This window comes from Saccopteryx bilineata, chromosome 8 (assembly GCF_036850765.1).
Source record: "Saccopteryx bilineata isolate mSacBil1 chromosome 8, mSacBil1_pri_phased_curated, whole genome shotgun sequence".
Lineage (NCBI taxonomy): Eukaryota > Metazoa > Chordata > Mammalia > Chiroptera > Emballonuridae > Saccopteryx > Saccopteryx bilineata.
The window spans coordinates 21,490,418-21,634,596 of NC_089497.1; the positions used below are offsets into that span (position 1 = coordinate 21,490,418).

Here is a 144,179-nt window from a genome sequence, read left to right on the forward strand (position 1 = left end):
TCTATAAATACACGTGGCTCCACATATTAAAGAGGAAAAACCAACAAGATCTTTAAGCACTGACACTTTCTGGATCTTTCATCTAAGCTTTGGGAGAAAAAAAAGACAACTTGTTGGGATGACTTAATTCATCCTAAATGACTTAAAATCTGTGAACGTAAAAACTGACTGAAATTTTGGTCTCTATCTCACTGAGATTCAAGCTTAAGATAACTAGGAAGAACCCTGGGTTTCCATCCTCTACTTAGTGATCCTTGCGGAATGCTGTGACTGTGTCTTGACTGCGTTAGTTATCTGTGTACGGAAAAGCAAATGGATCATCTCCAGGGCAACGTTGTGGTAGCATGCAAGACGCATTTTCATCCCTGAGAGCTAAGCAAACTTGCTGCAGTAGAACAGCAGAAACATCTGATATCTTGGATCCTCTTTGCATCATAGCTGTGGTCTTCCCCACATCCTCTCTTCCTATAATTGATTTTCCAGATGTACTATAGAATTGTTCATTCCAATTACTCACATTCAAATATGGCACCTGGAAATATCCTTCTGTGTAGAAAGCAGTCACATTCTTGATTGTTCAAGGGGTATAACCTTGGACTCTCTCCATGGCTGTCACCTACAAGATTTGTTACAAGTTACTCTGGGTACAAGTGTAAAAATGTTACCGGGACAAACAGGAGTTCGAGTTGCTATCTCTGCTGAGTCACAGAACCCAAGACCAAGTGGTATAAAAATCTTTTATTCAGATTGCCAGCAAGCTGAGAGAGCAGAAAGCTGAGGATTGCCTTGCACTTTCACAGTGCTAACTCCTTTTCTAGGGTTTAGGGGCTGTTAGTAATGGTGCAAGGGGTAAAATTCATGTAGGTAGTTATGTAACAGTGTATAGGAGGTGGGGGTTAGGTTGGCAGGATTGTCTTCCAGGCAAGTTCTTCTGATGTTAACACAAGTCCAATTAGCATAGCCTATTTGATGTCCTTAGTAATATCTTCAAGACAGCTGGGGTCAGGTGTCTCCAGGGAACAGCTGATACCTGGAGCCTCTGAAACCATCTGCCTCCGGAAATTATCTGTAAAAGAAACTCCCTATCGTCCTTGGGAGACAAGATAAAGATTTAAGATCGGTAAACTAAGTTTCTAATTATTTATAAGTCCATAGGAAGTTATGTGGCTAGGCTTTTACGAAGAACTATTGTGATTTAAACATGTCTAATTTTCAGGTCCCTAGGAAGGCTTCCCAGGGCTTCCTGCAAAGATAAACTTTTCACATTTCAGAGGGGAAGGCCAGGGAGTCATTAAGAAAGAACAGCAAGCAAATTAACTATTCCTTAATACCTATTGATTACAGCTAAAAGCTCCTCTCACTGAAGGTAAATTCCTAACTTTTGAATAACCCATCAAAATCAAGGTCATCAATACCATATCTTCTAGGGAAACTTCTGTGTTCTACTAGGAAAGTTACTAATCCTGACTCTTCTCAGATTATTTTTACTATGCTTTCCTAAATAAGTAGCCATAACCAAACAGTCAGATATTTATAAGGTACAAGGACTGCGACTGTGCAAATTATGGCACAAGAAATCAAGGTTTAAGAATTATATGAGAGAATAAAAATGTGCAATAAATGTTAATGAAATCTGAAATTATTAACCATAATAATTCAGCTAACATTTCTTGAGTACAAAGTGACAACCTTTATGTTTAGTGTTTTATTTGTGTACTTCATGTTAACATGTGATGCCCGAGAACAAGAAGGACCTCACAGAGAACAAGGAAGATGGTGTAAAGCCAGTGGCCAAGGCCACCATCACAGCAGCCTGGCCCATGCAGGTTCACATTGGATTCGGACAGTCGGTAAAGAAACAACGGAGCCAAAAACTAATGGGCCATCATCTTTAATCCTAGCTTGCACCCAGCGGGCAAGTAAAAACACACACTGGGCTCCAAAACCCACTCACATTCAGTGCTCACAAAGCCACTGACTTATCCAAGTTTCCTAGAATCAAAGGTTTCTAGCTCACCAGACTTATTCACCTCTGTTCCCCATCTCCTTCCTTCTCCCTGCACAAACTCTGCACAAACTGGCTTCTCACTCAACACTTCACCATCTTGGCTCTTCTCCTGGCCTCCTCCACGTGGTTTTTCTCTGCTCTGTTCTCTGCTCTCTCCTCTAATATTAATCTCAGAAACCGAGACAGCAAGCTCTCATTTTGCCCCCATTTTATAGTGTAGAAATCAAAACCCTTAATCCAATATACAAAATAGGGAAGTCTCTAATACAAAGTCACTTATCCGAGGCATGATGGTATTGTACCACCCCACATCAAAAAGGGTGGGAAAGGCTTAGTCCTAAAACCAAGCCCCAGGCCACAAGGATCCTGCCTGACTTCAGCCCACCCCCAACACACATTAATATCACCTGGGCGATGGCCTCCACCTGGGCAGCACCATCTTTAACAAAGAGCATAATATATTTTATCTGCCCAACAGATGGGCTGGAAAATACAGGCTTAGTCCGTTTGAAAAATACAGGTTTAGATGACGTCAGAGTAATAGCGGGGTAGGAAGCGATACCGATAAATCTCCCCCAAAACTCAACAAGATCTTCAACCAGAAACAGAAAAACCTATACTTGGAGCCTCCAGATGATTCGCAATACACCCGAAGGTATGGTCGAGTGAAAAATTGGCTAAATATATAATCAAACCCCGAAGGAAATAAGGAGTAAGAAATGCTCCGCCTTTTTCACTAACCTAAACAGGGCGGCTTTCTCTGGTAACTGTGAATATAGAAACTGAGGCGGGCAAAGGGGGTGAATAGATCCAGGCCGCGGCACAAACGGCTGAACCAGGCTGTGGCACGGAGATCCAAGCCGAGGAAAAACTGATCCTGTGGCAACCCGGGCAATACAAGCTAACACTCGCACCAAACCCAAACAAAGAAAGACAAGCGGGGCAGCCATTTTACCCGTTCTCCTGGTCTGTGCGCAGTTAGTGGGCGACAGATTTCTTCCTAAGCCCCGGGAGTGGGTGCCCGTGTTACCCCACAGAGAGGCAGAGTCAGAGGCCTTTCTGTGGGCCGAAAGCAGAATCTCTGGGCAGCCCCAGCGCCCTGGGAAAGCCGCGCACGGGAGGGAGCGAGAACTAATTCCAACGGTGGAAATTTTCCATGCTGGTGGGGGTTTCACTCAGAGGGAAACGTGGCCGGCCTTATATCCTGGTCTGCGTGCGCAGATAAGGAGTGAGCGATTCCTCCGAGTGCCTCGGCAGTGCGCGCCCGTGTTATCGCACAGAGGGGCAGAGTCAGGGGCCTTTGTGTGGGCCAAAGCAGAATCTCAGGCTGCCCCAGCGCCTTGCAAAAGCCGCGCACAGGGATGGAGCGAGAGCCAATTCCAACGCTGCAACTTATCCATGCGGTTGGGGGTTTCACTCAGATCATGAGACTGCTGGCCGGATATCCTGGTCTGCGCGCGCAGATAGCGAGAGTTTCCTCGAAGCGCCCTGGAAGTGGGCGCCTGCCTGTGTTACTGGACAGAGTGGCAGAGCCAGAGGTCTTTGAGTGGGCGGAAAGCCCGCCTGATTATGCTAGCAGCTCTGACTGACTGAGCCTTACCCAGAGCCCTGTGCTGAGTGGAAATAGAGTGGGGAGTTGCTAGCTCTTTGAGCCTCTTACTATCCAGGCAGAGGCAGCAGCAACCCCATAGCTGGATTATCAGGCTACTAATTGAGGAAGGAAAGACTAGGAGAAAGGCTCCAGGAACACGGACTCTCTCACTGTCGGAGCCTATAAATGCTAATGAGCTTCGACTACCAATGAGACTAAAGCACAATACATGACATTGCCATAGAGACTTATCAACTGCAAACCTCTGCCTGAGCGTGCCAAAGGGGCAGAACCTGGGGTACAGAGTCACCGACCAGGAAGAGGGAGAGAAAAGAAAAAGCAAGAAGATAACCTCTCAAAATCAAGAATAATCTGCAGACTTTATAACCTATCCCATTTTATTATATTTGTTCGTTTGTTTCTCTTATCTTCATTCTTGATACTTTTATTCCTCCTCCAATTTGGCCGATTAACTCTCTGCCGGTCTTACTCTCTCCTCTCCTTGAACTACACTACCCATAAGTGTTACATCTCCCATTATCTTTTCTCTCCTCTTCCTTTCTCTCTATGAGGGTTGCACTCCAAAACCCTTAACTCTCTCTCTCTCTCTCCTTTCTTTTTTCTTTTTTTAGTGGTTCCCTCTTTTTTTCTCTCTCTCTCTTTCTTTTCTCCCTCTATATTAGTTTCTTCCTTTCTCCTTTACATCTCCTCTCATTCAAACCTCAATAACAAACAAATTATCTTATCTGGGACTCAAACTTATGTTTATGGCATTTTGGGGGGTTTTTACTTCACCTTTTTAACTCACTAGCAGTGCTCCCATCCCTGGCTCTCCATTTTATCTAGTTCTTATTCCACTAAATACAATAGTAATTTTTTAATTTGTCCCCCCATTTTTCTGTTTTCCTCTAATTCCTCTCATCATAACTCTGAGACAACCAACACCTAAAAGCAAATCATTTTATTCTTGACTCAAATTTTTTCCTTATTTGCTTTTTGTGGGTCCATACCCCCCTTTTTTTTCTTTTTTTTTTTCTTTTCTTTTTTTTTTTTTGCCCCTTTATTACTTTTCCCCAATTCAGGCCCACTATCACAGGCATTGTTTGTTATAATTCACAGTTCACACAAGATTTTCTCAAGAAAGAGGGGAGAGGAGAGGAGAGGAAAAAAGGAGGGGGGGGAATAATTTCCTTTTTTAAAAATTTTTATTTTATTTTATTTTTATGTCATTATTAATTTTTTTAAAAAAAAACAACTCTTTTCGATTTATTTTTTTATTTTTTTAACTTTTTATTCTTTATTAAATCTCATTAATACTATCAACAAAACCACCCTCAGATGCCATTAAGGATCAGAAAATCGAATATCATGGATACAAAAGAAAGAGAGGTAACACAGCTAGATGAGGAAAAATCTATGGAGAAAAAATTTAATATATTGGAAACCTTGGAGATAAATGACAGAGAATTCAAGATAGAAATCCTAAAAATCCTCCGAGATATACAAGAAAACACAGAAAGGCAATTTAGGGAGATTAGAAAACAACTCAATGAACACAAAGAATATATGTCCAAGGAAATTGAAACTATAAAAACAAATCAAACAGAGATGAAAAACTCAATTCACGAGCTGAAAAACGAAGTAACAAGCTTAGCTAATAGAACAGGTCCGATAGAAGAGAGGATTAGTGAAATAGAAGACAAGCAACTTGAGGCACAACAGAGAGAAGAAGAAAGAGACTCAAAAATTAAAAAAAATGAGATAGCCCTACAAGAATTATCTGACTCCATCAGAAAGAATAACATAAGAATAATAGGTATATCAGAGGGAGAAGAGAGAGAAAATGGAATGGAGAACATACTCAAACAAATAATAGATGAGAATTTCCCAAGCCTGTGGAAAGAACTAAAGCCTCAAGTTCAAGAAGCAAACAGAACTCTGAGTTTTCTTAACCCCAACAAACCTACTCCAAGGCATATCATAATGAAATTGACTCAAACCAACAGCAAAGAAAAAATTCTCAAGGCAGCCAGGGAAAAGAAGAATACAACATATAAAGGAAGGCCCATTAGATTATCATCAGATTTCTCAGCAGAAAGTCTACAAGCTACAAGAGAGTGGACCCCAATATTTAAAATCCTGAAAGAGAAAAACTTTCAGCCACGAATACTATACCCATCAAAGCTATCCTTCAAATATGAAGGAGAAATTAAAACATTCACAGATACAGAAAAGATGAGGGAATTTATCATCAGAAAACCCCCACTCCAGGAATTACTAAAGGGGGTTCTCCAATCAGATACAAAGAACAAAAAAAAAATAAAGCCACAAGTAAAAGCTCCAAGAAGAACACAATAAAACCAAATTTAAACTGTGACAACAACAAAAAGAAAGGGGGGGGGGAGAAGATGGAGATTAACAGTAGCAAAGGATGATGGAGTGCAAAAGTAGTCACAAAATAGTTCACTACAATGAACAGGGTAGGGACCCTTTTCATTACTCAGAGGTAACCACCATTGAAAAAACCACCACAGAAGCACATGAGATAAAAAAGATAGCAACAGAGGAAAGATGTATGGAATACAACCAAATAAAAACAAAAGATAGAAAAATGAAAGAGAAGGATCAAACAAGACACAAAACTAACAGAAAGCAAGATATAAAATGGCAATAGGGAACTCACAAGAATCAATAATTACACTAAATGTAAACGGATTAAACTCACCAATAAAAAGGCACAGAGTAGTAGAATGGATTAAAAAAGAAAATCCAACTGTATGCTGCCTACAGGAAACTCATCTAAGTAACAAGGATAAAAACAAATTCAAAGTGAAAGGCTGGAAAACAATACTCCAAGCAAATAACATCCAAAAAAAAGCAGGTGTAGCAATACTCATATCGGATAATGCTGACTACAAGACAGGAAAAGTACTCAGAGACAAAAATGGCCATTTCATAATGGCTAAGGGGACACTGAATCAAGAAGACATAACAATTCTTAATATATATGCACCAAACCAAGGAGCACCAAAATATATAAGACAGCTACTTATTGACCTTAAAACAAAAACTGACAAAAATACAATCATACTTGGAGACCTCAATACACCGCTGACGGCTCTAGATCGGTCATCCAAACAGAGAATCAACAAAGATATAGCGGCCTTAAACAAAACACTAAAGCACCTGGATATGATAGACATCTACAGGACATTTCATCCCAAAGTGACTGAGTATACATTTTTCTCCAGTGTACATGGATCATTCTCAAGAATTGACCATATGTTGGGCCACAAAAACAACATCAGCAAATTCAGAAAAATTGAAGTTGTACCAAGCATATTTTCTGATCATAAAGCCTTGAAACTAGAATTCAACTGCAAAAAAGAGGAAAAAAATCCCACAAAAATGTGGAAACTAAACAACATACTTTTAAAAAATGAATGGGTCAAAGAAGAAATAAGTGCAGAGATCAAAAGATATATACAGACTAATGAAAATGACAATACGACATATCAGAATCTATGGGATGCAGCAAAAGCAGTCATAAGAGGGAAGTTCATATCACTTCAGGCATATATGAACAAACAAGAGAGAGCCCAAGTGAACCACTTAACTTCCTACCTTAAGGAACTAGAAAAAGAAGAACAAAGACAACCCAAAACCAGCCGAAGAAAGGAGATAATAAAAATCAGAGCAGAAATAAATGAAATAGAGAACAGAAAAAATATAGAAAAAATTAATAGAACAAGGAGCTGGTTCTTTGAAAAGATCAACAAAATTGACAAACCCTTGGCAAGACCTACCAAGGAAAAAAGAGAAAGAACTCATATAAACAAAATACAAAATGAAAGAGGAGAAATCACCACGGACACCGTAGATATACAAAGAATTATTGTAGAATACTATGAAAAACTTTATGCCACTAAATTCAACAACCTAGAAGAAATGGATAAATTCCTAGAACAATACAACCTTCCTAGACTGAGTCAAGAAGAAGCAGAAAGCCTAAACAGACCTATCAGTAGAGAAGAAATAGAAAAAACCATTAAAAACCTCCCCAAAAATAAAAGTCCAGGCCCTGACGGCTATACCAGCGAATTTTATCAAACATTCAAAGAAGACTTGGTTCCTATTCTACTCAAAGTCTTCCAAAAAATTGAAGAAGAAGCAATACTTCCAAACACATTTTATGAGGCCAACATAACCCTCATACCAAAACCAGGCAAGGATGGCACAACAAAAGAAAAGTACAGATCAATATCTCTAATGAATACAGATGCTAAAATACTAAACAAAATACTAGCAAATCGAATACAACAACATATTAAAAAAATAATACATCATGATCAAGTGGGATTCATCCCAGAATCTCAAGGATGGTTCAACATACGTAAAACGGTTAACGTAATACACCATATCAACAAAACAAAGAATAAAAACCACATGATCTTATCAATAGACACAGAAAAGACTTTCGATAAAATACAACACAATTTTATGTTTAAGACTCTCAACAAAATGGGTATAGAAGGAAAATATCTCAACATGATAAAGGCCATATATGATAAACCATCAGCTAACATCATATTAAATGGCACTAAACTGAAGGCTTTCCCCCTTAAATCAGGAACAAGACAGGGTTGTCCACTCTCTCCACTCTTATTTAATGTGGTACTAGAGGTTCTAGCCAGAGCAATCAGACAAGACAAAGAAATAAAAGGCATCCATATCGGAAAAGAAGAAGTAAAGGTATCACTTTTTGCAGATGATATGATCCTATACATCAAAAACCCCAAAGAATCCACAAAAAGACTACTAGAAACAATAAGCCAATACAGTAAGGTCGCAGGATACAAAATTAACATACAGAAGTCAATAGCCTTTCTATATGCCAACAATGAAACAATTGAGAACGAACTCAAAAGAATAATCCCCTTCACGATTGCAACAAAAAAAATAAAATACTTAGGAATAAACATAACAAAGAATGTAAAGGACTTATATAATGAAAACTATAAACCATTGTTAAGGGAAATCGAAAAAGATATAATGAGATGGAAGAATATACCTTGTTCTTGGCTAGGAAGAATAAATATAATCAAGATGGCTATATTACCCAAAGCAATATACAAATTTAATGCAATTCCCATCAAACTTCCAATGACGTTTTTTAAAGAAATAGAGCAAAAAATCACCAGATTTATATGGAACTATAAAAAACCCCGAATAGCCAAAGCAATCCTAAAGAAAAAGAATGAAGCTGGGGGCATTACAATACCTGACTTTAAACTATATTATAAGGCCACGACAATCAAAATAGCATGGTATTGGCAAAAAAATAGACACTCAGACCAATGGAACAGAATAGAAAGTCCAGAAATAAAACCACATATATATAGTCAAATAATTTTTGATAAAGGGGCCAACAACACACAATGGAGAAAAGAAAGCCTCTTCAATAAATGGTGCTGGGAAAACTGGAAAGCCACATGCAAAAGAATGAAACTGGACTACAGTCTCTCCCCCTGTACAAAAATTAACTCAAAATGGATCAAAGATCTAAACATAAGACCTGAAACAATTAAGTGCATAGAAGAAGACATAGGTACTCAACTCATGGACCTGGGTTTTAAAGAGCATTTTATGAATTTGACTCCAATGGCAAGAGAAGTGAAGGCAAAAATTAATGAATGGGACTACATCAGACTAAGAAGTTTTTGCTCAGCAAGGGAAACTGATAACAAAATAAACAGAAAGCCAACTAAATGGGAAATGATATTTTCAAACAACAGCTCAGATAAGGGCCTAATATCCAAAATATACAAAGAACTCATAAAACTCAACAACAAACAAACAAACAATCCAATAAAAAAATGGGAAGAGGATATGAACAGACAGTTCTCCCAGGAAGAAATACAAATGGCCAACAGATATATGAAAAGATGTTCATCTTCTTTAGCTATTAGAGAAATGCAAATCAAAACGGCAATGAGATACCACCTCACACCTGTTCGATTAGCTATTATTAGCAAGACAGGTAATAACAAATGTTGGAGAGGCTGTGGAGAAAAAGGAACCCTCATACACTGTTGGTGGGAATGTAAAGTAGTACAACCATTATGGAAGAAAGTATGGTGGTTCTTCAAAAAACTGAAAATAGAACTACCTTATGACCCAGCAATCCCTCTACTGGGTATATACCCCAAAACCTCAGAAACATTGATACGTGAAGACACATGTAGCCCCATGTTCATTGCATCACTGTTCACAGTGGCCAAGACATGGAAACAACCAAAAAGCCCTTCAATAGAAGACTGGATAAAGAAGATGTGGCATATTCCACATATACACTATGGAATACTACTCAGCCATAAGAAATGATGACATCGGAACATTTACAGCAAAATGGTGGGATCTTGATAACATGATACGAAGCGAAATAAGTAAATCAGAACAAACCAGGAACTGCATTATTCCATACGTAGGTGGGACATAAAAGTGAAACTAAGAGTCATTGATAAGAGTGTGGTGGTTACGGGGGGTGGGGGGGGGAAGGGGGAAATGGGAGAGGGAAAGGGGGAGGGGGAGGGGCACAAAGAAAACAAGATAGAAGGTGACAGAGGACAATCTGATTTTGGGTGATGGGTATGCAACATAATTGAACGACAAGATAACCTGGACTTGTTATCTTTGAATATATGTATCCTGATTTATTGATGTCACCCCATTAAAATAAAATTATTATATATAAAAAAGAAAAATACAGGTTTATCCTATTAGAGAGATTTATATAAGATTGTCTTTGAATGGCAGAAAGTATTAGGAGTTGGGAGGGCAAAAATCATCTTCAACGACAGGAGTTCTTTCTGAAAAAAAAAAAAGAAAGAAAAAAGAAAAAACAAAGATCTAGAGCAGGCAGGTCAAAGAGTCCTGGCAGGGTCAAACTGTGAACTGTAGGGTGGTGCTCTGCATAAAATTTCTATCCCACCCTTCCATTATTAAGAGACCTGCACCAGTGCTGGAAAACCGTCACCTTCCAAGAAGTACTCAAATTTCTAGGGTAGGTCCAACCAGGTTGAGGGACGGCCCAGTAGGCTAGCTCAAGGGACTCTGTCTCCTGGGCTATGAAACGACACTCTCAAAACAAAAACAAACCAAGAAAATGAACAAATATACAAGATTTAAGGCCTGAAGCAGAAAAAGGTCAAGTATCTTCTCAAGGTCAAATCCAGGTCAGAATACTAGAGAGGTATTCTGAGGAACTGAGAGAGAGAAAGAGGGAGAGGAAACCATGATGGATGCTTTAGATAAGCCCTGTCCCCTTGACCCTGCCTACCTCTCTTCTCTCACCCCCACCCCCCTATCAAAATTTTCCCAGGAAAGCCTGCTTTGTCAAGTTGTGAGTGAACACATCTCTGGGCCCTCTCTGGCTGGATCTCAACCCCACTTGCGAAGAGGGCTGCCTTTAACGGCCCTCTTGGCTTTCCTCATCCGACCTCACCTCATTCCTAGCCTCCCCCGGACACGAAGAGCCCTGGGACGGAGATGAGAGGGCGAAAAGAAAGAGGAGACCCAAGTCATCTCGTCTTTCCTATGCTCTCAGAAAGGTGGTTCACGTTTCCATGAACAGATCATCTCCAAGGTATCACTCAAGTTAAGAAGGGACTTTTTCCCTCCCCCGTCCTCGTCCACGCATCAGTGGAAGGGAGGGAGGAGGCGGCTGAGAAGAGGCAGGCAGGGTGGTGGGTGGTGGGGGGTGGTGAGAGAAGCACGGTGAGAAAGGGGTGTGGAAGGGAGGAAGAGATGAAGACAAGAAGAGAGGAGCGTTAGGGACGGCGGCGAGCCCCGGTCTCCGCCCGCCCATCAGCGGGCGTTTGGCACCCGCTCTGGCGCGGCGCCCGGGTCCCGCAGCGCGCAGCCGGCTCCGCGGCCCCGAGAGCACCGGGTCGTGCGGCTGTCCACGCGGCCGCTTCCCCACCCGGGTCCGGGGCCACCCTCCCCTCCGGCCCGCCGCGGAGCAGCGCTCGCGGTGAGTGTGCTCCTCCACTCCCATCCGGGAGGAGCGCTCGCGGTGAGTGTGCTCCTCCACTCCCACCCAGGAGGAGCGCTCGCGGTGAGTGTGCGCCTCCACTCCCACCCAGGAGGAGCGCTCGCGGTGAGTGTGCGCCTCCACTCCCACCCAGGAGGAGCGCTCGCGGTGAGTGTGCGCCTCCACTCCCATCCAGGAGGAGCGCTCGCGGTGAGTGTGCGCCTCCACTCCCATCCAGGAGGAGCGCGGGGCAGCGCGCCGGGCGCGCAGGTGGGAAGGGGTGCGGGACCCGGCAGCGCCTACTCCTGGCGTCGGGGACGACCTGCGGGCTGGAGCCTAAGTCCTTTCCGACACTTTGGGGCGAACGATCAGCGCTGGAATTGCACTTCTTCGTTCTGCTCGAAACCTGTGCACCCCTGGAGCTAACTTGCGAGGGGCAGGCGCGGTCCTGGGCCGATCAGGTGGGCCAGGCTGGGAGGGAGAATCCCGGCCCGGGAGCCAAGACCGGAGGTGGCGGTCCCAGGTGGCGGCGCCCCACGTAGGGCACAGGCTGCCGGCGCTCCTGGTTGGAGGGGCTCCTGGGGTGGAGAGAGACGGGGTACAGACCCGAATTCAGCACTGGAAGTACAGGAGAATCTTCGAGTCCATTCCTCGGATTCTCTTGGGTTCTGGGGAAAGTCATAGGATGCAGGGGTGCTGGGCGGAGGCGCAGACTGGGAAAAGGTTGCGGTTTCCCAACTCCATTTCCTGCGGGTACGAACCACTGAAGTAAACGGGCTGAAGGGAGCTTCCACCACGCTGCCGCGACGTGCCTGGGCTGCTGCAGGTCCTGCCCGACCGAGAAAGGGGCCCTCCTGTTTGGAGGGGCGACTGAGCAAAAGAAAAAAGGGGATCCGAGGAAGGGTCCGTGCTGGGGGTTCCTGTGGGTTCTCCCAGGGGGCTGGGAGAGCGCGTGTATGCCCCCAGTAAGTAAAGACTCCTTAAACGGAGAAGATGGGGGGGGGGGGGACACACATGCGGAGATCAGCATTTTCAGTGCCCCAAAGGCTGGATTTCGGTTTTGACTTATTTCTATTTGCACTTAAAGGTGGCCCTTGATAAGGTATTGGATGAGAACTTTGGGTGAGACGCATTTTGGTAGAAACCTTGAGAAGACTTTGTTTTCTGTATGTAAAGTGTTTCGCAGGCACCTCGATGGTTTATTGTAAACTGATTTAAATGAACATTTAAGATAACGTAAAGGGAAAGCTCACCAGCCCCTCCCCTCAATTTTTCTGGAACATCTATGTAATCAGCCAGAAAAATGAAGCACTCAAACTGGGTTTCACTGTGGCTCCATTTATATCCAAATGTTTGAAATTTGATTTGATCAACAATCCAGCAATCCTTAAATTTGAGTTGCCCGATTTGTCTCTGCGTTTGTTGAGGGAAGTGGATTGGATTCTGAGCTGGCTTTCACTGGTGGAGCAGGAGCGTCAGTGGCCAAAGCAACAAAGCTAAGCTGAGGAGTCACCGCCATGGCTCTGGGCTTGCAATTGCTGTTTCTCCTTCCCCTTCCCCTTCCCCTTCTCCAAACTCAGAAGCGGTTGCCAGTATCATCACTTCGTGTCTCCTCCAAAAAGAGTGTAGTGCTTGCTCCCCTCTGATTCAGATCTGTATGTCAAGATCGGTCTCGGTAATTAAAACCACTTCTGCAAATCAAAAGTGGTTTTCTGTGTTTGGGTAGATTGTTCATTAAACTCAGATGTTTCCGGAACAAATGTTATATTTGCTTGGTATTAGGTTAGGAGTTCCCAAATAGGGAAAATAACTTACTTATTTTTGTTCAAGAAACTTGAGTATATTTATCTACACCCCCTTTGGTCATTTAAACCATTTGTCAAGCTTCAAACACTGAGACTTATTATAGAGCTAATGAGCCTAACTTATAGCAAGGAGTTGTTCTCTTTCAACAGTAATAAATATCTCTGTGGGAATGAAGATTTAAAGAATAATGCAATTTTTTTTTTACCATTTTGCCTCATTAGACAAATTTTATAGATGGCTGGGATTGAGCAATAACACATTTATAAAGGCAGTTTTTTCATTGCTTTAAATAAATAAATGTATTACTTAGATCTGTAAAGTTCCTAGGCATATTGTTCTTATGAAGGCTACCACAAAGCTGCTAATGAAAATAATACAATGTGCCTCTCTTAGAATTTTTTTCTTTTTCATTTAAAATGAAGTGCATATCTCTTTTCAAAGACTTGCAAAAATTATAACTTAATTCTTAATAAGAAATGAGAGGAGTGATCATTTCAATTTTCTTACCTAGTAAATATGATCACTTTTGACTTTGATTAACTATTACTGAAATCATTTCAAAGATTTTTAAAGGGCACTTTCTAGGCTATTAATAATAAATGGCTAACGTAAAAGAACATGGACATGGTAATATTTGAAAGGCCATGACAAGATTATTTTTTAATTGATAATTTAAAAGGTGGGATGAATGTTATTTGTGGCAGAGTAAACACAATGCGGTGTGTAGATTCCTAATTGCTCTAACTGGAAGAGCTGACAATCCTTAGATCAGGGTGTCTCGAGAGCCCTGGGGAAGTGTCTGTAGTGATCTGATATAGGACCACAGCTCTTTTGTCCCACAGTGGGAAACCTTGCTTTTCCGTTCCCTCGGCCTTAAATTAAGCAGGCAAGAAATACTCATTTCTGTCCTAGTAGTAAAAAACGCTTTAAGTGCAGTACAGAAACTTGGAATTGGCATCTGGCATCTGTAACACAAATTATTACTTCCACTTGAAAAAAGTACGTAGAGAAATGTTTCAGAGCCTAAGAATGAAAAAAAAAAAAGTAGGCAAAAATTATATTCAATGAGTATTAAAGAGGGGGTGCTTTCTGATCTGATAATTTGTTTGTTTGGTGGTGTTTCCTTTTCTCAGAGATAATCAATGTCCTTTTAACCCATGGTACGGAGTTTCTGTTTTCTTCTATGTCCAGTCAGTGGAAAGCGATTAAAGCTTTCATAGTGAAAAACTGTTTACCAAAATCCTCTTACTACTGTGTCAAGATGATCTGTTGAAAGACAAGAGAGTAAGCAAGAAGATTAAGACAGTACAGCACTAGAATCTCCTAGCCTCATCTTTAACCAGAGTGATAACTAGAAATGGTGAGAAGTGGCCAAATTCTGAATATATTTGGAAGTAGAGGAGTTAAGACTTGATAACAGATTAGATATGGTTGCTGATGGATGAAGACTCGTGCCTAGATTTATAACCAGAACAACTGGAAGAATGCGGTTGTCACCAACTGATAGAGGAAGACAGAGAAACAGTTAAGTTTGGAGTGCGTATCAGATATTCAGGTCCAGGCATCATAAGGGTAGTGGAGATGGAGCTCAGAGGGAAAGTCAGAATTGGAGATAAAAATTGACGAGACATCAGTGTATAAATAGTATTGAGAACAATGGGACTTCATGAAATTCTTTTTAAAAGACGATATTTAAAAGATCAGACTGAGAAAAGAGCTCTAGGCAATCCAAAATACGGACACTGGAAAGAGTGGTCGCTAGAAAAGGAAGCTGAGAAATGGGAAATTCAGAAGTGTGTCCTGGGAGCTGAAGAAAAAGTATTTTAAAGAGAGGGAGTGATGCTCAGCTCCAGCCAAGGCTGCAGAAACATTAAAGTCTGTGAGGACAAAGAATTACTTTGGAATTTCATTGGACCCCGTAAGAGCTATTTCATTTGAGAGGGTGGTGACAAAAGATGGACTGATAAGGACTGAACAAAGACTGGTGACTGGTGACACAGTGATTCTCATCCCAAGAATTTATCTTAAAGCTATGTGTGCAATTAGGAAAAAGAATATATGTTTCAAGTTACTCCCTGCCATTTTTTTCTGATACAAGTTTATGATTGAAAACAAATACCTAGAAAACAAGCAAAATAAACTATGTACATCTATTCAATGGAATACCATTCAACTGTTACAATGATCAAGGCAGTTTTCTATGTGCTAATATAAAAAGATTTTAAAAGTATACTAAGGAGAAAGGTTGCAATGCAATGTGTGTGGTATGTTTTTTATTAAATAACAAAGAAACAAGTGCCCTTGGCAGTTCTAACTCCTGCATATTGAGCTGCTCAGCTACTCCCCTCCCCCCTAGTGCTATCTATCTGTCCCCAAGCTGACCGCTCTCTGCTCTGGATCCCACAATTAACCCTCTTCAATCAGAACTTTGCTCAGAAAATTTTTTTTTTTCATCACTTGCAACTTTTGTCTCTCCTTTTCATTTAATGACTCCAACATATAAGTTCATTATTAAAATCTTATCACATCCATCCTTAAAATGAGCAAACAGAAAAGCCTCCCGTGGATTTATAGGGGAAGCATTAACTCCCTCTATGGTTGGTCTTTTATTCATTTCTTATTTTCTCAGTCAGCTTCTAGAAAAAAATAATTTCTATTTCTTGTCACAGTCTTCTCCCATCCCCTTGACTCCTCTCCTCTCCCCCCACCCCGTAGTTTGGCTTTTAATTCCACTACCCTGGGGGACCCTTTTGGCAACAGTCATCAAATTATTAAATCAGCGACTGCCTGTCATTGAAAGCTTAGCTTACTGACTTATGACAGGAGCACTTGACAAAGTTAACCATTAACCACTCATGCTTTCTTTTTACATAAACTCAAATATGTCTTTCTTCTTCCTGAAGAAAGTCAGTAATGGCACTCTTTTACTCCACTTTCTATATCTTTCCATTTTATTTCTCCATTCATTTGGTGATCCTCTTCCTCAGTCCATCTGTAACTCTTTTCTCCATTCACTCCATTTTTAAAAATTCTTTCAGTCAAAGGTCCTTCTGAAAATATAAAACCAAAACCAAACAGACAAACTTGGTATCTCTCCCCAGGGGGAAAAAATGCACATAGGTACAAATAGTTGCAGATAATTTTTGTCAACTAACAGAGTCATTGAAGCCCACCTATGGAAATTAGGAATTCTTCTCAAACCTTCTTATAACATATTGTCTTGTCATCACATAGTGTGGTTTCACTTAAATGAGATCATGGATCATAGTTATTCCAAATGTGAGTATGAACCTCAGTTCTAACATTGCCTAAGAATAGTCTTCTTTTGTTGTATCCAATTCCCCACACATACTATCTTCGTGATTTTTTCCACACATTCATAGCACATTAATTGTTTTTTATATAATCTCTCTTTAAATGGAGTCACATTTTAAAATGTAAATAAATAAAAATAAAACTTTATTACTGTTATATAGGTAAAAATCAATATTACTACCAAAAATAGGAGGCAATATTAAAAAAAGAATATAGAAAAAATAGTCATATTATTAAATTTTAATCAGATGTTTATTGTCAGGTAAGAGCCTTGAACCTGAGGCTAATTTTCCTTAGGATTATAAGAAAGATAGCAAAAGTTAAAAACAAATTTTCAGCTAACAGAAGCCTACGCCAAAGGGTTAATCCAAACAGAAAGGAAGGAAATAAGTTCCTCATATGTAGTACATCGGTTTTTTAATGCCATGACCTAATGCAAGTGAAGTCATGTTGAGTAGCAGCAGTGGGCCTTGGACTTGGGAAAATCTTCCCGCACTTCTGCTTTTCCAGCTCAAACTTCCTTATTAAACTACAGACCCTGGAGATCACCGTATGGACAGATAAATGATCTCCAGGCCCCGTAAAAAGGTTCGTAATAAAACTTATCTTCCTCCCCTAAATATTAAGCATCTTATATTCCCTATCCCATCACAGAAACTCTTAAATTCCTGTTTGAAATTTTTCACCATACACAGCCAAATTCAGTCAAGATACTCCCTGATGAGTTTCTTGAATGTATTTTTCTGACCATTAACTTACTTTTAACTCAATATGCCTGGCCTGGACTTTTTTTTTTTAATTTTTTTTATTTATTCATTTTAGAGAGGAGAGAGAGAGAGAGAGAGACAGGGGGAGGAGCTGGAAGCATCAACTCCCATATGTGCCTTGACCAGGCAAGCCCAGGATTTCGAACCGGCGACCTCAGCATTTCCAGGTTGACTGCTTTATCCACTGTGCCACCACAGGTCAGGCCCTGGCCTGGACTTTTAAAGATATCTTCAACATCATCTCCCTGGACCTAGCCTTCCGCCCATGAATCATTTTCCCCGTACTCTCACCAAATTAATTTTAGAGGTTAGTTCTGTCCCTTGCTTGAATTCCTTTGGTAGCCCCTTTTCCTTCTGAGAACCAGCCAAGCCATGTAGCTCACTCTTCCAGCCCTCCTTTTCCTCCTCCTTTATCTGGGTATCTGCTCCAACTTACTTCCGGCCACTCTACCTTGCCCACCGGACAACCGTGCTTCAGCTACAGAGAACTACTGTATTCTCCTTTGTAAGTGACAAGTGAGGTTTTCCTCCTGTTCTTCACTTATCTATGGATGTCCCTCCTTCCGACTGGCAAATGTGTAGTCATTTGGAAAAGTTCAGATTTATTTGTTTTCCTTTCTAGACCCCTTTTCTTAAACCAAAATCAACTCACTCCTGTATTCTAGTAATGAACCTTTTGTAAGCTTTCATGCTGCATTCTCCAAGCCATTTGTATTTTATTTCTTTACATACGTCTTTCTCTCCAATTAGCCTGTGAGTCCTGGAGGCAAGAATTAAGTCTTTCTCATCCATTTCACCAGAGCAAATGAGCCACAAGCACAAATGGTACCAAATGGAAACTTCTCTGACTCTCATGTTGACTCGGATAAAAGTACCAGCAAACAAGCCCTGGCACTGAACACTTCACAAATACCGTTAGCTGGGAGAAGTTTTCTAAAAATCATTTCAAAAACTTCTTGTTCTTTATTTATTGGAGGCTGTCTCTGTGGCATTGTACTCTTTCAAACTTTCATAAAATTAAAAGGCAAACTCAGAGAAGCTTCCAACTTAATCTTCTGTGCCCACAGACTCCAAGACAGATAATTATTTTTTTATATATAATAAAACCTCAAATGAATAAAATGATATTAACCTCATTCAGTAACCCACATTAATGTTCAATCCCTTTAATTTCTTTTTAAATTTTTCTTAAGTGAAAAGCAGGGAGGCAGAGAGACAGACTCCTGCATGCACCCCTACCAGGATCCACACAGCAATCCCCATATGGCCAGATGCTCTGCCCATCTGAACCCTTTGCTCTGTTGCTTGGTAACTGAGTCACTTCACCTGAGGTGAGATCATGGAGCCACCCTCAACACCAGGGGCCAACTTGCTCCAACCGTACCATGGCTGCAGGAAGGGAAGAGAGAGATAGAGAGAGAGAAGGGAGAGTGGGGTGGGTGGAGAAGCAGATGATCACTTCTCCTGTGTGCCCTGGCCAGGAATTGAACCCAGGACATCCACATACTAGGCTGACACTCTACCACTGAGCCAACCAGCCAAAGACCAGTACCTTTAATTTTTATACAATATAAATTGACATTGCTATAGTTGTTTCTACTTGTTTTTGGAAATGGACAATATGTGGTCCATTTTCTTATTATAATCTTTCATCTATTTTAAAACAGTGTCAACTAATACTGAACAAAAATATTAAATCAAGAGTTATTAATATTTATTCATTTTTGCAAATGTTTAACTTTTGACTTTATTCAAGATACAGAGGTCTTTGACCACAGTTTAATTTCAATCTTTCCTCTCTTGTGTTATTTCTCTATCTTGCAATTAATATATAGCTGTTTATTAACAGTGTATAATCTTAAAGTAAGAACTAATCAAAATCTTTGAGACTGGTGTTCTTTGTAAGTAGAAAACAGTATTATATTGAAATAGTCAAAGTTATGTGCAAATATCTAGACATCAATAGCCCTAATTTTAAAATTATACTAGGTCTTATAATAATTTGGTTTTTTAAGACATTTGTGATATTTTGAAAAGTATATAAATTATGATTTTGCTTTCTAATGACCATAACAAGCAATGTTTCTGACTATTGCATTTATAGCTAAGATCATTTCAGAAAAAAACTAACTTGACTTAGTTATGTGGTATGAGTAGCAATAAGTAGTTAATCGCTTATTATCCTACCTTCTTATTCAGTAACATTTGAAATAATGAGTTCCATATTTGGAACGTGGTCATTTGAACATCTTATCTGCATATTATTAAATGCAGCCACTGCAACACAGCACTCATAACTCAAGGCATCTTTTAGCTCTTCTTTGGAATCTTGGCAGCTGTGCTTGGCAAGAAAAGAACCCTTCAATCTTTTTAATTCTAGTTGAAATAAAAGCACTAGAGCTCTCTGTCCTTACCTTTCACAACTAAAGTCTAGACTGTGGAATTTGGAGACTTTGTTTTCAAAAAAGGATTTCAGATCCTCACAGAACCATTCTTCCTCCAGTACATCTGTGAATCTTTCTTCCCCCTCTTTCCTGATTGGGTTCAGTCAGCCACCATTAGTCCTAGAAGCTATCAGAAGAGAGAAACTAATATTCTTCCTTTCATAGTCATAATCCTGGAAAGGCTTTCAAATGCATGGGTTTTAATCCTGACAGACTTCATTTCTGTTCTGAAGTTTACCAAGATTTACCTCAAATCTATACAAGTTGCTTTTCTATGCTTATCTTCACACTAAAAGCTGTTACAACCTTGCATTAAACATTGCTACCTCAGGACCTAAGCAGAAAAACATCTGTCAAGGTTGTTGCACTGTTCAAAAAGTATGTAAGTGCATTGCACTGTTTTAAAATTGTAGGGAGACAACAATTCTGCAGTGCCTAAAGAAGGTCACAGTAAAGCCAGCCTCACATGTTGGCACATTTGTTTTCTCAGAAAACCGCATAATTTGATATGATGCAAAATGTAGAAATTATTCTGAAACAAGAGGGGAAAAGTGCTTTCTGAATGAAAAAAAATGTATGATTATAGCATACGAAAGTGGTATTGGACCTCACTAAATGAAAAGTAGAAGAAATGCACCTGCCCTAAGTACAAACTGCTTGAACAACTGGAAGAGTAATTGACAAAATTAGAAGTACATATTCATAATCCATGAGTACAATCATAATTGTTTGACAACAAGAGCTGTTTAATAGTTTTCCCATTTGCATTCCAATGTATTATTACATTTTATCTTCACAACCAGACAGGAATTATTATCTCCATTTGGCAGAAGAGGGATGTGATTCCCAGAAACTAAATGGTTTGTTTTATAGCTGAGGGCTCATAAATCCTGGAGCGAGGGACACAAATGTACGTTTAAGCACAGTTCAATTATCTGACAACTATAGAATATGTTGCCCTAAGACCCTAAAGTATTTGAGAAAAAGCTGCCTCTTCCTCTGAATCCATTTTTTAAGATGCATTTTACTATTTTCATTGTTAGGTTTAAAATAAAAGTGAATTGCTATGTTTACACTTAAAACTAAAAATGTATTTTTTTCAAATACTCCCAAATACAAAAATGTGATTTTATTCTAGTAACATTTTCATTATCATTGAAAAAATAAATATATAAAATGATTTAAGGAATAAAATAAAATAAAAACTATAATTCTATCATAATATTCTCACAAGAACCTAGTATATCTTTTTTACATTTTTTTGTGGAATTAATAGCAAAAATTATGTATCTCAATTTATTTTTCACTTGATTACCTATTAGGTTGAATTTTTAAAACTTTTATGGTTATTTGAATTTCTGGCCTAGAATGATCTATCTGTGCGTTTTACTCATATTACTACAGAAATGTTTGTTTTTACAAAGCTGTGTCTGTCATATATTGCACATTTTCCTTTTTGTGATGTCTTTGAACTTGTTCCACGGTAGTTATTGATGGCATGTAAGTTTAAATTTTATTTGGTTCAACATTTCATTTTTTTTCTTTACTCTGATTTAGTTCTTCGATCAAGCTGTAATTCATTTTCATATACCATGTATGATAGGGTGCTCTCTTGATCTTTTTTTTTGTCAAGAGTCACTTATTTTTATTCATTTATCTTTATTTAACTTGCTAAATTCTTGTTAATATATATCAATTTTTAGTTGATTTCCTTGGCTTCTTAAAGTAGACAATAATACATTTTGAATCTAAAAATTTTGTCTGTTTAATTTTTTAAGCAAACAATAGAATATCACTACATTTATAGAGCTAATCCATTAGAAGTACATGTTATTCTCAATAGCACAAACCATTAAATTCTACTGCTTGTCTTTGATTCAAAAGTTATTTTGAAGGAACTGCTTTCAGTGACAAGATTTTCGATTGCTGTGTTTAAATATTTTCGGTTGTTGCTTATTTTTATTATTTTATTGTGAATAGAAAATGTGTCCAGCGTGATTTATAATTGAGAAGCTTAAGTAAGGTTTCCTTTTTGGTTTAAAGATGTTTAATTTGTGTAAAATTCCACTACACTCTTTGAAAAACAGTGATGCATATGACACTAAATTGCAACATTCTATTTATCACTTGTATATATTTATATTATTTTATATGATTGATTTATTACTGATTTCTAGAGGTTCATAGAAGCCTTCCTCTACAATTATATGTGTTTCCAATTGGACATCTGCCACATGGTTTATTTGTATATTGTGGTGTTTTATTATTGCATACTTAAAGGTATATAATTGTCTGGTTTTCCTATGTGAAATTTATTTCACCCTTTTTAAGTTGAATTTGTCTTGTTTGATATTAGCCTTTTTATCCTTTCTTTCTTCAGGTTTGCCTGAAGTTAGTTGATCTCTGTCATTTTTATATATGTATTTTTCATACAAGCAAAATTTTATTAGCTTTTATTTTTTCTTAATCTGTATATTCAGGGAAAATATATTCCCCTCACCTTATTTTTTTAATTAGTTACTATAAATATCAGGTTACTTTTTACCTGGACCAAACAATTTTTAGTGTTTTCTTCTTTGTTTGTTTTCTATCTTGTCATTGTTTATGGGTATTAATTAGTAAGTTTTTGATTTGTTTATTCTTTTGAGGAAATATTCATGTTTATTTAATTTGGAATTGTAGCATATTAGAGCTGATATGAATTCCATTAGAAAGTGGTATAAGCCTTGTTTAAATTCTTTATCTTTTCCAAGACCCTGTAGTTTCATAGAAAGTGGAGAGAATAAATAATCCCCAAGGAAACTTCTTTCATCAAGATGTCATAATTTATTTCATTTGATGTTAATGTCCTTGCCACAATAATTTACATCAGCAGTGTTCAATACCAAGCTGACCAGACACCTGGATGTTGGTATGCCTTCCAGGACTCTAAATAGACAGCAAGCATAAGAATAATTTCTTTTATTCCTACCCAAATTTTCCTTATCTGACATTCCTTGCCCCACATTAAGGATATGACATGTCAAATCTGCTAGCACTATTTTTACTTACTTCTAGATAGATAATTTTATTGAAGAAGGTAAAATTGAAAGTTATTATATTTTCATTCTCTATGCTTTTCATAAAACTGATTCACACTATTTTGCAAAAATCCCTGAAGTTTTGGCCAATAAGATATTCAATATCATTGGCTTCTAGCAATACTTCAGTTGTTTTCTATTGGTTTATAAATTATTCCAATATAAACTCAAATAGGTGAACAATTGCATGCAATATTGTGAAGAAATTCTTCAAATTGTGATTTTAGACCCTATTTATATATTCTGTGAAGACTAAATAGAAAATTTACGCAGAAGTTATTAATTTAAGAAACAGCCAAGAGTGTATACATTGAACTCTTTATCTAAGATAGATCTTCCATTTTGTCTTATAAGCTTAAAATATTAAAACTTTGTCTTGTTTTCCCCCAAATAATATGACTTTCTTTGAGTGTACTAATCTTTCATAGACTAGGTTACTACAATAGTATATAATCTTGATTTCAGGCAGTTTATTAACTTATTTCTTCTCATAGTTCAATACAGCTCCTCTTAGATTCTTCGTACTTCTTAGATTCTAACCAGGGTATTCAATAGAGTACTGTTGTAAAAAGGAATATTCCTATAGACAAGCACTTAAATTATTTGAATGTGATAGTTCTTAGCACAACTACACACTGAAATTATAATTTTGAAAAGGAGCAAAAAAGGGCTTTGACCTTGGCCAATTGGCTCAGTGGATAGAGTGTCAGCCCAGTATGTGAATGTCTGGGGTTCAAAACCCAGTCAGGGCACACAGGAGAAGTGACTATCTGCTTCTCTTCCCCTCCCTCTCCTCCTTCTCTCTCTTCTCCCCTCTCACAGCCAGTGGCTCAATTGATTTGAGCATCAGCCCCACATGGGGGTGGCTGGGTGGATCTCAGTCAAGTTGCAGCAAGAGTGTTTCTATCTCCTGTCCTCTCACTTAAAAAAGAAGGAAGAGGAGAAGAAGGAGGAGAAGGAGAAGGAGAAAAAGAAGAAAAGAAGAAGAAGAAAAGAAGAAGAAGAAAGAGGAGAAGAAGGAGGAGTAGGAGAAGGAGAAGGAAGAGAAGAACAGGAGGAGGAGGGAAGTAGGAGGAGGAGGGAAGGAGGAGGAGGAGGAGGAGGAGGAGGAGGAGGAGAAGAAGAAGAAGAAGAAGAAGAAGAAGAAGAAGAAGAAGAAGAAGAAGAAGAAGAAGAAGAAGAGGAGGAGGAGGAGGAGGAGGAGGAGGAGGAGGAGGAAGAGGAGGAGGAGGAGGGGACGGGAAGGAAAGAGCTATGAACAAAGTAGGGAAAAAAGAAATTAATGAGTTTTGTTTTGTAATTGTGGGAACCTTTAAAGTATAAAAGACATGACAATAGTACTTCAAGTGTCAACAGATGAAAACTCAGCTCTGAAAGATATATAATAGCAAAGAGAAAAGATTAATGTTAAAATTATAGAAAGAACTCTAAAGAATCTGGATGAAAGTATTTTGGCTAGTGGTATTCTGGTAAGCAGCACCTTGGAGAGAGAGAGCAAGAGTGTCAGCTGGTAGAGTTTGCTGTAAAGATACTCTGACCTGATCAATTTCAAACTATCAAGGTGCCCAGTGATTCCCATGAGCCAGTGGGAACCAACTCTAACATATCCCTGGGATAATCTTTATAACATGTTTTTAAAATGGTTACCAAGTTACATAAGATCTAACTGATAAAGGTAAAGGGTATCTTATGCCTGGTGGCATGTTTTTCACCCTTAAAATAATGAATGAGTTGATGTGCAAATCAAAGTGATTAAGACCATCGGGTTAGAAACTCATGGGTTTGAATCCAAGCTTTATCAATAGTATCTGGTTTTAGCAAAATTACCTATTTATCTGAGTCTTAATATTTTCACCTGTAAAATTCTGAATAATGAAGGCTATTTTACAGTCATCTTTTAGTGACTAGATGACAGTAAGTACTGGTGTTGATATATAAATAGATATAAATAGATGAATATTATTTTTCTTTTATCTGAACTCTTCATTTTCTTCTTCTTGCTCTTACTCATTAGAAAGTATTCAAATGAGGTCAGGATTGGTATAATTAATTAATAAGGAGATGATCATGCCTCAGTCATTTATACATCTCTGTAGCTACCTGAAAATTGCTTTTATACAGAGGCCAAGTTCTTGAGAAATGCAGATACCATGGGAAGAATTTAGACGGAATTACCTACATTTGTTTTCCTTTCCATCCTTGAAGTTTCAAAAAAATTAAGCACAAAACTTTGAAGAAACTATGGGGTAAAGGCACAATGATAATCTTCATGGCTTGATTATGTTGCTTATCATTTTGTAACTTATGACCAAAGAAAAGGAAGACAAGAGTATGGAATGGGTACTGAGTGTGCCAACTTGTGGTATTTGCCACAAAAATACAATTCTGGAAAAGTAGAACTAGTATGTTATGAGAATTCTCAGAAGAAAATAACTTTTGGCTATATTAAACAAGTTAAACTTAAAAGCTTGACATTTAAAATGGTATTTGCAGGATTTTGATGGATGGAAACAGTCAGATTTAGAACACTTCGGGTGAATCAAAAAAATGAGCTGACATGGGAATCTAGGAGAGTAATATTTTTAATTTTAAAATACATGGCCTAATATTATTACAAATGCAAAATAAACCTAAAGTAAGATGAAGAGAGTATTAAAGAAGTACCTTGCTACCATATTAACAAATGAGAGTATGTTTATTTCCTGTGTAATTAACATATTGAAGATGCATACACTATACTAGCTGTTTATTATGTGTCCATTTCATTCTCAGATCAATACTAAAAAGAAAACATCATCGCGTTCTATAGAGGAGGAAGCTGCTGCCCAGTTATACATGGATGATCTGAGATTATAAAACTGAGCACTAGAGAGAAGACATTGAAAGTTTTTGACCAGGGACAAAAGATGATGGAAACTGTAAATTTCTATAGTTATTTTATAATTGCTAATTAAAATTCTTAATGTATTTTATGTCAACGGTAAAATTAGAGGTTTTGATTACTACAGACATGAGTGAGGTCGTTAATTTTACAGCAAACAGTATTGTCTTAGAGCTTTCTCTAGGAAAGCAAAAGTGACCTCTTTAGCATTTCACTTTTCTCCCTCTTTGCAGTATATCATTGAAGGAGTTTTTGCCCTTTCTGATATATAAACAAAAGTTGTCTAGATAACTACCTCAGGGTTTTTATTCATCTTTTCATTGAGGAATAAGTTATCCCATCTACTTTGGTGCAAAGCATTGATTTGGATTGATCTTTCAGTTTCATTTGCAGAAAACTAAACCTTAAGGCCATTTGAAACATGACAAGAAAACGTGATTAAGGAAAGGACAACATTTGCAAACATATTAGTCTAGTTGAAAGAAAGAACATAATTAAGTGTGTAGGAAGGTATAATTCCCCTGTAATTGTTCTCACCAAAATCATTAGTGACCTCCAAATTGATAAATCCAAAATAGAATCTTCAATCCTCATCTTATCTTATTACTTGGCAGTATCTGCTATAATTTACTGAAACAACTTCTGTTTTTGAGGTATGATTGACATACAAAAGCTATACATATTTAAGGTGTACAACTTGATAAATTTGGAGATAAGTACACATTTAAAACCTCCACCATCTATGCCATAAACATCCATCACTACCAAAAGTTTTCCCTTGCACTCTTTATTTCTTACTTTTTTGCAATAAAAATGCTTAACATAAAGCCACCCTGTTAGAAAATGTTTAAGTATGCAATATAGTATTATTAAATATAGGCACCATGCTGTACAATAGATGTCTAGGATGTATTCATCTTGCATAACTGAGACTTGGCACCCTTTGACTGGTATCTTCCCATTTCCTCTTCCTCTAGTCCCTGGCAACCATTCTGTTCTCTACTTCTCTGAGTTTGACTACTTCATATAAAAAGGAATTGTGTACTGTTTGCCTTTCTGTGTCTGGCTGTTTTTACTTAAGATAATATTCTCCAGATTCATCTACATTGCTGCAAATGGCAGGATTTTCTTCTTTTTAAGGCTGAATAATATTCTATTATATATGTATATATAATGTTCTTTATACATTCCTGTGTCAAATATCTTTTCAAGATCATTATTTTAATTCCTTTTGATAACCCCAGTAATGACATTTCTGGATTATACAGCGGTTCTATTTTTAATATTTTTAAGAATCTCCATATTGTTTTCCCCAGTGACTGCATCAATTCACCATTCCACCAACATCATACAAGGTTTCTTTTTTCTTCACACCTTCCACAAATTTGTTGCCATTTATCTTTTTTATAATACCCATCCTAACAGATGTCAAGTGGTTACGATTTGTAGTTTTCTAATGATGAGCAACGTAAAGCACTTTTTAAATATACTTCTTGGTCAGTTGTATGTTTTCTTTGAAGAAATATCTGTTTAGTTCCTTTGTCCATTTTTTAAGCAGGGTTTTTTTGTGGGGGGGTTGTTGTTGTTTTGGTTTTTTTGTTTCTTGCTATTAAATTGTAGGAGTTCCATATATTTTTTAATATTAATCTTTTAGCAGATAAATGACTTGCAAATGTAGTTGTAGAAGTTCCCTATATGATTTTTACATTAATCTTTTATCAGATATATGCATTCAAATATTTTTCCCATTCCATAAATTGCCTTTTTTATTCTTTTAATTGTTTCCTTTGCTGTGCAGAAGCTTTTTAGTTTGATATAGTCCCACTTGTCTATTTTTGCTTTTGTTGACTGTACTTTTGGTGTCATTGACAAGATCAATGTGAAGAATCTTTTCCTGCCTGACCAGCTGGTGGCATGGTAAATAGAGCATCAGACTGAGACACAGAGGACTCACGTTCGAGACCCTGAGGTTGCCAAGCTTGAGCATGGGCTCATCTGGTTTAAGCAAGGCTCAGGAGCTTGAGCCCAAAGTTGCTGGCTCGAGCAAAGGGTCACTTGGTCCTCTTGCACTCTCTCTGTCTCTGTCACAAAATATATATATATATAATATATATATACACACACACATATATATATACACACACACACATATATTTTTTCTTTATGTTTTCTTCTAGGAATATTACAGTTTAAGGTCTTCTTTTAAGTTTAAATTCACTTTTAGTTAATATTTGTGTATGGAATATGATAAAGGTCTAATTTTATTTTTGCATGTGTATATCCAGTTTGCCCAACACCATTTATTGAAAGATTATCTCTTCCGCATTGTGTATTCTTGGCACTTTTCTCAAAGTCAGTTGACAATATAAAAAATGGATTTTATTTCTGGACTATTTTGTTTCATTGACCTGTATGTCTGTTTTTTATATATATTTTATTTTATTTTATTTTTTTACAGAGTCAGAGAGAGGGATAGATAAGGACAGACAGATAGGAATGGAGAGAGATGAGAAGCATCAATCATTAGTTTTTCGTTGTGACACCTTAGTTCATTGATTGCTTTCTCATATGTGCCTTGACCGCAGGCCTTCAGCAGACCGAGTAACCCCTTGCAAGCCAGCGACCTTGGGTCCAAGCTTGTGAGCTTTTTGCTCAAACCAGATAAGCCCGTGCTCAAGTTGGCGATCTTGAGGTCTCAAACCTGGGTCCTCCACGTCCCAGTCCAACGCTATATCCACTGCATCACCGCCTGGTCAGGCTATATGTCTGTTTTTATGCCAGTACAATACTGTTTGATTACTGTAGTTTTGTAATATATTTTGAAATCAGGAAGTGTGATACCTCCATCTTTGTTCTTCTTGTTCACAATTGCTTTGGCTGTCCGCACAATCCCAAAGCTCAAAGGTCGCCGACATGTAAAGCCCAAGGTCACTGGCTTGAGTAAAGGGAAACACTGGTTCACCCCAGACAAAGCACATGTGAGAAGCAATCAACATACAACTAAAGTGAAAGCAACTCTGAGTTGATGCTTCCTAACCTCTCTCCCTTTCTGTCTCTCTCTCAAAATAAAAAAATAAAAATAAAAAATAAAAAAAAAAGTATGTTGGTTAATTTCCATGTATTTGTGAGTTTTCTCGTTTTCCTTTTGTTATTCTAGTTTTATTCCACTGTGGTTGGAAATGTAGTTGGAAGTAATTCAGTCTTCTTAAATTTGTTGAGATTTGTTTTGTGCGTAGCTATGTTACCTATCCTGGAGAATGCTCTATACGCATTTAAGAAGAACGGAAGAATGTGTCTCTGCTCCTGTTGTATGAAATGTTTTATATAAATCTGTTAGGTTCATTTATTCTGTAGTGTTATTCAAGTCTGCTGTTTTTTCTTTTTTTGTCTGGATGATTCATCCATTATTGGTAGTGGGGTATTGAAGTCTCCTATTATTTAATTGTTGTCTATTTCTTTCTTCAACTCTGTTAATGTTTGTTTTATGTATTAGGTATTCCAAAGTTGAGTGCATATTTATAATTATATTTTCTTGGTGACTTAAAAATTTAATGATAATTTCTCTGGATATTTTTTTCTAGAACAGTTTTTGGCTTAAGGTCTTTCTTTCTGATTTAAGTGTAGCTACCTATATTCTCTTTCGGTTACCATTTGAATGGATTAACTTTTTCTATCCTTTCATTTTCATGCTATGTATATCCTTTAATCTAAAGTAAGCCTCTTATAGATCAGCATATAGTTAGAAATTGGGGGGGGGGGTTTGTTCATTTAGCCACACTATATCTTTTTTTTTTTTTTTTTTTTTTTTTTTTTACAGAGGCAGAGATAGACAGGGACAGACAGACAGGAACGGAGAGAGATGAGAAGCATCAATCATTAGTTTTTCATTGCGCGTTGCAACTTCTTAGTTGTTCATTGATTGCCTTCTCATATGTGCCTTGACCGCAGGCCTTCAGCAGACCGAGTAACCCCTTGCTGGAGCCAGCAACCTTGGGTCCAAGCTGGTGAGCTTTTTGCTCGAGCCAGATGAGCCCGCGCTCAAGCTGGCGACCTCGGGGTCTCGAACCTGGGTCCTTCCGTATCCCAGTCCAATGTTCTATCCACTGCCCCACCACCTGGTCAGGCAGCCACACTATATCTTTGATTGGTGAGATTAAAAGGTTTATATTTTAAAGTAATTATTGATAGGAAAGGACTTACTATTGCCATTTTGTTCACTGTTTTCTATCAGTTTTGCAATTCTTTTGTTCCCCTTTCCCTCCTGTACTGTCTTCCTTTGCAATTTGATTGAGTTTTTGTTGTAATATATTTGATACTTTTCTCTTTGTCATTATTGTATCTACTGTAGGATTTCTATTTAATGTTACCATGAGTCTTACACAAAATTTCTTATAACATTCCACTATACACTGATAACAGCTTAACTTCAAATGCATAGAAAACCTCTACATTTTCTCTACCCTCCCTCACTTTATGTTGTTGATGTCAGAATTTAGTTTTATTTTGTGTGTCTGGTTACAGTTATCCTTAGCACTTTTGTCTTCAGAAACTACTTTTTAAAATAAATTCTTTAATTAGTTCCTACAGCAAAACTCTCTTGACTTTTGACTATTCTTTCTATATGTATATATTTTGTTAATTTGTTTTGGTTTGGATGGTACTTGAAGTCTATACACTGTGACAAAATCAAGGTAGTAATTGGTAGTTGGCTCTACCACTACCAAAATCAAGTGGTAGTTGGCTCTACCACTGAGCCAACTGGCCAGGGCTTAAAATTTTAATTTTATGTCACTTGGATTAAAGACATTTGAAAGATTGCCAAAATCAGAGGTCAATTTACATTTCAGCTATGCATTCCATTTGTAAAATTTAACAGTTTGCAGAATGCCAAAAGCATTGCTTAGTTCATATACAGTACAATAATAAAATACCTGAGCTCTCAATAATTCCACAAGTGTAAGATTCCCAACTGACACAGTTTGAAGGACTCGTGAATGATGTTTTGCTAGCTAAAATACCATTCTGTGTAGAAACTCTGTTGTGGAAATCATAAGGACCATTGCCTGGCCTTTTCTGATTGTGTATCAGTTCTCATTACTTTTAATCCTGTTAATAAACATTCAGAAAGTCATTATCAATATCAAAGATTTTTTTTAATTGTATAAAATGGTATATTATGTGCTACATAAAGATGTACTTATCTTTCAGGAATTTTAAATCTAAGTGAACAATAACAATGTAAACTAAGACAATTCAAGAGCTATGTTAAATCAATTTAACAATTTCCCCTTGAAAGCAAAGCTAAGCCTGACCTGTGGTGGTGCAGTGGATAAAGCGTCAACCTGGAAACACTGAGGTTGCCGGTTCAAAACCCTGGGCTTGCTTGGTCAAGGCACATATGGGAGTTGATGCTTCCTGCTCCTCCCCCTTCTCTCTCTCTCTCTCTCTCTCTCTCCTCTATAATGAATAAATAAAATCTTTAAAAAAAAAATCTTAAAAAAAAAAAAAAGGAAAGCAAAGCTAAAACTTTTTCATCACGTTGAGAAATGTAACAGTTAGTATGAATAATACATCTGGCAGCATTTAATACCATCTGTGTGTATGTGCATATGCCTGCATGCATGTGTATGCAATTTAGAACATCAGAAAAACTAAGGACTCATAAAATTCAAAAAGGTTTATTAAAACCTTATATTTATAAAAAAATTCTGTAATTCATTGTCTTATTTTGATATCAAATAACAGGTATGGCCTGACCTGTGGTGGCGCCATGGATAAAGCGTCGACCTGGGACTGCTGAGGTCGCCGGTTCGAAACCCTGGGCTTGCCTGGTCAAGGCACATATGGGAGTTGATGCTTCCTGCTCCTCCCCCCTTCTCTCTGTCTCTCTCTCCTCTCTCTCCCTCTCTGTCTCTCTCTCCTCTCTAAAAATGAATAAATAAAATAAAATTTAAAAAAAAACCAGGTATGACATTTTAAGAAAGTCAAGAATTATGATACCTTTTTTTTGCGGGTGAATCAACAGAGACACAAAGATGTATACAGACATGACCAAGATGATACTACTAATAAGAGGCCCAAGAAGTATTTTATTTGCTAGTTAAATATGCATTAGTTGGTTTTTTAAGTCTTATTTTAGTTACTACTCCACTGGGTAGACAGTAAAGACATGTCCTGCTATTCAGAAGGTTGTGGTATAGTGAAAGTGGGGGAGATATTTTTACACAAACACTACACACAAATATAATAAGTTCAACTATAAATACAAACAAATAAGAGTTGTGAGAGGCCAGTTGATTGAATAACAACCTTTACAGGGACACTAAAGAGTTTGTTGAGGCTATAACTGCTAAGTTTTTCTTGATTAAGAAATTCAGGCCCTGGCCAGTTGGCTCAGTGGTAGAGCATTGGCCTGGGGTGTAGGAATCCCAGGTTCGATTCCCAGACAGGGCACACAGGAGAAGTGCCCATCTGCTTCTCCACCCCTCTTCCTCTCTTTCCTCTCTGTCTCTCTCTTCCCCTCCCACAGCCAAGGCTCCATTGGAGCAAAGTTGACCCGGGCGCTGAGGAGGCTCTGTGGCCTCTGCCTCAGGCGCTAGAATGGCTCTGGTTGCAACAGAGCAATGCCCCAGAGGGGCAGAACATCGTCCCCTGGTGGGCATGCCGGGTGGATCCCAGGCGGGCGCATGCAGGAGTCTGTCTGACTGCCTCCATTTCCAACTTCAGAAAAGTACAAAAAAAAAAAAAGAAATTCAGAACACTGTGTGAGTATGGTTTAGAAATGAAGTTCAAAGTGTAGAGGTCAGACTATAAAGAATCTTTACAAAAGGTTAAATGTACTTGATTTTCTCACTGAGCGTTGGCCTGGCATGCAGGAGTCACGGGTTCGATTCCCAGTCAGGGCACACAGGAGAAGCACCCATCTGCTTCTCCACCCCTCCCCCTCTCCTTCCTCTCTGTCTCTCTCTTCCCCTCCCACAGCCAAGGCTCCATTGGAGCAAAGTTGGCTTCAGTGCTGAGGATGGCTCTGTGGCCTCTGCCTCAGGCACTAGAATGGCCCTGGTTGCAACAGAGCAATGCCTCAGATGGGCAGAGCATCGCCCCCTGGTAGGCATGCCGAGTGGATCCCGGTCGGGCGCATGTGGGAGTCTGTCTGACTGCCTCCCCGTTTTTAACTTCAGAAAAATACAAAAAAAAATTTTTAATTTAAAAGATAAAGAAAACAAACAGTAAGGATACTGAAGTGTTTTAAATATATGTCAACTTTTTCATCATTGGTTTTATAGAGGCCACATCGGTACTATTGCTCATGTCACTGATGAAGCCATGCTACCTAAAGCACAGCTCTATGAAATTCAGGAGAGTTTAAAGAATGATATTCTTTGTCAGAGATTGAATTGACAAATGCAAATTTTATAGAAACTTCTTGATAACCTTTAGAAATGACTCTTTACCTTTCTAGGATCTCAACATGACATTATCAGAAAAAAAAAACACAGTTCTTGTCATTTGTTCTCAGTTACTCTAAAGAATTATACAAATACAGTGTAACTCTGGGAATTCTGCACATATTTATTTTTTTCATATTCCTCTCTTAACAGAGAGACCTAGCTAAGATGTAAAGCAGGCTTCTATGGAAGACAGTATGTTAGTTCCTCAATACATGAAGAACAGAACTACCATATGACCCAGCATACTCTGAGTATCTACCTGAAAAACTCAAAACATTGGTATGCAAAGACATATGCACCCCCATGTTCATCGCAGCATTATGTACAGTGTCGACATGAAAACAACCAAAGTATCCCTCAATAAAGAATTGGATAAAGAAGATACGGCACATATATAAATGAGATATGACTCAGTCATAAGAAATGATGACATATTGCCATTTATGACAACATGGATGGACCTTAAGAACATTATACTAAGTGAAATGAGTAAATCAGAAAAAGCTAAGAACTATATGACTTCATACATAGGTGGGATATAAAACTAAGACTCATAAACATAGACAAAAGTGAACTAAGCATTGCTTAGTTCGTTACCAGAGGGAGGAGGTGAGGGGAAGACAGTAAAAAGGGACAAATATATGGTGATGGAAAATATTTGACTTTGGGTGATGGGCACACAACACAGTCAATATTTCAAATGCTGTAAGAGATGTTTTCCTGAACCTTTGTGTTCTTAGGAACCAATGTCACACAATTAAATTTAATTTTTAAATTTTAAAAATAAAAAATAAAAAGGCAGTCTTCTAAATTAGAGAGCCTGTGTATAGCTGTACTAAATACATACATATGTAAAACAGTATTAACACCAATTGACAAAGAGACCAAAGATTTTGTGATAGTAAGATTAAAAATAGTCCTTGTTAAAAAAAAAAAAATCGGTTAGCTAAGCGGTAGAGCATCGGCCTGGTGTGTGGAAGTCCCGGGTTTGATTCCTGGTCAGGGCACACAGGAGAAGCGCCCATCTGCTTCTTCAAGGGAACAACACCCCAGATGGGCAAAGCATTGCCCCTGGTGGACATGCTGGGTGTATCCCGGTTGGGCACATGCGGAGTCTGTCTGACTGCCTCCCTGCTTCTAACTTTGGAAAAATAAAAAATAAAAAATAAAAATAGTCCTTGTTGTTGATGGAAGGGTGGCAAAGAAGAGTCCAACACAATGTTTAACAAAGCAAGTTTGCATGTTTCAGCCAGTCTGTCAACATGCCACTATTAAGGGTGCTCACAGAGTGAGGTAGCTCCTGAAGCCAAAGGAGGTGAGGAACAGAAAGAATGGGGGGCAGAAGGGGGTGATGGCTCAGACCTGAATGACATCTAAGACTTCCACTTGATCTACAGGAGACCTGCAACTCTGTCATGCCAAGCAGTGGATTTTGGTTGCTCCACAGCCAGCCCTCTCTCAGCCCCCCAAAATACCATAGACCGAGTGCCTAATAAATAATAGAAATGTATTTCTTACAGTTCAGTTCTGGAGGCTGAGAAATCCAAGATCAAACTGCTGACAGTTTTAGTGTCTGTGGAAGCGAATTCCTGGTTCATATGTGGCCGTCTTCTTGCCTTTTTTTTTTTTTTTTTGTATTTTTCTGAAGCTGGAAACGGGGTGAGACAGTCAGACAGACTCCCGCATGCGCCCGACCGGAATCCACCCAGCACACCCACCAGGGGGTGACGCTCTGCCCACCAGGGGGTGATGCTCTGCCCCTCCGGGGCGTCGCTCTTTTGCGACCAGAGCCACTCTAGCGCCTGGGGCAGAGGCCAAGGAGCCATCCCCAGCGCCCAGGCCATCTTTGTTCCATTGGAGCCTTGGCTGCAGGAGGGGAAGAGAGAGACAGAGAGGAAGGAGAGGGGGAGGGGTGAAGAAGCAGATGGGCGCTTCTCCTGTGTGCCCTGGCCGGAATCAAACCTGGGACTTCTGCACACCAGGCCGATGCTCTACCACTGAGCAAACCAGCCAGGGCCCATCTTCTTGCTTTTGTCATCACAGATAGATGGGAAGAATAATGGCAATTGAGCCTTTTTTATAAAGGCACTAATTCCATTCATGAAGGTTCCATTCTCATGACCTGAACACTCCCAAAGGCCTTCTAAATATATCACATTGCAGATAAAGTTCAACATAATGAATTTGGCACGGGGTGGGGTGGGGTGGGGGGGCAAACATTCTGGTTATAGCACAGAGTAATTTTGGAATCCTTTCATAAGTCCTGCAGGAACTTAACTGGCCTCAACAACTAGAACCTTCCTACACTTACGTATTGGGTTCTTGCCTTCTATCTTCAGCTTTTTCTGAAATTCCAGGAAACAGGAAAATATCCTCTGACATCCTGTTACATATAGAACAACAGAAAGAGTTTTCTTCCAATTTTTTACTGTTACAAACAGTTCAATGAATTGTCTCATGTGCATAATATTTTACTTCATTTAAACTATTTTTGCATGGTAAATACTTAGAAATGGGATTACTAGTCGATGATATGAACATTTTCAGGCTGTGTTGCTTACTTCCAAGATTTTTTAAAAAAGAATTTAACCAGTTTTCACTGTAAATTTGTATAATTGTGTTCATTTCCTCACAACTCGATACACACATATGTGTTTTTTAAATATTTTTATTTTAATTTACTATGTTAACATGGTTTCAAGTGTCCCATTCAATATAACACCCTCTACACACCACATGCTGCACCACCATGCCCCATGCAAAGTCTCCACCCTCATTTCCGGTCTTTATCACACTCCCCCGACCTCCACCCCTTCTTTCCCTCTGCGAATTGCTACCCTGTTGTCTGTATCTGTGGTATGTATTTATGGTTTGGGCTAATCCCTTCACTTTCTTTGATCCCATCCCCTCTTCCCTCTGACACCTGTCCATCTGTTCCCTGTGACCCGCCTCTGTTTCTACTTTGTTCTTCAGTTTATTGTGTTCATTAGATTCCACATATAAGTGAAATCACATGATATTTGTCTTTCTCTGCCTGGTTTATTTCACTTAGCATAATCATCTCCAGGCCTTTCCATGCTGTCACAAAAAGTAAAACTTCTTTCTTTTTTATGGCAGCATAGTATTCCATTTTGTTTATGTACCACAGCTTTTTTATCCATTCATTCACTGATGGACACTTGGGCTGTTTCCAGATCTTAGCTATTGCAAATAATGGTGCAATGAATATGAGGGTGCATATCTTCTTCTGAATTAGCGTTTTAGGATTCCTAGGATATGTTTCCAGAGATAGGGTAGCTGGGTCAGGCAGTTCCATTTTTAAATTTTTGAGGAAATACCAGGCTGTGTTCCACAGTGGCTGCACAATCTGCTAGCAGTGCAGCAGGGTTCCATTTTCTCTACATCCTCACCAGCACTTGTTAGTTGTTGATTTGGTAATAAAAGCCATTCTGGCAGGTGTGCGGTAGTCATCTCATTGTGGTTTTAATTTGCATTTCTCTGATGATTAGTGACTCAGCATTTTTTCATATGCTTATTGGCCATCTGCATGTCCTCTTTGGAGAATTACCGGTATCTATTCAGGTCCTTAGCCCATTTTATTAATTGAATGGTTCAACTTCTTAATGTTAAATTTTATAAGTTCTTTATAAATTTTGGTTACTAACCCCTTATCAGATGAATCAGTGAATATGTTTTCCCATAGAGTAGGTTGTCTTTTTATTTTGATAATGATGTATTTTGCTGTGAAAAAACTTTTTAGCTTGATAAGTACCATTTGTTTATTTTGTCCTTTTCCCCTTTGCCTGTGGAGATACATCAGCAAAAATATTGCTTCTAGAGATGTCTGAGAGTCTACTGCCTGAGTATTTTCTAGAATTTTTATGGTTTCATGACCCACATTTAAGTCTTGACCCATTTTGAGTTTATTTTTGTGAGTGGTATAAATTGGTGCATGAATATTTACAATGGTTATATTCTCTTGTTGGATTGCTCCCTTTATTATAATGTAGTGACCTTCTATGCCCCTTTGTTTTAAAAAGTTTTGCTAATTTAGTACATATTTTTTAGTTTATCTTTTTTAAAAAAGACCTTTTCTTTCACTTTAAACCTTTAAAAATTGGCTATTTGTTGAGGAGTGGAAGGAAGGGCTACAGTTCTATCAAAACATCAGAGTAAGAATATAATTTGTTTCACTTTTTAATCTTTTTCAGGAAAGGCTAAGAAGAGAGGGTGAGACTAAATTGGACTCTGAGCTTTCACTAACTTCTCAGAAGAGCAGGAGCATGAGGAGGCAGAGTGGTGATGAAAACCAATAATTAAATCTTCCACAATATGGTGAGCATTCCCAGATTTAACTGGTACAGAAAGGTAACTTAAAAATTAGGGAGAAAAAGTTCTAAAAATATGGTCAGTAAAAGAAATAAAGACAAAAGTGTAAGTACTGTTTCCAGGAATGGCCACTCCCATTGACTGATTCACTCCCATTGATTGATTGGTTCACTAATGGACAGTTGTAGTTAAAGGTGAGAGGAAACTGAGACCGAGGACCTGCTGGAAGAAGATAGGCTAGAAACGTAAAAATGTTGCCAAGGGAACATGTGAGTAAGTAAACATGAATTAAGAGTAAAGTGAATTTAGAGAAGTATTTCTAGAAAATGAAAAAATGGCATAAATAATATATTAGGATAAAAAACCGGCTGAATATTAAATTTAACAGATAATCAGCACATGATAGTTCAATTTTTCTTTCTTTATTATTTAGAGAAATGATAATTATCCCTGACAGAATGATACATTGGTTTTAGCTGTTATGTTTTCGTGTATCTAGAGTTATTTGAAATAATAGGCAAAGTAATGTTTTAAGCATAGCCACCATTTATATTGCTCAGGCTGCTTATTGCCCAGTGGGAGGGATTCTTCACAGTTACCCATACATTACACAACCTATACAACCCATAGACATGTTTCTGATTCTAAGTGTAAATAAGAAAACAAATTACATAATAAATGGTGATCCTGGTGAAAGCAGTGTATTTGGAGTCCATAAGATCCTTGTTTAGATCGCACACATATCTTTTAGTTTCTCGCTAGATGGTGTTATTCAAATTAACCTCTCTGAATCCCAGTGTCCTTATTAGTAAAACAGGGAAAATAATATTCATCTTCAAAACTTAAATATTGATTGAGTTAATCAAAGAATGTTTTCTAGAATTTCAAGTTTTATCAAAATGCACATGTTTTAAAAGACTAATGCAACCACAAGGGAATCATGTTGCCACATATACAGATTTTAATATTTTTAAAGAGATAGTATTGCATACTATGTTATGTAGCTATAGTTCCAAAGCTAGAAGTACCTATTTAATAAATAAACTATTATTTTGGTTTAAAAAATAGCCGTAATGTTACTATGATCAAAAAAAATATTGTTTATATTAATTTGTAAATACATATATTAAATTTAGTAATCCTATCGGTCCCCATTATCCTTAATATTTTTTAAAAGATATTTCTTTACCTAGTGAATTGAGTCTCTGTTATCATGGAGAATATCCACAGTTTCTAAGCTGTAGTAGACTGCTAGTTTGACTAATATAGAGAGCAGAAATATCCTAATTCACAATCGAACTGCCTTTTGACCCAGGTATCCCACTTTTAGGAATATACCCTAAGAACACCATAGCACTATTCCAAAAGAAGAAATGCCCCCCCCATGTTTATGGCAGCATTGTTCACAATAGCAAAGATCTGGAAACAGCCCAAGTGTCCATCAGTGGACGAGTGGATTAAAAAGCTTTGGTACATATATACTATGGAATACTACTCAGCCATAAGAAATGATGACATCGGATCATTTACAATAACATGGATGGACCTTGATAACATTATACTGAGTGAAATAAGTAAATCAGGAAAAACTAAGAACTATATGAATCCATACATAGGTGGGACATAAAAATGAGACTCAGAGACATGGACAAGAATGTGATGGTAATGGGGGGAGGGGGAGGAGAGAGAGGAGGTGGGGGAGAGGCACAAAAAAATCAGATAGAAGGTGTATGCAGCATAATCAAATGTCAAAGTAATCTGGAGATGTCTTTTCGGAACATATGTACCCTAATTTATCAATGTCACCCCATTAAAATTAATAATAAAAAAAAGATCTTCTTGTCCATGCATACTATACACAGTCTACCCTGCAGCTCATCCTCCTTTGTAGGTCCTCTAGATGTTGAATGATCTAGGAGTCTTCCGTCAACCCTCTTCCTTTATTTATTCACACCTAGTTTATCTCAACAGTTTCCATGGCTTAAAAACATTTACATATGCAGAAGTTTTCAGATTTCTAGCCCCAGTCCTGAATTGCCCATAACCTCTAGACTTAGATATCAAGTGGCTCTGCCACATTTTCCACTGTATAGGTAATCTGTATCTCAGAATAAACATGTCTCAAATCAACTTTTCAATGCTCTATCTAAACTTGTTCTTCTACCAGAAACCTTCCTAATTTTTCTTAAAATGACACTAAATTTCTGGTTGCTTAGGTCAAAATTATGAGTGTTATTCTTGATCCCTCTTTTTTCTTCTCATCCCCATCCAATCCATCTGCAAGTCCTATTGGTCCTACTCTAGTGTAAATCCCTTATCATGCCCTATAAATGCTACATGACTGTATCCCTGGCCACTGTTTCAAGTTCATCTATGTAAAACAGGTTTTTTTCACCTATCACTCTTCATAGCACAAAGCCTTCCTTGAAATTAGATTTATACTTATTTTTTTATCTATTTGTTGTATCTCTTCCTTATTATAGAAGGGCTTCTGTTTTATTCTCAGATTGCTAGCTGGCACATTGTAGGCACTCAATAATACTTCTTCATGCATTAACTCATAGCTATAATATAAATGGCCTTGGGATTGATGAGAATCAGATTGACAGCTGTACATGAGCGTCAATGTGTTAGATGCCATAAACACATTCTTTTTTATGAAATAGATTCGTGGTGTTCATTTTAAACACAGAGAACCAAAAATGTCATGTTGCTTCAAAAAAATAATTCTACCTATTTTCAACTCAACTTAATTCTATAAGAATGAAAGCTCTCAGAAACGAAGGAAGGGAAGGTCATATTGTTTATTTTTGAAGAATCCATTTCTCCACTCATCATGCTTTACCTCTTGGATTTTTATACTTAGGAACATATTTTTTCTTTCATCCCAGAGTCAAAAATAATATTCAGACTTGATCATAGTGATCATAAGAAATATTACACTGTCAAATCATTTCAAATTGTGCAGCAGCCAAAGCTCATAAAAATATGTCATGGTAATAAATCTGTTTTGCTACTTTTCACAATGTTTTTTTTTCCCTAACAACTTTCAGACAATAGATATAATAAATTAATTTTCCAGTGTGAATTGCATATCTTTCATGGAAAAGTAGTACATATTTCAGATATCAAAGTTATTTTTTATATAAAGAATTCTAAATAATACTCCTCTGAGTTGTTCTGATCTGCCTGTTAATGAAGTTTATAGTCTACTATAGCGTTTATGGCCTAGGCCAGCAACAAATTAATTTCCAGGACATGTGGGAAAAATGTGTTTTTGTAAAATCCCTGGTTTCTCTCTCCTGAAATATTTGGATAATTACTAAAGTATGTGACATCATTTTGAGCTCAAATTTAATCTTCCAATCATGGATCTTGTTCCTCCTCCCATATTCTGTATGTCAGTTGATGATATCTTCTCTTCTCCAGTCTCTCAAGCTAGAATAATCACTCCTTAATGCCTGCCTCACCTTCATTTGCCAAATCAAATGAGTCACTATATCCTCTCAGTTCTGCCTAAGAATATCTCTGGCATCTATTTACTTCTCACCATCATGACCTGTTTTAAAGATTTGCTCATTCAACTTTCATAAAGGTTCATTCACCTGGCTTCTCACTATATTATCTCTTTGCCATAAAACCAGAGGGAGGTCAGCTCAGAATCATGTGCCAAAGTCATGAAAGGCATGACTTTGGATTTACAAATGGTTAGTTGCCTTGCTAATAATATACACTAACCTGCTGAGATGCTCCTTGAGGCAGAAGATTCTACAAAAAAAAAAAAAGTGTAAGTTGTCATACCAGGGCTTTAAGTCATGTCTCTGCTTCTACCAGTAGTGTTATCTTGGATGAATTTATCTCTCTGAAATGATATTTAACTCTGAGGAAATAATTTATACCTCATAGGGTTGTAGTGAAAACTAAATAAGACCATGTGTATTGAAAGATATTTCCAGATATGTGTTGGAATGTCCGTTCTCTTGCATTCTCCTACCAGTTCTAGACACTGTCATGTTACACAGAACACTCCTGTGGGAACTTTCTTAGTCCTCTTATACTGATTGATATCATCTGGGTACTAAAGACTTCGTTATTTCTAAACCAGGAGAGAAGAACCTGAATAAAATTCTATTCTGTCTAAGGAAACCATTTGCTTCTGCAAATCTTTGTGCCAGAATACTTGAAAACTATTTCTCTTCATGTTGTTTTCTTGCTTTAATATACATCAATGATTGCCTCTGAGTTACAAATAGAAATACAGATTTCTTAGCCTTCCTACTCTACTCTGGCATATTTATAAAAAGAAAAAGAAAAACTCAGCTTTGAGACTCATTTTTTTTAGCTACTTGGCTTTCTCATAAAGTTTATGGCCTTTACTGTTCAGTGCTCTGCATGGCCAGTCTGTCCAAATAGCATGCCATTTCCTCCTTGTATGTCCACTCAACTACTTACATTTTCAGATAAAAGTCTGCTATAAAGCTTTGTCAACCTTTGCTGCATCGTAAGAAGTCTGTTTTTTCCAGGTCAGTGTTCCCATTACACTTCTTTGAAACTATTTTATTTTTAAATTATAGTTGAAATACAATAATATTAGTTTCAAGTGTACAACCCCATAATTAGACATTTGTATATATGACTAAGTGATCACCTTGATAAATCTAGTTCTTCTCTGACACCATACATAGTTATTACAGTATCATCGACTCTACTCCCTATGCTGTACTTTAAATCCCCATGACTGTTCTGTGACTGCCACTTTGGACTTCTAAATCGCTTCACCATTTTCACCCATCTCCCCCAGCACCCTCTCATCTGGCAACTGTCAAAACATTCTCTGTTTTTATGAGTCTGTTTGTTTATTTTGTTATTTAGATTCCACATATAAGTGAAATCATCTAGCATTTGTCTTTCTCTGACTTATTTCACAGCAAAATACCCTCTAGATACATCCATGTTGTTGGACCTAGCAAGATTTTATTCCTTTTTATGGTTGAATCATATCCCAATATATATATATATATATATATATATATATATATATATATATATATATGCACCACTTCTTTATCTATTTATTTATTGATGAACATTTAGGTTGTTTCCATATCTTGGCTATTGTAAATAATGCTGCAGTTAACACATGGATGTATATGTCTTTTTGATTCAGGGTTTTGGGTTTATTTGAATAAATACCTGGAGATGGAGTTGCTGGGCCTGTCTTTGTCTCTTGTTAAAGCCTTCGTTTTAAAGTCTGTTGTGTCTGGTATAAATATTGTCACCTCCAACATTTTTTGTTTGTTTCCATTTTATGAAATATCTTTTTCCATCCCATTACTTTCAGTATGTGTGTGTCTTTTGATCTAAAGTGAGTCTCTCTTTTTTTTTTGAATAATTTGGGTGGGGTTTTTTTATTTTTATTTTTTTAGATTTTATTTATTCATTTTTATTAGAGAGAAAGGAAAGAGACAGAGAGAACAGGGGGAGGAGCAGGAAGTATCAACTCCCACATGTGCCTTGATCAGGCAAGCCCAGGGTTTCAAACTGGCGACCTCAGCATTCCAGGTCAACACTTCATCCACTGCGCCACCACAGGTCAGTCAAGTGAGTCCCTTGTAGACAGTATATGTAAGGGTCTTGTTTTACTATCCATTCAGCCACTGTATATCTTTTGATTAGAGTATATAACCCATTTGCATTTAAATTGATTATTGATATGTATATATTTATTGTCATTTATTATTCATTTCTAATCTTTTTTTTTTCTTCTTAAAGAGGACCCTTTAACATTTTATATAATACTGGTTTTGTAGTGATGAACTCCTTTAGCTTTTTTTTAATCTGTGAAGCTCTTTATCTATCTTTGGGTTCTAAATAATAGCTTTGCTGGGCAGAGTAATCTTGGTTTATAGGTCCTTGTTTTTCATAATTTTGAATATTTTTTGCCAATTCTTTCTGGCTTACAAAGTTTCTGTTGAGAAATCAGCTGACAGTCGATGGGAGCTTCCTTATAGGTAACTGATTTTATCTTGCTACTTTTAAGATTCTCTGGTTTTTTTTAGACTTTGTCATCTTTTTTTAAAATTACTTTTATTTATTTATTCATTTTTTAGAGCAGAGAGACAGAGAGAGAGAGAGAGAGAGAGAGAGATAGAAAGAGAAGGGGGGAGGAGCAGGAAGCATCAACTCCCATATGTGCCTTGATCGGGCAAGCCCAGGGTTTTGAACCAGTGACCTCAGCATTCCAGGTTGATGTTTGATGCACTGCGCCACCACAGGTCAGGCAGACTTTGACATCTTAATTACGATGTGTCTTGGTGTGGGGCTCTTTGAGTTCATCTTGTTTGGGAATCTGCGATTCCTGGCCTTGCATGCCTATGGTTCTTTCATCAGGTTAGGGACGTTTTCAGTCACTATTTTTTTTTTCAGTCACTATTTTTTAAAATAGATTTTCATTAAGCATTCTTATAGTCAGTGTTTTGAACTCTGCATCTGGGAGATTGCTTGTCTACATTTTGTTTAGTTCTTTCTCTGGAGTTGTGTTCTGTTCTTTCATTTGGGACGTTTGTTTTTCTCCTCATTTTGGCTGCCTCCTTGTGTTTGTTTCTATGTCTTGGGTAGAGCTGCAACACTTCACATTCTTACTAGAGTGCCTTATGTAGTAGGTGTCCTGTAGGACCCAGTGGCACCCGTGTGGGCTGTGTGCACTGTCTTGTTGCAGTTGATCCTTGACTGATGTTGGCGCCTCAGTGGAAGAGCTTTATCCTCTCCCCTCTGCCAGCTGTTCAGCTGTGAGGAACTGTGGAGGAAATGCTTTTCAGGGGCTAACCTCATGGAGCAGAACTCACTTCAGAGGGCCTAGTACCCAGCAAGTCCGCTCCTTGATTATGTCACTCATGTAGATGGTTAGATGGTGGCGTGGTGTTGTATGAAGCTGTCCACTCGGTGCACTGGCTCTGGGGCCGTCTGGGAAGTACAGGCCAAGGTCAGCCACCATCTCTGCCCTTCCCCAGGGCTTCCCGGCATGAGCTACAAAGCAATATGTATGTGCTACTTGTCCTTGGTTTGGAAGTACCCACCTGGTTAGGAGAGGCCGACCTGTAAATCAAGATTATCTATCTCTAGTTCTAGAGCAGAGGCAACTTAGCAAAGGGTGTGGGGTGCACCGAGGCCAGCTGCTGCTTGTTTGAGAGATTTTAGGAAAGTCAGTAACATGAGCCAAGATAAGCAGTTTGTATGAAAAAGCCATTAGAAAGAACTTGTGTGGGTCTGTATGGTGGGTGGGTTGTGGTCTCAGGGAATCTCCAGGGCTGGCCAACAACATTAGCCAGTGTAGTGCAGACTCATATATGGCACCTGCCTGTTGGCTCTGTGGGGAGAAGGTTCAGCAAAGTGCTTTTGCCAGCACTTCTATCTGGGAGAATGCTGGCTTTTTAGCCATGATCTCAGCTGGACAATTCAGATCCTGTGTGTCCCTGGCACCTTTGGAGCTACTGCTCTTACACCAGATTTCAGAGCTAGTGATTCCTAGTAAGTCTGTGCAGAGGCCCTTTAAGAAGAACGCCTGGAAAAAAATAAAAAAGAAAAAAGAAGAATGCCTGGGACTCCAGCAGCCCACCATCACACTCAGCCACAATCTCCACAGGTTTTTACAACCAGGAGTTACAGGGATTTTTCTTTCAGCACTGGAACCTTGGGCTGTGGGTCCTGGTATGGGGCTAAGACCTCTCACCTCAGGGGAAAATTCCACAGGTGAGATATTCCTCCTGATTCTTATCTGCCACATGTGGGTATGGGACCCACCCGTTCCGTGTCGCTACCCCTCCTACCAGTCTCAATGTGGTTTCTTCTCTATACCCTTGGTTATAGGACTTCTGTTCAGCTAGATTTCAGGCAGGTCTCAATAATGGTTGTTCTGTAGTTTAGTTGTGCTTTTGATGTCATTGTGAAAGGAGCTGAGTACCGCATTTACCTACACCACTATCTTGTTAGGAAGTCCCCATTATACTTTGATATGTCTCTATAAACAAGTATCTTGTCATGTTGGAACTATTAGTATACTGTTTGTGTTATGCATTCATGTAAATTTCTTGAATGGATAACAGTACCATGGTACCTAGAATGTGCTTGAAGAGTTCCGTAAACCTTTAATGGATAATGAAGATGTTATTATAATTTTTATTATTGAAATTTTTCCTTTTCTTAATTTTCTTTGTTAAACTATGCTGTTATTTCAGATTCTATACTATAAGCAAATATGATTAATATGCAATTGCTATTTTCATATAACTAAGAACATCAAGATGTGAAAACCTAGATGCATTCTCTGGTATGTGTATGTATCTTAGTTGCGTGAAAATAACATTCTACAGTTGAGATTTCAAAGCTGAAAAATTTCAAAGCCTTGTTTAAAAAAAAACAGAAAAATTAATCATAATTTATTAAATATAAATTTATTAATCATAAGTTATTAAATAAATTGGAAAACAACAACAAAAATAGTTTAAATAAATTAAAACAAACATTCATTCCCAAAGTTCTTTCGTATTACAGTTGGCACCCAGCTATTGTATCAGATTTACCATTAGAACAGCCAGGTCAGAGATGACCATGCATACCTAAAATCTGCATTCTTTTCTCCTGTGGCAACTTAATAAACTTCTGTGGTTCCCTGCACAGGATCTTCAGCACTGAGGTCAAGGTCAGAGAAAGAAGAGCATTTAAACATCTAGCCAATAAGCGTACTTTACAGTAGATCTAGACTAGAAGGTTTGAAGATTTTTATACATATTTCCATCTGGGAATGGGGTTAACAATTGTACTGGCCCTTTCCATATTTGTGATATGTTTTACATTACTTACATTATTTTAAGATTCTTTTATGAATTCTTTCCCAGCTCTTAAAAAACCTGATAGGTTATTGTATGTCTATACATTCTCCAGTTTGTGCATGAGAATTTCCAAAACCCACTTTGTTAAATAACTGGTAAAATGGGAAATTTGTACTTTTTGACATAAGAGCTGAGGGTAACATTCAAGTTTAATCAGTTAAGCTCTAAAAATATTAATCTCATGCTTGGGGAAAGATGAGAATATTTTTAGGCTTTTTTATTACTTGAAGAAGAATTTTATAACAAATTCAGTTTAAGTATAAATACAGTTCTTAATTATTTGTAAAAATTATGAAAGAAAATTGAAATCTACAAATAATTCTAACTTTTTTTTTTTTCTGAAGCTGGAAATGGGGAGAGACAGTCAGGCAGATTCCCACATGCGCCAGACTGGGATCCACCCAGCACGCCCACCAGGGGCGATGCTCTGCCCACCAGGGGCGATGCTCTGCCCACCAGGGGGCGATGCTCTGCCCCTCCAGGGCGTCGCTCTGCCATGACCAGAGCCACTCTAGCGCCTGGGGCAGAGGCCAAGGAGCCATCCCCAGCACCCGGGCCATCTTTGCTCCAATGGAGCCTTGGCTGCGGGAGGGGAAGAGAGAGACAGAGAGGAAGAGGGGGGGTGGAGAAGCAAATGGGCGCTTCTCCTGTGTGCCTTGGCTGGGAATGGAACCCAGGTCCCCCGCACACCAAGCCGACGCTCTACCACTGAGCCAACCGGCCAGGGCTTCTAACTTTTTTTTTAAATAAAACACATTGAGTCTTTGTTCCCAATGAGCTTCTTCATATGGCTCAGATGTGAGAATTAATTTGTGTGGATTCTATCTTTTTAAATTTGTCACCTCACCCACAGAACAGGAGCTGATCAGCAGTAAATTAGACACTTAAGTATAGAATGGGGTGAAAAAAGTGAAATCATAAACCAAAGGACTTGAATCAAACACAAAATTCATATTTAAACCTTGAAAATTAAACATGAACTAAATCTTCATTTTGTTTTATCTTAAAGAACTAAATACAAAACATGTCCCACGTGATTTTTTTAAAAAATCTTCTCTTGTCATTTGAAAACTTAAATACATTTTGATTAAACTTTTTGGATCAAGCAGTACAAATAACTCCTAACAAATTCATGCCTTCCTAAAAAAACAACACAAACAAAAACGCCTTCTTTGCTTCCCTTCTGTGGTTTTCAAGTTCTGTTTATCAACAGAAAACCATTTGCAGTTAGGGTTCCATTTCGGAAGTAGACAAGTAATGTTTTTATTTGTTGTGTCAAGTCAGCATGCAAAAAATCAAGTCAACAAGATCTGTTCTGATGCTTTCTTTGGTTCTGAGTCTGTCTTTAGAAAGGAACACCACCCAACCAGAACAAACACAGCAGCAACCACAGATGGCTTCTTTTACAAACTCACCAATAGTTCTTGCTTTGCAAAAACCTCAGTTTTGTCTCCAAAACCTCTGATACTTGGGTTGGGTGACTTCATGAGAATGAGCCACTGATTTATAAAAGGATATTTATTTTCATTTTCATTTATGATCATTTGTATGTAATATGCAGACTCAGAAATCCAGCACTGAAATGGTCAAATGAGGTTTAAGTGGTGATACATTGAATATACGTAAAGAAATCACCAAGGGTTGAAGCATCATCCCTATATGCCCAGATTTCCTCCCCGATCGGGACACATACAAGAATCAACCAATGGATGAAAAATAAGTGAATCGCAATAGGTGCTTCTTCTCTCTTTAAAATCAATAAATAATATTTTAAAATAATCATCTTTCTCAATAAGCTGAAACTTCAATCCTCCATTTATGAGAAAGAAAGCAGACCACTACCCCTCACTATTGCTCTCCTGGGATTTCCTATTTCCCTAGGCATCCATTGATGACATTTCCAAATGTTGAAGCTTGAGTGGGACGGAGAAGCACTGCATCTAGGTTTCCATACTCGATTTTCATTCACCGAGCATGTGATTAATACTCTTTGTCGCTTCAAGTAAATAAGAAGACCCTTATTCTCATGGAAACAATAAATAGGTCTCCATTTAGAAAGGAGATCATTTATTTAAATTGTTTGTGAAAATAATGGTAACCTTGCTATTTAATCAAAGGTGCATTCAATTTGTAAATAGTTTAGAAATTACTGATATCCTCAGTTAAACCCAGTAATTAATGATAAAAACCAATAATTGCTATTATTAGAACCAAAATTAATAACTTATTAATAATTAATAAATTATAACTATAATCCCAATTAAATGACTATTAATCTTTGTTTAAAATTTTTAGCCCATAATTTAAGCAAACAACCTTTAGTCTTATACACAAAATAGTCTATATAGAGGCTTTAAAACAGAAGATACATTGTCATAGCCCTTTTTACTGAATTAAGACACAAAGAAAAATTTTAAGTCTATACAAAAAAATTCAGTAAAAAATTTATGAAGCTGTTAAGATCCTTTTCTGCCATCTCAGCCTGACATTTCTTAAGTTATTTTGGCTAATGCTTTTATTCAAACCAGTTTTCTTGTCATTACATTTTGAATGTTTTAATGTGTTTCTAAAATATAACAGGCAGAGAAACAACACAAAAATCATTTTTTATTTTATGAAAAATAAACTTTAAAGACTTCAAATATGAAATTATTTGGTATCTCTAATATATGACTGCATATTTTAAAGCTTATCTTACAAATGAAATTCATAGGTGAAAATTTTGTTATTTAATGACTTCACCTATTTGGTAATAATAATGCTCCTTTTTATTACTTTGAAATAATTAATAGATTCATAAGAAATTGCAAAATAATAAAAAGAGTCCCCTTGTACTTTTTACCCAGTTAACTTTGTTAAGATGAGCTTACATAGTTCTATGCCATTTTATCAAATATGTAGGTTCATGTAACTATCACAAAAATACAAAACTATTCCATCACTATAGAGAGCTTCTTCATGATATTTTCTCTCACAACTCCTAGCTCTGATAACTACTACTGTTGTTTATTACTATAATTTTGTCAATTTGAGGTTTATGTAAATAGAATTATATAATATGGGAAAATTTAATAAAGTTTTTTTTTACTCAACATAATGCCCTGAGATCCATCCAAGTTATTGTTTGTTCTTTTTCATTGCTATGATTGCTTTTGGTTGTGAAGCATTGTACATTTAAATTGTTCCAAAATTATTCTTTTGCAAGCAACTTTCCAGTATTCCCAGCACCAATTATTGAAGAGGCCTTCTTTTCTCCACTGTATGTTTTAGGCTCCTTTGTAGAAAATTATTTTCCCATATACATGAAATTTTAGTTCTGGGCTATCAACTTTGTTCCGTTGATCTGTGTGTCTGTTTTTCTACCAATAACACTCTGTTTTCAATACTGTTGCTTTGTAGTTATATTTAAAGTCCAGGGAGTGTGATACTTCTGACCATTCTTTTATTCTTGGGATAGTTTTGGCTACTCATGGTCTTTTGTGTTCCTATAAAAATTTAATGATTTTTTTTTCTGTTTCTTTGAAAAATGGTATTCAGATTTTGATAGGGATTGTATTAAACCTGTACATTGTTTTGGATAATATGGTCATTTAAACTATATATGTTTTGTCAATCATACACAAAAATTAACTTAAAGGAATCAGAAACCTAGACATCAGGCCTGAAACAGTAAATTACATAGTAGAAAATATAGGTACTAAATTTATCAACCTTGGTCTTAGAAAGGATTTTATGAATTTGACCTCAATGACAAGGGAAATTAAAGCAAAAATAAATAAATAGGACTCCATCAAAATAAACAGCATCTGTACAGCAAAAGAAACCATCAACAAAACTAAAAAATACCAACTAAATGGGAGAAGATATTTGCAAACAACACCTCTGATAAGGGCTTAATATTGAAAATAAATAAATAATTCATACAACTCATCAAAGTAAAAACAATCCAATTTAAAATGGGCAAGGAACCTGAACAGATACTTCTCTCAAAAACACATACAGAAAGGGCGACACGATGGCGATGGCGTAGGCAGCCATACCAACCTCCACCTCCCAGAACCAACGTGGATTACAATTTAATTTTAAAAACCATCATCTGGAAAAACCAACTTTGGACTAAATTAAGAGGAGTCTTTAACCAAGGAACACTGAAAAAGCCACACTGAGACTGGTAGGAAAAGCAGAAACACAGAGAGGGCTGCCCAGCTCCCAGGAGGAAATGGCAACCCAGAGAGACTCAAGTGGCTGGAAGTGAGTTTAGCAGAGAGAGGAGTGTCCTGGGTCACAGGAACAAAGCCCCAGCCTGAAGCCCCAGAGCTTAGAAGAGGTGTATGGACAGTATTTAGCTATGAAACAAGTCAGGATACTGTTTGTGAGAAAGAGACTGATTTCTCAGACCCAGGATTCTTCTTAAAGGGACCACACAGAAACCCTCTTTTACAACCACTCACTTGGGGCTCTGGGGGACAGGGAGAGATGAGAGATCCAGAGTAGCAGGAAAAGAGTGTAATCTAGGAGGTACAGGGAGAAACAATTTGAGGGACAGCCACCCTAACCCCTGGGGTGTGTCACCCCCCCAAATCTAAAGTGAATATTTCCCCTAGAACCTGCAATACCAGCAAAAGGAAGCAAGATGCCAGTCAAACAAGCTCTCCTGCGGCAATCAGAGCTGAGTCAGAGTCGCTTAGAAGGAAGGAGTCTTCAGGAATACAGTATTGAGTGCTGAGTTCTGAACTGCACTGCCCCAACCCACACTGCTGAGGGCTCGCTGGAGGGCGGGAAGTGGTGCGATGCATAAGCACGGTACCATCGGTGAGGACGAAAGCTGGACCACCATGACTGAGGCCCAACATGAGCTCAGTCTCACCTGGTGGGGTTAGAGGAGATGCACGAAAATGGTCAGACCCAGCTGGAGGCCAAGTGAGCAAGAGCGGTCCCACCTGTAATCCCGCCCACAGGGGAAAGGTGAAAAAAGCCTGGAAACTGCAGAGACCCGCACCTGAGCGCAGGCACGCAGCCCCACCTGGCACGCAGACCCGGGGTTTGCAGCCCATTGAACAAGAACAGATGCACCTACGGGGGCAAAGTGAAAGCCCAGGAACAGGCGGAGACCCGCAGCTGAGTGCAGGAGAACAACCCACCTGGCCTGCAGAGCTGGGGCCTGCAGCTCGGCGCACGAGCACAGCTCTGTCCACGTGGGGAGGGGGCAAAACCCGGTGAGCAGGAAGAGACCTGTGGCTGAGTGCCAGTACACAGCCTTGCCTGGCCCACAGAGCAGGAACTTGTGGCCCAACACCTGAGCGCAACTCCACCCATGGGGGCCAGGTGAAAGCCAGAAAACAAGCAGAGACCAGCAACTGAGCAAAGGTGCGCAGCCCTGCCCATGGTGCCAAGGCTTGCAGCCCCAGGCACGGCACACAGCCCCACCCGCAGGCTCAGGGCGAAGGCTGATGCAGGCCAAGGCTTGTAGACTCTGGCATGTGAACACAGTCTCTCCCGTGGAGGAGAGGCAGAACCCACAGTAACAGCTGCAGTGGTCCAGCACTGGCAATACCCATAACCAAACGGCAAAGGCAGTGGCAGAGGAGGTGGTGGGCTTGCAGACAGACCACACCTAGGGAACACTGAGGCCACACCCATTGGACTCCAGTGGTCACACCCTTCTTATACACAGACAAAATAGGAAGGCAGAGAAACACAACCCAAATGAATCAAGAGAAATCCCCAGGAAAAAACTTGAATACATCAGATATAAGCAAATTACCAGATGCAGAGTTTAAAAAATGATTGTTAGGATGCTCAAAGATCTTAGAACAATAATAGATGGTCATAATGAACACCTAAATAGCAAGTATAAAAAAGGACATTGAAGTCATAAAAAAGAATCAGTCAGAAATGACAAATACAATATCAGAAATGAAGAACACAATGGAAGGAATTAAAAGCAGGATGAATGAAGCTGAGGATCGAATCAATAAGTTAGAGGACAAGATAAATGAAGGCATGGAAGCAGAGCAGAAAAAAAAAAGAGACTCAAAATGTCTGAAGAAACTCTAAGAGAGCTCTGTGACAACATGAAAAGAAATAACATCCGCATCATAGGGGTCTTTCAAGAAGAAGAGAAAGAACAAGGGATAGAAACTTTGTTCAATCAAATCATAGCTGAATACTTCCCTAAATCAATGCAGGAAAAAGTCATACAAGGTCAAGAAGCACGGAGAATTCCATTAAAGAGAAACCCAAAGAAATCTACATCAAGACACATCATAATTAAAATACCTAAGAGTTAAAGAGAAAATATTAAAAGCTGCTAGAGAAAAAAAGGCTATCACCTACAAAGGAGCCCCTATAAGGATGACATCTGACTTCTCAACAGAAACATTTGAGACCAGAAGGGAATGGCAAGAGATATTCAAAGTAATGCAGAACAAGAGCTTACAACAAAGACTACTTTATCCAGCAAGGCTATCATTTAAAATTGAAGGAGAAATAAAAAGCTTCCCAGAAAAAAAACTCAAGTCATTACAACCAAACCAATGTTGCAAGGAATGTTAAGGGGACTGTTTTAAACAGAACAAAGGGGGAAAAATTATAGCAAAAGAGAAATACAGCTTTAAAGAATAAAATGGCAACAAACAACTACATATCAATAATATCCTTAAATGTAAATGGATTAAATAAGCAATTCAAAAGACATAGGGTAGCTGCGTGGATAAGAAAACAGGGCCCATACAAAAGATGCACATGGACTGAAGGTAAAAGGATGGAAAAAATATTTCATACAAATGGAAATGAAAGAAAAACTGGGGTAGCAATACTTATATCAGACAAAATGGACTTTAAAACAAAGGCTATAGTAAGAGATAAAGAAGGTCACTACATAATGAAAAAGGGAGCAATCCAACAGGAAGATATAACCATCATAAATATCTACACACCTAATACAGGAAAACTTAAATATATAAAGCAGACTTTGATGGATATAAAGGGCAAGATCAACAGCAATACTATAATAGTAGGGAATTTCAATACCCCATTAACATCACTAAATAGATCCTCAGGAAAGAAAATTAACAAAGAAACAGCAGACTAAAAGGACACACAAGATCAACTGGATTTGATATCTTCAAAACCTTTCACACTAAAACAGCAGAATATACATTCTTTTCAAGCGCTCATGGTACATTCTCTAGGATAGACCACATATTAGGTCACAAAAGCAGTCTCAACAAATTTAAGATGATTGAAATCATATCAAGCATTTTCTTTGATCACAATGGTATAAAACTAGAAATCAACCACAACAGAAAAACTGAAAAATACTCAAAAACTTGGAAACTAAATAGCATGTTATTAAATAACGAACTGGGTTAACAATGAGATCAAAGGAGAAATAAAAAAATTCCTAGAAACAAATGTTAATGAGAATACAACAATTCAAAATTTATGGGACACAGCAAAAGCAGTACTGAGAGGGAAGTTCATAGCATTAAAAGTATACCATAAGAAGCTACACAAAGCTTAAATAAACAACCCTGCATCTAAAAGAACTAGAAAAAGAACAGCAAGTAAAGCCCAGAGGTAGTAGAAGGAAGGAAATAATAAAGATCAGAGCTCAAATAAATGACATAGAGGCTAAGAAACAATACAGAGGATCAATGAAACCAGGAACTGGTTCTTTGAAAAGGTAAACAAGATCGATGAACCTTTTACCAGACTCACCAAGAAAAAAAGAGAGGAGACTCAAATAAATAAATTTAGAAATGAGAGTGGAGAAATAATAACTAACACAACAGAAATACAAAGTGCTGTAAGAAAATACTATGAAGAAATGTAAGCCAAAAAATTAGACAACCTGGATGAAATGGACAAATTTCTTGAAACATATAATCTTTTAAAAATCAATCTGGAAGAATTAGAAAACCTAAACAGACCGATTACAATAAATGAGATTGAAACAGTTACCAAAAAACTCCCAACAAACAAGAACCCTGGGCCAGATAGCTTCACAGGTGAATTCTACCAAATATTCAAAGAGGAACTAACTCCTATACTTCTCAAGGTATTTCAAAAAATTCAAGAGGAAGGAAAACTTCCAAGCTCTTTTTATGAGGCAAGCATAATTCTGATTCCAAAACCAGGCAAAGACAATACAAAAAAAGAAAATTATAGGCCAATATCCCTGATGAATTTAGATGCCAAAATCTTCAACAAAATATTAGCAAACCAGATCCAGCAATATATGAAAAAAATCATATACAATGATCAAGAGGAATTTATTCTGGGGAGGCAAGGCTGGTACAATATTTGCAAATCAATCAATGTGATTCATCATATAAACAAAAGGAAGGAGAAAAACAGCATGATAATTTCAATAGATGCAGAAAAAGCATTTGATAAAATCTAGCACCCATTCATGATCAAAACTCTCAGCAAAGTGGGAATACAGGGAACATACCTCAACATGATAAAGGCCATCTATGACAAACCCACAGCCAACATCATACTCAATAGGCAAAAATTAAAAGGAATCCCCTTAAGATCAGGAAAAGGCAGGGGTGCCCCCTTTCACCACTCTTATTCAACATAGTTCTGGAAGTCCTAGCCACAGCAATCAGACAAGAAGAAGAAATAAAAGGCATCCAAATTGGAAAAGAAGAAGTAAAACTATCATTATTTGCAGATAATATGATATTGTATATAGAACACACTAAAATCTCAGTCAAAAAACTACTGGACCTGATAAATGAATTCAGCAAGGTGGCAGGATATAAAATTAATACTCAGAAATCAGAGGCATTTTTAGTTTATTTATTTATTTATTTATTTATTTATTTATTTATTTCTGAAATTGGAAACGGGAAGGCAGTCAGACAGACTCTCACATGCACCTGACCAGGATCCACCCAGCATGCCCACCAGGGTGTGATGCTCTGCCCATCTGGGGCATTGCTCTGCTGCAACCAGAGCCATTCTAGCACCTGAGGCAGAGGCCACAGAGCCATCCTCAGTGCCCAGGCCAACTTTGCTCCAATGCAGCCTTGGCTGCAGGAGGGGAAGAGAGAGACAGAGAGGAAGGAGAGGGGGAGGCGTGGAGAAGCAGATGGGTGCTTCTCCTATGTGTCCTGGCCGGGAATCGAACCTGGGACTCCTGCATGCCAGGCTGATGCTCTACCCCTGAGCCAACTGGCCAGGGCCAATCAGAGGCATTTTTATACACCAACAATGAACTATCAGAAAGAGAAATTAAAGAAACAATCCGCTTTACTATTACAACCAGAAAAATAAAGTACCTAGGAATAAATTTAACCAAGGAGATTAAAGACTTGTACTCAGAAAATTATTCAACATTGATAAAAGAAATCAGGGAAGATACAAACAAATGGAAGCATATACTGTGTTCTTGGTTAGGAAGAATAAACATCATTAAAATGTCTATATTACACAAAGCAATTTATAAATTCAATGCAATACCAATTAAAATATAATGACATACTTCAAATATAGAGAAAAAAATATTCCAAAAATTTATAAGGTACCAAAAGAGAACACGAATAGCCTCAGCAATCTTTTTTTTTTTTCTGAAGCTGGAAACGGGGAGAGATAGACTCCCGCATGCGCCCAACCAGGATCCACCTGCCCGAGAATCGAACCCGGGTCCCCCACACGCCAGGCCGACGCTCTACCGCTGAGCCAACCAGCCAGAGCCAACCTCAGCAATCTTAAAAAAGAAGAATAAAGTGGGAGGTATCACACTTCCTGATATCAAGTTATAATACAAGGCCATTGTACTCAGAACAGCTTGGTACTGGCATAAAAACAGGCACATAGATCAATGGAACAGAACAGAGAACCCAGAAATAAACCCACACCTTTATGGACAACTGATATTTGACAAAGGAGATAAGAGCATACACTGGAGTAAAGACAGCCTCTCAATAAATGGTGTTGGGAAAATTGGACAGCTACCTGCAAAAAAAAATGAAACTAGACCACCAACTTACACCATTCACAAAAATAAACTCAAAATGGATAAAAGACTTAAATGTAAGCCATGGAACCATAAGCATCTTAGAAGAAAACATAGGCAGTTAGCTCTCCAACATCTCTCACAGCAATATATTTGCTGATTTATTTCCATGGGCAATTGAAATAAAAGACAGGATAAATAAATGGGACTATTTCAAACTAAAAGCTAAAGACCATAAGAACAGAATAAAAAGACAAACTACACAATGGGAGAACATATTTGACAATATGTCTGATAAGGGGTTAAAAACCAAAATTTATAAACTTGTAAAACTCAACACCAAGAAGAAAAACAACCCAATCAAAAAATGGGCAAAAGAAATAAATAAACACTTCTCCACAGAGGACATACAGATGGCCAATAGGCATATCAAAAAATGCTCAACATCACTAATCACTAGAGAAATGCAAATTAAAACCATAATGAGATATCACCTCACAGAAGTCAGAATGGTACTCATCAACAAAACAACACAGAATAAGTGCTGGCGAGGATGTGGAGAAAAGAGAACCCTCCTACACTGCTTGTGGGAATGCAGACTGGTATGGAAATTCCTCAAAAAATTAAAAATCGAACTGCCTTTTGACAGAGCTATCCCATTTTTAGGAATATACCCCAAGAACACCATAGCACTGTTTCTAAAGGAAAAATGCATCCCCATGTTTATGGCAGCATTGTTCACAATAGCGAAGATCTGAAAAGAGCCCAAGTGTCCGTCATTGGATGAGTGGATTAAAAAGCTTTGGTACATATATACAATGGAATACCATGGGGCCATGAAAAAGAAGGAAATCTTACCTTTTGCGACAACATGGATGGACCTGGAAACTGTTATGTTCAGTGAAATAAGCCAGGCAGATAAAGAAAAATATCATATGACCTCAAGTCATTTGAGGAATCCAATGAACAATGAGAACTTAGAAACCAAGTTGAGACAGAGGAGAGATCAAAGGGACCAGAGGAAAAGAGGACAGAGGGAAAGTGATGATAAGATGGGATAAACCTGAAGGAAAGGGGGGAGGGCTCTGTGGGGAGGGGGCAAACGAGATGTTGAGGGGAATACGGGGATGGGGGATGCATTCAGGGCAACACTAGAATCTATGTAAACACAATAAATTAAAATCAATAAATAAACCCACATACAAATGGCCAATAGAAATGAAAAGATGTTCAATTTAAGTGTCTATTTAGGAAATGCATTGAAACTACAATGAGATACCACCTCCCACTTGTTAGAATGGCTATTATCAGTAATACAAGTAATAATTTTTAGAGAAGTTATGGAGAAAAAGGAACCCTCATTAATTCTTGGTGGGAATGTAAACTGGTCTAGTCATATGGAATACAGTATTGAGGTTCTTTAAAATATTAAGAATAGGGTTACCATATGGCCAAGCAAACCCATTTCTAAGTATCTACCTGAAAATTTGAAAAAAATTTATTCATAAAGATATATACATATATGCCCTTATGTTCATTGCAGCATTATTCACAGTGGCCAAAACATAGGAACAACAGGTGTACAATAGATGATTAGGTAAAGAATATTGATACATATATATGTATAATAGAATACTAGGCCTGACCAGTGGTGGCACAGTGGATAAAGCTGAGATCGCCGGTTCGAAACCCTGGGCTTCCCTGGTCAAGGCACATATGGAAGTTGATGCTTCCAGCTCCTCTACCCTTCTCTCTCTCTGTCTCTCCCTCTCCTCTCTAAAATGAATAAATAAAAAAAAGTAAAAATAAAAATGAATATATAAAATATAAAAATATAAAAAAATAATAGAATACTACTCAGCCATAAAAAAAAGATGAAATACTGATATTTGTGACAACATGGGTGAATCTTGAGAGTATTGTGCTAAGTGAAATTAGATGGAAAAAGTAAAGAAATATATGATTTCACTGTAGTGTGAAATATAAAACTGAACGCAGCAAATAAACAAACAAAAATTCATGGACACAGGTAATAGAATGTTGGTTAGCAGAGGGAAAAGAGAATAAGTAGAATATAGTAAAGTGCCTGACCTGTGGTGACAGAGCGTTGATCTGGAACTTTGAGGTCATGAGTTCAAACCCCTGGGCTTGCCTGATCAAGGCACATATGAGAGTTTATTCTTCCTTCTTCTCCCGTGTTCTCTCTCTCTTTCTCTCTAACTCTCCTCTCTCTCTAAAAATAAATAAATAAAATCTTTAAAAAAAATAAAGAGTGTAGTAATGGGTAAAGGTGGTCTAATATGGAAGGAGATCTGACTTTGATTGGTAAACAAGCAATGCAGAATATAGTTGATATATTATAGAATTGCCCACTTGAGACCTATATAATTTTATTAACCATTGTCACTCTAATAAATTTAATTTTAAAAAATTTAAATGTGAAAGGAAAAATTGTTCAATATTGCTTAATAATGGACTTGAATGAAAACCAGTTGAACTGTCCACATATATTATGGAAATAATAGATAATAAAAGGAAATAAAATAAGGGTAAATTTACCTTCTTAAAATCTAACATTCTCTTTGATGGGAAATTCTAGAAAGGACCTAATCTGTTTTTAAGTATGGTGGGTGGCTTGTTATATGCAATAATCTGAGTGGATCTGAAATATTTCTTTTTCTGGGTTCACCTTACTTCCTAATTCCCCTCATTAAACAATTCTTTTAATTATAACCAGTGATAAAAACTCTACTTACAATTACACTGTATGCTTGAAAAGAAAGACCTGGAGAAATTGAAATGTTAAGCCATTAGCCTACTAATTATAAGAGCAAATATATGTCTGTGCAAGGGAATTTGAGAACTCAAATAACTTGCTTAAAGAAAATTAGGAAAAAAATACAGATACCTCACTCAGTGTATATTTTATCTGGAAACCAAAACCATGAATATTTATAATGCCTTGGCCTAAATTGATAACTCAGTGGAAAGAAAAAAGATTCTAAACCAAACATGAAAATAACAAAAGTAGAAGAATATGAACATTTAATTTTTACTAAAAATGAGGTTGCTGAGGATTCCCTTTTTCAGATGTGACCACTTATGCAAAGTATGTATGTGAACAGTCTTATCTTGGGTAAATATAAGGCAAATGGGAAATCAGTAACAAAGCTTCTTCCTTTCTTTTGTACTTCTAAATTTTTACCTCTTTCTGGACTGCAAGTCAAATGACTTTTATAGTCTCTCCAATTTCTCACTTTTACTATTTTTAAAATGATTTACAAATGAGAAACAAGGACTCTTACGATTAATACTGTACATGTTTTAATGGAGGTCGGAGAATGAGCTGCAACTTGAGAAATGGGTTATGTTTGAATAGACTGAGAATATATGTAGATAAAGGCCCATAGGTAGGAATTAACAGGACATTTTTGTGAACAACAGTCAGATTACTCATTCTAGAGCAGTTTTTCTTTGAAGAGATTAAGCTGGAACATGTATGGAGCTCAGTGTACAATTTTAAACCATTCACAACCCAGATCATTGGTTATCAAATCACCTTGAACAAAAGTAGCTATTGCTTAAAACTGGAAACACTTCCAGACAGAGAGAGCCTGGTGATCCATTAAGTAACTGCTAAATCATTTGGCTTACATGTGAAAGGTCTACTTGAATCAGAAATGTTGATAAAAATGACTTCTAACAAGACAGTGAAAGAACAAAAGAGGACTTCTGCCCTCTGCTGAAACAGACATTTTTGCTCAGTTCTGTTTCACCTAAAAATGCAGGATGAGGCAAAAGCTGTTGTTTTAGGCTTGCTCGTGTGTCTCTGAATAGATAAGAGGGATTGTGTTTTCAGATTTACTCTTTTGTATTGATCTTGCTCTTCACATATGCACACACATATGTGCACACATACACAGGCACATAGTTTTGTTTTTTTTTTTAATAAACAGGAATAGAGAGAAAAACAAAAACAAAAAAAATTATTTGTAGGCTGTGTCCAGCCTTCACTGAAAATTATGTGTTACTAGTCAGTTTATATCTTACTCTATTTCTTTGCTTGAATTTGAGTCTCACCTATTGAATAGGGTCATATTATAGTTGAGAAAAGGAATATTCAGTTTCTTAATGCACGAAACACAGTAGGAAGTTTGTTACTTATTTTATTTTCGAGTAGAAATATGTAATTACCACCCCCAAAAACTTATGTGTAGATAGATAGAGTATAAATACTTTTTAGTAGAAAGTGGAAAATGAGGTTGGATTTGTGCTTTTTAAGTATGCATGTGATAATCACATAGGACCTTTTGAAATCATATATGTTATGACTGTTCTTGGCTACCTATATATTTATATAATATTTCAACAAAGTAGTTCCTTTTTTTAATTTAAAACTATGCTGGAGTTAAAAAATCGTGATATTACCTGCAATCTAGTTGTAAATATAGTGCATAGTATTAATTATTGTTAATAGTCAAAATCTTATTTTTCACAATAAATATTTTTCAAAATTCTCAATGAAAATATTCACAGTGAGTTACATTTAATCTTATTTTGCTTCTAATTTTAATTTGACAATATAACTGTATTCCTTCTTGATCTCTTACTAACCATATAACTTTCTTAAAACAGTATTCTTATACGTAAAGTGAAAGAATATAACTACTTACTTTAAGAATATTATAAAGATTAGATGAGATGAGCTTAAACTGTTTAGTACAGCGCTTAGTACAAAGTAAGCAATCAGGAAATGTTAAAGCCCTGGCAGGATAGCTCGATTGGTTGGAGCTTCGTCCTAGAGCACAGAGGTTGCCAGTTTGATTCCCTGGTAAGGGCACATACAGGAGCAGCTCAATGTTCCTGTTTCTCTCTCTCCCTGCCTCTCACAAAAAAAAAGACAGAGAGAGAGAGAACAAAAATGAAAGAAAGAAAAGAAAAGAAAGAAAGAAAGAAAGAAAGAAAGAAAGAAAGAAAGAAAGAAAGAAAGAAAGAAAGAAAAGAAGAAAGAAAGGAAGAAAGGGAAAAGGGAAGAAAAGACAAGGGAGGGAAGGAAGGAGGGAGGGAGAGAGGGAGGGAGGGAAGAAGAGAAGAAAGGAGGGAGGGATGGAGGAAGGGAAGGAGGGAGGTAAAGGAAAGAAAGAAAGAAAGAAAGAAAGAAAGAAAGAAAGAGAAAAAGAGAAAGAAATGTTAACACCTATAATTCATATTATAATATTTTAGAAGAAATTGAAGATGTATTTATCAAATTGTGAATGACTAAATTCATAATACCAAAAAAATTACATTTTTCATTCTACCACCTGCCATTTCCCAATTATAGTGGAAAATTTTTATTTTTAGATTTACTGTGTTCCAAGAAAATTTTGAGGTTACCAAACCATAAAAAAAGAACATCTTGTATTCCTCCAAATTAGAACAAATTTTCTGACTGAGCTTATTAGGTTAAAAAAAATTATATATTTACATTTGAGATTCAACAAGGAAAATGTTAGGCAGTTACAAGGTCTTATCTGATAATCCAGGCTATAGTAATATTGAATGTTTTTTGTTTGTTTGTTTGTTTCCTTTAAATGAGCCTATGTTTGATGATTTATCACCTATCATTTGATTATTAACTAACTGGAAAACTTATGGCACTCAGTAATTGCCAGCCTGCTGAGTCTGGCAAGTAAAGTTCTGATATGAAAATGAGATTAATAATTTAACTGTGATTTAGACATGAGAATGTTTGTATTTAAGTTACAATTCTTACTATAAAGACTTTTGTTGAAAAAATATAATTTGGATTTTATTAAACTAATAAAAGTATCTTAAATTTTTATTAAAATATTTTATGACTTTCTTAACACATTCAAATCTCTCAAGCATTTCATATACCTAACAAGAAAGATTCGCAAATCTGGTAAACCACAATCTCTTAAATAACTTATAAATCTGAAAAGTCTAAATTTCTAAAGTATTAAAGTATCAAATATTTAAATAGACATCTATTTTTATAGTTGACAATTTTAAATTGTAAGTACAAAATGTACATCTCCTAATTATTCCATCTTAAAAATTTTAAGTTCAAATAAATAATTCTGAAAAACTCAAACTAAAGACCTTAAGTTTAATATCAACCAAATGTTCTTAAACACATATTAAAAAGACAAATGCAACATGACAGATTTTCTAATGTCAAATTATCTTCAACATTTACAAACTTAGTGAAGAAAAAACACATTGTCATGAGAATTATAAAACTTGTTCCTAAACTTAACACAAATGTATTATAAGCATTATTTCCATATTTTCTCCATACCAATAAACATTTCCATTATTGTGATTTAGAGAGCTAGTTGCTACCTACAAGGGAAAGAATGTCAAACAGGCCAGATTTAAGGTGTCTGTAAGCAAAGACACCAGCATATAGGAATCTGGCTTCATCTTCAGGATGATTTAGTCAGCACCTTTTGTGTCAAATTTCCTTTTTTATTTTTATTTACAAAATTAAATTTAACGAGGTGACTGATTAAGAGTACATAGGTTTCATTTCTATATCATTTGAACTGTTGATTGTGTTGTGTGACCATCACCCGAAGTCAAACACTGTCACCACATACTTGTCCCTCTTTACTCCCCTCCTCCATGCCCTTCCCCTAATATCCCCTTGCTCTAGTACCCATCTGCTTCTCTCCCCTTCCCCCTCTCCTTCCTCTCTATCTCTCTCTTCCCCTCACACAGCCAAGGCTCCATTGGAGCAAAGTTGGCCCGAGCGCTGAGGATGGCTCCATGGCTTCCGCCCCAGGTGCTAGAATGGCTCCTGTTGCAACAAAGCATCACTTCAGATGGGCAAAGCATTGCCCCCTAGTGGGCATGCCAGGGGGATCCCAGTTTGGCACATGCAGGAGTCTGTCTCTCTGCCTCCCTGCTTCTCACTTCAGAAAAATATAATAACAATAATAATAATAATAACAACAACAATAATGAATGTTACATCTTATCCAATGCCATTTTTACATCTATTGATAGGATCACATGATTTTTGTTTTTTGTTTTGTTGATATGGTTTATTATATTAATCAATTTACATATTTTGAGTCATCCTTGTGCTCCTGGAATAAATCCCACTTGATCATGATGTATTTTTTTTTTAATGTATTGTATTCAATTTGCTAATATTTCCTTTAGGATTTTTGCATATCCCTCTGAACACTGCAAATAATCTGCTCACTATTTGGTTGGTTTCTGGACTCTTTTTATATTTTACTTTCTTATCTGTCAGACTAACCATCACTTAGGATAATTTTATTGACACACTGCTGCTTCTCAATAAATGGCACCCATTTAACTCTTTTCATGAAGGAATGCCCATAAAAATAGCCTCCAGTCTCCAGTTAGTCATTATACCTTGCCCCTCAAAATTCTTTGTTTCATTCATTAAGGCATAATTATTTCAGGGAATGTTTCACCTCAGTCAAGTTCACGTTTCTATCGAACCAATCAACACATATTTTATTGTCCCACAAAATATCTTCTCTTCTTTCTCCAGTTTTGTAGAAACCTAAAGGACAAGAATCACATTAAACTCATTAAGAGGGTTGCAACCCCATCCTTGGTATCTATCACCTTTCTTGTTTCTAGTCAGACCCTATCAAGAGCTCTGTGTCTTTAATTCTGTGATTGGTGATGAACAATCAGTGATAACATTCTATTTAACTTAGAAAGTAAGCCAAAGAGTGTCTGATGTTGCATTGATAAAAAAAGTATTGAAACATATTCAAAGGATAAATATATTTATTTAAACATAAAAAAATGGAAATGCTACACTAGCCAAAGTTAGTTTAATTCTGTTATTGGCATTTTGCCCAGAAGATTTAAGTGCCTATATCTCTTGCATTCAATATTTCAGTTTCCAATTATTATTAAAACTGTCAGAGACATGGACAAGAATGTGGTGGTAACAGGGAGTGGGGTGGAGGGGTGGGGAAGGGGCGAGGAAGGAGAGGGAGGGAGTAGGGGGAGGGTAGGGGCACAAAGAAAACCAGATAGAAGGTGATGGAGGACAATTTGACTTTGAGTGAGGGGTATGCAACATAATCAAAGGTCAAAATAATCTGGAGATGTTTTCTTGGAACATATATGCCCTGATTTATCAATGTCACTGCATTAAAATTAATAAAAATAAGATTAAAAAAACTTTCTGCTTTAATATTCAGATCCACTGTAATCTTTACTTGCTTTATAATAACACAAAGAAAATAAGACATTGTGGAAAGAACTTGAGCTACAAAGTTATAAACTCAAATTCCAACTCTTTTTACTTCACTTTTCTGACCATCATTTTCTTATTTTGAACAAGGGAGGGTGGAATCTGACTTGAAATGAGATGACATTTGATTTTTAGTCTTATTTTATTTAGAAATTAAATTTAATGGGGTGACATTGATCAATAAAAGTATATAGGTTTCAGGTGAAAATCTCTATAACATTTGAATTGTTGATTGTGTTGTGTGCCCATCACCCAATACAGATGACATTTGTATTGTTACCCAATACAGTTATTGGCACAAAATAGATGTTTCAGAAATACTAGTACTTTTTTTATGGCATTGTTTTTCAACTTAGATTTACTTATGCTGTATATTGTAAATAAAGTGTTGCATATTTAAATGCAACATTTTTAAATAAAAATTATATTTTTGAACATCTTTGTTTTTGGCTTTGTTTTGTTTTCCTCTATACTGAAATGAAGGGCAATTGGTTTGCATCTGGATCTTTTGGGAAGAGTTGTATATATCAGTATATTTTTGTGATGGAGCTAGTATAACAATTGTTTAATAAAGAATGATATGTTACCGTCACTTATCAGGATCATCTTTGTCAAAGAGTTTTCTGAGTAATTGATTAAATCTCTGAGAAGGAGAAGGTTTACTAACACACTTTGAAAAGAAGTATGTTATCATTGCCTTTCTTATAGTACTATTGGTTATTAGACTGTTGGCATTTGTTATCTGAAAAGCTCTTCCAACTTGCAACTTTTACTAAAGAGGAGACTAAAATCCTGAGAGATGTGACATAACTCTCCATTTCTATGGCAAATCAGAAATTGAACCTAGATCTCCTGAATCCCATTTGACTGTATTCAAGCCATAGATGCTTACTTTATACAGTTTCCTTAACTAGAATTTTTTTAAGCAATCATTTATTAGACATCATTTTTACTCCAGTTCTTATTAAACATAAATTTTCTCCTTTTGATGTCCATTTACTCAGATAGGTGGCTCAAGCTTCAAATGTATTTTCAGATTACATTATATTATACTTAATTGGTTTAGTAAACATTTAACTGTGACTTATTCTAAAAGATGATGAAACAAAGAAACAAATGAAAAGCGCTGAGCCATCTTATTTTCTCATTTTTATCTTTAAAGAAATCAAGAGGCATTTTTTGTTTGTTTCGAGCAGTGAATGGTACTTAGGCACCACTGACTCTGAATATTCTGCACAGTAACCATATAAATCAATCTACTGTCTCATTGGAGCTCCCTTCTCAGACTGCTCCCATAGCCGACCTGAGTGACTGAGGATATGGGACCCTGAATCCAGGCCCAGCTAATGAATCAAATTCTTTCTTTTCTGTATTTGAATTGGGACACAAAATTGTAGTTAAAATGTATTTGACAGGAAGTTATGAAGTATTAGGGCTAAAGCAATATTTATATTCATGTAGAGCAATGATTAAGGTAGTGTGATTATTGCAATATAGTTCAGTTCTCTAACATTCTAGTTTGTACTAGCAAAAATGATTTTATATAAAAATTTTATTTTTTTAATTAAAAATATGAAATCAGTACCTAGCATGTACTAAGCTGGTTGATATAACTACTGAGATATGATAGCTCAAAAATATAATTTTTTATTTATTCTTTTGAAATATAATTACTTTCTTGCTGAAATTATTCTTATAAGAGATGTTATTTACTAATAACTGGGGGAAATTCAAATTATATTGAAAGAGTAGATGTTGTGTTATTTGAGAGCCTGGTACAATACTTACTTCTAAAATAAAGCTTTTGCTTCCTCTGTGTGTTTTTCCTCGCTGAGAAATATAGTCAGTCCCTTTACTAAGGAACTATTTCCCTTCTTCTTCTGAAATTGTAACAAGATCCTGCTGTGAGAATTAAAACATGGAATAAACATAATATACTTCCTCTAGGAAGTAAGAACATGACATACAATTTTTTGTAACAGAACTAATTTTTATTTGCTCTGGTCTTCTTTTAGCCTTATGAATTTTCCATTCCTTAAAATTTATATAAATCACACAGGTAAGCATTGTCCTTTGACAGTGCTGGCCTAGCCAAATGATATAATAAAAAAACTAAAGCAGCTTCTTTTCTTTTCTTTTTTTTTTAACTTTTGTATTGAATTTACTGGGTGTACATAGGTCAACAAGATTATATAGATTTAAAGTGTACAAGTCTACAATACATGGTCTGCACAGTGTACTGTGTGTTCTCCATCCAAAGTCTAGACCCCTTTTTGCACCATTGACCCCCTCTTTATCCTGTTCCACCTGCCCCCAAACCGCCCCCCACACCTTCCCTCTGGTACTCACTACACTGTTGTCTGTGTTCATAATATTTTTTGTTTGTTTGTTTGTTTGTTTTTGTATTTTTCTGAAGCTGGAAATAGGGAGAGACAGTCAGACAGACTCCCGCATGCGCCCGACCAGGATCCACCCGGCACACCCACCAGGGGCAACGCTCTGCCCACCAGGGGGCGATGCTCTGCCCCTCCGGGGCATCGCTCTGCCATGACCAGAGCCACTCTAGCGCCTGGGGCAGAGGCCAAGGAGCCATCCCCAGCGCCCGGGCCATCTTTGCTCCAATGGAGCCTCGCTGCAGGAGGGGAAGAGAGAGACAGAGAGGAAGGAGGGGTTGGGGGTGGAGAAGCAAATGGGCGCTTCTCCTATGTGCCCTGGCCGGGAATCGAACCCGGGTCCCCCGCATGCCAGGCCGACGCTCTACCGCTGAGCCAACCAGCCAGGGCCCATAATGTTTTTTTATTAATCCTTTCAGCTGTTTCGCCCTGTCCCCCGGCTCCCCCTTCCTCTGACAGATGTCAGCCTTTTCTTTGTACCTGTGAGTCATTTCCATTTTGTTTGTTTCTTTTGTTCATTAATTTCCACATATAAGTGAAATCATGTGGTATTTGTCTTTTTTATGGTTTCTATATTCTTTCTATGCTTACTATCTCTTTGTGAAAGTTCTCACTGAGATCATCTGTTCTTCCCCTGAGGTCACTGAGCACCCTTACAACCATTGTTTTAAATTCTGAATCAGGTATCTTGGTTACTTCTAATTTATTCAATTATTTTTCTGGAGAGTTCTCTTGTTCTTTCATTTGGGACATGTTTGCCTCTCCATTTGTGTGTGTGTGTGTGTATCTGTGTACTAAGTAAATCTGCTGTGATTTCCAAACTTGTGGTGGTTCTAAGATTTAGCTGTCTTGTGGGGCTCAGTGGTGCAATCTTTAAGGTCACCTGAGCTAGGTGTTCCAGGAACATCTCTTATGTGTGTTATGTGCACCTTCCAGTAGTAGTTTAGTCTTGAATGCAGCTGGGCCTTTCATGGGTAGGGTTAGCTCTCAGACTGGCTGACTGTAAGGACAGACCTTAATTACAGTGTATTAGCCACTAGTAGGGGTTCACCTTGAGTTATTTGCAGCAAGGTCTGGCATCTGCCATGATCTCCCTTTGAGTGTGTCATTTGTGTGGTTAGTTTTGTTGAGCTCTGGTCGGTCTAAAGCCCAAAACCGATTGTGGTGAGTCTGGGTGCACTTGGGCAAGGTCCCAGCGCAGGTCAATGTCAGACACTGCCTATGCTCACCTTGTGCTGCCTGTCTGGAATTACCGTGCAATTTGCTGTTTGTGGCGGCACCTGCTGGGCCTGAGTGTTCAAGGGAGGGGCCTAGCTGTATGCAAGGGTCGGATTCCTCCAACCCTTAAGGAAGGAGCAAATTAGTAAAAAGGCCAAAGTGTTCTGAGGTCCACTTCCACCTGTCAACCAATTCACCACCCCTGGAGGTTGCCTGGGCTTCCTCAAGAGCCCTCGGTAGACAGACTGTAGAGTTGGCCTTGGCTGAGCAAAATGCACAGACCCTTCCACAGGTATGAGCTCAATAAGCAGGGCAACTGGGTCAGGAGTACAGGGTTAGTGAATCTCCTGCTTGGGGGCAGCGTAGTCAGGCAGTCAGTAGGGTCAATTGGGTCTTTCCTCCAGAGTCCTATTACTCAGTCTCTGCCTGAGTCTCTAACCCTACTTCCCCCAGAGTGCATCACAGATTCAAGTTGGGTGCAGCCAGCTGGCCCCTCTGCAAGTACAAGCTCTGCAGGGTGGGGCCTCTGGGCAACAGAGGGACAGGTCAAATGAGTCTTGCATTGGAGAAGTGGTGTGGACTGAGCTCCCAAGTGGGTAAGAATGGCCCCCCTGCAGCCATAACCACACAACCCACTGCCTAAGTTTCAGACAAAAAAAAAAAAAACCCAGGGAGATGAGCTCTGAAGGCCCTAGCTCTGAACAGTGCTTTCACCCCCTTACAAGACTGAGCTCAGCAGGGCAGAAGCCACCAGGAGTTGAAGGACAGGCTAAGTGAGTTGACAGTTGGGGGTGATTGGGTGTTGGTTGTGCATACAAGGTGGGGAAGAATAGCTCCATTCCAAAACTATGCAGCTCAATTACTGTCTGAGTGTCCCAAGAGCTTCTCCAGAAAAGGCACACCAAAGTTCCCTATTGGGTGCATTCTTCAGAGATCTCTTCAGGACTTGAGCTCAGCAGGGTGGTGTCCCCAGTAGTTGGAGTGCCTAGCCACTGCACTCCCCTGGCTGGTGATGTAAGAGGAGAAGTACTGGCTCTGTGAAGATGGCATCTGGCTTCCTAGCAGACTTCCCTTTCTCCCAGGCAGACTGAATCCATGTACATTTTTTCTATCAGATGTTACGCAGGTTCCTCTTCCCAGCTCTGGTGCTCTGGGTTAGGGATCCCATGTGGAATACAACATATCTTGGAGAAATAATTTGGTTCTGGAAATATTAAATTTGAGATGCATATCAGACATCCATGCAAAAGATTTTAAGTGGATGCTTGTGTTTATAAATATGAGATCTTGAGAGAAGATCTGGATATATAAATTTAGAAGTCATCAGGACACATACATACATGGTAAAAAAAAAAAAAAAAAGCTGTAAGTTTAATTTCCAAGGATGTGAGTATACATCACATAAAAAAGAAAGACATCCAAGAACTGAACTTGGGACAGACATTTCAGTAGAAAAATGGGGAAACACAATATAAATATGACTTGTACAAAAGCATTTTTTTATTATAGCACAGTTTTAGTTAAAGTACACTCACACTGGCACAATAGAAAAAAAATGTTCTATTGTTTACTTTGTTTTTATATACCATTATGTTTAAAAATTATGTCAAGTTACCTATTCTAAACCCCTGTTCTTATAATAGGACTGTGTTTTGAGATAAGTCTTTTAAAGAGGTAATGAAAGCAAAATGAGGTCATATGAGTGGGCCTAACTATAGTGTGGTGGATATCCTTATAAGAAAAGAAGATGACAACAAATACACACAGTAGAAAGAACATGCAAAGACACAAAAGAAAGATAGTAATCTACAAGTCAAGGAGAGAGTCATTATAAGAAACCAACCCAGATGACACCTTGACCTTAGACTTCTAGCCTCCAGAACCATGAGAAAATACATTTTTGTTCAAACCACCCAGTCTGTGGTGCTTTCTTAGGGCAACCCTAGAAAACTACTATAAACTCATAAAAAAATTTATAGTGCCTGAGATTTTTCTTGACCTCTAAATGAATGTTTTTACTAAATCCAACTTTCTATTATCAATGAATATACTCAGATAAGTGTGAAGTATGAAATTAAGCTAGCTACCTAAATAAATGTGTATTAGATATGATTGTTCCTTTAAAAAAATGTAATTTACATAGACTCACCAAAAATGGGAGAAAAGGGTTGTCTTTCTAGTATTCTAAGAGAATAACTATTTGCATAGTACCATGGTTAGTTTCCTCCATCACTGGTTTTCAGTCAGGAATGACCTTTCTAGTGATTCTTTTATAAATTTCCAAGTGGGCTAATTTCAAAAATATCCAATACTTAGAGTTAAATCTAACAAAAGGAGCAGCAAGACCTCTACAAAATAATTGTCAAACACTACTAAGATAAAGAAAAGGTTTAAATAAATGGAGTGATATAAAAATAAGTTTAAGTAGAAACAGGTTGTCTGACCAGGCAGTGGCGCAGTGGATAGAGCATAGGACTAGGATGTGGAGGACCCAGGTTTGAGACCCTGAGGTCACCAACTTGAGCGTGGGCTCATCTAGCCTGAGCAAAAAGCTCACCCGCTTAGACCCAAGGTCGCTGGCTCGAACAAGGTGTTACTCAGTCTGCTGAAGGCCCGTGGTCAAGGCACATATGAGAAAGCAATCAATGAACAACTAAGGTGTCGAAACGAAAAACTGATGATTGATGCTTCTCATCTCTCTCCATTCCTATCTGTCTGTCCCTATCTATCCCTCTCTCTGACTCTCTCTCTGTCTCGGTAAAAACAAAAACAAAAACAAAAAAAAACAACAACAAAAAAAAACAGGTTTTTGTAGAAATGGATTCTAAGATTTATCTGTAAATGCAAGATAATCTTAAAGAATAAAAACAAAAATGAATGGCTCAAAATACATATAAAGACTTATAGAATTATAGTTATTAATATCAATGTTGTTATAAAAGCAGAAAAATAGAAATATAGAACAGAACAGAGATTCTGGCAAGATACTCAGACATACAGAGTCACCTAATTCATAATCAAGATGGTTATTCTTGTTGTTACATCTCATTGAGTCAGCTGCAGCTCTTTCCACCCTGATGAGTGAGTGATGCCCCCAATGCCCTGTCATTAAGAGCTTGGGTCAACTACTGTAGACTCAGCCCATGTCTTTTATGGAGTCAGTCATCTACTATTCGGTCTCCCCCTTTTCCTGCTGCCTTCTACTTTATATATTTTTACATTTTGAATTATATTTACATGTTTTATATTTTATATCAAGATGTTGCTGCAATGCAACAGAAAATATTCTTTTTGAGACTTATTATGCATTAATTTCATTGGTTAAAAAAACTGAATCATGATCCTTACTCTTTCTTTATCATGCACAAAACTTGGATCACAGTCCTAACTGAAAAAATTGGCAATAAATTATCTACAGGAGAATATACCTTCATGACTTAAGAGTGGGCTAAGATTTCTTAAGCAGGACAGAAAGAAACAAAACAAGAAAGATAAATCTGAACTTGATTACAGTTAAGAATATTTAAAAACCAAAAGACTAAGAAAGTTAAAGTGAAGCCATAGTTCACTAGATAGTTGCAATACCTCTATCTGATGAAAAGTTTGTGTCTTGAATATATAAATAAATTCTAAAAATTACTAAGAGATAGACAATGCAGTTTAACAGAAAATGAGAAATGAACCAACATTTCAGAAAATAGCATAATTAATAGGAATACGTGTTTCCATTTTTAGAAAATTCAAATACCAGTAAGCTAATCTACAGGGATGCAAGTTAGAATAGTGGTTTCCTTTTGTGGGGATGGAAGTGATAAAGTCTGGGAGGAGGTATGAGGGAAACTTTCCAGGTGATCTATAGCCTGATCTGAGAAATGTTCACTTAATAAAAATTATAAAGCTGTACACTGATGATTTGTGCACTTTTCCATATTGTTTTATTCTTCAATAAAAATATCTAAAAAAGCTAAGAAAAGTAAATTGAAGCCACTTACATTAATTGTTGTCCTGGACTCATCAAACATGTCCTACTCAAAACGACTTTTTTTTTCTTTTTTTTCCCACTGTCTTTTGATTTCTAAAACATACACATTTTCTTTTCCTTTTGGATATATAAGTTGAGATCATTGGTAGTAATAAAAATTCTGCGTGGTTTACACAAAGTAATAAGTGCTATAAAATAAATTGTAAAAAAAGTTAGATTGTTCCCATGACAATTCTGACTGTCATAAAAAACACTTTTTAAATGAATTTCTTCTAAAGAATTTTATTACTGACTGTTTTTGAGTGAGTAGGCAAATGTAAATTCTATTCACAAAGGACTTAGAAGTTAACTTTTCCATTTTAAAGAGTTTTTATTTAGCAAAAATGAAACTGTCACTCCAATCTTCCCTCTGAGAAATTAGCACAAAGACAGCATTTCTTAAAGCTTAAAAATAAAGTGTTTAAAAGCTAAACTGTGGATTTAAAGATGCACATTTTGGGTGATAAACTACAACTAAGCAAGGATTTGATATCTGTGGAAGACAAAATAATGGTTATTGTTGGAGGGAGAATAAGGGCAATGATTAGGATCAGGAATGAAATGGGGGTATCTGGGATGGCTGGCAAAGTCCATTTTTTGACCTGGATGATAGTTACAAGAGTGTTCACCTTGAAACAACTTATTGAAGTATACATTTGTTTGTGTTTCATTTTACAACAAAAGGGGGAAATTTTTTTAACTAATATTCTCATTTCAAAAAAATATAAAACGAGACTCAGGGACATAGATAAAAATAAAGTGGTTACCAAGGGGAGGGGAGTAAAGAAGAACAAATATATGGTGACAAAAAATAATTTAACTTTGATGGGCATAGAACACAATCAATAGTTCAAATGCTGTAGAATTATCTGAAACCTATGAACTCTTATTTTCAATGTCACTCCCATTAAATTTAATTTTATGAATTAAAAAATATATATGATATGATATATATATGATTCAGAGAAAAAATACCAAAGACTAAGAGTGAAGGCTAACTTTTTAAAATTCGTCTTCCATAACTAACTTTTCCAAATTGGTCTTTTATAGTTAAAATTCATTGAAATTGTTTACTTGTAAGGTCTTATGAAACTTACCTGTTCTTCTTATCTGTATTGATATTAAACTGCACATTTGGTAAAAAGCAATCATTTTCATGAAACTAGAAATAATAGCAAGCAAGCAAGTCATTATAAGAATGTTACGTCGATTTTTTTTCACATTCAATTCAATTCAATGGAATAAAAATATATTCTGTTGACAATATGCTGATAATGTTGGTTGTTGAACTGAATTGTTAATTTTAATTTATAGAAATGAAGAGTTAATGACATTTTAATCAAACGATTTGAACAGAACAGAAAAAACTTGAAATTGAAGTAGCTATGTTTTCATAATAAAAAATAGTAAGTTGTATAAAAAAATGATTTGCAATATCTTTTTAAGCTATAGCAAATTTACCACATGTTTTTAAAGTAAAAACCAGTAACCATTTACTCTAGAAACATTTTTTCCATGTCTACTATGAGCATGCTAACTACTCTAAGTTTAAGAGGTGTGCCGAAAAAAATGAATAAGTAAAATAAATGTTAAATAGATCAAAGGCAAGAGAAAAAATCATAACACTAAATTTAAATATAGGTAAATAATAATGTGGTTTCTGAATAGAGATGGACTGTCTTAACATAAAAGCAGTGGAAGAAAAAGCAAAGAAATAGAATACTTTCAAAGATTTTTTAAAACTAATTATATATTAAGGTATAAATTAGTATAAGGTTTTTGAAGCAATTGAAAGGGTGCTTTGAGTTTGTTCTTTCAAATTTGTATTCATACTCTTTGAATCAATATTTCCATTTCAAGTACCTATCCCAGAAAAATAATCAAAAATTGGTAAAAATACATTTTGAAATGTATCCAAAAGTATTATCCCAAAACTTTGAGAACATAATAACATAATTGGCAACATTTTTATTGAGATATTGCTCATCATAGATATTTCCCAAGTTATTCTTTTTTTTTTTTAAGTTATACAATGTAATTTATTTTTGAAGTTCACAATGTTATGATGGATATACATCTATACTGTGATATGACTTCCACAATTAAATTAATTAACACATCCATTACCTCAGCTATTTTTTGTGTGTATGGGGGGGGATAAAACACTTAATATATACTCTCCTAGAAAATTTCAAGTAGATAATATAGTATTATACATATTAATTATAATCACCATGCTATACATTAGATCTCCAGAAGTTACCTTACCACAGAAAGTCTGTACCCTTTGACAAACATGTTGCCACACCCGTAAACCCCTACCTTCCTGGTCACCACCATTTTACTCTCTGGTTTGTATGAGTTTGAATTTAGATTCTCTAGATAAGTGAGCTCATATAGTATTTGTCTTTGGCTTATTTCACATAGCATAAATTATTCTTTCAAATGTTGCTTTTATTGCTGTGAATCTGTCATAAAAGAATCTGGCAGTGATACTTTATTTATAGTAGCTCAATAAATACCATTTTGAGGAAACAAAAAGAGTTAGATTGATGACTACTGAATGAAAATGCTAGTGAATCTTGTGTTTTGTAAAAAAAATAACCGCACTGTTACAGTATTGTTACAAAACAATAGTAGTAACCATTGTTACAATAGTAGTAATTATTGTTACAAACTTTTTATGCAGCTAGCAAGCAGCATCTGGTCAAGAAAGTCTTTTCAAGATTTTATACACAGAGAAATCTTATTTATTTAAGATATGTTCTTTTTAAAATCCCGCAATTGGGATAAATGTTACTGCAGTATTTTAATCATGATGATGTCATTAGTTTCCAAGAACTACCTGATAACCTAAATGTATTTGCAGACTATAATATAGTTGCTGTAGTCTAAATAAGATTATATTTTGAGAGTGAATTCTAGAAATATTTAGAGTCAGGTCCGTTTCCCTCCTCAAATCCTTCTCCTTATGCCCTGCTCTCAGTAGGTTTTATCTGAACTGCACTTAACAGACGCTCAATCCTTGTCTACTGAATAAACGAGTGAATAAACATGTGTGGGGGCTTGTGAAGCTATAGGATGTTAATGCTCATTTGCTCAAGCAAAGAAACTTGTTATTTTTCAGTTAAATTGACATACCTGCTAAAAAGATATTAGTCTTATAGAAATTCTTATTTCAAAATCTTTTGTTTTTCTTTGTGGAGTAAAATCTTTCTTAAAAAAATAAATTACACTGGAATTTTGCAACAAAAAGGTAAAAAAAAAAACATTATTATTGTACATTAAAAGTTTTCACATAGATTTCTTACCTTATTATAAGGTATAAGATATTATGAATGTTCCCCCAAATCCACTTTTCTTTTGCTTCTGGGTATGAGAAAGGCTATTATTTCCCACCCCTTAAAGTCAATCATGGCCATATAAGCAGTTCTGACAACAGAATGTGAGGGGAGATGGTTGTCACCGGCAGGGAATAATGGTGCCCTACTCTCTGTGACCATTCTTTCCCTTCTCTGCGAAGGAAATGCAGTGTGGTGTGGAGCAACCACTTGGAAAAGAGCGTCTCATTGACCCTGTGGTACACGTAAACGTCTCTCTCTACATACAAGGTCTGTCTTCAAGACTATGCAAACATTCACTAACAGTAAAATAAATAAATAAATACATAAATAAATATAAAAAGATAGTTATGGTACGTATCATCTCCTTGATTTAAAAGTGGAATGATTCGGTAACTTTTTATCATTCAGCCATAGTTTCCCTTTCTTCTCTCCTTTAAGAAGCTTACTAGGGACACTTGGTAGAAAATCAAAGGCCCTGGCAATACAGAATCAGTCTCTATGAGAAAGATTAAGTTCAGCTGTAAGACGGTAAGAAAAATAAGATTTACTTAAATATGATAGAAGTTCGTTTTTCTTTCACGTGAAAGAATCTAAACTTGAAATTTAAGGCTTATATGGCAGATCCCCAGTGTCTTCAGATATGCAGGTTCCTGTCTTTCTGTTCTACCTTCTTCAGTCCGTGGTTTTATCGTCAAGGTCACCTCTTGGGTCTAAGATAGCTACTGTAACTCCACCCATTGCGTTGGCATCCAGGCTGGCAGTAGGAGAAAGAGGAAAATGACAAGAGCGTCTTACTCAGTTTTCTTTAAGCAGTTTCTATGATTCTTCCATGAAATTCCCCACGTTCCCTGTTACATCTCATTGCCCAGTACTTGATCACATAAAACCAATGACCTACAAATGTGGCTTGGAAATGTAATATTTTAGCTAAAATTAAGAGAGGGATGAATATTAGATGACGACTACAATCTGGGCCAGGCCCTTTACCAAAAATTTGATCCTATGTTGGTTATAATAATTTTCTATAAAATTATTATTTTTTAATATTCCTTTCACCCTTTAAAATTTAACTTCTATTCCTATTCATTCACTATATACATATTGATGTTTGGGGGTTTTTTTCCTACAGAGACAGAGAGAGAGTCAGAGAGAGGGACAGACAGATAGGAACGGAGAGATGAGAAGCATCAATCATCAGCTTTTCATTGCGCGTTGCAACACCTTAGTTGTTCATTGATTGTCCCCCCCCCCCCGTACGTGCCCTGACCATGGACCTTCAGCAGAGACAGAGAAACCCCTTGCTCAAGCCAGCGACCCCGGGCTCAAGCTGGTGAGCTTTGCTCAAACCAGATGAGCCCGTGCCCACGCTGGCAACCTGGGTCTTCCGCATCCCAGTCCGACACTCTATCCACTGCACCACTGCTTGGTCAGGCTTGATGTTATTTTTTATGCATTATATTCTTTTTTCTTTTCTTGAAATGAAAAATGATCATTACAATGATCCTTTTTAATTCCAAGTCCTGTTGGCACCTAACACAATTTCAAACTCCTCAAAATTGAAAGAGTTCTTTTCTTCTTGCTTCCCTGCCTTTCTGATTATAGCTTTTCTTGTGTTTTCATTTACTATCTCCACACACTATCCTCCCTAGCTCAATATTTGATTTTTGGTCTAATTTTGCATATTATATATACAACTGGCTTTTCCATTGTTACTGATAAAGTAAGCTTATTTTTTTAATATTTGAAGATGATCCACAATAGTAAATATCTATTGCTGGGATGCTTGGAAGAATAATTATACTTAAGAATTGTCCAATAGAACATATGAGAACATAATTCTGTTTCTTGCATTAACAGCCTAAGACAAAATAGAAAATGGCAGAGCACCCAGTGTGTAAGTACATATTGATTGGATTTAACTTACACTCTTTAATGTGAGAAGAAAATGGATTATCACAAGACTTGGATATTTGATGGAAATTTTCCACAAAGGCAAGGTATTAAATAATATTCATTTAATTTATGTGCAAGGCATTCTGGAAGGTTATGAGCATTTTAACTTGAAATATATTATTTACTCTTTGCTTTTTCAAAAAGCAGATATATTCATTTCATGTTTTGAAGCATGGGCTTATATGAGTATCTTTCACATGATACAACCACATTTACATATTTATATTCCTTTACATTACCACAATGAAAGTATCTAAGTGGCTAAAGTTGGTGTTGATAGATCTGCATGAAGGTGATTGAGTCTTTGAAGTTACGTTCATGATTCCCTTTGAAGGTACTTGCAGCAGAAGATTTAGTACTGACTCTCAGGTTTAACAGGGATTTTGGATTACCAGATACTTTACCTTAGAGTAGACAGTAGGTCAAGTTAGGATAAGTATATACACGATTCTTCTTAAAACAGCATTGTTCATATATCTCACTTGTCAGCACAGCCTCGGACAGGTGCTTCTTCTATATGGTCCCAAAGCACCTTATTTTAGTCTTTATCAGAATACTTAAAATATTCTAATTATTAGTTTATATATGGCCCTTATTCTATAGACCTCTTTTGCTGATATATTGACTATTAATTTTTTTATTCTATTTGTAAACCTCAAATGGTATATTATATTTGGAATCTCAATTGCCACATTTTATAAAACGACTTGTTCTTTGAATAAGGAAAGAAAAAAAATGAATGTGAGCCTTTGTAGTGAAAATTTATTCTGATTTTTCTTTCTAATCATTTATGTTATTTGTACATATACCAATTAAGATTTGAAAATACCTCAACTGAATTATTGCATTTATTCCTCCTGAAAAGGTATTTAATGACTAATTAAATTTCTTTCATATATCAATAATGATATATAAATTTTGGGGGGTTCTTTTTTTTCCCTTGAGTGAACTTTGCTAATTTGTGACTTTCAGGGAATTTATTTTATCTAAATTGTCTGAATTTATTGACATTATTATTCTTAATATATTCTTAATGTCCTTTTATTTTTTTTCTTAATATCCTTTTAATATCTTTATGATTTGTTTAGAAAACCTTCTTTCATTTCTCCTATTGCTGATTTGTTTTCAATCTTTTATTTTCTTAGCTTATTCTAGAATTTCTTTACTTTTGTTGGTCTTTTCAAAAGACCAGCTTTAACTTTGTTAATTTTCTTTATATTTTTCTATTTTTTCATTGATTTCTGTTCTTATCTTTATTATCTCTTTCCTTCAATTTGAATGTTTGTTCTCTTTCTAGTTTATTGTGATGCAACCTTAAAGAAATGGCTTTTGACAAGATAACTTCTTATCACTTTACTTCTATTTATTTATGTCTTCTTCTATATCTAATATAAACAATAAGCTCTCAGTTTTCTTCTAAGAACTGTTTAGTTGTCTCCAGAAAATTTGATATATAGTATTTTTATTAGCATTCAGTACAAAATATTTTTTATTTTCCTCACAATTCCTTATTTGGCCCACAAATAATTAGATCTATGTTGTTCCATTCAAATGCTTAGGGTTTTACTATGCATATTTTGTGTATACTGCAGTTGTTTGATGTTCTGAAAGTATAAATTAGACCACAATAGAAAATTGTGTTGTTTAGATGTTCTATATTCTTACTCTTTGGGGGGGGGGGTCTTATTGTTCTATCACTTACTGGAAAAGGGTTTTTTAAAATATATATATATGTTGACTATGTCTCTTTTTAATTCTTTAATTCTATGGGCTCAAGAGCACAAGTATAGTTTGTGGCCCATAGAAAGCACTACATAAACAGTAGCTACTTCTAACCTATTGTAGATTCTTCATTTACTCAATCAGCTTACAGTTTCCATTTCAGCCCTACAACAATATTAAAGTCATTCCATAGATAATTGCTAATGATTTGCTAACAGTCAAATCCAAGATCCCTTTAACTACAATTTATTCTGGTATATTTCTGCTGCATTTGACATTACTGATCATCATTTTTAAAATCTCTTCTTTTGGTTTCTGTGATAGTGTATTCTCTTTACTTTGTCATCTCTCTCCCCAGTCCACTTATGCTTTACAATTAGAGGTGTTCCCTCACAAGATCCTGCATTAAAAGCACTTCTCACTTTATACTTTCTTCCTTGGTTACTTTTGTCTATTGCCACATTCTCAACCACCACCTCTGGGTCTATGTACCCACATCTTTAGCCTGAACTTTCTCCTGAATTTAAGATTCAGATGGTCACTGTCTGATGAACACTTCAAAGTAAAATTCCAGCACCCCAAATTATATGTCTGTACACATTCGTTACCTCAAGATGTGTATATTTTTTATATAACCACGCTTTTCGTCATTCAAGCTGAAAATATTAACATTTTGAGGACGGCAATAACATATGATAGTTAGGACTACAGATACAGAAATCTTTGTGTTCAAAGCTGGCTCTGTGAGATTCATTTCCCCAAACTATGTAGGTGGGACAGTGATAGTCCCAAATCTTATCATTGTTTAGAGTAGGCATCCCCAAACTACAGCCCACGGGCCGCATGCAGCCCCCTGAGGCCATTTATCCACCACCCCTCACCGCACTTCCTGAAGGGGCACCTCTTTCATTGGTGGTCAGTGAGAGGAGCACTGTATATGGCGGCCCTCCCACGGTCTGACGGACAGTGAACTGGCCCCCTATGTAAAAAGTTTGGGGACCCCTGGGAGGGTTAAAGGAGACCATGACTATAATACAATTAGTGTACCATAAACTACCAGTCTTATTATATTCGAATTCTCTCTGCTTCCTACACCTATTCAGGCCAGAGCCTGGCAAGATGAGCTCTTTTATTTTTATTTTTATTTTTTTAATAAATACACATTATCACTGTCACTATTAGTACTTTAGTATCCACTTTTAAAATTAAAGTCATACCATTTGACAGCTATAGCTACCAAAACAAATCTAATGTCTTCTTCAATTTTGTATTTAGAGGGAAAAAACCTAATATCTAAAATTGAAGAATAGTTTGAAAAATGTTTTAGTTACACCAGGAAAGTGATAGCTTGCTTTAGTTCACTTTAAAAGGCTTTCAGGCCATATAAATATTAAAGAGATAAACATGAGATATAAAAAGTACATTAGTAAGTGCATTTAAGACACAGGCATAGGGATATTTCATGCTGTTTTGATAATGTGATTTTCTTAGTGCAATAATTAAATCTACACTGAGATGTGACGTGAGACCACTATGGTTTGGGAAGGATTATGAGTTTTACAGATTACATAAGAATGACTCAGTAACCTAACTGATGAAATAAGTACACATTTTACATCACAGTACCTCAACTGAATACCAATATCATTTAAATAAGAAAAGATACCAAGTTTTAACCTGCTTGTGTTCCATCAGAAAACATTCTTTAACTCAGCCGACATTTAAAAACTTTTTTGAGTTTGTTAAATAAAAAGTATCATTAACACATTTCCTCTGTTTCATTACGGAAATACCTATTATGTTGATCTTGATCCCTGAGAACAGTGGCTTTCAGCCTGGCTACATGTTAAAATCACCAAAGTAGTGTTTAAAAATCCCAATGTCCTTACCCCACCCCAGATTCATTAAATCAGGATTTCTGGGACTGAGACACAGCCATCAATATTTTTTTATGTACTCAGGTGATTTCAAAATGGCAGCCAGCAAATTGAAAATAGCTGTCTTTTCACTACTGAGGAAACTTGATTTACTCCTGTGACTGGTTACTGATCTGCAATTTAAGAAATTTCCTAAATAAATCACAAAAAGAAGTAGTTTTTGTAAATTACCAGAAAATGGTAGCTGTCCAGATGACACTGATGATTAGATCAGAGGTGGTATTAGAGTGGTAATTCTCAAAACTGAAGGAGTAGGCAGGGTAGTTCTAGGGATAGCAGAAACCAAAAGAAACGGACCTTTAGTGGATTTCTATGAATAGGGAAAGAATATAGGTTTAAAGCCTTAAAAACCTGTATCAACCTGGCCGGTTGGCTCAGCGGTAGAGCGTCGGCCTAGCGTGCGGAGGACCCGGGTTCGATTCCTGGCCAGGGCACACAGGAGAAGCGCCCATTTGCTTCTCCACCCCTCCGCCGCGCTTTCCTCTCTGTCTCTCTCTTCCCCTCCCGCAGCGAGGCTCCATTGGAGCAAAGATGGCCCGGGCGCTGGGGATGGCTCTGTGGCCTCTGCCTCAGGCGCTAGAGTGGCTCTGGTCGCAACATGGCGACGCCCTGGAGGGGCAGAGCATCGCCCCCTGGTGGGCAGAGCGTCGCCCCTGGTGGACGTGCCGGGTGGATCCTGGTCGGGCGCATGTGGGAGTCTGCCTGACTGTCTCTCCCTGTTTCCAGCTTCAGAAAAAAAAAATGAAAAAAAAAAAAAAAAAAACCTGTATCAAATCCTAATTGTGACCACTTAAGTAGTATATATGTGAAAATAAAAAAAAATCACTAAACATCTTTGAGTGTCCATGTAAGTTGTGAGGATATTGTAAAAATCATATAAACAAGCTCTACATGGCATCTTGCATGGTTTCCATTACCAGAGTAGGTCCTCAACAAAGGTTATTTCCAATTTTCCTTTTCTCCAATCCCCATGCATTCCTTCTTTCTTATTCCCTAATTGAATTTATTCAATTTAAATTAACCCACCAATGATTAGAGTTAGCCATTTGAAATCTGTGCTGACTGACTGTGGTAGACTGGTTTCTATGACTATCCTATTACTCTAGTCCTCAAATAGCCTGTGATCTAGAAATTCAGATGAAAATGAGTTGGACCCTTCTTCAGAATTCCCAAATGGTGTTTCTTAGAACTCTCATGTCTCTCAAAATATATTTGGTGTGTCACGCACATAGAAATGTCTACAGTCAAGGAAAATCAATACACTGCAGTCTCCTCTTCCAGATGCCCAGTGAAAAAAGTAGCACACTGAAGCTTCAGAGAAATTTTGCAGTAGAGATGGGCCTTTGACCCAGATTATTCCAATTTCATCTGACCACCCATCCCCACAGAAATACCCATTAGTAGCTTTAGTAGTTCAAATCCAAAAAATATAACTTAAGAAATACTGCCGAATGATATTATTGATGACTAGTCAAAAGCCAGAAAACTTATTTTAACTTGCCCCTCCTTGTCTTTGAAGAGAACTCATCCCCAGCCAACTCCAATCAAGGAAGGAAACCTAAAAGCTGTGGGGGAGATTTTAAAGTGAATTCTGAGAGGAAATGTTAAAATGGAGACTTAAAGTGAAAGTGTCATCAGGATTGTGGCTACTTTTTGTGCTGTTTAATTATTTTTTTATAACTTTAATGTATTCTAACGTAAACATGATATCTGGTATCTTACCCAAGAAGGTAACTTCAATGAATGAAAAAATAATTATAGAACTGAATTCACTGATTTCTCATTTTGTAATCTAAAAGTAGCAAATATAAGAGACTATATAAAATAGAGGAGAGGGATCTAAAAAGGAATACAATGTTTATATACAAATACTGGTGAAATGTTTTAGAGTTGCCAGATAAAATACAGGACACCAAGTTAAATTTGAATTTCAGATAAACAGCAAATATTTTTGTCAGCATAAGCATTCTAGACATACTAAAAAAATTATTTATTGCTTATCTGCACTTCAAATTTAACTGAGTTTTCTATTTTCTATTTTTTATTTGCTAATCCTGGCAATCCAAATGTGCTAAATATTTAAATTGCTTCAAAACTGACATACATAGAATACAAATAAAGAAAACAGGTAAGTTTTCAGTTTTTAAATATTGATATACCACAAAAGAAAGAGAGAAAGGCAACTTCAATATCCTGCAAACAGATGAGAAATATTAGAATCTCTCTAGGAATTCAAATTGCTGCTTTGGCAACTGGTTAGAACAGCAATATTTAAGGGGGAAATGGAAAACTAATAGGCAAATTTTAATTAAATTTTGCAAAAACTGCTTTAGGAAATGCAGATTGATAGTACAAGAAATAGCTATAAAGACTATGGCAAGTTGCAATTTTTAAAAATGCCACACACCTCTAAACAGCTTTTATTTAAATAAATGTATAATTTCTGCAGCATAAAATTAAAGATAAGCCAAAAGAGAGATTCAGATGCAAAGAGAATAGATGAAATTCACGATAGTTAGGTCAAGATATGAAAATTATACTGTCAAAGTTTTCTTCTAAAAATAATAAAAGAAACTAAATGGTTATATGTGTCATGAATTAATTCATTACAAACATAATAGATTTTTTTCTTTATACTTAAATTAGCAAGATATGAAGTCATCAGAAATTCTTTTAAAAACTAAATTATGTCAATGGCATTGACTGGCATTTTATGTAAGTATTTATATTCCTCAGGTTTATATGAACAGAATTTCTATAGCGCCTAACTAATGGAAGGGGAAAGATAAACACAGAATACAAGTGACAATATACTTTGTTCTTACTTGAAAAGATTATTTTATAATAATTAAAATTAAATTGGTTTCCAGTAGCTCTTAAGCAAATGCTGACAACCCAGCCCGGCCCTAGATGTTCTCCCTCCAGTCTTACAATTTAACCTAATGGTTTTCATGTGCATTAAGTATTACTTTAATAACACCAAATATTACATTTTGTTTGTTAATTTTTATAAATCTAATAGATCAAATAATTGTGGATGATTTCATTGTTTTCATTAGTTTAATCAAAGTTAATTAAAATATTGATTTTATAATCTGATAATGATAATTCACTAAGCTTTTTAATAAATAAAAAATAAGCAAGTAATCTCAGGCAAAGATAAGTGACTGTGCCGCGGCACTCTAGCGTGCCGTGAGACATGGTCAGGTGTGAGTATAGATACATTTAGAAACTATATTATTAACTATATGTATAATATGTACTGTGTTAGAGTGTCATTTTGTGTCATTTTGGTAGGTGGTGTGCCCCAGGATTTTGGAAATGTAAAAAATGTGCCACGGCTAAAAAAAGGTTGAAAATCACTGGAAAACTTTCTAACCAAATAGATATGCCAAATGTAAATTATTGGCCTTTTTATTCATTGGAACATCCTGTTTTCTCAATTAGTTTTTCACAGCAGATTATTTAATGAAAAGTCAAATTTACCCTTAGAATATTTTCATTGGTTTCAAACATTGGGAGCATGTGTATAAAACTAACATATAGTGGCTCCTCAATAAAGATTGCTTTGGGACAATAATCATAATCAGTTGTACTATTTCAAAAAAAAGTATTGTGTTATGGAAGAGAAAGTTCCTGCCACAACTATGTCTAAAAAACTTTTTAAACACAGTGCATCTGTAAAGTCATGGTGCACTTTTGACCGGTCACAGGAAAGCAACAAAAGACGATAGAAATGTGAAATCTGCACCAAATTAAAGGAAAACCCTCCCAGTTTCTGTAGGATGATGTGGCAGCATATGTGCATGTGCAGATGATGACATAACACCGTTTATACAGCGGAGCAGCCCACGGCCATGCCAGTCGAAGTCGAGATGTGAATGGTACAGAGGAAACTTAAGTGTGTTCTGTGGCTTGCTAGATTCAAATCTGTGACCAAAGTGCAACGTGAATATCAGCGCATTTATAATGAAGTGCCACCACATAGGAATAACAGTACTTGGTGGGATAAGCAGTTGAAGGAAACTGGCAGTTTGGTGGAGAAACCCCGTTCTGGTAGGCCATCAGTCAGTGACGAGTCTGTAGAGGCATTCTGGATAGCTACCTAAGGAGCCCTAAAAAATCTGTGCGTGAGCCCACATCGAACTACACTGAATAGGTATGAATCTGGGAGAGTTTTCCTTTTATTTGGTGCAGATTTCACATTTCTATTGTCCGTTGTTGCTTTCCTGTGACCGTCAAAAGTACACCATGACTTTACGGACACACTTTATATATTAGGGTATTAGGCAAGAAGGAGGTGCTGAGTTAACCTAATAGTCTAAATGTGAAGAATTTTAAAAAAAGAAAGAAAAAATCAGTTGGCCTTACTACATCTTATTTATCGTTAAAGTGACACCCAAAGAGAAGAAATTAGTGATGCTTTTGCTGTGTACTCATTTCACGATGATATTAAACTATGGCCTTTACTCTGCTAGGTTGCAAACCCCAGTCTGTGCTTTTTAGTATTTCTGTTGGCCTCAAAGTGTTACCTACAACGTTGGGTCATGTATGGCCAGTAGCCGCGGCCACAATCACAGCCACCTGGCCCTTGCAGGTTCACATTCAATCCGGACAGATGGTAATGAAACAATGGAGCCAAGAACTGGTGGGCCATTACCTTTAATCCTAGTTTGCACCTGGCAGGCAAGAAATACCCACAGTGGGAAAACACTTCCCTTTCCATTCAGTGCTCCCAAAGCCACTGACTCATCCAAGTATTCCTAGAATCAAAGGTTTCTACCTCACCAGCCTTATTCACCTCTGTTACCCATCTCCTTCTCCCTGCACAAACTGGCTTCTTCTTCAGCACTCCACCATTTTGGCTGCCTCTCCTCTGCAGTGCTGATGGCAGGATCTGAGCAAGGCTGCCCCCAATCTGCCTCATTTTATAGTGTAGAAATTAAAGCCTTTAAGCCAGTATACAAATAAGGAAGTCTCTGATACAAAGCCACTCATCTGAGGCATAAATGGGATTCCTCATAAGAGTGCACCACCCCATATCATGCAACAGTCAAGGGTGTGGGGAAAAGCTCAGTTTTGAGAAGATTTTAGTACTAAAAGGGTGGAAAAGGCTTAGTCTTAAAACTAAACCTTAAGCTATAAGGACCTTGCCAGCCTACAGTCTGTCTCCCACACCCAAAGCAAACTATAAGTGAGCAAACATATACATCATATTTACAAACTTATTTGACTAACAGGTCATGTTTAGGAAACCCACAATTTTGTAGTTCAGAACTAAGAAAATTTTTTTAATTTTTTAAAGATTTTATTTATTTAAGAGAGGGGAGAGAAAGAAAGAAAGAAAGAAAGAAAGAAAGAAAGAAAGAAAGAAAGAAAGAAAGAAAGAAAGAAAGAAAGAAAGAAAGAAAGAAAGAAAGAAAGAAAGAAAGAAAGAGGAGGCAAGAGGAACAGGAAGCATCAACTACCATATGTGCCTTGATCAGGCAAGCCCAGGGTTTTAAACCAGTGACCTCAGTGTCCCAGGTCACCACTTTATCTACTGTGCCACCACAGGCCAGGCAGAACTAAAAATTTTATAACACTTCATTTTCCATGGAGTTGAAAGAATTCAAGGGAAGTGTCTGTTTTCATCCCAGGGCCAGAGATCTTAATTTTCTTTAAATTAATACTTTTATTTTTTCCACACCTCTCTAGCAATAAGTTGCTTTATCTTTATGACTGAGTTGTAAATCCTCTGAAAGTAAAATCTGTAATTTAGTTTCCACAGCCCCAGGGCACCAAACTTCATACTTGGTAGAAACTCATAAAACATTTAGACATTCATACCAAGGAATCAATGTGTCTTTCCTCTTTAGCACCAGGACCTTTCTCCAGTCCGGTCTGGTTTTCTGGGTATTCCTTTCCCTCTTTGCTGCATGACCCAGAAACTCAGTCCAATTTCTTTTCCTCAACACCCGCACAAACCCCTTGAGGTTTTTTTCCCCTTATGTGGATTGCAGAGTGGAACACAATTATCACAGTTCTCCACTTACTTCCCCTACTTAAAGCTTTAGATTAACTCTTCACAGAGAAGCAAGACTGGGAGGATGGGAGGGCAGCCAAAATGTCTGGCACTATATAGAAAGCTATTTATTAGCGTAATTTCCTCTGGAACTGCCTTGCTATAGTCTTACAAATCCAAAGTGCCCCAGAGAGGAAAACAACCACATTTAAAAGACTTTGGAGCAACATGTATACCAATTGCCAAAATTACTATGGCCTAAGAGTTTCATCTGATCTAGTTTTCTTTTTGCCTTGGAAGAATGCCAAGGTATTCAACTTCTTTCAAGGATCTTCTAAGGACAAATATTAAAATATTATAAAATTGTTTACAAATATTAGAGTGTAAATGTTAAGTATAGCCCTTATCACCCTTACTTGGAATTCTCTCATCTTCAACTGGGTATACATTAGGTCAAAGTAAGACACTTTTAAGGCCCTAATGTCATTTGCTTACCCTGGCCATAAACACATCAATAAAATTATCAACATGGAGTAATCAATCTACTCAATCTACTTTGTCAATACTGCTTAGTGTTTAGATTTTTTTGACATAGTTTGGGGGATTTTTTTTTGACATAGTTACCCTTGTCTGAACTTCCTTGCCATTCACCCCTTCCTCCTTGCCACACCTTGACTCCATCCTGCTGGCAACATCTAAGCACAGCTTACTCTAAAACCAATTAAACTCCTCCTCAGAGCATCAATAGCACAGGGAAATACTGAGCCAATCAACTATGGGATGAAGCAGCCATGGAACGGAAGGGTTCTATAACACTGGCACCAGAACTTTATGTTGGTTAGCGTGCAAGCAGAGCAAGTTAGTAAAGAAAAGAGCAGAGATAAGTGAAAAAGAAAGAGACCACTCAAATCTGGAAAATAAATAATATGATCCCCCTTTCCCTCTCTCTTTCTAGTCCCCAGAATGGCCCAGCTAAACCTTCTTGATCTCATGAAATATTGTCATTCATCTAGTGACTCCCTTATCTTAAGCTGATGTAATCAGATTTCTTTTTTCATACAATCATGCTCTTCATAAACCCTGAATAATTAAAGTAAGAACATATGAATTCAATTAATGACATGTATTTGCAGAAACTTTGAATTAATGACATGTTTTTATGTAAATAATATGCTACATTGTGTGATCTTTAAAAAATTGTTTCAATCTCACCAGTTGGCTCAGTGGTAGAGTGTTGGCCTGGTGTGTGAATGTCCCAGGTTCGATTCCCAGCCAGGGCACATAGAAGAAGCACCCATCTGCTTCTTCACCCTTTCTCCTCTCCTTTCTTTTTGTCTCTTCTCCTCCTGCAGCCAAGGCTCCATTGGAACAAAGTTGGCACAGATGCTGAGGATGCCTCCATGGCCTCTGCCTCAGGTGGTAGAATGGCTCTGGTTGCAATGGAGCAATGCCCTAGGTGGGCAGAGCACTGCCCCCAAGTGGCTTGATGGGTGGATCCTGGTCGGGTGCATGCAGGAATCTGTCTCTCTGCCTCCCTGCTTCTCACTTCAGAAAAAAAAAAGATATTACAAAGCTTTTTAGTAGACAGTTCTTATCCTTTTTGTGCACCGTATACTTACTTTTTTCATATACATAACAAAAATAAACTTCAGTCCAAAGGAGGTAGCTAATGTCATATTATAAAGTAGGAAATTGTAAATTGTAAAACTGAATTGAACTATACAAAGTCACAGAAAGATACTGGAGAGGATCTCATTCCAGACCTTTCATACAGACAAAAAGCATATTGATCATATGCTGCCTTCTTAAAGGTGAAGTCAATGGACATATGCCAAGGACGCTAGTTAATAATTACATCTTTAGTAAAATAACTGGAAATATATCCTATGAGTAATAAGTTTTGCAAGGCCAAACATTTTGAGGATACTGAACAAGTACAGAATTAAGACAAATATCAAGTATTACACCCATAAAACATACATTTTAGACAGCTTATGCAATATAAAATTTAGCCAGCAAAGATCAAGACAAGGAATATCCATTTTCCCATAAAGTATTCTGCAGGTTAATGCCAAAAGGTTACTAAGTAAGGAGCCACATCAGTTGAAACTGCTAACATTTAACTCTTTCCCATAGCAGACCTGTGACTCAGAAATGAAGGAAAAGGTCATCTTTCTCCACTCTCCACCTACAACCTTCCTATGTTCCCAAATCTTTGCATCTTTCACTTGCCTATACATTACAAGTCAAGAAACATTTGCCAAGAAATCTAAGATGGTAGCAAAGTAGGTGGAATATACACTCACTTCCTCCCTGGACCAAACCAGAATTACAACTAAATTATAAATAATCATCTTGAATAACCAAATGAAGATTAGCTGAAGAGAGGTCTTGTAACCAAGGATTTACAGAAGAGAACACGTGGAGGCTGGTTGGAAGGATGGAGACATTTAAAGGGCTGGTACTCATTCTACAGAAGTGTCTGACATTCTAGATGTATATCTCAGTGGTGGGATACAGAGGGTGGGGAATTTCTCCCTAAGAAGTATGGTATCTAAACCCTAAGCCATGCTCCCCAGTTGAGAGCATCAGAACCAAGAAGTAATGCTTACATAATATCTGTCTGTGAAAGCAGCAGGGTATCTGTCTGTCAGGAAGAGACAAGTGTCCACTAGAAACACAGGAACCCCTCTTAAAGACCAATGCACAAAATTTCATTCGCAGCTACTTACCCTGGGTTCTGGAAGAGAGAAGGGTAAACCAGACTAGAGTCACATAAGGAGAATCTGGGGTTTGTGGCTCTGTAGAAAGAACTGAAGGGACATCTGCCAAGATCTCAGTGCTGAGTCATTCTCCCATACCACAGAAGCCATCTTCAGTGGACAGAACAATCCTCTCCATGTGTCATTAGCCTGGGGAAAAGCAATAGCCCCACTCTCTAGACTCTCTCTCCCCTCATCCTGTGGAGCTTATGCCCTGCTGATAAGTCAACTGCCTAGGTCAGACTGCAGAGGTCTAGGCAGACTCAAGAGTTGTTGGTGACAGAGTTGTATGGTTTTGAAGCTGGAGCTATTGCTCCCCACTTTCCCATGAACCTGATTGGTGCCTCCCCCTCATGGGAGATCTACTAAACCCACTCTCTGGGCCACCAGACCCCAACATCCTGACTCCCAGTGGCCCTGCCCTTGGTGAGTGGTCTCAGACCCAACACTGGCATGAAGTTGGAACCTGCGTCTGGTGAACACCACTCACTCCTACCTGGTGACTCACTGAGATCCTAACTCATACAATTCAAGTTCAAGTCACAGGAAGCCTCTGACATTGGTGTTCACCAAAGTTCCTCTCAAGAGGCCTCAGAGTCAACACACCCACAGCAGTGGCCAGCTTCAGACAACATCAAACAGGATCCAACTAGCTTTATAAGTGGCATATCCAAAATATCTCAGCAGGCACCAGACCCAGCTAAGGCAAATTCCACTCCATGTGATCTGCACCTGCACATCAGCTTGCACACTGAGGTACGGGTTGTTTCTCACAGTCAACCAGCCTGAAGACCAAACCAACATGAACAAGCCAACAAAAATGAAGACTCAATGACAAAAGGGGGACCCACATAACCAACATAAAGGATATTCCTGGAGTATCCAGCTCAAGTGATCAAGGAGACAGTGCCACTGGGTTTCAGAGAACACTTACTACATAAGGCCACCCTACAAAAACTGGAAGTAATAACAGACATACCTAATACATAGAAAAAGAAAAAAAAACACAAAGAGGCAGCCAAAATGGGGAAATAAAGAAATATGCCCCAAATGAAAGAACAGAAGAAATCTTCAGAAAAGAAAGCTAAATTAAGTAGAAGCAAGCAATTTTAACAGATATAGACTTCAAAAAATGATTATAAGAATGTTTAAGGAACTTTGTGGGAACTTCAAGAAATAGATAGCAAGCATCTTTTAAACAGACATAGAAACCAGAATAAAGAACAGTCAGATATGAAGAATGCAATATCTGAAGTGAAAAATACACAGAAGGATAAACAATACATTAGATGAAGCAAAATATCAAATTGGCAGTAGGAGAAGGAAAAAGACATACAAGTCTAGGAAGTGCAGAGAGTCCCAAACAAGATGAAGCCAAAAAGGCCCAAACCAAGATATGTCTTAATTAAAATGGCAAAGATTAAAATTAAAGATAAAGAGAAAATTAATTAAAATTAAATTAATTGAAGACAAAGAGAAAAGTCTTAAAGTCAGGAACTGAAAGACAGTTACCTACAAGGGAGCTTCCATTAGAGGATCCACAGAAACATTTTCAAACAGAAACATTTCAGACCAGGAGGGATTATCATGAAATATTTAAAGTGATGAAAAGCAAGGAGTTACAACCAAGACTACTTTACACAACAAGGCTGTCATTTAAAATTGAAGAAGAAATAAACAATTTCCCAAACTAGAAAAGAAATAAAGGAATTCATCACCACCAAACCAGTATTACAAGAAATGTTAAAAAGTCTTTCAAAAGAAGGAGGAGGAAAAGGAGAACAAGAACAAGGAGAATGAGAACAGAGGAACATAATTATAAAGAATAAAACAGCAATAAATACAACCTGTCAATAAATTTAAATGTAAATTGCTTAAATGATCCAACCAAAGACATAAGGTAGCTAAATGTATAAGAAATCAGACCCATATATATGATATCCACAAGAGATCCACCTCAGAATGAAAGATACACACAAACTATAGAAATGACCCCTGAAAGATACACACAGACTAAAAGTAAAGGGATGAGAAATCAATAATTCATGCAAATGAGTATGAAAAAGTTGGGGTAACAATACTTATATCTGACAAAATAGACTTTAACAAAGGTTATAATAAGAGGCAAAAAAGGACATTATGTAATGATAAAGGAATCTATCCAACAAGAGGATATAACCCTTATAAACATTTATGTATCCAGCACAGGAGCACTTAAATATACAAAGCAAACCTTGATGAACATTAAGTGAGAGATTGACAGTAATACAGTCATAGCAGGGGATTTAACATCCCAATCACATCAATCGATAGATCCTCCAGACAAAAAATCAACTAGGAAATAGTGGATTTATGTGACAGAGTAGATTAGATGGACTTAATTGATATCTTCAGGCATTTCACCTAAAAAGCATTATAATACACATTCTCTTTTAGTGCACATACAACATTTTCTAAGATTACATGTTAGGACACAAAACAGATCTCAGTAGTTTTAAGAAGACTGACATCATATTCAACATCTTCTCTGACCACAGTAGTATGAAACTAGAAATAAATCAAGAACAAAACCCTGAAAAAACACACAAAGACATGGAGGCTAGATAATATAACTAAAAAATAATTTGGTTAACAAAAAGATCAAGGAAGAAATGAAAAGATACCTTGAAACATGAAAATGAGAATGTTAAGCCTAATTTGGAGGGACCGGAAACATTGAAGACAGGAACAAGATCCGTCGTTTACACATCAAAGCTTTATTTGTCTAGCTTGGCCAAGCAGCAGCAAACTCCAACAGTTGTCTGAGGGAGAGCGCGTGCTGGCCCTTTGTTCTACTTAGTTTTTATAGGTTTGTAAGTGGGAAGTACAGAAGCAAAAATTGCAATTAGGAGTCCCTTACCACTATTAGTTATAGTCATATGTCCTTTAACATGATAGGACCACGTTCAATTTGCAAGCTATACATCCTTTTGGGGAAAACAAAATTTACAAGCCAACACAATGGTAGAAAGATGTCTCTTTACATATTAAAAGGCATTCCTATATTATCTAGTGTTCATCTGCTATCTCTCTGTCCTGAGTCACATGTGTTAACCACACACATTTACATAGGAGAAGTAGTTTTGGTGGGGACAAATGCCCACAAATGGCTCATTGCTATGAGAAAAGGTTTATTTTGGCTTTTCTCTCCCTGTACCTGGCTAGCCATTCACCCTTTCCCCACAGGTGTGGTGGAATGTCTGGGGATCCATATTTCCCTCCCCTTTGCATTTACAATACAATGCCAAGGGCCATCCTGACTATGCCAATCACACAGTACAGAGACTATTCTCACAATTTCTCTGCACACCTTAACCCAAATCAACAAAATGTTTCTCAAGCCTCCCAAAATATTAATATTAATTCTGTAGCCTTTGGTACTTTACAACACCTGCGGATGAAGTGGCTCAGTGGCTCCTCAGAGAACAAAACAACCAAAAATCTATGAGATACAGCACAAACAGTCCTAAAAATGGAAATTCATAGTATTATGAGCCTACCTCAAGAAACTAGAAAAATCTCAAATAATCTAATTTAAACCTTAAAGGAACTATAAAAGAACAACAAACAAAGCTCTAAGTGAGTAGAATAAAGGAAATAATAAAGATCGGAGCAGAAATAAGCAAAATAAGATCTAAAAAAAAACAAGCCTGACCAGGCGGTGGCACAGTGGATAGAACATCGGACTAGGATGTGTAGGACCCAGGTTCGAGACCCATAGGTCGCCAGCTTTAGCACACGCAGGCTTATCTGGTTTGAGCAAGACTCACCAGCTTGAACCCAGGGTTGCTGGCTTGAACAAGGGGTCACTCGGTCTTCTGTAGCCCCCCAGCCAAGGCACATATGAGAAAGCAATCAATGAGCTGCCAGCCCGTCCCTCCCTTTGAGCAGGGAGCAGCAACAAAGAATTGATGTTTCTTGTCTCTCTCCTTTCCTGTCTGTCTGTCTCTATCGGTCCCTCTCTCTCTGACTCTGTCTCTGTCACATACACACACACACACACAAAAAAAATACAAAAAATAAAACAACAAAACCAAGTACTGGTTCTTTGACAGGATAAACATGATTGGAAAACTTTTAATCAGACTCGTCAAGAAAAAAGAGAGAACCTAAATAAATAAAATTAGAAATAAAAAGGAGTGATAACAGTTAACACCAGAAAAAATGCAAAGGATTGTAAGAAAATATTACAAACAACTATTTAACAACAAATTGGACAGTCTGAATAAAATGGATAAATTCCTGGAAACAGTCTTCCAAAACTGAATCAGGAAGAATAAAAAAATCTAAATAGGCTGATTACAACTAACTCTATTGAAGCAGTAATCAAAAACCTCCCAACAAACAAAAGTTCTGTACTGGATGGCTTCACAGGTGAATTTTACCAAACATTTAAGGAACCTGTTCTCAAACTATTCCAAAAAAATTCAAGAGCAGAGAAGACTCCCAAGCTCATTTTATGCGGCCAGCATTATCCTAATTCCAAAACCAAATAAAGACACTACAAAGATAGAAAATTGTAGGCCTGTATTCCTGATGACTATAGATGCTCAAGTCCTCAAGAAAAATATTAGCAAATTGGGACCAGAGATATAGTTAAAAAGGTCGCACACCATCATCAAATGGGATTTATTTCAGGGATTCAAGCAAAGACTTGAAGGAGTTGATGGAGTTAATTAGCCAAGAATATTTCAAGCAGAAATATTCAGACCAGAAAGCGCAGTTGGTTCTAACTTGCACATGCATCAGAATTCCCTGGAGGGTGTGTTAATACAGGGATTTCTGGGCTCCACTCCCAAAGTTTCTGATTTGGTGTCAGAGGAGAAAGCGAGATTTTGCTTTTCTAAAAGTTCCCAATTCATGTTGATGCTACTGGTCCAGGAACTACACTCTGAAAATCAATGAGCTAGACAAAAAAAGAAAAAATTTAAAAAGAAACAAACAAAAAACCCAAGATAGGATGTGCGAGACGTATTCAAGCATTTTCCTGAGCTGGAGCCATTCCAAAAGAATTTTACCCTGAAGGACTATCTTCAAAGACTGGGCTGTGCAACTGAACACCATGGGTTAAGGTAGAATTTTTATGATGGACTAGAGAAGGTTAGAACTCTGCCCTAAAATCCTCACTTAGCTAATTACATTCACTCCTTTCAAGACATTTTCTCCTCCACTTGTAATCTAAACCTGTTTCCCAACTGGTATCCTCATCGGTTAACTTCAGCTACTTTTCGACTAATGTCCTTAATTCCTTTGCTACCTTGTGTTTCTCTAACAAATTACGTAATCCAACAATATTTATTTTCCACCTTATACAAAGGCTACTGAGCATTTCCAAAGGAAAAAAAAAATGCTCCCTAGTAGAGACTGGAGCTCATACAGCTCCAAACAATACACGGAATTTTTTTCTACCATTGATCACCTCTCTTCCTACCCTCTATAGCAGTGGTAGTCAACCTGATCCCTACCGCCCACTAGTGGGCATTCCAGCTTTCGTGGTGGGCGGTAGTGGAGCAACCAAAATATAAATAAAAAGATAAGATTTAACTATAGTAAGTTGTTTTATAAAGATTTATTCTGCAAAACTTAGCAAAAATCCGACATAAAGTACTTGGTAAGTAATTATTATTAAATGCTTTAACTTGCTGTACCTCTGCTTTATAAATTTTATGAAGTAAAGTTATTTCCCTACTTTATAAATCACCATTACTGTGGAACTGGTGGGCGGTTAGAAAATTTTACTACTAACAGATACAAAAGTGGGCGGTGGGTATAAAAAGGTTGACTACCCCTGGTCTATAGCATCTGTGCCAAGTGTTCATCTTACCCTTCATGATCCCTGCCTCCTCCAATTCAACAGACAACACAGTCTCCTATGCAAAGAGAAAACAGGAGTCTATGACCCATGAAAACTCCAAGTTCCTGCCATTTTCCACTGCCCTTCCCACCACCATACATACATGCTCACATATTCACTAACTACAAACCTATTTCCTTTACTTGGGAGTTTCCCCTGCTCACAAATGAGACTATACAATCAACGTACTTAAAAAAAGTGTTTGGCACAAACTAATATACTCAATAAGCTTGTTTGATCGGTTTTATTTCTTTTTAAAATAGGTAACAACAGCCTGACCTGTGGTGGCACAGTGGATAAAGCGTCGACCTGAAAATGCTGAGGTCGCCGGTTCGAAACCCTGGGCTTGCCTGGTCAAGGCACATATGGGAGTTGATGCTTCTAGCTCCTCCCCCCTTCTCTCTCTCTGTCTCTCTCTCCTCTCTCTCCCTCTCTCTTTCCTCTCTAAAAATAAATAAATAAATAAATAAAAAATAGGTAACAACAGCATAGTGAGTGTAAAATTTTAGAGTCTCTTTCCAAACATTATCTCCCTAGCCATACATTTCTATTCTCTGGAAGCAACTACAGTTACCAGATTCTGTGTATCCTTCCAGAGATATTTTATGTACAAATAAGCAAGTTTATTTATAAATATTCTTTATGTTACATGAATATTAACATACTATACACTTTCTGCACCCTGCTCTTTTTGTATTTTAAAATGTTTTGAAAATATTTTTATATAGAATATAAATTTTTATTTGTTGTATATATGATATATACAATAATTTATTTATCTTTCCTTATTTTCTTGTTCACCCATGGAAATATACTTATAAGATAAATTATTAGAAGTACAGCCCTGGCCTGTTGGCTCAGTGGTAGAGCATCGGCCTGGCGTGCAGAAGTCCCGGGTTCGATTCCTGGCCAGGGCGCATAGGAGAAGCACCCGTCTGCTTCTCCACCTCTCCCCTTCTTTTTCCTCTCTGTCTCTCTCTTCCCCTTTAGCAGCCGAGGCTCCATTGGAGCAAAGATGGCCCGGGCGCTGGGGATGGCTCCTTGGCCTCTGCCCCAGGCACTAGAGTGGCTCTGGTCGTGGCAGAGCGACGCCCCAGATGGGCAGAGCATCGCCCCCTGGTGGGCAGAGCATCGCCCCCTTGTGGGCGTGCCAGGTGGATCCCGTTCGGGTGCATGCAGGAGTCTGTCTGACTGTCTCTCCCCGTTTCCAGCTTCAGAAAAATACAAAAAAAAAATTATTAGAAGTACAATGATTTTCAAAGATTACTGTCATAGTGTGTCCCTGGGGTTGTACCAGTGTGTGTCACCAGTGTGTAATGGATGCATGCTTTCCCTCACTCTCAATTAACACAGAGTGGTTTGCTTTCACTCATCAAAAAATTTTGAGTGACTCTACTGAGCAAAATTTTATCCTAGGCCCAAGGATTAAAGTCTCTGCTCTTATATAGATTACATACTGCGTATATTGAAAGAAAAAAGCATGAACAAGAAGGACAGGTGGCTAATCGTATTGCTGAGGCTAAGAAGCCATTCACCATTGGTGAAGACTTGATCCTTCCAGCCACTAAAGACATTTGTCGTGAACTGCTAGGAGAGGCTGCGGTTAAAAAGATAGCACAGATACCTCTTTCGACTACCACCGTCACGTGGCGCATTGAGGAAATAGCAGAGGACATTGAATCACAATTGTTGGAAAGGATTAATAAATCACTGTGTTACGCTCTCCAGGTTGACGAATCTACAGATATTGACAACAAGGCAATGCTACTTGTTTACATGCGTTATCTTTATCAAGAGGATATGTTATGTGCACTATCATTGCCAACCAAAACCACAGCCGCAGAACTATTTAAATCACTGGATGACTATATATCAGGAAAACTGAAATGGTCTTTTTGTGTCGGCATATGCACAGATGGAGCTGCTGCCATGACCGGAAGGATGTCTGGTTTAACTACTCGGATTAAGGAGGTTGCACCTGAATGCGAGTCTACGCATTGTGTCATTCACAGGGAAATGCTGGCCAGCTGAAATATACCACTGGAACTTAACTGCATATTGAATGATGTCGTTAAAGTTATTAACCACATCAAAGCACACACCCTTCACTTGCGCCTGTTTGAGCAGCTTTGTGAGGAAATGAACTCAGAGCACAGACACCTTCTCTTATACACAGAAATAAGATGGTTATCCCGAGGGAGGTCCCTGGCCAGAGTGTTTGAATTACGAGAGCCGCTGCAGAGATTTCTCCAGAAAAAAAGTCACCGCTAGCAGCACATTTCAGTGATGAGGAATGGGTCGCAAAACTCGCTTACTTGTACGTCATATTTAACTTCCTCAATGAACTCAATCGGTCACTTCAGGGGAAAATGGCAACTGTCTTCAAGTTGGCAGATACAGTAGCTGCATTTAAAGCCAAACTGGATTTGTGGGGACGACACGTGAACAGGGGTATATTTGACATGTTTCAAACATTCACGGGAATTTTGGAAGAGACTGAGCCCAAGCCTTCATTGTCCCAGCTGGTGCACAATCACCTGTATTTGTTTTTAAAAGAGTTTGAACGCTACTTCCCAACCACAAAAGACCCACGAATTGCCAAGGAATGGATCCGCGATCCATTTGTCAACAAACCAGGTGAATCCAGCGTGTATATGCAAGAGGATCAACTATTGGAGATCGCAAATGACGGCGGCCTTAAAAATATGTTCGAGACTACAACTCTGCCGGTGTTCTGGATTAAAGTCATGGAAGAATGCCCCAAGATCACTACCTAAGCTCTAAAAACCCTGTTGCCATTTCCGACATCCTATTTGTGTGAAGCAGGATTTTCTGCAGTGACAGCAACCAAAACAAAATTACGGAATAGACTGGACATAAGCAACACACTTCGGGTATCATTGTCTCCCATTACCCCTAGATGGGACCGTCTTGTTGCAGAGAAACAAGCTCAGGGCTCCTGCTGATTTAGCGTTATGGTTGTTGAGAGATAGGCTACTATCTCTCATTCTATATAAACACTATAATAAATAACCCTTAACTTACAATATTTCTAACAATATGAGTTGTATTTTTCATGTACTTTATATTTGTTTTTGTGTTGTATCTTATTTTTAAGGCATGTTTAAACATTACCATAGTGACTGGAAAGTGTTTGCAGGCAGAGAGGATGTTACTCATGTTATGTTGTTGGTGCGATGTTAAGAGGACACTTCTAATAAAGTTGCATATGAGTACACAGTGGATTCATGTTTATTTTTATTGTCGTAGGTTCATGATTGGTAGCGAGCCTGAACCTATAATATTACATATTGATGTCAGACATGAAACGTTGTCAGAATAACAAATTTAAATACAGCCTGAATAATGAGGACATGCTCCTTCCTCCTTTAACTTAGCCCAATAAATATCGTAAGTTCGACAATTATATTTAAAAATATCACAGTTTTTACGCCAGTCCCATAATTTTATTTTGTGCATTTATTCGTCCCACCCTAAAGGCTGGTCCATGAAAATATTTTTTGACATTAAACTGGTCCGTGGCCCAAAAAAGGTTGGGAACCACTATTCTACAGCATTAAATAAAGCCAATCAAATGAAATAAAAATAGAAAATATTCATCTTATTTAAAACCATAGCTATTTAATATTTTGTATTTATGTGAAACCAGTCTATAGTTAGACTAAATATGTCTCAGTCAAGCACTGATTGTTTTAACCAAGTTAAAAGTTAAGTTTTTTATCTTTTAGGTATTAGTATTGATTAACCAGCAGACTGGAAGACCAGAGCTCTAAATAATGGTTATATAACATCTGCTTTCTGTTCAGTACTGAATATTCTGTAATAGCATTAGTTGAAGATGACAAATAAATGACACAATTTTATCTGACAGCTATTAAACACTCACACTATGTTACTAGACTACTGCTTTGTATACCAGCTCTACCAACCAGAGTGCTAAACAAATGTCAATATTAACCATTTGTTTTATTTACAATACTCAACTAATCAGTTGGTGCTTACCAAACTTACCAGAGATGTAAATATGTACTTTATAAAGCTTAAATCAGAGGGTTAAAAGAAAGAACATGGATTAAAAAATGAAAGAAGAGGAAGAAAAATGTTTCTAATTTTACAAAAGGACATAGAATAAAGTAGAAGAGCATACATCATGTTCAAGGGAAATAGCTTTCATTCCATTAATTACATTTGCATAAAATGTAAGTATCACTCCAATGCCTTTCAAGTTCTGGTTAAAATGGAGAGAGAGAGAGAGAGAGAGAGAGAGAGAGAGAGAGAAGGAAGGAGAAATTGTCATACTTGAAATTGTTTAAACCTTGACAGCTTAGCTTGGTTTATTAGTTATTATGCATCAAAAAAAATAGAAGTTGTTTCATCATGTACCATCAATAAAATTAAACATCTTTTAACCTCACAATATAGTATTCAGTGAATTTTAACACATCCTAAGCATGTGATTATTTTTTTAAATAATTCATCATGATATTTCTATTTATGGTTAGGTAAACTTGGTTATTGTATCTATAAATTTTGAGATAGAGTATCTAATATTTTATTTTGGATTAAGAATAAGAAATTAAAGGTCTAAATTAATATATTTATCAGATTATTAATACTAACTTTAGAATTTTTAAAATAATTTTTATTTTAACTTTTCAGTTACAGTTGACATACAATATTATATTTGTTGCCAATGAACAACAACATAGTGATTCGACATTAGGTAACTTACCAACTGATCACCCTGATAAATCTAGTACCCATAGGACACCATGCATAGTTATGGTTAATTATTGTTATTACATATTGTTAACTACACTCCCCAGGTTATACTTTACAACTCTATCATGTTCTGTAGCTAACACTTTGCACTTCTTAATCTCTTCCCCTTCTTCTCCCATCCTCCAAACCCCTCCCATCTGGCAGCCATCCAAATGCTTTCTGTATCTAAAATGAGTTATTTTGTTTTGTTTTGATATTCATTGATTTCATTTTTTAAAATTTCCCACATCAGTGCAACCATGTGGTATTGTCCTTCTCTATCTGATTTATTTCACTTAACAAGTCCATTCAAGTTGTTGCAGATGGTGAAATGGTATGCATTTTTATGTCTGAGTAATATTCCACTTTAAATAGGTACCACTTTTTCTTTATTCATTCATCTCTAGATGGACATTTAGGTCCCTTCTATATCTTGGTTATTGTAAATAATGTTGCAATGAACATATGGATGTATATGTCTTTTTGAATTAGTGTTTTGGAAATTTTTGGATAAATACCCAGAAGTGGTATTGCTGGGTCCTTTTTTGTCTCTTGTTATAGCCTTTGCTTTAAAGTCTATTTTATCTGGTAAATGTATTGCTACCCTAGTTCTTTCTGTTTGTTTGTTTCCATTTTCATAAAATATCTATTTTCATCCCTTAGAAATAAGTTTTGAAAAATATTTTTACTTCTAGCTTATACGTAAATTTCATATTTTTAGTACTTTTCCAGTAAAAGTAATTTTCAGAATCTTTAGTTCCTGGTGTTAATTATATTTAATGTCATTATGGAATGAACAATTTGTCTTACTGAGGCCCTGGCCAGTTGGCTCAGCGGTAGAGCGTCGGCCTAGCGTGCGAAGGACCCGGGTTCAATTCCCGGTCAGGGCACACAGGAGAAGCGCCCATTTGCTTCTCCACCGCTCCACCGTGCCTTCCTCTCTGTCTCTCTCTTCCCCTCCTGCAGCCAAGGCTCCATTGGAGCAAAGATGGCCCGGGTGCTGGGGATGGCTCTGTGGCCTCTACCTCAGGCACTAGAGTGGCTCTGGTCGCAACATAGGGAAGCCCAGGATGGGCAGAGCATCGCTCCCTGGTGGGCAGAGCGTCGTCCCTGGTGGGCATGCCGGGTGGATCCCAGTCGGGCGCATGCGGGAGTCTGTCTGACTGTCTCTCCCTGTTTCCAGCTTCAGAAAAATAAAAAAAAATAAAAATAAATAAATAAATTGTCTTACTGAATACTCAAGAGAAGTCTTAGAAAAGAACAATGAAAGATCATGAACATGTTCTTTCAAAATTTCCATCTCTAACTTGCTAACATATTACCTGTCCTCTGTTTTAATTCAAATATTGAGAGAATATGTATGTCCTCAGTTGTGGTTATTGTATGTTGTTTCATCCCACTATCTTCTTATAGAGGATTTAGAACACTTGGTATTAGACCAGTGGTCCCCAACATTTTTTGGGCCACAGACCAGTTTAATGTCAGAAAATATTTTCACGGACCGGCCTTTAGGGCTGGTCGGATAAATGCACAAAATAAAATTATGCAATCAGCGTAAAAACTGTGGTATTTTTAAATATAATTGTCATACTTATGAGGCAAGCGTCAAGAGTGAGTCTTAGCCCTGGCCGGTTGGCTCAGTGGTAGAGCGTCGGCCTGGCGTGCAGAAGTCCCAGGTTCGATTCCCGGCCAGGGCACACAGGAGAAGCGCTCATCTGCTTCTCCACCCCTCCCCCTCTTCTTCCTCTCTGTCTCTCTCTTCCCCTCCCGCAGCTGAGGCTCCATTGGAGCAAAGATGACCCGGGCGCTGGGGATGGCTCCTTGGCCTCTGCCCCAGGCGCTAGAGTGGCTCTGGTCGCAACAGAGCGACGCCCTGGAGGGGCAGAGCATCGCCCCCTGGTGGGCGTGCCGGGTGGATCCTGGTCGGGCGCATGCGGGAGTCTGTCTGACTGTCTCTTCCCATTTCTAGCTTCAGAAAAATACAAAAAAAAAAAAAAAAAGAGTGAGTCTTAGACAGATGTAACAGAGGGAATCTGGTCATTTTTAAAAAATAAAACATCGTTCAGACTTAAATATAAATAAAACAGAAATAATGTAAGTTATTTATTCTTTCTCTGTGGGCCGGTACCAAATGGCCCACGGCCCGGTACCGGTCCGCGGCCCAGGGGTTGAGGACCACTGTATTAGACAATGACAGAACTATGAAATGTTGACTGAAGTAAAAATAAAAGTAACACTTTTTACCCTGTTAGACCTATTATGATAATCCTAAAGGTAGAGATTGCTAGCTCCATATTTCCGATGACAAATATAAATATTGAGTTTATTAGGTGCCAGGCACCTAAGGGTTTTATATTTAATGTTTAGCAACAATTTATAAGGTTTGATTCTTATTGTTTTCACATTACAGATAATGAAGCTGAGTCTTTGAAAATTAAAATGTCTTTCCTGAGCCCACACTAGCAAATGGGGAATACAGGCTTTAGTTCTTTTCAACTCGAGCATTGTGGGTTTCATTCACAATACTCAATGAACTGAAATCTCAGTCTCAGGCATGAATATCAGTTCCTACTTCCTTCCCAACCCCATTCTTCCCACACACACACCCCCATCCCACCTCTGCCTCACAAGTGCTCTGTTTCATCGCTCTTTTGGTATCAGCCACAGTCGGAGGAACTAGTACAGAATGCTCTGCTGAGTTTATGCACATGTATTTGCATCTTTTTCCATAGCAAGAGCTTCTATAAATAGTTTCAGTGCTCATTGAATGTACTGCAGTTTTTCCTAAGATTTTCACTGTGGTGATTTATTATTTTCCCAACTGTAGCAGATAATTCTGCACCTGTCTCTTGAAAACAATAACCAGAATCAATCATTCAAGCTAAGTGTGAATTTTATTTAATGCACTCTGATCTTTCTAAATATTTATAAAATGTGGTTCATGTTAGTTATGCTTTAATGCTTAAAGCTGATTGAAGTAATGATTTTAATGAAAATTTTGCTAAATAGTTTTGAAATTTGGTTATAGCTTCTTTGGTTATTAATTTCCAATTCCTACTTAGCAATGTGTCTCCATGTATCCATCTAGGGAACTGGTCAGGGTAATCGTCATCCAAAATATTCCTGGAATGAAGGTATTTAATGAAGATATTAAAGTTTACATTAGTGCTGGAAAAGTTAGGAAAACAAGGTCCGGAAAGTAAATATTTAACTTAAAGTCAAACTCCAGTTGTTGCCTAAAGTTAAGGAAGCAGACACTGAAGCATCACAAACTAAAGCCTGAAGAGACTTGTTCTCAAAGGCATCCCTGTAGTTCTCTCCTATACTGCAGTTCTCAAAAGTATCTGAGAAGCCCTGGCCAGTTGGCTCAGCGGTAGAGGGTCGGCCTAGTGTGTGGAGGACCCGGGTTCGATTCCCGGCCAGGGCACATAGGAGAAGCGCCCATTTGCTTCTCCACCCCCTCTCCTTCCTCTCTGTCTCTCTCTTCCCCTCCCGCAGCCAAGGCTCCATTGGAGCAAAGATGGCCCGGGCGCTGGGGATGGCTCTGTGGCCTCTGCCCCAGGCGCTAGAGTAGCTCTGGTCACAACATGGCGACGCCCAGGATGGGCAGAGCATCGCCCCATGGTGGGCGTGCCGGGTGGATCCCGGTCGGGAGCATGCAGGAATCTGTCTGACTGTCTCTCCCTGTTTCCAGCTTCAGAAAAAAAAAAAAAAGTATCTGAGAAGCCTGACCTGTGGTGGCGCAGTGGATAAAGCGTCAACCTGGAAACGCTGAGGTTGCCGGTTCAAAACCCTGGGCTTGCCTGGTCAAGGCACAGATGGGAGTTGATGCTTCCTGCTCCTCCCCCTTTCTCTCACTCTTTCTTTCCTCTCTCTAATGAATAAATAAATAAATAAAAAATATCTGAGGCCCTGGCCGGTTGGCTCAGCGGTAGAGCATCGGCCTGTCGCGCAGGGGACCCGGGTTCGATTCCCAGCCAGGGCACATAGGAGAAGCGCCCACTTGCTTCTCCATTCCCCCCCTCCTTCCTCTCTGTCTCTCTCTTCCCCTCCCGCAGCCAAGGCTCCATTGAAGCAAAGATGGCCTGGGCCCGGGCCCTGGGGATGGCTTCTTGGCCTCTGCCTCAGGCGCTAGAGTGGCTCTGGTCGCGGCAGAGCGACGCCCCAGAGGGGCAGAGCATCGCCCCCTGGTGGGCAGAGCGTCGCCCCTGGTGGGCGTGCCGGGTAGATCCCGGTCGGGCGCATGCGGGAGTCTGTCTGACTGTCTCTCCCGGTTTCCAGCTTCAGAAAAATAAAAAATAAAAAAAAAAAAAAAAAAAAATCTGAGAAATTTTCCAAAAGCACATAGAAGCTTCTGTCAGTGTCTGCCCGGGCATCTATCTGCAACCATATTCTGAGGGTCATCAACTCTCCTCCTTTTCTGCCTCTCACATAGTGTGGGAATTCCTCGTTATCCAACTAAATCCAGAATCTTTAGAGAAAGGGATTCTGGGAAATAGAATTCCTTACATTTGCCCTACAATAGAATATATATTTTTTTTTCTAGCCGTATATAATAAGGTGTGGAAAGGGAAGAATTAAAGTTTGCAAGCCTAATTTAGAAGAAATATATAGGATTTGCTAGACAGGAAAACAAAGCTATTTCTCATCACTGATCTGGGAAGAGAACAAAGACTTTCAAAGCAAAGATGGCTTGAGGGTAAAGAACAGATTAAGAATATGGCTGTAAAATTCTTTATTAAGATTTCAAAAATGTTTAAGAGAGTGCCAAGTAAAGTGTCTTCTAAGAATCTGAAGGGTTATCACCCCATAGCCCTAATATTCTGTGCAAGGTAGACAGAAGTCTGTCTAGATAACTTATGCAGGTAATATTTGGGGGCATACTGTAACATCCAATCAGGTTCATAGGGAAACATGGAGCTTTTAAGAGAATTTTCTAACATGGATCAAAGGGGAAAGACACAGTTCAAAATAAAAACATTTTCTATAGGCAGAAAAAAAGGCCGAAAAAGTCAATTTAGCTGTAAATCCAGATTATTTCTCATAGAAATAATAGGACTTCTCTGAGATCAGGGTCAAGAGCCCAGAGAGAGGCTTCAAGAACCAAAGAGTACAATGGATTGCACAAATGAATAAGGGAACAGAAGTCAGCCTTTAGGAAGGGGCATTTCTAACCTACCAAATAGACCATTCTGACATTTGTCTGGGTGAATTCAGATCAGTGGCCAATATGTGCCTCTATTTTTCTCATCCTTTGAAGAGGAGATGTCTATCTCAATTAACCTGACTCTCACTGATTATTATATGTTGGGAACTGGAGAACAGATAACTTGTTATTTTATAGTTCACAGGTCTTTGAATTAAGAGGCACTGCAGCCTCAACATGCCTCATTTGCTTCTTAATCTCATGCAAAACACAAAATTATGGATTCTGAGACTGTGCCATGATTGAATGAGTTTCACGTGTCCAAAAGAGTGGGTGAATATTTTTTAAGTACGAGAGAAATAGAAATTGTTGCAGCCAGTGGACAATCCCAGAGAATAGTAATCTGAAAGGTGAGAAGAGGACTAGGTTAGACATTTGGAAATGACAGTCACAACACCTAAATTGGATATGGGCAGAGTTGAAGGAAGATCAGACAGGAAAGAATGGGTATACAAAGCCAAAAAGGTAGTTGAGTTAACAAATCTTAGTAGGATATCTCAAGAATCAGAGTTCAAGAGAATTAAGGATTAGATTCAGCAGTCAATGATAAAATAAAGAAAATGTATATATATATACATGGAAAGTGAACAATGCTCCTTTGACTTTAGAAGTGCCATAAAGCCTTTGTGATGAGCCACATTGCTCTCTCCAAGCAAGTCTTCACTGGCCTGAAGGAGTTAGAGAAATTCTTGACATTTTCATACACTAGCCCTTGAATCACTTCATAACTTTAAAACTCTGCAATCCCAGGCCCTAAACATAACTGCAATCTCTCTCTCTCTCTCTCTCTCTCTCTCTCTCTCTCTCTCTCTCTTTCCATCCTTGAACATTACCTGAGCCTACATTATGCCCATTCTTTACCTCATCAAGACCTTGATTTACCCAACCCTGGCCTGTTTCCTCATTGAATTTTCCTCTCTGATCTGTTCCTTTCTGAAACTACCATTGACCCAGCATTGCCAACAACATTTTCTCTTATCTTTGACCCCAATTCCTCATTTAATCCTGAATCAGTTCAATTATCTTTGTCTCTTGGTTCGAATCCCTAATTTTAGAACACTGATGGAAAGTAACAAAACTTAGATCAATTTTATGCCAATGACCTTTCTAAGGTTCTAATTTTAGCTACATCCTTAAGAGTTCTCTGTGATTTCTTTGCTTATGCTTCCTCCCTAGAGCAAGCACACCACTCTCTTCAAGCCGTATCAATCTACCTGCACAGCTCACTCTGCCAAAACCCAGATCCTCTCCTTTTACTTACATTCTTAAACATTTTAAAGACTGCTCTTTTGCCTGAGGAAAAAGAAAAGATCTAGTGTACTTTTGATAGCATGTCAAGCCCTTCATTGTCTTCCTAGTAAACTTTCATTGCTCACCTCAAACTTGGGTGTTGGTGTGCCTTTGCAGTACTCACATCGGACACTTACTTCGTGTATCTGAGTGCAATCCTGCCTCTTTATGCCTCTTCTCTTGCCCATACTTTCTCTTCTACCTGGAAAAGCTTTCACTGTTTCACCATAGTATGATTAATTCTCTCTCACCAGTATTTCTAAGACACGTTATACATATCTCTATAATGCCTTTATTACATTGTATGACTGTATTTTAGGTACGTGTTTAGCTGTTTCATAAACATATTGGTATCTTAAAGACAAAAGCAATGTGTTATTTTGCTGTTTTGTTTGGCAATAGGTTTGTTTGCTTGTTTTGTGGGGTTGGGGTGATTTTTTTTTATACCTAGCAGATTAATCAGCACATAAGTAGCACTCACTAAAATAGTTCTTAAAGAAATAAATGGGAACAAAGAATTATAAACAGAGGTACACCTCACAATAAGTTAGTAAAAAAAATTTGGGGGGGAACACTATGAATACATTTTTACAATTACAGTTTGTACATCAATTTACACATTTAGACCTGGTCATTATCTTAAACATTCCCAGAAAGAAATGAATACTTCACATCCATACCAAAATTGTAGCTGAACTACAGAACAACAGTCATTCAGAAACACTTAAAATCTGGCTGAATAGGGTAGGAGAGGCAAGACTTGGACAGGCTGGTTCCATATGCAGTTGTGACTGTTAAAACTTAGTAGGTGGGATACCTTAGCTGCGTACATCACCCCCCACCCCCGAGGAGTAAGGGATGCCAACTTTATACGAGACCTCCCAACCCAAAGCCAGGAGAAGAAGTCCCCACAACTTCTGACTGTAAAAGCCAATGAGGCAAAAGAAGACAGAGGCTACTGGAGTCCCAAGCAGTTCCTCTGAAAGGTCGCTGCTTGCACTTAAGCAGACCCACTCCCTCGGAGCTCCAGAGCTGAGGCAGCGGCTTGGAAGGAACCAGGAACACATTTGGAGGAACTGAATTGTCTTGCAGAAGCCACATTCCTTTTCTGAGACCCTCTCCACAGAGCCAGCAAGCAGGCACAATAATTGAGTATCCAACAACCTTGCTCACACACTTTCTCCCACTCTGGTGATTCCTTGAGACCCCATCTCACACAACTTGTAGGCCCACTCAAGTAATTTCCAGTGGGTTTTTCATACAAATGGCCTCTCTTGCCTCACGCTTTAGACTTTCTTAAAATCTCTCCAACAAGCAGCATCTGGCCTCTGCAAATCCCATACCTCTTGTTCAGCATCCCTTGTTCTGGCACTAGTAACTGCAGGCTTTGGTTCATAGTTTGGCCTATCCTGAGCACCTCCAAGCCCAGAACATGTGAGTTCTCTGCAGATTGCTATATAGCTCTTTCCAAGTAGTCCCAGGCAGAACACAGGCAGTGGCTGACCTTGAACATGCCAAGAAGCCTCAGAGCCAGTGCATCCAGTGGACAGCCTCTGACCATGCTGGATTACAACCCTACCACCTCCACAAACAACACACTCAAGGGGAAGACTCAGTGAGAACCAAAGCCCCACCGAAGCAATACCTGCCCAGCAGCTCCTCCACAATAGTTGCAGCTGGTCCTTGCAGCCAACTGGCCTGGAGGTCAGTCTCTCCCAATGACACTAACAGCAATCAAGGCTCAGCTACCACAGACAGTGCACACAGCCCACACATGATTGCACCTGGAGTGACCAGCTCAGGGGCCTGGGGAGACTGCACCACTGGACCCTAAAGGACATCTACACAAGGCCATTCTACCAAGTTCAGGAGATGTAGCAGCTCTACCTAATACATAGAAACATGGGGAAGAAACCAAAGTGCCACAAAAAAAAGAGTTCTTAAATAAAAGAACAGGAGAAATCTCTAGAAAAAGAACTAAATGAAGCCCATCCTGGCTGGTTAGCTCAGTTAGTTCAAGCATCGACTCCTTTCACCAAGGTTACAGGATTGATCCCCAGTCGGGGCACATGCAAGAATCAACCAATGGATGTGTAAATAAAGGGAACAGAAAATCGATATTTCTCTTTCTCTCTCGCTCTCTCTCTCTTAAAATATTTTTTTAATTATTTAAAAAATAAATAAGTGTAATGGAGGCAAACAAACTACCAGAGACAGCGTTCAGTGGTTATAAGGATGCTCAAAGAACTTCAACAGCTTGTTAAAGGACATACAAACCATTATTAAAAATAGTCAAAGCCTGACCTGTGGTGGTGCCGTGGATAAAGCGTCGACCTGGAAGTGCTGAGATCGCCGGTTCAAAACACTGGGCTTCCCTGGTCAAGGCACATATGGGAGTTGATGCTTCCAGCTCCTCCCCCCTTCTCTCTCTCTGTCTCTCTCCTCTCTAAAAATGAATAAATAAAATTTAAAAAAAATAGTCAAAAGTGAAAAAATACATTAACTGAAGTGAAGAATAATTTACAGAGAATCAACAGTACAGCACATCAAGAATCAAATCAGCAATTTGAAATATAAGGAAGCAGAAAACACCTAATCAGAACAACAAAGATAAATAAATAATAAGATAATGTAAGGAGCCTCCAGACAACTTAAAGAGTACCAACATTCGCAGCATGGGGATGCCCAGAGGAAAAGAAAGAGAGCAAGACATTTGAAAACCTATTTGAGAAAAATGACAGAAAACTTCCCTAACTTGGTGAAGAAAATAGACATATAAGTCCAGGAAGCACAGAGTCCCCAACAAGATGAACTCAAAGAGGCCCACACCAAGACATATCATAATTAAAATGTAAAAGGTTAAAGACAAAGAGAGAATCTTAAAAGTAGCAAAAGAAAAACAGGTAGTTAACTACAAGGGAGCTCTCATAAAATTGTCAACTGATTTCTCAACAGAAATCAGGCAGGCCATAAAGGATTGGAAAGACATATTCAAAATTATGAAAAGCAAGATTATTTTACCAAGATTACTCTACCCAGTACCCAGCAGTTATTATTTAGAATCAAAGGACATATAAAGATGCTCCAGACAAGAAAAAGCTAAAGAAGTGTATCACCACCTAAGCCAGTATAATGTTAAAGGGTCTTCTTTAAGAAGAAGAAGAAAGGGGAGAAATATAAAAATATGAACAATAAAATGGCAATAAATGCATATCTACTAACAACTGATGCCCATCAGTAAAAGAGTGGCTAAAGAGCTGTGGTACATTTACACAAATGGAATACTAGTCAGCTATTAAAAAAAAAAACACAAGATATTACATTTGTGACAGCATAGATGGACCTGAAGAGTATTATGCTAAGTGAAATAAGCCAATCAGAAAACGACAAATGCCGTATGATTTCAGTTATATATGGAATCTAATAAAAATAAATAAACAAACAAAATAGAAACAGTCTCACAGATACAGAGACCAGACTGACAGTTGGAGGCTGGGTGAAAAAGGTGAAAATATTAAGCAAAGGAAAAAAACAACTCATAGACATAAACAAAGAGTATGGGGATTACAAAATGGGAAGGGTGGGGGGAGGTAGGAGAGGGTAAAGGAGGTATAAATGGTGGTGGAAAGAGACTTGGGGTGATGAACACACAGTATAATATACAGATAATATATAGTATCACAGAATTGTATACCTGAGACCCGTAGAATTATATTAACCAGGGTCATCCCAATAAATTTAATTAAAAAATAAAATAAAATAAAATGATTAAATCTAAAATAAAATAAAGAAACGGACTTACAGATACAGAGAACATGTTTTCATTTGCCAGATGGGAGAGGAGGTTGGGGGAATGGGTGAAAAGGTGAAGGGATTAAGAAGTACAAGTTGGTTGTTACCAAATAGCCATGGGAAAATAAAGTACAGCATAGGGAACAGAGTCAATAATATTATAACTCTTTATGGTGCCAGGTGAGTATGAAATTTATGGGGATGATCATTTAGTAATCACTGCGGTGTACACCTGAAACTAATATATGTCAACTATAAATGAAAAAATAAAAAAATGATTTAAAAAATAAACAGTTCATTCTGTTGGATACTTGCCTTGATTTGAACATAATTCTTATTCTGTAACATAATCTGAAAAAATAGTTACTTTATAGTCCTCGATACTGGAACAGAGTTATTAAGTAAAGTAACAAATCTCTCACAGACAGTAAAATGGTGATTAACTGGATGGGTTTGTTCTATCTGTCCGTTATATTGTTATTGTAGAGAAGTTCATAAAATCTTTGCCCTTTAGTTTTCTTATCTATGAAATGGGAGAAAATCACTGTGCCTGCCTTATAGATTCGTACTGATAATTAAGTATATATTGCAGTTAACATAGTCCTTGGAGAAGTAAACACTTAAAAAAACAAGTATTATTATTCTAATACATGCAGCCAACATTGTAGGTTCTCATAAGGTCTTGATAGAATTAAATGTTACTTTCTTGCCTTTTTACAATGTGTAAAACTATGTGTGTGTGACCCCACTTCAATTCTTTATAATCTAAAGTAAATTAAAGTAGGAATTTATAGTTTAACCTGAATGGAAAATATAAATCAACATTAGTTTTTTTTCGCCTGTCTGTAAAGCAGAAGAGTCAAATGTATCATGTAGTTAGATCAATAAAATGGCAAATATTCATGCTGAGTAAATCCTGAAAACTTTTTCTCTGAGTGTTATTATCAAAAAGGCTATATATAACTAATGGGATTGCAGGCTCTACTTAAAGAGTAATCTTGACTATTAGCCACTGAAGATATTCAAAATACAGAATGCAATCTATGTTCTAAGAGTAGGAGAAACTTGTGTGACATAGCTTAAGTTCAGTAACTCAGAGGTGGTCCCTAGCATCATGAGGACTCACAATGGGAGCTATAGAAGTAAAGAAAAATGAACAAATCTGATTAGAGGTTACATTTGAATTAATAATGGTTCATGATTTATTAAATTTTTCATTGTAAGTGTCAAGGAAAATAAGACAAAAAAGATAAACCCCCTTGTGATTGGTTGTATTTGTTTTCCTAGTTTCTTTGTTTCTATCAACATACTATCACAGAAGATTAATTTTTCACATTTAATAATAAAAAAAATTATTATAAACTGCAGTAGAATTTATATGACATGTTTTGATATCTTTCTTAGTACTAAGCATAATTTTATTGAACCTAATTTAAATGGTATTGTGTGATGCTTACAAAAATCAGTTGAATTATCAAATAATTCACTTTCTTATTTAAGTTGGTCCATTTTCTTACAGAACTGCTTTTTTGTTATGGAAACCCAGAAATATTCTTAGCTTCTCTTTTTTAATATTCTATTCAAAATCTAATTTGAGGATTATCTTTTCAAGAGGATTTTGTGCCAAAACTGTTTATCCAGCAAATTAAAGTGAAAAGTTATTTTTGCTTATAATGGAAAATGTCAGCACTTTTAAATAAATTCTGAGAACACTAAATACTGTTGCAAAAGAATTAACCAATTAAGAAAATATTTAGCCCTTTTCTTTTTTTTTTTTTTATTTAGCCCTTTTCATTGACTATGTAGTGCAAATTTTATGATGAGAGAATGGGGGTAAAATTAGAAAGAAGGTAGAAATTAATTAAATCTGCCATGTTTCTAAGATGTCTGTCTAAATGGCTTTGGAGTAAGCATTTTACCATTGACCACTGACCTCCCACTCCCACACAAGAGCGTTTCCAGGGAACATAGCTAAAGACTGTGAGGTCCGCTGATATTGAAAGCACATATCAAGGGTTTTCATGACAGTTCCAATGGTGCCAATGAGCACACCATTATGCCTCATGACTTATGATCCAAGATTGATTTAGGCAATGTGGTCATATGGGATAACTCTCACAATGGGCTGAAAAGAGTAGAAATGAGGGGATAAAGACACCTAGAGCAGCAGGCCCAAGAGCTGTCCTAAAACTACAACAAAAATGGAAACTGTCAGAAAAGAAAATCTGGAGTTTCTCAAGTTGCACATGAGAAACGTCAGAGCTGCTCTCAGTGGAGAGGAACTCACAGATGCTATAGCAGTGAAAGGATTAAATGGCTGAGAAACAACCATATTGATTACCCACCACAAACCCGTCTTCCTGGACAATTATACCAGCATCAGCTGGGATCTTGTTAGAAATGCAGATCTGTTCCAGAGAGGGGGACCTAATCATTTGTGCTTAACAAGCCCCCCCTGGTGATTCTGAAGCAAACTAAATTCCAGAAACACTGGTTTAGACTCACAGATAGTTAAGCTTCTCTTCTTTATCTATGATTGTCTTACTTGGCCTTTAAAAATAAACAAATGTTGATATATGTTATTACATAGATATACAACTCCTTTTCAATTACACATAGCAGTAATACTCATTTTCCGGGAATCAAGAATTCAAATTTCTCCTGTCACTCAACTTGCTGAGGAACAAACCATCAGAACATACCTTCAATGAATATAAAAAAAAATTTAAATTCAGTACTGGTAAGCAAAATACAAGTAGAATATTAAATACACTGTGCTCCAATGTTTTATAATATACACATACACTTCATAGAAAACACTTGATATAAAAATATCAAGTATTTAAAAGTATTGTTCTATTAGTTCCAACAAATAAAACATAACCATTTAAAGTAAAAATTATTTATCTTAACATTAACGTCCTGAATTTAAAAAAATGGATAAAATAAAAATTATTTAAGGAATATGGAGGTGCAATTATTATTAGTTGTAACTAAGAAAAGTTATAGATAGTTATATATATAGTTATAAATATATATTATATATAGCCATAACTAAGAATAAAGTTTCAGATTTCCATCTTTTCTCTCTTCCTAAGATTTAGGTAGCTACTAAAGTATTATTAAAGAAAAAGAGAAGGGTAGATGCAAAAAATTATTTTATAAAAATGATTATTCTTATGTGATTACACTTCAATAGCTTTTATTTGACTTGTAATTAAATAATGGTGTGGACTAATAAAACTAATAACCCATGTTTGGAGGGTTTTCTTTCAAAAGTCAGATCACATGATTATTATAATGGTGACTTATAAAAAGATTAATTTCCATTTCAGGTTGTGTGCCAGTATGAGCTCTTCTTATGGTCAAGTTCATTTTGTTAAATGTGTTATTTGGTCATAGATGTTATTGCAATAATGGACAGTGTTGTCCAGTTATTTGACTGTAACTAATTTTATTTCATTTTAAAGTAAATAAACTACTTCTCTCCGCAAAAACTACTAAACACTCTGACATTTTTCTAACTTCATAAAATAATCATGGAATACTAGAGAGATACTAAAAATATATTATTTTTGTTTATTTTCCTTTTTATAACCTTTAGATCATGGCATAAAATGCATTAAAAGCTCCTTTAGTCTCCATAAATCCAATAATAATGTTCTCAATGTAACTTTGAATTAAGTACAAAATTGTTTATGATTTTAAATACTGCCCTTAAAATTATATTTTCTTATATAATGCACAAATAAATATTAATGACATGTACTTTTAAACTTTTCTGCTGCAGACAAAGAGAAAATCATAGCTAGAATTAATATACATTTTTATTGCAATTCTATAATGTAGAGATTTTACGAAGAAATAGTTTAGATTACTCATAAAAATGCTTTATTTGAGCTGTTTTTTCAAAAATGTTTTTTTTTTTTTTTTTTTTATAATTTTATTTTTTTAATGGGGTGACATCAATAAATCAGGATACATATATTCAAAGATGACAAGTCCAGGTTATCTTGTCGTTCAATTATGTTGCATACCCACCACCCAAAGTCAGATTGTCCTCTGTCACCCTCTATCTTGTTTTCTTTGTGCCCCTCCCACCCCTTATCCCTCTCCCATTCCCCCCTCCCCCCCGTAACCACCACACTCTTATCAATGTCTCTTAGCTTCACTATTATGTCCCACCTACGTATGGAATAATACAGTTCCTGTTTTTTTCTGATTTACTTATTTCGCTTCGTATCATGTTATCAAGATCCCACCATTTTGCTGTAAATGTTCTAATGTCATCATTTCTTATGGCTGAGTAGTATTCCATAGTGTATATGTGCCACATCTTCTTTATCCAGTCATCTATTGATGGGCTTTTTGGTTGTTTCCATGTCCTGGCCACTGTGAACAATGCTGCAATAAACATGGGGCTGCATGTGTCTTTACGTATCAATGTTTCTGAGTTCAAAAATGTTTTGAAAGTGATTGTTTGCTATGTTCTCATTGGTTTCTTAAATTAAATGAGAAAAAAAATCTGCCGTTTCAACTCATTTTTATTTAACCCATAGAATATTCTGAGAAAACATACACCTATGCGTATTTTTTAATTATCCTGAAAGAAAGAGAAAAATCTTTTAAAAGCCTTCTCTCAACTGTTTCTCCCCTCCTTTGTTACAGGTACTCATTTTTTCAGCTCTATTAATCTTTCTAAAAAGATGGATTTCTTAAACTCATCTGATCAAAATATGACCTCAGAAGAACTATTAGACAGAATGCCATCCAAGATTCTAGTGTCTCTCACCCTCTCTGGGCTGGCGCTGATGACAACAACCATCAACTCTCTTGTGATCGCTGCAATTATTGTCACCCGCAAGCTTCACCACCCAGCCAACTATTTAATTTGCTCCCTGGCTGTTACCGACTTCCTTGTAGCTGTCCTGGTGATGCCTTTCAGCATTGTGTATATTGTGAGAGAGAGCTGGATTATGGGGCAAGTGGTCTGTGACATTTGGCTGAGCATTGACATTACATGCTGCACGTGCTCCATCTTGCATCTCTCCGCTATAGCTTTGGATCGGTATCGGGCAATCACAGATGCCGTTGAATACTCCAGGAAAAGGACTCCCAAGCGAGCTGGCATTATGATCACAGTAGTTTGGATTATATCTGTTTTTATCTCTGTGCCTCCTCTGTTCTGGAGGCACCAAGGAACTAGTCGAGATGATGAGTGCATCATCAAACACAACCACATTGTTTCCACGATTTACACAACATTTGGAGCTTTCTACATCCCACTGGCATTGATTTTGATCCTCTACTACAAAATATATAAAGCAGCAAAGACATTATACCACAAGAGACAAGCAAGTAGGATTGTCAAGGAGATGAATGGTCAAGTCCTTTTGGACAGTGATGAGAAAAGCACTAGACTGGTCTCCACACCCTACATGCTAGAAAAGTCTTTCTCGGATCCATCAACAGACTTTGACAAAATTCATAGCACAGTGAAAAGTTTCAGGTCTGAATTCAAGCATGAGAAATCTTGGAGAAGGCAAAAGATCTCAGGCACAAAAGAACGCAAAGCAGCCACTACCCTGGGATTAATTTTGGGTGCATTTGTAATATGTTGGCTTCCTTTTTTTGTAAAAGAATTGGTTGTTAATGTCTGTGAAGAGTGTAAAATTTCTGAAGAAATGTCAAATTTTTTGACATGGCTTGGATATCTCAATTCCCTTATAAATCCATTGATTTATACAATCTTTAATGAAGATTTCAAGAAAGCATTCCAAAGACTTGTGCGATGCCGATGTTAGCTTAAAAAAATTTTACTATTAAAAGGTTAGGGGGTTTTATTGAGATGGAGTAACTAAATGATTGCTAAATGACAAAACATTTAAATTTTTATAAGGAAATAAATTAAAACTAGTAAGACATGAATATGAAATGTATTGATCTAAAAATTGTTTGTTTTTCTTTTTCTTTTTATGAAGCAAATGAGATGCAGGGAGGCAGAGAGATAGACTCCTACATGCATCTCGACTGGGGTCCACCCAGCAACTGCATCTGGGACTGATGTTCTGCCCATCTGAGGCAGCTGCTTTGTTGCTCCGCAACTGAGATATTTTAGAGCCTGAGGTGAGGGCTTGGAGCCATCCTCAGCACCCAAGGCCAACTTGCTCATTTGAGTGATGGCTGCAGGAGGGGAAGACAGAAAGAGAGAGGAGAAGGAGAGGTGAAGAAGCAGATAGTCACTTCTCCTGTGTACCCTGATTGGAAATCAAACCCAGGATTTCCACACGCTTGGCCAACACTCCTCCACTGAGCCAACCAGCCATGGGCCAAGATGTTTCTTTTGACCATCATTCTAGAGTACTCAGAATTAGAAAATAATTTATTGTTTATACATAGTATTTTGCTTATCCAATGTTCCTAAAAGGCTAACTAAAGTATATATACATATATAATTAATAACGGTAGTTTTACAGATTTATGTCTTACAAAAATTATAGAAAAACATTCAATTAACAATGTACTGTCTTCCATAATGTTTATGGAATCCTACTACTCTATTATATAATTCTACTATTTTATTAAAAAGATACAATTCACCACAAAGCATACATTTCTCCTACTTAGTCACTCTTATTCCCCATCCATCTTACCCTGGACAATAAGGAAGGTGGAAGAAACTGACAAGGAGTCTTACTTACTATGACTGGAATAAATGTGAGTCAGATTGATAATGTCTTACATTTAGATTGTAAAAAGTAGTCATAAAGTAAGTTGGGTAATTCAAAATAATTTTAGATACTAATCTTGTGCATATTTAACATATTTTTTGTTTAATATGAATTCCTAGAGGAATATTTTCTTAACCACCTATTATCAATATTTGAAACCAAAGCCTTACCCTAGTAGCAATAACTCAAAGGGAAGGGCCAGGGTGGAGGGTGTTATACTAACACATGTTTATTTAAGAATCAAATTTAAGGCACTAAGTACCCTAAGCTACTCACCAGTTATTATACTCCTAGTGTCTTTTTAAGAATATAAAATATATTTAATTTCTGTTCATATTAATAAGGTCAGTTGCTAACTATAATGTTCATGATACCTTGCACTTCAGCAGCTCCATACTTTCAATTTAAGCATTACCTCCCTTTTATTAGAGAGAACATGATAGGAACTCTTAGAACTTTCCACTGACTTAAAAAATATTCTGGTTTTCCAACAAATAGAAATGCATAGGCAAAAACTCATTATTACAATAAATATATGTTTATATAAAAATAATTATATATAAATATATATATAATATATATATCCAAATTAGTCATTCTACTAGTGCAGTGAGCCAAAGCAATTTTATAATTATCTCTTTCATATTTATAGAAAAAAATCACAGAAAATGTTTTGGAAGACATGCCATCATCCAAGATCATTTGAAAAATGAATACATTCCTTTTTTTAAAGCTGCACCATTATGTGTATTCTAAAATTCTTCATGGGGTGCATAAAGTACATTACATTTTTTATGTCTCTATAATACATTACTCTCAATCTAACAAATATTTATAGAATTCTTATTTTATATAAGACAATGAGATGTTCTATATAGAAAATTCAAGAAATAATATAATAGTTTTTTCCCTAACATGTTTACAACCTAAAAGATAGAATGAAAAAATTGAACACAATAATAGCAAAGAGAAAAACGTGATCTAACATGGAAGCTCTTTACATAATCAAAATTGCTCAAATCAAACAATGATCACTTCTGGTTGAAAAAATTAGAAAAGTTCATAAAGGATATATCAAAAATATTATTAAATAAACATAACTTAGGTAAGAAAAATGGAAGAGCAAACTCTAGATGGTGGTAACATCAGGGGTTCAGACTGCATCCTGCAAGTATTTGGTGGGGTATGTTCATGAAACATCAATAAGTTGGGCAACTAATTTTTTTAATTTTATTATTAATTTTAATGGAGTGACATAGATTCATCAGGGTACATAGGTTCAGAGAAAACATCTCCAGGTTATTTTGACATTTGATTATGTTGCATACTCATCACCCAAAATCAAATTGTCTTCCGTCACCTTCTATCTGGTTTTCTCTGTGTCCTTCCCCTCCCCCCACCTTCTCCCTCTCTTTCCTCCTCCCAACCCCGTAACCACCACACTCTTGTTCATGTCCCTGAGTTTCATTTTATGTTCCACCTATGTATGGAATCATATAGTTCTTAGTTTTTTCTGATTTACTTATTTCACTTTGTATAATGTTATCAAGGTCCATCCATGTTGTTGTAAATGATCCGATGTCATCATTTCTTATGGCTGAACAGTATTCCATAGTATATATGTACCACATCTTCTTTATCCAGTCATCTATTGAAGGGCTTTTTGGTTGTTTCCATGTCTTGGCCACTGTGAACAATGCTGCAATGAACATGGGGCTGCATGTGTCTTTACGTACCAGTGTTTTTGAGTCTTGGGGGATTATACCTAGTAGAGGGATTGCTGGGTCATATGGTAGTTCTGTTTTTAATTTTTTGAGGAACCACCATAATTTCTTCCATAGTGGTTGTACTACTTTACATTCCCAAGTTGGGCAACTATTTAAAACAGGAGGAAAACAAGAGATTAAAAGGGAAACTGACTGTTGTTATGGTTGAATCCGAATGGCAGAAAATGTTTACTGTCAATTGGTTGCTGTCTGCCAATGAGTAGTCACTGGTACTTTTAGTAGAAAAATTTTAAGTTTAAGGAAATTCTAAAAAAAAAAATTATATATATGGATTCAAGCAAATAGGGTAGTTGGAAATAATTACTTCTTGTTAGAAAGCAAATCAATAAAAGCCAGGCAAGAGGTGATGAAGTCAACTGAAATGAGAAACTCAAGAGAAGGGAAATACTGGTGAAATTACAACATCTGTTTTGGGCACACTAAGCACATAAAGACATGTCAGAGCTCACAGGCACTACTTAGCATTCTGGCCCAAGCAAAACTAACAAAAACATGAGGTTGATGTAAAGTACTTTTGTCGTCTGCTGGTCTCTTTATCTTTTAGCAACCTGATGCTGTGTTGACAGTTTAAAGCCTGCTCTAGTCCCTGTCATTCTCCGCTTATTTCTTTTTTCCCTTCTCACCAAAATTTAATTATGATTTATTCATCAAAGGACTTGATAAAACTAAAATAATCTGTTAAATTGGTTTATTTATATCCACCTCAGAAATTTATATATTTATGTAGGGTAACTCTAAGAGACACTATATTTATATGGGGGAACTCTAAGAGACACAGCCCATCAACCCAAAGGAACAAATCTTAGTCAGGGTTAATAATCATCCAAATATACAGACTTCCCTCTACTCAGAGTTGAACCAAAGTTCAAATCTAAGAATACAATACTGTAAATGACAAAGGAGCAATCCCCCATCAGAGCCCTGGAATGAATGAAGTTTATTATTTCTTTGTGCATAGAGCATTTTTTAATCCAAAGGGGCTGTAACACATTACAGTAATTATCACTTGATCTATGTGGTTCCCCACATGCTGGGGGTACAGGCCATGTCACCCCTCATGAACAAATAGATATAAGTGAATTCCTTTTAATATCTTTAAACATAGGTAACATAGGACTAATAATAGGCAATTTGCACTTTCTTTGAAATTTACTAAAAACAGATTGCACATAAAATGATATACTTCCCTGAATATTTAAGGTTTATGCAATGAAATAAAATTTCAATAAAAATTTTCCAAGTTACTAGAAGTTGAGGATTTTTACAAGAAAATATATATTTCATACCAATAACAAATGTAATAATATAATAATGTATATAATTTAACTGATAAGTAGAGGAAGAATGTATAAATATCAAAGAAATGGTTAAATATTAGATCAGGAAGGTTAATTTCCTACTACAATTTTAAATATATCAGCAACAGAAAAGTAGAAATTTTATTTTTGCTTTGTTTCTTCTAAAGATTTTCAAATGAAGAACATTTAAAAGGCAAGGTCAAAAGAGCAAAGAAAGACAGGAAGTCAAACTGCTGGATACTAACGAAATTTAATACAGCATACTTATGTACATATTAGGTTTAATACTAGGTTTAAAAATCCACTACCACTTATGAAATACAGCCTTTACTATAAAACTGGTGTGAAATGGTGGATTTCCTACCTTAATAGTTTGTTTTATTTCACGATAAACCCATGAGATCAAATTCATAGCATCACAGCACATTTTTTACTGGCAGTTGAAGGATTGATACTTATGTAGGACTATTTTTCATTTTGAATCTCCAAAACCAGTCTTCTTCCCCTTTCTGGTGGACTTTCATTCCTCTCCCCAAACTCACGTGTGCTAAGATGTGCATATTCCCTGCTTGCAAATAAAGAAAGGTTTCTTTGGGGCCCACATCCACATTCTTGCTTATATCGGTTCTGTCAGTTCCAAACTAAAAAATTCCCTTAGCAAAGCATGATCCCCATATGCACAGGGTCAGTCTTAAACTTGTCCCTCTTTATCCAAGAGTTTTGTGTCAAAAAGAAATGGAACGTCTGACCTTTGGTGGCGCAGTGGATAAAGCGTCAACCTGGAAATGCTGAGGTTGCCAGTTTGAAACCCTGGGCTTGCCTGGTCAAGGCACATATGGGAGTTGATGCTTCCAGCTCCTCCCCCCTTCTCTCTCTCTGTCTCTCCTCTCTCTCTCTCTCTCTCTCTCTTTCTCTCTCTCTCTCTCTCTCTGTCTCTCCCTCTCCTCTTTAAAATGAATAAATAAATAAAAATTAAAAAAAATACTAGAAAAAAAAGAAATGGAACGTTAACTGGAAACCAATTACTAGAAAAAGTATTGACTTGCTCCACCAAATATTACAAAAGTGGGGGTGGTCATCTACTTCTTGCTGACATGTTTTTCTCTACTTGAAGTAATGAACAGTTTCCTTGCGAATTTATACAAGACCTATTTTAACTTACAGTCAGAGAATTAGGTTTCCTGTATTGCAATAGAAAAAAATACTTGAAGGATTTTTCCTTAAAGTTCTTCAAAAATAATCCTGCTCAATTCAAAATGTGTCTGCTTTATTTGTTTCAGAAAATATGTGTTTCTAATACACTCCTAATAACTACAACGATTGTATTTAGTCTTCTATTTTGCCAGAAAATATTTCTCAGTATAAGTTAATAATTCTGTCATGAATAAAGTAAATGTTTCCTTGTGACATTGTGATTATTTTTCTTGGGCTTGTGAATCAATATGCTTTTTCCCCTTATTTAAAATGAGAAGCCTCTTGTGGAAAATATTTTCCAACATTGTAAGAAATTTTTGGTTATTAATATAGAATATCTTCTCTGTACAAAACATGATAGCACTTAAAATCTATTTGGGGAAAAATAAAAATTTTTCAAACATTTTCCACTCCTGGTTGGGCCAGAAATTATGGAGAATTTGTATCTCTGCAAAGACAATAAAATGAACTTAATAATTTGTACAGACACTACCAAGCTTCCTGTGTTATTCTTCCTATGCTCTACAATATACTTGTCATTATAGTACATCAATATTGCTAAATCATATATATTAATATTTGTTCCTAAAAATTACACTTATGATTTCCTTAAATTTTATATATTGCTGGATCTACTTATTTGGGGATTCACTACCCCAAGCCAATTAATCAAGATTTATTTATTTATTTATTTATTTATTTATTTATTTATTTATTTATTTTAGTGAGTGAGAGAGAGAGAAGAGAGAAAGAGAGTAATACGGAAAGGGAGAGAGATGAAAAGCATCAGCTCATAGATGCATCACTTTAGTTCATTGATTGCTTCTTATGTGTGCCTTGATCAGGAGGCTCAAGCCAGCAACCTTAGGCTCAAGCCAATGACCTTGGGTTCAAGTCAACAACCATGGGAACATTTTGATCATGCTCAAGCTGGCAACCCCACGCTCAAGCTGGTGAGTCTCCACTGAAGCCAGATAAGCCCACACTTAAGGCAATGAACTCAGGGTTTTGAACCTAGGACCTTAGCATCCCAGATAGACATTCTATCTAGTCTGCCAATATCATTCAGGCTAATCAAAGAAATTTTTACTTCTCCCTACCCTTGCCCCCCCCACCTCACCCCCCACACACACGCAGGCCATTTATTTGTGTTGATTTGACTAAGATTCGAGTGAGTCTGTGACACTTGCAGCACACGAGCACATGTATGTGGGTGTGTTTCACTTTGCAGATGTTAAGGGCTGAATTGAGAGGGAAAAAGAGATCTCCTTAGCACAGCACACTCTTAACTTTAAGATGGAAGACAAGAGTAATTCTGCAACAGGAAGTAGGAGGAGTAATTCAAATCTCAGATTTTTAAAACTGGTGTGCAGAAGAATCACCTGAGATGCTGGTTACACAGGAAGATTCCAAGACTCTGAGTCAGAGTGGTGTCCAAGAATCTGAGTCTTCAGCAAGGTTTTCAGTTTTCTAATAAAGGTGGAGCTTAGATATTTTCTCAAGACCACAGAAAGGTCTTAGCTAGTCATTTAGGTGTTTTGTGGGACACAGTTCTAGTAATGGAAAATGAAATTTCACCACCATTTCACTAATAAAGTTCCATTTGAAATCCAGAAAACTACTTGCTACTACATGAAAAGTGTGCCTAGTACAAAACAGAAGTAAAAATCACATCAATATTGATGAGTGTATTATAAAACAATCAGAAAGGAAAAAAAGCTATTACAATTTATTATCAACATATTATTTAAGTTTTGCTAGGGCAATGAATAAATGCTTTTCATCACATAGAAAGCAGTAATCTTTGAAACCATAAAAGGCTAAATGAGAATCCTGATTCTATCAACCTTTAATTTAGTGCTGAACAAGTATCTATGCTGCTTTCTTCAGATTAGAGTTCAAAGATTAAGGAGAAAGTATAATACGAAGCAAATGCTCTTGAAAAAAAACACAAAAGAACTAATAAATATAAATTAGCATTATTATTGCTTTTATTCCTTATGGTAGGTCTGAAATGAGCCAGAGGGCACTTGATATAGAACCTGGTCTTCTGCATCCTACACTGCCTATTTCTCAATCTAGAGTCAAGTTGTGGATGGCCTCCTGTTTCTTGCTCTCCCTGTAAAATCTATCTTTGGTGAATAGTAACTCCTAACAATTCTCTCCATAACTACAAGAATGCCACCCTGAACATCTTCCTATTGTTTATTACATTGCATTCAAATATTCTTGCTTAGCTTTAGGTGTGTGTGTGTGTGTGTGTGTGTGTGAGAGAGAGAGAGAGAGAGAGAGAGAGAGAGAGAGAGAGAGAGAGAGAAAGAGAAGAACAGTAAGAAAAAGAGGTGAAAAGCATCAGTTCTTTGTTGTGGCACCTTAGTTGTTCATTGATTGTTTTCTCATATGTGCCTTGACTGGGGGCTACTGGGGTTCCTTGCTCAAGTTGGCGACCTTGGAGTTTTGAACCTGGGTACTCTGAGTCCCTGTCTGTTACTCTATCCACTGCGCCACTGCTTGGTCAGGCAGCATTAGGGTTTTCATGTTAATAAGAAAAAAATACCTCTCTCTGGGAGCTTTTCCTTCTCACTCAGCACCAACAATGCTCTCGGGCACAACCCGGTTCCTCTCTGCATCATCTTCATGAGTGTTTTGCTCTTCCTTGTATTTAGTGCTCTTTTCACTTCTGGTATTTTCCTCCCATCTAAAATGATTCCCACCTCTTTTATTTTCACCAGCACATAATATTTAAGAAAGTTTAAATTCTACTTTTTTCTTAAGACAGAATTCATATTCATTTTCAATATTGTCCTCAGTGATTCAGTAATTCCTTATCTGTTTTTAATAGTAGTAATTCCTCCATGAGTGTTTGGTTTCATGCCAACTAAAAACAATAATGTAAGTTACTCAAATAACACAGTTATTTATTTACTTTCTTTCCATATCCATTTTAAATATTTTTGAATACTTATCTCCTTATCGAAGTGAGCCTGATCCATTTTACTTTGTCCTGGTAACTTAAATATAGTTATAGTTGATTTATCTTTATTACTAAACTTAAGAAAAAGAAATTCAAGTGAATTTCAATCACAAGAAAACTAAAAAGTAATCATTATTTTGATAAAAATAGAAAACTGAAAAGGACATGGAAATCATAAGAAGAACCAGTCATAAATGAAGAATACAATAACTGAAATGAAGAATAATTTACAAGGAGTCAACAGTGGAGTTGATGAAGTCAAAAATCAAATCAGCAAATTTTAATATATGGAAGCAAACAAACACCCAATTAGAACAACTAAAAGAAAAAAAATTTTTTTTAATGAAGATAGCATAAAGAGCCTCCGGTACAACTTTAAGCATACCAACATTTGCATCATGGAGATGCCAGAAAGAGAAGAGAGACAGCAAGAAATCGAAAACCTATTTGAAAAAATGACAGACAACTTTCATAACACGGTGAAGGAAACAGACACACAAGTCCAGAAAGCACGGAGAGTCCCAAACAAGATGAACCCAAAGAGGCCCACACCAAGACATATCATAATTAAAATGCAAAAAGTTAAAGAGAAAGAATCTTAAAAGCAGCAAGAGAAAAGCAGTTAGTTAACTACAGGGAGCTCCCACAAGACTGTCAGCTGAATTTGGAACAGAAACGTGGCAGACCAGAAAGGATTAGAAAGAAATATTCAAAATGATGAAAAGCAAACCACCATTCAGTTTTAAGTTTCTAGTAATATTTTTATTTCTGAAAGTGTTGGGATTTTTGTGCATCTATTTATAATTTAGTCATGATTTTATGCCTTTTTATATTTTGAAACATTTTAAACAAACTTGTTTTTATTTTTTCTGTCTGACAATTCTTATGTTTGAAGATATTTGAACTTTTATGGTGTTTTGCTTGCTCTAATTCATGGTGCTTTATTTTGTGGTGTGTTTATTGATTTTTTTCCTCTTTGCTTTGAGCTCTTATTTTCACTTGAACCCTATCATTGGAAATTCTTTGAAGCCTGCTATGAAGTGAATTTCTTTGTGAAAGAATTAAAATAATATTTGCTTCTGTTAGACATCTGTGGACATTATCAAATGCTGTAGCAATTTTTAAACTAAATTATTGACTTGAGTTTTTTTGCTTCTCTTTTGTGGATGTTTCCTAATACCAGGGGATGCATATTAAGGGTATAAACTTAAGTGGAAGCCAGATTGTAGTTATGAATTTTCAGAAATCTTTTCCCACCTCCAATTTCAATCAAGGCTCAATGTTCAAATTTCAAAATGGACAATTTATTTTATTTTTTTCTTTCTTTTTATTTCCAGTTCTAGATTAGTAGCAGGGTGTTTTTCTAGTTTGTTCTTAAAATGGGAGTATAACATTCTGGATACTGGTTTTATTTTAAAGGGGTCACCTGATATCATACTTAATTTGAGGGGGGTAAGGGCTGTCACTCATCCTTGAAACCTTAAAAATTAATGCTTGAGATCATTTGAGTTCAGTAATGCTATTAAGGCAAAAAGCCAACCTCAGTGCTTTACTTATTTCTCAGATAACTTACTTTAGACCTAAATATGTATAGTATTTACTTTTATTTTTAAATATTTGAATGCATTTAAGATTATTAAAGTATTCTTGCTCAGCAAATTTAGCTTTTCTCAACAATTGGATCACTTCAGGTACTTAGTTGACCAGGTTACCAGTAGTGGAAGCAAAATTGCTTTAAATTTGCTTTCTCTTCTGCATTCATTGCAATTATTGCAACCCTTCACTCCATTTCACTGTAATTTATATTCCCCTTGCTATTTCTTATACTACAACTTATTTATTACATCTACAATTATTGTTCTTGAGTTTTCAATATAACCTTTTAATTCTAATCCATTTGGTTTTTAACTTTTTAAAAATAGATTATTTGTTATTATGCTATTATATAGCAAAAAAAACTCATGGGGACTCTGCCTCTATAGTTTGAGTTATGCTTACTTTCAGACTTTTTGAATATTATGAACCAAAAGTCTATCTACCTTTCTTCCTGTTTTCTTCCTTTCTGTTTCTTCCATTTTACTCAATTATAATTCATAAATGCCATTTGACTTATTTTAACTTGATCACATTTATCATAAGGTGTTACTACCCAATTGAACAGTATTGATTCACCTGCCATCTTATATGTTACTAGCTGGTCTTTCCTTCCTATATATGAACAAACACAGAAGTGTTGGGTTTTTTACACATCTATTTATACTTTACTCATGATTTTTTGCCTTTTCATATTTTGAAACATTTTAAACAAACTTTTTTTTATTTTTTTTCTGTCTGACAATTCTTTTTTAATAAATTTTTATTAATTTTAATAGGGTAACATTAATAAATCAGGGTACATATGTTCAAAGAAAATATCTCCAGGTTATCTTGTCATTCAATTATGTCGTATGCCCGTCACCCAAAGTCAAATTGTCCTCTGTCACCTTCTATCTGCTTTTCTTTGTGCCTCTCCCCTCCCTCCCTCTCCTCCCTCTCCCCCCACCACACTCTTGTCCATGTCTCTTAGTCTCATTTTTATGTCTCACCTATGTATGGAATCATGCAGTTCTTAGTATTTTCTGATTTACTTATTTCACTTCATATAATGTTATCAAGATCCATCTATTTTGTGGTAAATGATCTGATGTCATTATTTCTTATGGCTGAGTAGTATTCCATTGTATATATGTACCACATCTTCTTTATCCAGTCATCTGTTGAAAGGCTTTTTGGTTGTTTCCATATCTTGGCCACTGTGAACAATAATGTAATGAACACGGGGCTGCATGTGTCTTTAAGTACCAACGTTTCTGAGTTTTGGGGGTATATACCCAGTAGAGGGATTGCTGGGTCATATCGTAGTTCTATTTTTAGTTTTTTGAGGAACAACCATACTTTCTTCCATAATGGTAGTATTACTTTACATTCCCACCAACAGTGGATGAGGGTTCCTTTTTCTTCACAGCCTCTCCAACATTTGTTATTACCTGTCTTGTTGATAACAGCTAATCTAAAGGTGTGAGGTGGTATCTCATTGCAGTTTTGATTTGCATTTCTCTAATAACTAATGAAGATGAGCATCTTTTCATATATCTGTTGGCCATTTGTATTTCTTCCTGGGAGAAGTGTCTGTTCGTGTCCTCTTCCCATTTTTTATTGGATTGTTTGTTTATCTATTGTTGAGTTTTATGAGTTCTTTGTATATTTTGGATATTAGGCCCTTATCTGAGCTGTTGCTTGAAAATATCATCTCCTATTTAGTTGGCTGTCTGTTTATTTTGTTGTCAAAATCTCTTGCTGTGCAAAAACTTCTTAGTCTGATGTGGTCCCATTCATTTATCTTTGCCTTCACTTCTCTTGCCTTTGAAGTCAAATTCATAAAATGCTCTTTAAAACACAGGTCCATGAGTTTAGTACCTATGCTTTCGTCTATGTACTTTTTTGTTTCAGGTCTTATATTTAGGTCTTTGATCCATTTTGAATTAATTTTAGTACAAGGGGACAAACTGTAGTAGAGTTTTACTCTTTAGCATGTGGCTTTCCAGTTTTCCCAGCACCATTTGTTGAAGAGGCTTTCTTTTCTCCATTGTGTGTTGTTGGCACCTTTATCGAAAATTATTTGACCATATATATGTGGTTTTATTTCTGGACTTTCTATTCTGTTCCATTGGTCTGAGAGTCTATTTTCTTGCCAAAACCATGCTGTTTTGATTGTTGTGACTCTAAAATATAGTTTGAAGTCAGGTATTGTAATGCCCCCAGCTTTGTTCTTTTTCTTTAGGATTGCTTCGGCTATTTGGAGTTTTTTATAGTTCCATATAAATCTGATGATTTTTTGTTCCATTTTTTTTTAAATGTCATTGGAAATTTGATGGGAATTGCATTAAATTTGTATATTGCTTTGGGTGATATGGCCATCTTGATTATATTTATTCTTCCTATCCAAGAGCAAGGAATATTCTTCCATCTCATTGTATCTTTTTTGATTTCCCTTAAAAATAGTTTATCGTTTTCATTATATAAGTCCTTTACATTCTTTGTTATGTTTATTCCTAGGAATTTTATTTTTTTGTTGTTGCAGTCGTGAAGGGGATTATATTTTTTAGTTCATTCTCAAATGTTTCATTGTTGGCATTTAGAAAGGCTATGGACTTTTGTATATTCATTTTGTATCCTGCGACCTTACTGTATTGGCTTATTGTTTCTAGTAGTCTTTTTGTAGTTTCTTTGGGGTTTTTGATGTATAGGATTGTATCATCTGCAAAAAGTGAAACCTTTCCTTCTTCTTTTCTGATATGGATGCCTTTTATTTCTTTGTCTTGTCTGATTGCCCGGACTAGACCTTCTAGCACCACATTAAATAAGAGTGGAGAGAGTGGACAACCCTGTCTTGTTCCTGATTTAAGATGGAAAGTCCTCAGTTTTATGCCATCTAATATGTTAGCTGATGGTTTAACATAAATGGCCTTTATCATGTTGAGATATTTTCCTTCTATACCCATTTTGTTGAGTGTTTTAAACATAAAATTGCGTTGTATTTTATCGAATGCCTTTTCTGCATGTATTGATAGGATCATGTGGTTTTTGTTCTTTGTTTTGTTGATATGGTGTATTATGAATAACCGTTTTACATATGTTGAACCATCTTTGAGATTCTGGGATGAATCCGACTTGATTATGATGTATTATTTTTTAATATGTTCTTGTATTCAATTTGCTAGTATTTTGTTTAGCAATAGAGATATTGGTCTGTAGTTTTCTTTTTTTGTGCCGTCCTTGCCAGGTTTCGGTATGAGGGTTATGTTGGCCTCATAAAATGTGTTTGGAAGTATTGCTTCTTCTTCAATTTTTTGGAAGACTTTGAGTAGAATAGGAACCAAGTCTTCTTTGAATGTTTGGTAGATTTCACTAGTATAGCCATCTGGGCCTAGACTTTTATTTTGGGGGAGGTTTTTAATAGTTTTTTCTATGCCCTCCCTGCTAATTGGTCTGTTTAGGCTTTCTGCTTTTTCATGACTCAGTCTAGGAAGGTTGTATTGTTCTAGGAATTTATCCATTTCTTCCAGCTTGTTGAATTTGGTGGCATATATTTTTTCATAGTATTCAATAATAATTCTTTGTATACCTTTGATATCTGTGGTAATTTCTCCTCTTTCATTTTGGATTTTGTTTATATGAGTTCTTTCTTTTTTTTCATTGGTGAGCCTTGCCAAGGGTTTGTCAATTTTGTTGATCTTTTCAAAGAACCAGCTCCTTGTTCTATTATTTTTTTCTATAGTTTTTCTGTTCTCTCTTTCATTTATTTCTGCTCTGATTTTTATTATGTCCTTTCTTCAGCTGGTTTTGGGTTGTCTTTGTTCTTCTTTTTCTAGTTCCTTAAGGTGTGAAGTTAAGTGGTTTACTTCGGCTCTCTCTTGTTTGTTCATATAGGCCTGAAGTGATATGAACTTCCCCCGTATTACTGCTTTTGCTTCATCCCAGAGATTCTGATATGTCATATTGTCATTTTCATTTCTCTGTATATATCTTTTGATCTCTGCACTTATTTCTTCTTTGACCCACTCATTTTTTAAAAGTATGTTTTTAGTTTCCACATTTTTGTGGGGCTTTTTCCCTCTTTTTTATAGTTAAATTCAAGTTTCAAGGCTTTATAATAAAAAAATATGCTTGGTACAATTTCAATTTTTCTGAATTTGCTGATGTTATTTTTTGTGGCCAAACATATGGTCAATTCTTGAGAATGTCCCATTTACACTAGAGAAAAATGTATACTCTGTTACTTTGGGATGAAATGTCCTGTAGATGTTTATCATATCTAATTGCTTTAGTGTTTCATTTAAAGCCAATATTTCTTTATTGATTTTCTGTTTGGATGAACGATCTAGAGCCGTCAACAGCGTATTGAGGTCTTCAAGTATGATTGTATTTTTGTCAGTTTTTGTTTTTAGGTCAGTAAGCAGCTGTCTTATATATTTTGGTGCTCTTTGGTTTGGTGCATATATATTAAGATGTGTTATGTCTTCTTGATTCAGTGTCCCTTTAATCATTATAAAATGACCATTTTTGTCTCATATTACTTTTGCTGTCTTGTAGTTAGCATTGTTAGATACGAGTGATGCTACACCTGCTTTTTTTTTTTGGATGTTATTTGCTTAGAGTATTGTTTTCCAGCCTTTCACTTTGAATTTGTTTTTATCCTTGTTGCTTAGATGTGTTTCTTGTAGGCAGAAAATCTTGTTGGATTTTTTTAATCCATTCTGCTACTCTGTGTTTTTTTATTGGTAAGTTTTATCCGTTTATATTTAGTGTAATTATTGACACTTGAGGGTTCCCTATTGCCCTCAAATATATTTTATATATTGCTTTCTGTTAGTTTTGTATCTTGTTTGATTTCTCTCTTTTGTTTTTCTATCATTTGTTTTTGTTTGGTTGTAATCCATACTTCTTACCTCTGTTATTACCTCTTTTAAGTCATGTGCTTCTCTGATGGTTTTTTCAGGGGTGGTTACCATTAAGTAATGATAAGGGTACCTACCATGTTAATTGTAGTATACTATCTTATGAGTGCTTCTGCACTCCAACATCCTTTGCTACTGTCAATCTTCGTCCTCTCCCCTTTTTTGTTTTTGTTGTCACAGTTTAAATTTGGTTTTATTGTGTTCTTGGTGGAGCTTTTACTTGTGGTTTTTTGTTTTGTTTTGTTCTTTGTATCTGGTTGAAAAACCCCCTATAGTATTCGTGAAGTGGGGGTTTTCTGATGATAAATTCCTTCATCTTTTCTGTATCTGTGAATGTTTTTGTTTCTCCTTCATATTTGAAGGATAGCTTTGATGGGTATAGTATTCTTGGCTAGAAGTTCCTCTCTTTCAGAACTTTAAATATTGGGGTCCACGCTCTTTTAGTTTGTAGAGTTTCTGCTGAGAAATGATAATCTAATAGGCCTTACTTTATATGTTGTATACTTTTTTTCCCTGGCTGCCTTGAGAATTTTTTTTTCTCGTTGGTTTGTGCCAATTTCATTATAATGTGCCTTGGAGTAGGTTTATTGGGGTTAAGATAACTCGGTGTCCTGTGTGCTTCTTGATTTCAAGGCTTTAGTTCTTTCCACAGGCTTGGGAAGCTCTCGTCTATTATTTTTTTGAATATGTTCTCCATTCCATTTTCTCTCTCTTCTCCTTCTGATATACCTATTATTCTTATGTTATTCTTTTTCTTTTTCATGGAGTTAGACAATTCCTGTAGGGCTTTCTCATTTTTTTAAATTTGTGAGTCTCTCTCTTCTTCTCTCTGTTGTACCTCAAGTTGCCTGTCTTCTATGTCACTAATCCTCTCTTCTATTTGGCCTGTTCTATTAGCTAAGCTTGTTACCTCATTTTTCAGTTCATGAATTGAGTTTTTTATTTCTGTTTAATTTGTTTTCATAGTTTCAATTTCCTTGGTAATATATTCTTTGTGTTCATTGAGTTGTTTTTTGAGCTCACTAAATTGCCTTTCTGTGTTTTCTTTTATATCTCTGAGTATTTTTAGGATTTCTATTTTAAATTCTCTGTAATTTAACTCCAAGGTTTCCAATCTATTAAATTTTTTTTTATAGATTTTCCTCATCTATCTGTGCTACATCTCTGTCTTTTGTATCCATGATATTCGACTTCCTTTTCCTTAATGTCATCTGAGGGTAGTTTTGTTAATACCACTAATGAGAATTAATAAAGAATAAAAAGTAAAAATAAAAAATTGTTATTATTTCTTTTTTTTCCTTTCTTTCCTTCTTTGATAAAATACCATGAAAAACTGAAAATTATATTGTGCTAAATGGAACAAAAACTACCTATAAAAGAGGGCCTGAGTTGGGGAGAAGTGATAAAGGGGCAAAAGAGGAGGTAGGGAACCACAAAATGCATTAAAAAAAATTTGGATCAAGAATAAAATAATTTGCTTATAAATGATGGTGGACTGAAGATATAGTGAAAGGGATAAGAGGGAAACAAGAAAAAGAAAAAAATTATTGTATTAAGTGGAACAAAAACTACATAGAATGAAGAGCTGGGGTTGGGGAGGAATGCTAATGAGTTAAAAAGCGAAATAAAAAGCACACAAAATGCCACAAAGAAAAAATTTGAATCCAAAATAAAATAATTTGTTTGTGAGTGAGGATCGAATGAGAGGAAAAGTAAAGGAGAAAAAAAGAAACTAAGAGAGAGGAAGGAAATACAAGGCGAGAGTTAAGGGTTTTGGAGTATAACCCTCATAGAGAGAAAGAAAAAAGAAAAAAAATAAATAATGGGAAATATAATATTTATGGGTAATGTAGTTCAAGATGAAGAGAAAAGAATAAGATGAGCAGAGGATAAAAGGACCAAGGTGGAAGAAGAAGAAAAAATAAAGATAAGAAGATGAAAGAAACAAAAAAAGTAGAAAAAGTTATAAAGACTGTGGATTTTTCTTGATTTTGAGAGGTTCTCTTCTTCCTTTTTCTTTCCTCTCCCTCTTCCTGGTCGGTGGCTCTGTACCCCAGGCTCTGACCCTGTGGCACGCTTAGGTAGAGATTTGCAGTTGATGTGTCTCTATGGCGATGTCATACACTAGGCCTCAGTCTTGTTGGTAGTTGGGGCTTGTTAGCATTTGCAGGTTCCAACAATGGGAGAGTCCGTTATCCCGGAGCCTCTCTCCTAGTCTCTCCTTCCTGAATTAGCAGCCTGATGATCCAGCTATGAGGTTGCCATTGCCACTGCCTGAAGATTAAGAGGCTCAAAGAGCTGGCAAATCCCCACTCTATCCCCACTCAGTTCAGGGCTCTGGGTAAGGCCCTGTCAGTCAGAGCCGCCAGCGTAATCAGGTGGGGCTGGGAGCCAATTGCTCTCAAGGTGTCTCTCTATGAGCCTCCAGGCATGTCTAGTATGCCTCAGCACTCTGTGGGACCACTCTCCCCAGGCTTTTTGCACTTTGTAACCTGTATTGGCTGGGAAGAAAATGCCCTAGTCGCTGCCTGCAGAACAGGAGGTCTTAAAAGCTGCCAAGTCCCTGTTCTTAGCACACATCGCTGAGTATGAAAGCTCTGCCAATCAGAGCCACCAGCTTAAGCAGGTAGGGGGGCATGTTGACTTCTGTTCAGGTTCCTTTCTAAGGTTCCCCAGGTATATCTAGTTAAATTTGCCTTAGCATTCCGTGGGATTGTTTCCTACAGGCTTTTTCCTTGTTAAAAAGCCTACAGCCCAACCTGCATAACTTCTGCAGTGTTCTCTGAGGTTTGTTCCATAGGAATGTGTTTCTCACCCTGTATCAGCTAACAGGAAGTTGCCTCCACCCCTATGTGCAGAGCAAGAGGTCCTAAAAAATATCACATCTTAGATCACTGATCTGAGAGAGACCTTGTCAACTAGAGCCGCGTAAGCCAGTTGAGTGGTGAGCAGACTGTGGGTTAAGCTTATTTCAGCAATTGAATCTGGGAATCTGCTCCAGAGACAGTCTGCAAACTGCCTGCGCGCCCCTCCCCCTAGTGCTTCCATATTTTTTCTTCCCCGGTATGTTAGCCTGAATGGCTGGCTGAGGCACCCCGCCCACCCGAAGAAGTCCGGGTGTAGGGAAGTTTGCTTTTGTGCACTCCTCATGCGCTGTTTTTGAGGGAGCAGGGACCACACCAAGACTCTGGTCAAAGCCCACGAAGAAGCCTCTGACCCTGCCCCTCTGTCCTGGAACACAGGCGCCCACCCCTGGGGCACTAGGAGGAACCTCTTGCACACTGTCAGTGCTCACCCACCAGGATATCGGGGGTAATGATGGCCAATGATCACCTGCCTTTGCCGGGGTCTAGCACCGGCGTTAGCTCGCATGGGCTGATCCGCCACGGATACACTCTTTCCTCAGCTTGAACGTCTCTGCCCCAGCCCAGCTCCTTCCACACCCCCAGCCCCCACTCTCTCTTAGTTCCAAGTGAAAGCAGCCCTTGCTCAGGTCAGTGAGGAAAGTGGAGTGTTCCATTCTCCATCTTATTTCCTTCAGGGTTGATTATATATTAGGCAATTTTTCGCCCAATCATACCTTCTTGCTCAGTGCGTCGGACTTCCAGACACTCCGGGGATAGATTTTTCTGTCTCTAGTTGTAGAACTTGTTGAAATTTTGGGGAGAGGTATCGGGAGCACTCTTCACGGTGCCATTTCTCTGGCGTCACTCGTGACAATTCTTATATCTAAAGACAATTGAGCTTTTATGTTGTTTTTGTTTGTTCTCATTTATGGTGCCTCATTTCTCTGTATGTTTATTGATTTTTTTTCCCCTCTTTACTTTGAGCTATCATTTTCATTTGAACTTTGTGGAAATTCTTTGAGGCCTACAATAAAATGAATTTCTTCAGGGAAGAAGGAGCATAGCATTTGCTTCTGTATGGGCAGGCTGGGATGGCAGAGCTGGAGCCCTGCTATGAAAGTGTGTTGCGTTTGCTGGAGATACGGTATCTGATTTCTTTTCTAGATTCTGTCGTAAGAGGATTCTTGGATTGGCCGTCACTCCAGTGCTGCACAGTTCCGATAAAAACAGTAAACCTATTGCCACATCTCATCTCTGATGAATTCTCAAGGAAGGCTTGTATTATTGTGGGTCACTCTTTGATTTTTTTTCTCAGGGATACCTACTTAACTTCTCAGTCCACATATTTCCAAATTAGATAACATTAGTGAGAAAGTTCAGGATACTCTATACTTGGTTTTCCCAATAGTTCTTCTGGAAGGTGAAGGCAAATTAAGGCGGTATAACATCATGTAATAGTATTTTCTGTGTCCTGCTTTTACCCTATTTCTTTATGGTATTGGGTGGTGACCCTTTATTTGTTTTGGTGCTTCTAGTAAGATTTACCCACCCCCACTTTTTGTAGGTTTTGTAATTATTTATTTGATTATTGACTTAGTTATTGGAGAACCTTGCTTCATTTTACCATCCTTAGCCATGTAAAACTTACTTAAAAATACCCTCCCAGGTTCGATTCCCAGCCAGGGCACACAGGAGAAGCGCCCATCTGCTTCTCCACCCCTCCCCCTCTCCTTCCTCTCTGTCTCTCTCTTCCCCTCCCGCAGCTGAGGCTCCACTGGAGCAAAGTTGGCCCCGGACACTGAGGATGGCTCTATGGTCTCTGCCTCAGGTGCTAGAATGGCTCTGGTTGCAACAGAGCAATGCCCCAAATGGGCAGAGTATCGCCCCCTGGTGGGCATTCCAGGTGGATCCCAGTTGGGCACATGTGGGAGTCTGTCTGACTGCCTCTCCATTTCCAACTTCAGAAAAATACAAAAATAAATAAATAAATAAATAAATAATACCCTCCAGGCCCTGGCCAGTGGCTCTGTGGATATAGTGTTGGTCCTGCAATGTGGACGTCAGGGGTTCAATTCTATGTCAGGGCACACAGGGGAAGCAACCATCTGCTTCTCCCCCCCTTCTTTCCCTCTTCCCCTCCCCCAGCCAGTGGCTAGATTGGTTCATGCATGGCCCCGGGTGCTGAAGACAGCTCTGTTGAAGAACATCAGGCACTGAAAATAGCTTGGTACTTGAGCATTGGTTCAAGATGGGGTTGCAGAGTAGGTCCCAGTCAGGGCACATGCCTCACTATCTCCCCTCTTCTCATTTAAAAAAAAAATAACTTCCAGCAATAAAAATTATTCTTTTTATAAATAGCTTTATTTTTATAATTAGGTTTCAATAATATATATCTTTGCAGGATAATGTACATATAACAAGAGTAGTTAGTCTGTATAAATTATGGTTACCTGTAAGGAAAAAAAAAACACAAGTAGGAATGAAATACACAATCATTATATTTTTTTTGGAGGGGGTGTAATTATGGGCGCCAGACTTATGTAATAACCCACTAGGAGATGTTGTCATATCCAAAGTCAGTGAAGAAGATCTAGAAATGCCAGAGGAATAAAGTGCTACCAAAAATAAATTTGACAACTTTTTCAACCTAGCACTTATTTTTATTTTTTTTAAAAGGAGGCACAAAAAATTCCTCATGTCAAGAAAATCTTTATGTGTTGACTTCAATATAACCTAGCCTTTGCGTTCATAATCAGGTGCTGCTACAATCCTAAAGTTCTGCACTACTATTTGCTGCCCTCTGCTGGCTAATTTAAAACTCACAGATTGTGAGTGTGAACACACAAAACAGTGTACAAAGACGTTTTGTAGAATTGAGCATCTTAAAACTGTATAACTCTGCTATCCAGTGTCACCTAATAAATTTAATTTAAAAATAAAATAATACAGAAAATATTAGAATTGTGGGAAAAGAAACAAAAATTTTGTACTACCAAAATGTATGAAAGACCTAAACTTGGGAGAGGCTTTGGAGTTTTCAGTCTGTAAGTCAATTGACAAGCCGTACAAGAAGAACTCGATATTTACAACAGAGCTCTATGGTTGCAGTGGCCCCTCCCTTTAACTGCCTTTTTCTCTCTATAAACGAGGCTACCTTTTTCTTCTTGGCCCTTCTTTATGTACATGGCTCATCATGTCTCCAAGGAACTGGACTGCAATCCTTTCTTTTTCTGGAAAAAAAAATATTTTTATTAACAGAATACTTAGTCAACTTTTGTTTATGGTGGACAATTCCAGTATAAATGTACATTAGTGATCTTGATACAAAGATGCTCATGAATTCTGAAAGTATTTTTATTTCTGTTGCATAAATGCCATGTGACTGGGAGCTGTTACTTATTATATGATTGAGAAATAGAGAACTATAATGAAGCTTTTAGCATTAAAAGAAAAAATATGCTAAAGGTAGAAGTTATGTCAGTTTGGTTCTGATCCTTAAAAATACAGTGTAGTTGAACGTATGGGTCAATATGTGAAACATTACATGATACATTTTCTCCCTGCATTTTCTTTATAAGCTGAGCCTCCTTGTCCAGAGAAATTCCTTTGTGATAAATGCTAAATATTGGCTTTCGAGTTCAGAAGCTTTGATGCAAGTATAACATAGAAAAAAAAAATTTAAGATCTTTATCTCATTCAGTCCCTCTAATGATAAATTTGCAAAGTATCTGCATGAGTAATAGAAAACCCATAATGTATTGAAGAAATTCTGAAAGTGAAAGATTCTGAGTCTGCTTTTCTTCTGGGACCGTGATCTAACAGTTCCCACAGGATTTTCTATTGTAGAAGAGTGCAGTAGCAATATCTTAAAGAAAGTTGCATAAGATATGGGGGCAGAAATGAGACTTATGCAGCCCCAGTGAATATTCTATGGCCTGTGGTAACATGGCAGTGCCCCCCAAAGATCTCAAATAGAAGGCCGAAGTTAGAGAAAAGAAAGGCAGGAGGGAGGAAGGGAGAAAGAGAAAGAGATCCAGCAGCCCTAAGTGCCCTTAGGATCAGAAGAAGACATAGAGCAGATCACATCTTTGTTGCAATCACATCTTGATGTTGATGTCAACATGGAAAGAGAATGTACAAGCGTCATATAAAATGAGTAACATTCAAAGGTTACCACACAGCCTTGAGACAGAGCAAACAAGAAAAGTAGATGAACTCTCCCAAACCTGGGAGGAAACAGCGTTGTTGACAGCAGATTCTGAATCTGAGTAAAACATGAAACACTCAGGAATCCCTGGAACAATAGAAGCTTATTGGAAACAATTAAGGTTTATCCTTCAGAGAGAATACGGTCTTAAGACAAATATTTCATCCAGATATAAGAAAAACAAAGTTGTATTTTTCACACCAGCATTTGTGGTTGGGGGAAAAAATCAGTGAAAGATTTTAAAGAAGTTTCTGAAAAAAAAAATTGCATATCCTAGGTGAGACTTGGCATTAGTCGGATGCCTTCACTAACATCTTCCTGTCTGTTCATGGGTGGTGTGCACAATGTCTCCTGTTCTGTCTCTAGCGCTTTCTTTAGTTTGGATAACTTTACCCAACTGAAAACAAAAGCAGCAGGAGGACAGGTATTTTATCAGTTTTCTTATTTGTCTCCAGTACCTGTGATACATGCTGGTTCATGATACATGCTTAATAAATACTCATTAAAATGAAATGTTATTTAAAAATAAAATAAAACAAAACAAAACAAAATAAAATAAAATAAAATAAAATAAAATAGGCCCTGGCCGGTTGGCTCAGCGGTAGAGCGTCGGCCTGGCGTGCGGGGGACCTAGGTTCGATTCCCGGCCAGGGCACACAGGAGAAGCGCCCATTTGCTTCTCCACCCCCCCCCTCCTTCCTCTCTGTCTCTCTCTTCCCCTCCCGCAGCCAAGGCTCCATTGGAGCAAAGATGGCCCGGGCGCTGGGGATGGCTCCTTGGCCTCTGCCCCAGGTGCTAGAGTGGCTCTGGTCGCGGTAGAGCTACGCCCCGGAGGGGCAGAGCGTCGCCCCTGGTGGGCGTGCCGGGTGGATCCCGGTCAGGCGCATGCGGGAGTCTGTCTGACTGTCTCTCCCCGTTTTCAGCTTCAAAAAAAAAAAAAAAAAAAAAAAAAATTAGATGCCAAAACCCAGATAAGAAACCTATATTTTGTGAGAAATGTAGAATTATGACCAATGTAGAATTATCACCCTTTTCTTCTCAGTAATACTTAATTATTATAGCTGTACTTAACTAGTGGCAGGTACTACGGCCCAACTTGGCAAATTTAAGAGACTTACCACTTGTTAACACAAAGGCAGATATTATCCTTTCTTAGAATTGAATTTTAATTGTCACAATTTACTCTTCCCGCTTTTGGATGTCCCTCTCATCTTCAGTCTCTCGGGAATGGGACAGTGGGCAGATATATATTCACTAAACAGAAGAAGAAGAGGACAAGTTTTAAATTAACTTCAGGTAATAGCTTAGTATTTCAAACAAACATTGTTGTTTGCTGCCCCTTGCTGGTAGAATAATAAAATTGCTAAGTCACATTTTAATAGTATCATTCTTGGCACTGAAATTCTATTTTACAGGAAATAGTTCCTCTACCACAAATGGTATATAAGTTACACAAGTCAATTATCTCAGGTATTGAATCCACATGAGAAGAGTCAATTAAAGACAGTTGTTTTCTGTTCTTCGCTTTGGATAACTGAGAGAAAGTTAAGTAGAAAAATAATAAAAACTAACTCCACATATATTATATGCTCTCCCTTGCTTGAAAACTTGAAAGTTATCATTGGCAACACACACTGTCCGTCAATTTCCTTGAAGGGACAAACTTATTTTATTCATTTTTGAGGAAATATCTGCCAAATGCCCATATAGGAATAACCATGGTTTGTCTTCCAGTCACTTTTTTTCAGATAAAAATTGCATTCCATGAAAAGCAGCAGCTAACTCAGGTTGCAGTCGAAACTAGAGCTCAAGTGCTTTTGTCAAGATAATCATCATAATACTTCACAATCCAGCCAAAGAGCTGAAATGTGACAAAGGAGCAGGCCTGCACAGCTGGGGAAATTTGTTAGTGGGTGCTTTAAGGAAAAATAATTCTGAGAGCGCCCAGTGCAGGGGTTGGGCCCCTGAACGGAGAGCCAGCAGTTCTGCCCTGGTTTCTGTTAATGGCGAATGAGCCCAGGGATTTCAGTGATTAGAATAATTTTCTTCTACCTCTAGTGCCAGGCCGGTTGGCCACAGCTGACTTTAATTTGGACGTGAAATGGCCACGACTTTACCAAGGAGGTGACTCAGAACTGTAGGTTAACAAGCTAACGTGTGGTTTACACGGCTCTGTCTTCAGTAAACAGCATAGGTCCTGGGGCTAGGCTGAGACAAGCAGCCCAAGGCAATGTACAGAGGATCTGGTTCTTGGCAAACAAGTAGACAGGATGACAGATAAGCAAATAATGCTGAAAATCTAGTCGAAAAGGTGAGGCAAAGTTGAAAATGGAAAGTGAACAATGAGGTTAGAAGTCAGGATTGGAGAGAAGGCAACTGAAGAATCAATGTGCATAAAAGCTGAAGAAAATAAAACCCCCAACAGCAGAAGAGTTCCAGAAACCCCTCTCCGTGGCATCAGGTTTGTGGGGCTTAGAGGCAGCTCTTTAAAGGGATTGTACAGAGCCAGGGAGGACAGGTAGGCCAAGAATAAAACTCTGAAGTCATCTGGAAGTAGGATTTGAAAAAGAGGTCCGAAGAAGGGAGCCAACAGTCAGGTAGTAATTTCCAGCAAAGTCTTAGCAAATCCGGTGTTGTTTCAAGTAGGCATAGTATCCCACCCTGCTCAAAGAGGCAGATGCCAAGGTCTTTCCTCTTTCTCGGACAGAAAGCTACTGGAAAGAATAATGCTATCTCTTCTAACTCTTTTCAGCCAGTACACTCAAACTTTAACCCCACAGTCCACTTCCCAACTGGAAAACCCTTTACACTTACTTATTTTAATCCCCACTTTGCTAAGTATTCATTAAACTTCTTCTCAAAAGTCTCTTGCTAAGACAGACTTTCCTGATCTCTCTAATGAAACAATGCTCAATATGACACTGTCACCTTCCCCGGTGTTATCCTGTCTTTAATTTTATCATAGAAAACTTCAGGTACAGGAAAGTAAACAGAACAGCTTCTACAGTCATTAAACTCATGGAGAAAGTTGATTTATCTGGATCCACACCCATTTTTCCCTCGCATACTATTTCAAAGTGTTTCTCAGACAGCCTACCTTTTTATCCATAAATATTTCGTATGTATCGCCACAAAAGGACTCCTCTGGTGAAACAACCATTGTCACAACTGAAAACAAGATAATTGTTCTTGGTATTACATGAAATATTTTTCATCCATAAAAATGAGAAATCCTACCATTTGCAACAACATCGATGGACCTTAAAAGCATTATGCTAAGTAAAATAAGTAAAGAAAGACAAATACTGTATGATCTAGAATTAAAAAAAAAAAAAACCTCAGAAAAAGATATCAAACTTATGGTTACCAGAGGCAGGAGGTAAAAGGAAGGGGAATTGGAGAAATGTGGTTAAGAGGTACAAGCTTCCAGTTATAATGTAAATCAGCGCTAGGGATGTAATGTACAACATAGTGACTGTGAAGAACACTGCTGTATAATATACAAAAGGAAAGTTATTAAGAAAGTAAATCCTAAGAGTTCTCATCACAAGAGAAAAAAACCTTTTCTTTCTTCTTTTTAAAATTGTATCTATATGAGAAGATGAATGTTAGCTGAACCACCTGTGGTAATCTGTTCACAATCAGATGCTCCTCAATTTAAGATGGGGTTATATCCTGATAGACCAATCATTAGTTGAAAATACTGTAAGCTGAGAATGCATATAATACACATAACCTACTGAGTGTCATAGCTTAATCTAGCCTGCCTTAGGTATGCTCAGAATGCTTAAGTTAGCCTACAGTTGGACAAAATCGTCCTGTTGCTGATGGCCAGTACCACAAGAGAGTATGAGATCACAGATTGTTAGCAGAGGAAAAGATCAAAATACAAAATTTGAAGTATGGTTCTTACTAAATATATATAGCATTTGCACCATCACAAAGTTGAAAATTTATAAGTCAAATGATTGTGAGTTAGGGACTATCTGCAAACCAAATGTAAATCAAATCATCATGCTATGCACCTTAAACTTATGTCATGATATATATCAAGTATTTCTTAATAAAACTGGAAAAGATTTCTTTTAATAATTAGCATGTCTATATGAAAGACTAAGCAGGCCTTTACCAGTTGGCTTAGGGGTAGAGCATTGGCCCAGCGTGTGGAAGTCCTGGGTTCGATTCCCTGCCAGGGCACACAGGAGAAGCGCCCATCTGCTTCTCCACCCTTCCCCCTCTCCTTTCTCTCTGTCTCTCTCTTCCCTCCTGCAGCCAAGGTTCCATTGGAGCAATGCTGGGCCAGGTGCCATGGCCTCCTCCTCAGGTGCTAGAATGGCTCCCACCACAACGGAGCAACACCCCAGCTGGGCAGAGCATCGCCACTGGTGGGCATGCCGGGTGGATCCCGGTCGGGCGCATGCGGGAGTCAGTCTTTCTGCCTCCCCACTTCTCACTTTGGAAAAAAAGAAAGACTAAGCAAAAGGTACCAGCCTGCAACTTGAGGAATGAGGGAAATATGTATTGTTTATCAAAGATTTATAGGAACCTTGTGACCAAATTCACATCAACTAGCACAGTTCTCCTCAGACCCCTGCTGGTCCCCAAATGATCAGTCACCTCTTGCCCTTTCCACTTCCTCTTCCCATGACATAAAAACCTGAACTCTGTACTTTTTAAAGATGGACTTGTGGTACCACGAAGTGTTCAATCTTCTTGGTTCGTGGCTTATCAATCAATAAATCTTTCCTCTCTCCTACTCCACCCCCCCCCCCAAAAAAAATGAAAAAGGTAAAAAAAATTTAATATAGCAAATATCCAGTCAGTATTCAAATTATTAATTTACTCATGAATATCATTCCAAGTGTGAATCAGTATTCAAATAAGATACACAACTTGTTTATAAGTTTCTTTATTCTCTTTTAATCTAGAAGTTTTCTCTTTCACCATCCCCTCTTTTTTCCTGACATCTCTTTATTAAAAATAATACTTCATAATTTGTCTATAGAGTTTCCCACAGTCTAGATTTTGCTAATGAGTTTTATTACTACTTTATTCTTGTCTATGTGTTTCCTGTGAAGTGGTGGTTAGATCATGAGGTTTTCTCAGTGAAACTTTCACAGACAGTGTGGTGTTCCTCCAACCGAAAGTACACTATCTGCTTTTGTGATATAGGCAGACATTGGTGGGTATTAACTCCTTAGGAGTTGCAAAATGATAAATTCCAATTCTAGTGTTCTATCTTAATTTATTAACTAACCTATGTCTATAAGGAGAAACATTCCCTCATCAATATTTTGGTTATCCAGCAATAGAGTTTATATTGGAAAGACAGGATATATGGTTGATTTGGTCCCCATTTACAAATTAAATTTCAAAATAATGACTTCACTAGCATCCCATAACAAGTACGTGAGTAATATCCCCCCACAGCCCACCCTTACAAACTCAATAGTTTAACACAATAAAGCATTTCCGCTTGTGACTAAGATGGAGAAACAAGACCCATATTACC

The 144,179-nt window shown here is 37.2% G+C and overlaps 1 protein-coding gene across 1 annotated transcript; it reads left to right on the plus strand.

The window, feature by feature from the left end:
- The first annotated feature begins 11,547 nt into the window (after positions 1 to 11,547).
- HTR1F (5-hydroxytryptamine receptor 1F) lies at positions 11,548 to 116,937 on the plus strand. The gene is made up of 3 exons (XM_066241354.1): positions 11,548 to 11,631; positions 37,587 to 37,710; positions 115,802 to 116,937. The coding sequence occupies exon 3, from the start codon at positions 115,840 to 115,842 to the stop codon at positions 116,935 to 116,937; it is 1,098 nt and encodes a 365-aa protein (XP_066097451.1). The 5' UTR covers positions 11,548 to 11,631; positions 37,587 to 37,710; positions 115,802 to 115,839.
- The last annotated feature ends 27,242 nt before the right edge of the window (positions 116,938 to 144,179 follow it).

Coding starts and splice junctions, on each gene's coding strand:
- HTR1F (XM_066241354.1), top strand. CDS start 115,840: ATGGATTTCTTAAACTCATCTGATCAAAATATGACCTCAGAAGAACTA.